Consider the following 144,179-nt stretch of genomic DNA (forward strand, 5'->3'; position numbering starts at 1 on the left):
ATCTTTAGTCCCCCTGGCGTGCTTGCAGACACGAGGTGCAGTAAACTTTACTTGTATCAATAAAGCTGTTATAAATACATTAATAATAAAAAATGAGGAGATTGAAACTCACTCCACACAGGTGTTATTTTCACTATTTCAGTGGTTCTCAAACGTTTTCATGTCAAGGACCCCTAAACTGACACAAATTAGTCCATGGACCCCAATCTGATAAGATTTTTGCTTTTAGATGTTTTATTACAGAAAGTGTATGAAACCCATGGCCAGAATAGTCATACATTCTGTGATTGTGTTACTTATGGATGGAATTATAGTGAGAATAAATAATTCCCCTCAAAGACCCCTGGGGGTCCCTGGACCCCACTTTGAGAACAACTGTCCTATTTTACAACAAAGTATTGACAAATCTGAAACTGCTCCTCCAGCTCAGGTCTGACAAGTCTAACTACAGCATCTTTATGTAGACCTAGACATAATATGTGACCAGAGCAGAGAGGGAAAATACCTTTTTTTGTTTTAAAAAATGTTATGGTGCCCTTGTTAAAATATGCAAACTACATGTTGTGACTGGTGACAGACTGGAGGGTCTGATGCTTGGCTGAAGGTGATAGAGGACATGTATTTATCCACTAGATGGCAGGACTGTGAATTGAATGTGGGATATTATGACCACAATAGCTTGCTATGTAGTATATTAAAATACTACAACTATATCACTACATGTAGCCTAACAGCTAGTACTTCTAGTTATATTAAAAACATTAAAACTACTATTGCTTCTATAAAGACACCAATACTTCAGAAAATAGAAAAAAGTATAACCAAAAGTGTCCATTTGAGTTTACTCTAGTTACATCATTTTAGACTATTAATATTATTTAGATAATTTCGTCATTGGTAGCCTAATTAAGTCTGTCTAAGCTTGTCCCCTTGTGACTAAAAGCACCAGCAGCTAATGAGATTTAAATGGAGCACAACATAATTTAGGACAACTTGATCTTAAAATGTCCTCATTTAAACATGAGACAACAGAGCAAAGTCTTGACTGTTCATGCCATAACAGGGAAGTTAAATCACATGTTGCTAATACAATTGAAAAACAACAACAAAAAAAACGTAATGTTTTGACTGTTGAAAAATCCAGATTTAAGATCATTTATGAATTTTGAATTAAAATGTTAGATATTGCTTGTTTTTCACAAAGGAATGTTTTTTGTGTATATGATATATTGTGAATTTTTACCTGCAAAAATTTTATTTTAAATATAATTAATATTATCTTAAAACCCTTGGGTTCTTAAGCATGAACCTAATGATTAAATATGTGAGGTGGGGATTTTCTAAGTAAATACTGTATATGATAATATATGAAAGATGTTTACACGTAATAAATCTATAGACACACAAGTGCGACTTGGAAAATGTTCACAATTCTGTGGACGGTCATGTCTCATTAATATGAGCCAGTAAGTTTATATTTCATGTGCAAGAATATTCTCATTGATGTTTTTATATTATTTAAAACTGACAGCCCTATTTTAACATTAAACAAAATTTAACATTTTGTGTTATACTACCGTGACACCTTTCATTAGGTTTCTGGTCCGTGTTATAGGGTTGTACAAAGTTTTTTGTCATGGTTACTACTAATTTAATCCAAATAATCAACATGACTCAGTCAACAAGATCACCATTTTTTTGTACAAATTATAGAAAAAAATGTTTTTTCATACAATGTTATTACCACCAAGCAGCTGACAGGCGCAGTTACACTTTATGTTAAAACTGACATGATGTTCTTTTGGGCGCAGGTTAAAAAACACTTTGCCACATTTAAACTCTCATTCACACCCAACAGCTGTATCCAGCTGTGGCTGTAATGGTAGTGTTGATTGGTGGGAAGCCAGTGAGGGATCCTGACCTGATTGCTGCTACTGATTGGTTGGGACGTTTGAGCAGAAGGGGGGTTGGATACAGGTCGATAGCATCAACATTATAAGCATGAACCTCCTCACTGTGAAAACAAGCAGATGGAGACTTTGTAAAGCTTTTATGAGAAGGAATCACATGGTTGTCAATGGAAATGATGGCAACTGTAGTGCACTGAAAATCCTCCATCAGCAACAGGGAGAGATTGATGATAAATTACAAAAAAACACTTTGTAAAAAATGAAATGACGCATGTGTCACATACCAAGGATGACATCTTTATATGACCAGAGCTCAGGATTCCCATCACATATTTCCATAGTGAATGACATGAGGATTTGTTCAGTACAGTAATCCTCATAAGTCAACACTTTTTTTTACTGTATTTGAATGAAACAATTAATGACACAAAGTTGAATGGTATAATTTTGCTGATAAGTACAGGGCAAGCTTTAGCAACAGTCTACATACTAACACACACACTGAAGAAGACATGAGCCTTAGACAGAAGTCTGTTTGTGGAAGTGCTGCTATGGTTTAATAAAAAGAAAAATATAGGAGAAGAATCTGAGTGCTCAGCCTGTACTTATAGCAGCAGCCAAAAGTTTGGACACACCCTCCCATTCCCTTGAATGAGAACGTGTGTCCACATGTTTGACAGGTATTGTACATGTGAATTCAACCTGACCTTTTTCCTGGGTGGGTGGATTTCAAGAGATTTAATATAGAGGCAACCAGGGCTAGAAAATAACACCCTCCAACATGTAAAAATGACGGGTAACATTGTAAAGTTGCTTGCCAACTTGACTAGTGATGAATCGAGCTCTAAATATCACTGCATCTGTTTGAAGCAGGCTGCAGAAACAACCCTCCTAGTCCTAATCCTACATTTCCCATGAACACTATGTTGTGACGTGTAAAACATAATGTACTGTCAGGACTGCCGGATCTACACGTGTGGAAAATACAAGATGAACCTTTTTGTGGTTGGGACAAATCATTTCAAGCTGGAAGCTGTCAAAGACAATTATTATGCTATATTTTTTTACTAATACTTATGTTTAAATTGATCAAATGGCTCTCATAATCTGGTATATTTCAAGAAAAACATTTTGGCTAATGGAAATTCTGATTGGTTGGTAAAATTTAAAATCTAGTAGCCATATTGGCTGGTGATGAAAAAAGTTAATTTCAAGCCCTGGAGGTTGCTTTCCTCATAAAATAAAATGTTGCTAAGCTTAAAAAAAGAAAGAAAAAAGAAAATGTGAAAATGCTCTGACATACTGTATATGCCAACACAATATTTTCTGTATGAACTGAAGTTAAAACAAAAAGTATTGGGAATCTGGAGAGGGAAACATGACGGACATCACGTGACCAGAGCATCATCCCTCCCCCCCTCCTCACAGATCTGTGTCTGTGCGCCTTTAAGAGCTCTACATCCTGCTGCCTTCTGCACTAAATCTCCATCGCTGCCCTGTGAGGGGGAGAGAGAGAGAAAAAAAAACAAAAAAAAACACACAGAAAGCCACAGCAATGTCCGACCGCTCTGCTTTCAACGACGAGAAAGGGGGCTCCTCCAGCGTCGGAGAGCCTGAATATGGTCACGACCCGGCGAGCGGAGGGATTTTCTCCTCCGACTACAAAAGGTACGGAGCCACCTGCCTCGGTGCAGCTGACGCCTTTTATTTGTCATATTATGGGGATGCACCGGGGCAACTTATGGCGGGGGAGGTGCAGTGTGGATGCTGTTTCCTCCCTGCTGAGATGCATAAGAAGTGTATTTTAATGTCGGTGAACGGAATATAACGTAAACCCACCCCTCCAGACTGAACTTTGTTTGTTATTAGGCCCGTGATTGAAATCGGTGTCTGCCTTTTCTCACCGTGATTTGATTGCTCAAGCTGGTCGTATGACGTCTAATGACGGTTGTTAACTGAGGATATAAAGGTGCATTCAGCGGTTTGTGTTTAAAACAGGCTGGTTGGGGTGTTGATAATGGCAGCGTTTATGTTATATTTGTGAGGTGAAATGTGAAAGGCCTGTCAGAGGGGATGTGAGGCCTCAGCTCCAGCTTTTCAGCACCACCCCTGCTGGACAGCGCGCAGAGCAGCAGCAGCTCAGTGTGAGCAGCTCAGACACACATGGACCCGGTTTAATACCTGAAATATATCAGTCAATAGGAGGAAATTACTAGTGGTGGAAACTAACTACGTGCATTTACTCAAGTACTGTAATTCAGTACAATTTTGATGTACTTGTACTTTGTTTGAGTATCTCCATTTGATGCTACTTTATAGTTCCACTCCACTACATTTCAGAGGGAAATATGGTACTTTCTACTCCACTACATTTATTTGACAGCTTTGGTTACTTTTCCAATGAAGATTTGACACAATGGATAATATAACACGCTTTTAAAATACAACACATTGTTAAAGATGAAACCAGTGGTTTCCAACCTTTTTGGCTTTTGACGTCTTACAAAAAGCAGTGTGTAGTTGGCGTCACATTTCAGATGTCTATGAGTTGTTAACAGCTCCACCAAATAGTGATTTTTCCCTCTAAACTTCTCACATGCTTTCATTTCAATAAATGTTCAAGTGATCCAATATTTCACCAAAAATCAAAGATTGGAGAAAAAGTCCAAAAGCTGAAAACAGATTTGTGTATCAGATTCTTTCCTCTCTCATTAATCATCTCACAACCCCTCAGATTTATCTGGTGACCCTTTGGAGGGGCCCGACCCCTAGGTTGGGAACCACTGGACTAAATTAGCTAACTGTATATAAAGTAGTTCAAACTAGCTCCACCTCCAGCATCTACAACAGTAACATGCTGCTCTAACACTGATGCTTCAGTATTAATAATCTAATGATGTCATATATAAAAATATATCAGTCAGAGGGATCAAACCACTACTTTTACTGTAATACTTTAGCTATGTTTTACTTGTAAAGGAGTATTTTCACATTGCTGCATTGTACTTTTACTTAAGTAAAGGATCTGAGTACTTCTTCCACCACTGGAAGCTTTTATTCAGTTGTGTCCTTTTCATTGTTCTTGTTTTAGATATAAAATGGCCAGACAGACCTATAAATAATAATCATAATAATTTCCCACCTGAAATGTAGCTCAGTGTTTTACATTTAAAGGTAGGTTCACATTCTTCCAAGTCTGTCTTAAAACAATGCTCACATGACCATACATATGGAGAAAGAGTAATTGATTGCTGTAATTGTCCCTACTGTCTGCAATGGCCATATAGAGATCCACAGTCTGATCTGTGTAAAATGTGTCAAATACATTAAGAAGTTCACCTGAAGCTAATAAAATTTCTTTCAATGTATTGCACATATGGGCATGAGTGTTATTTTAAGTCAGACTTGAAAAAATGTGACTGTATCGCACTTCTATTTCTTTAAGAACTTGTGAGAAACAGCTTTTTAATAATAGTGGTCAAAACCGATGCAGCAGAGGCAGAGATACCCTGACTTTTAGTCCCTGCTGTGGGGTCAAGCTTCAAAACAGCCACATCCTACTCTTCCCATAATACAACCTGATAGCATCTTTTCATTAGACCCTCCTTGCCTGGTAAATGTCATGTTTTTCAGACTCAACAGCACTGGTTTGTAGCAAGGGCTTTCTGTTGAATAAAATTATAGTCTCCAAGCAAAAGCCTAAATAACCAAGATGATTAAAACTGTTTTCATGGGCTGAATATTAACACACATGATGTGTACAGTTGGTGTAGTGTCACTTTAAAACAGAAAGAAAGAGCAGACAAAAGTTAAAAAGCAAAACAATGATTGTAACGTCACTTGGATGAGATGTTATTATGCTTCTGCCGCAATCCAACTTATTCACTCTAGCTCACCCTTAAACCCACAAAAATCTGCTCAAATATTTATAGTTACAAGTTACAGCCATGACCTCAGTGTCTAGCTACAGCGCTGGCTATAAAGGTGGGTTATGTTAGATTCACTTCCAGTAAGCAGAATTTTCAGCTATTAAAGACATCATCTAATAAGGCAATTAACACTCTGATGAGTGAAATTTCAAAGCAAGATGACAGCTAATAGACTGGTAAAGATGTAGCATCCTCTATATACAAACTGCAGGTTGGTTTAAAGGACCAGTGTGTAGAATTTAGTGGCATCTAGCAGAACAGACTTGGCAGAAATGGAATATAATTTTCTTAAGTATGTTTTAATTAATGTATAATCACCCGAAAATAAGAATTGTTGTGTTTTCATTATCTTAGAATGAGCCCTTTATAACTACATAGGGAGCAGGTCCCCTTTCATGTTGCACTGCCATGTTTCTAGAGAGGACCTTTCACGTTTTTCGTGAGTTTCAAGGCCACCGTAGGTTCTCCTTCACGATTGGAAGGAGAGGGAGAGGAGAGGTGTATTCATTTGGTTGCAATCTGCAACCTCTCCGCTAGATGCCATAAAATCTTACACACCGGTCCTTTAAAAAATAAATTAAATTAACTAAACTAAATTATTTAGAAAGGCAATTGGTATATCAGACACCAAGCTGACACCAACAAACTGCATTGACATCTAGATTTGTTGTTCTGAACAGAAACTCGTCAGTCAGTACAGTGAAGTCTGGTGTCCTGCTCGGGAACAATTTGTTCTTTCAGGAGCATCTTTGTTTCTACACACACGAGGATTGTCCTACATGGGCCAAAGGACACTACCAGAAGTCAGTCTTAATGTTAACGCTGTCATGAAGCCAGACGGCTTCTGGCTTCTTTTACATTACCTTACTATTTGGCAAGTATCTACTACTCTTTTGCAAAATGACTTACACTGAGTGAGCAACACAAGGTGCGGATCTTTGTCCTCTGGATTCATAAGTGGACTATAAAAAGAGTCAGTTGTAAATGGGGCTATGCTGGGGAAGGACTGTTTTGAGTACAATGCTGTCTGCTTGTACTCATGTAAAAGGCAAGCTGAACGAGTCTCATTGAAAAACCTATTAGTAGTAAAGAGTTCATAATTTACTGTACAGCTGGCACAGAATGTTAGGACATAAAAAATACTGGATTTTGGTTTATATTTGTTATATTTGTAGTTTTTATTGCCATTTGATGACGTTAGGGATAACATATGAGACATTAATTGGGAATGTTTAAGTCAACCTTCACTGGAGCAGCTTGCAGCTGCACACAAACATTTAGAATTAGAGGAATAAAAAAGAAGCTACAAACAGCTAGAGAGATGCTGTTTACGCTGTTTTGCATCTTGCTTACACCTCAGACAATTTTTCACCGCACACATTTTGACTTGTCATGGTAGGAAAAGCACAGGTGTTACTAACAACATTAATAATGAATCTGTTTTATTCAAGTGTTGTCAGTCATTGGTAATTATTATTATTTACATCTGTGCTTTTCCTACTGTGACATGTAGAAATGTCTTCTGTGGAAGAGGCCCACTGAAAAATGTAGTTGGTGAACTGAAGCAGCACAGGGAAGAACCTGCATGCTTAGATTATGTACTACACTATTTGTAAATGGTCGATTATACAGCAATAATGTAGTTGTACAGTACAGTTTGATATATTTTTGTCGTACTGTTTAGCTGAATTTGGTGACACACAGGGGCCAACTGTATGTATCAATCAAATATGTTAAAGGTCCTGCACACCTCTGCTCTGGTGAAGTTGTGTAGAGCTACACAGGGAACGTATGTAAGGTCAATCAAACTGCATGTACCAATAAGAATAATCAAGGTGTATAAAGATGTTTTTAAAAGTGCAAGTTTCCGCCAAAGCAGGTGTAAAAAATCAGAAAATGTCAATTAAGCACAGTTTGTACTCGCTCATGCAGTGTTGAGAAGAGGTTTAATTAGACAAAATAAACAAAAACACCTGTGTGGACCATATTGATAGGATGTTTAAAAAAAATACTAACATAAAATAAATGCAGAAGTCTAATTCTCACTTCTTATTTTTAGACAATTGTGTGCATGTAATTATTTGATTAGAATATCATAGACAAAGAAACATTTAATCTCCATTGTTGTATGTGTCAGTTGGAAAGCTGCGCTGACTAATACTGCTGAAAGCATCTATACTGTATGAGTCATCAGTGCTCATATGCACAATCATACTGCATGCTGTCAGATGTGTCACACTCTGTTTGATATACAGTACATATAAACATAAGCTTTATTCTAAAACGATCTATCAAGAGTTTATATTTTCTTGGCATTTATCATCTTTATATTTTCAGTAATGTCCATGAATTCTTCTAGATTGAGTCTTTCAAACCGTTACTTTGGTTAAACTTTCATTCGGGTGATAATTTTGTATGAGTAAAGCCTTGATAGTGGATATCGAGTTTTGAAACAACATTATTCAAGATCTGTGAATTAACTTTAGCTTCTCTTTAGAGTTTTGTGTGTCTTAGTCCTCTGTGATTTGTTATCTGTGCATGTATCTCGGTTTGCTAACAGATCACATTGCTGTTTATTCCTCCCACTGTTTCTCTCTCTCGCTTTTTCTGGAAATGAAACCGTGCAGAATAATTGGGTCAAGCAGAAACACCACCAGCTCTAATAAGCTTCATTATTACTACAACTGACTGGTATTCTGTATAGGATTGGAGGATTTTAGAGGAAGCTTTATAAAAAGTGATCGAAAATCAGTACGAAAAGTCTTGGAGTGGAGACATAAAGTACATCAGTTTAAAATAGTATGTTTTTTCACCAGCAGAGGGAGCTCAGTCCTCGTAGATGGCTGAACTCCAGGCAGTGAACTGTGACCTTTGGTCCTACAGGAGGAGATTTTTGCCTTAAGGCGGTTTGGCAAAAATCAGTCGATGAGATGAGATGAGATGTACTTTATTGCCCAGATGAAAATTTGTCCTGGACACATATAGTAACAGCTGTTAAAAAATACAAATAACACAGTGCATATATACAATACATACACTGTCACCCATACACATGCACACACACAATATCTACAGTACATGCACAGACTGCCATCAACCAACAAATTACACGCTGCCTGTTGTACAACAAACCTGTAGTCATCATTATGGTGTACATAATATGTGCAGTAAGAGTAAAGCAGCCTCATCAACGTAGAGTCAACATAAAGTGTATATATGTACAGTTAGAATTAAAAGCAGCGTTACAGGGGTTAGCCTCTGCCTAGCTTATCATTTAAGGCTTTGATGGACAGGGGGACAAAGGAGTTCTTAAAGTGGTTGAGCCTGAAGCATCTGCCTGAGGGAAGAAACTGTTACTCAGGATGGACGGCATGGGTGGTCAGAAATAATTGTTTGAGCCTGTCTGATGATTGTATCATCAAAGACAGCCTGGAGTGTGGGATGCTGCATGACTCCCACGATTTTCATGGCTCCCTGTGTCAGTCGGGTAATCTGGTCTTTCAGCTGTACACTGAGGTTGCCAAACCAGGCTGAGATGCCACACCGCAGGACGCTCTCAGCTAGGACGTGGTAGAAAAGGAGCAACACTTTCTGGCTGACACCAAAGACCCTCAAGCTATGAAAAAAGTGTAGTCGCTGTTGGACCCTAGTGCAGACATTTTCTACCTGAACATCTCATGTCAGTTTGTTGTTGATGTGTATGTCCACATATCTGTAAGAGTCAACCTGGGCTATGTTCTAGTCATGGATAACCACTGGTGAGTGGTCTCCAATGGATGTGGGTTTGAAGACCAACATCTTCTTAATGTTGAGGGTGAGGAAGTGTTTGTCACACCACTGGACAAAGCTCTGAATCTCATGTTTGTGTACAGCAGGATAGCTGTGTCGTCAGCAGTGCTGCAAGTGCATTCATTGGTGTACAGGGTGAAAAGCACAGGGGAACTAACGCACCCCTGGGGGGCGCAGGTGCTGATGGTCAGGGGCTCAAAGAGGGTCCTGTTCACCCTAACCTGCTGGGTGCGGTTGGTCAGAAGATGAGTGGTATCACTTAATAGTGCAGGGGTTCACATCCATATACTGCAGTGTTTTCAGGAGAGCATGCAGGGTGTTAAAGGCTGAGCTGAAATTTACATTTGTCAAGGTGTTTAGTTTAGTTGCATCATCAGTGCCTCTCTGGTGTTTGTGTGTAAACTGGTATAGGATCTAGCTGTGGGCCTATTCAGCTATGGTTTGCTCACCATTAGCCTCTCCACACACTTTATCACAACAGAGGTTAGAGCAATAGGTCTAAAATCATTATTCTCCCGTGGACAGGGTTTGTTAGGCACAGGTGTGATGATTGCCCTTTTCCATTGTCTTGGTACAGTGTGAGAATCTAGGGACCTCTGGACAATGGGGCACCAGGCAGGTCTCAATTAACCTGCACATGATACCATCTGGACCTGTGGCCTTGTTGACATTGATTTCCTTAAGGACCTTCTTGTTGACAGATTTAGGATAAATCTCTAGCCTGTCAACATCATCAATAGCAATACCATTGAGCACTGTGTCACATTCAGCAGAGAAATCATAATTGTCAAACTGCCTATAAAAACCACTCAGCTCATTTGTTTTAATTTTCTTTGTGGGTTTCATGTCGATGGCTGTTTCATTAATTAAGTCCCATAGTTTTTTAGGGTTCATAGCCTGGAGGTTTTCCTCTATCGCCTCCCTTGCTTCTTTTAGCCTCTGGTTCAACTGCTTTTGGTCATTGGTCTTAAATGCCTCCTTTTTTCTGTTAATGCAGTCCTTCACCTCCTTCGTGATGTAAAGTTTGTTGTCGGGGTAGACTTTTATTGTCCGTTTTGGGATCACAGTGTCAACACAGAGTTTTATGTAATCTATGGTAACTTCTGTGGCGTTGTCCAGGTTCAGCTCTCCAGGGAAGGTATCCCAGTCTGTGCATAAAAAACAACCAGTCAGTGTTTCTACGCTGTAATCTGTCCATGCAGGGATTTACTGCTCTTCAAGGCTGTCTTGTATGTGGGGATCGGTGAACAGTGACTATGTTTACATGCACAAAATATTCAGTTTTTTGCCCTTGTTCTGAAAAAAGCCAATATTCCTACCAAGCTGTTTATATGGCAAATGAAAATGAATATTCCACTAATATTCCTGTTTACAAGCAAAGGGTTTTCAGGGCTGCTCCAGTGGGAACATGAATCACAAGATTTCTGCAGGCAGTGAAGTAAACCAACGAGGTAAAAAACGAGTGAGCTGCCTGATATTTATAATTTATATTGATATGACTGATATTATAAATTTATAGTTACAGGCACATCCAGTATCCAGGTTGTTCCATGATGTTTACTACACTGCTGAGTGTTTTTGGTGCATCACACTAAGTCGTCTACGTCAGTCAGGATAATAACCGAACCCCTCCGTCCCCGTCGTGGAGAAGGTGTACTCTATTTTTCCAGCCCACCCTGAACAGCTCTCCACTCTCCTCTCATTCCTCTCCTCTGTCTGCCTTCCTGCTCCAGCAGACGACGGCGGTGTGTCGCAAACTGCGGTAAAAACCCCAATTGAGACGCATATTACGAATGTGCTGTATACATGTCCAAAGAATGCTCCTAAAACCCGAATAATGTCAGCGTATCCCTTATGTCAAAATTGGAAAATGCTACATTCGGAATAAGGCCTAATTCGGAATATCCAAACGGAATATGTTGTTTACATGATCCGTATCAAATTGGGAATATTGTCGTATTTGGAATAATAGTAGAATATTAGTGTGCATGTAATTGTAGTCATTGTTATGGTCAGAAATTAAAACTACTTCTTAAATTGTGCTTTCATTGATTGATTCAAGTGAGTTAATGTTGGGCATTGTTGTTGTGAAGATCTGTGTTTGCAGAAGTCAATGTCTCCTCCTCTTCAGTCGTCTCCATGGAAACACGACCTTGGAAATGTTTCTTCAGTTCTCAAATCATGTCAATATGTCTGTGTTATTACTCTGAGCAACAAAAAAAAACCCCAACAACAACAACTTCCCTCCTCTTTTAAAGGTAATTACTGTCCTTCAACATGAAATGACTATTGTAAGTTTGAGAGGGTTGATGTTGCTTGCCGCTGAGGTTTGTTGAGTTTGAAAATCTCAATATCTGACTTGTATTGTTTTGTTTTGGGGCACTGCAGCGCATTTTATTCTCAAGCCATAAAACCAAATGTCAGATCAGTGTCATGTTGGATTTTGTGTGACATGATGGCCTTTCTCAGCTGTTGTCTTTGTGGGATGACAGCTTATCTGACTTGAATTTCTGTCAATTACATCATACTGTAAGCCATGTCAAAGAAATCTATGTTGTTTTAAGATTTTTTGGTCCCTTCCAAAAGGTTGATAAAGGTCAAAAGGAATAGTTTGACATTTTGGAAAATATGCTTAGATAAGAAGCTTACAATAGGTTAGCACAAAGACTGGAGAAGGGAGGAAACTGTTATCCTGTCTCTGTCCAAAGGTAACAAAATATACCTGCCAGCACGTCTAAAGTTCACTAGTTACTAATTAGTTATTTCTGGTAAAACCACAGCTTTATGTTTTACACACTGCAGATTTTGTTATTTTTTTACACAGCCAGGCTAGCTGTTTCCCATTTCCAGTCTTTATGCTAAGCTAAGCTAACCGACAGCTCACAGTAGCCTTTTATTTACCAAACAGACATGAGAGTGACATCTAAACGCTTGAAGAAAGTTTCCTTAAATGTCAAACTATTCCTTAAAGTAATTATCAATGTTCTTTACCCTCAAATGAAACACACTGACTGTATAAAAATATAAAAATATAAAATATATATATATATAAGCTGATTGATGTATGCCTCACAAAGCCACTTTAGTGTCTAACCCTGGCGATGATCATGCTTTGCTCTAGACAGGGCCAAAGTAAATGAAGTGATTTAATTTAAAAAAAATTTTTTTTTGGTAATATTAAAAGTATCCCTCCAAAAAAACATCATGGATAAAACATTAAAGATAAAAGGCTTATTTCCATTTTGATCTCAGCAGGGAGTAGAATTATCCAGCTTTAGGACATACTACAGTTTATTAATTTATGAAAGCCTTCATATATTCCTTTTGAGTTGCCCTGTTATTGTAAGTCTCCTTCATTTAGAGATTATGATGCTACTGCACTGCGCATAAAATCAGAAAAAAAAAGTTTCGACCAAAAAAAAAAAAAGAAGAAGAAGAAATTTCAAAAAATACTTTTAAAGGACTAGTGTGTACGATTTAGTGGCATCTAGTGGTGAGGTTGCAGATTGCAACCAACTGAATACCCCTCCCCAGCATGTAGGAGACTCTACGGTGGTCACGAAACTCGTGAAAAAACGTAAAAGGCCCTCTCTAGAGCCAGTGTTTGGTTTGTCCGTTCTGGGCTACTGTAGAAACATGGCAGGCTCCCTATGTAGATATAAAAGGCTCATTCTAAGGTTACAAAAACACAACAATTCTTATTTTGGTATTATACACTAATGAAAAGATACTTAGGAATATTATACTCTATTTCTGCCAATATTTCTGCCAATTGATCCCCCTAAATCTTACACACTGGTGCTTTAAATGTGCAGTCTTTGTGGTCATGACAAGACATGTCAAGACATTTACAGAACTGGATCTTCTTAGGATGTTTCAAATAGTACAACAATTATGTTTTCATTTTTGCACCATTAGATAGAGATTATTTACATTTTTTAAAGATTTATTCTCTTTTTCATATCGATTATAGTATTTGTTTTTACAGCATTACAAAACATGATATACCAGATCATGTTATATCACTGTGACTGTAAATGCTGCAGCTTCAGGGTGTTTTTTTCTTGATGACATTACTGTTTAAAAATCATATTAGTCTTAAGCAAATGTCAACAAATCCTAACTGAGCTGTTACAGATCACAGGGTCGAGCATATGTGAATTGTGCTTTAAGGCAGTTATTTTTGTTTTGAGTCAAAAAGAAGTGAGTGGGAAAGAGAGAGAGAGAGAGAGAGAGAGAGAGAGATGTCCTCATCACGACGCTGCCAAAAAAGCTGAGTCATGTAAGACCAGGGAAAAAAAAGGCACCACACAGTATATTAAAATATTAATAAGAAAGAACTTTTTTTTTTTTTTACATAATGAGCAAGGAGAGTGAGGAATATTTAAAAGCATCTGTCGGGAATCTGCAAAGGTTTGTTGGCAGCGAGTCTGGGTGAAGGCAGATAAGGAAAGCTGTGATAGAGCGAGAGTTCAAATGAACGAGGGGAGCAAGATTTTTATCCGTTAATGTGAAGAGGCGGAGCAAAAATGACAAGCTCATGGGGGCAGTGATAACGTGGCAAAAGGTGGGAGAGGCTGTGTCATTGTTAGAGAGCTCAGATACATACATTGACTGAGAGACCAGAGAGAGAGAGAGAGAGAGAGAGAGAGAGACTGGTGCTGCAACAGGAACCACATGAGCAGCGGGAGGAGTCGCGAGAGGAGACGCTTCATGGCAAATAAAACTCCACGCCCCTCTCTGCCGAGCATCCATTTACTGAGCAGCTGATGTCCGCTTCACTGGATGCTTTACAGACTCAGCAGTAACAGAAAGAAAAAAAAAAGAACCCCTACAGTACTCAGGGGCTCCGGTGGATTTGGATTTCAGCACTCAGGCAGCAGTATATCAACCTTGCCACCGTGGAGAAGTCTGTCAGCAGGCACTGGAGCATTTCTGGTGAGGTTTGTTGCGTCATTCTTGCAAGAAATGTCCACATTGGATGTACTTAACCTCGGAGGAAAGGAGTATTTATAACACAGAATCTGACTGAAGCTGCTCTTTGCTGTGTGTCTCAGAAGGATCTTGAGAATTTCATAGACTCATTCAAGTCATTAACACCGAGGAGTGGCCTAAGAAAAAACTGCAGGCTTTCTCCACTCTCTCTCCACTTTATCTGCCCGGGATTCTACAGGTTGCTCTTGATCTTTTGGGTTCACACAAAGTTTCAAAGATGACCACCATGCAAAAGCTGCTGCAGCTGCCGGTGAACGCGGTGAACATCGTGAAGACGGTGCAGAGTCAGGTCCAGGGCCAGGAGGAGGACAAGAGCCCGGTGCTGACCCCTGACAGCGGGCAGCAGGCTTGGTACAGCGCTCTGCAGCCTGATGAGCTGCGCCACCTGAGATCTGGTGGTACAGGAGGAGGAGGAGGAGGAGGAGGAGGAGGAGGTGGTGGAGGAGGAGGTGGTGGAAGTGGTGGAGACCATGAGGAACGAGCACCACTGGAGGAAGGTGGTGGTGGTGGGAGTTTCCAAAGTCAACCTTTGCGGTAGGATGTTATGAGAATCCAGACCCTCTTTAACTCATATATACTAAAGTTATGTTTAGTTTTTAAGGCATTTAGCTGCTTTATTGGTTGTTTACATTAAATGCAACACGATAAGCAACCCAAAGAAAGGTGTATAGAATAAGTCAGTGGTGTCCTGGGAGTCGCTACAACTGCAACAGGTCACAAAATAAGTCATGAGGAGTCGTTAGATGATGAAGACAACAGAGAGAATAAGAAAAAAATTCTATATCTGCAACCCTGATTTTCTCTGACATGTCCCATCTTTGTTTTTTTATTGTGAAATTCTGGATAGTTTTACCTCTTCAGGCTTTTAAAAACTACTCAAATGACTTGATTTGTCTGACCAACAGTTCAAAACACAAATATATTCTGTTTAAAATCACATAAAACAGAAAGGAGCAGCAAATCCTCACATTGGAGAAGCTGGAAGCAGTGAATGTTGAGTATTGTTGCTTGAAAATAACTAAATAACAACTGAATCATTATCAAAATAGTGGCAAAATTATTTTCTGTTGATTGACTAATGGATCATTTTGGCTCTGTTAGAATTGTTAAAGAAACTACAGGAGCCAGGAACAAATACTGTATGTGCAGCTTTGTTACTATATAACCTTTTACATATGTGTATCAATTAATTAGATTTCAAACCAAACGTCAGTGGAGCTCTTCAGAAACAGATGACTGAGAGAGATATAAATGCACTTTTTTGATTTTATGAGGTCATACCTATAGACTAGAGCTCTGCTGACGTACAGCTCCGGTTGGTTTTAGCAGCCATATTTCACTGCTGTCACTGAGAAGAAACAAGAAACTTTCAAAGTCTCTGCCAAAAGGCTCAGCTTATGTAAAACAGCCTCAGCAGCTGCTTATAAATGCAAGTTGCAACTCTTCAATCTTTCACCTCTGATTCATGCAAATACATTCTCATCTCTATTCCCTCTCATGTTATTGCAGTTATGCAGCGTTCTGTACTCGGTGAACAAAATGACATTGCATCTGAAGTTGTATTATTGAACTCTGGCCTACTTCCATGGAGACTTTCCAGCTGGAGAGTCCTGCTGATCTCTTGGCTTTGGTGCCAGGTAACCCGACCCGCCGGTGTGCGCTGTTATACCACTGTGGGTTAAATAATTCAGAGCTCTTTGTAAATTCAGCTGTTGATCAGTAGGACGGGACAAAATCCAGAGAAATTAGAGAGCCGGTGTTGGTGTAGAGTTACTGAGGGCCCTTTGGGCATGTGCAGAGAAGTATAAACTCAGTCAGAGGCTCATTTTTCCTGTAGGTGCTGTAGATGAAACTTTATTTCTCAGATAATTTACTGATGTGACATTTCGTAGATATACATCACAGTCAGGCGGGTAGACTGTGAAGTACGAGGGGCTGTCACCTTTTTCCTGGAGCATTTTGTCTTGTGGTCCATTCGTAACTTTGGGATCTAACCTTTTCATTTACTGAGCCATGTAATCGTTCTGTTCTGGCCACTTAATCACATACTTTGACAGATAGAATATGTTAGACTTTTAAGTGCAGAAAAAATAAATTATAATCCTTCCTCTGTTTTCTTTCCATTTAAAAGCCATTGGTCTGTTTTTCTGAGCAACCATATACGACTACTATTGTTACTAATATGCATACTAATAATGCATGTTTAACTTGTCCGTGGTTGCAAATTGCTGATAATTCCTCTAATCAGTGTTTTCAGGGCCAGTTTTAATTAGATCTGTGTAAGTCTTTGTCATTTTATTAATTAGTGATGCTGATCAAGGTGGTAAATCAGCACAAGCCTTAAAACAAATTTTGTCTCCGGTTGGTAAGTTCCTCTACTCAACCGTTACATTTTAACAAGTGAAAACATTGAAAATGTACTTGTCATGTTGGGCTGTAAAACATTGATTTAGTCGTGATTTCCTGTTTATAGAGTTTTGTACAGTTTTTCTTAATCCAGAGAAACAGTGTGAACTCTTTGCATTCAGCTGCAAGAGTGAGAGCTGGAGGCTCCTAAGAACGAGGTCAGATCATGTATCAGCAGTCTGGGTCAATGAGGTTTCCACTGATGGAAAATCAACTTTTTTATGTAAGATTCTTATGATTTTTGAATATTAGCACAAAATTGTCAGTCTTCAAATAAAACTCTCACACCAAAATGTGATATCTACTGTTCATAATGATGTTCAAGTTAGTGACGTGGCGCTGTGGCAGTCTGTTGCTCTGTCGGTCCACTGGTTTGGTCTACACTAGTGGTTGGCAAATAGCTGGTGTTTTCCTTTTTATAGATTACATCAAATCTTTTACATGTCGACAATAGATAACAATGTAAATACGAGAGTCGTGTAAATATGACCTTGTAGCATCTTATACACTTACAAGATGAATAATACAGGTATACAGATTTGTGTCAATAACAGAACTTTACTTCAATCATAAATTACAGTCACTGCTGCTATATCAGTTACCTTTCTAGTCTCATGTATGTTCATCTTTATGAGTAATTTGTTGCCAAATTACTATTAACATAAGCTGCTGTGACTTGGTTTGCTCTCTCTTGGGAATTAGGACATCTGGCCTCTAATACAACCCTAATCTACTTTATAAGTCAATTTTATTCTTGAATGAATTAAAAGAAATGAAACATACTGGGCTGTGTTTTCACTGTGCCTGTGCAATGAACAGTGCTGGAAAAAACTGGCCCATGATTGAACATAATTGCTGACCGCTGGTCTAGACTATAATATCTCAACAATCAGCCTATCAGATGGCCGTGAAATTTTGCACAGACATTCATGGGGGACAATTAATGGAAAGGAGCCGTGTTAATGTTATTATTTACACCTGTGCTTTTCCTGCTTTGAAAAGACAAAATATCTGAAGTGAAAAGGATCTATTGGATGGATTGTGATGGATCTTTTATGTTCCGTTCAGGATGAATTAGTGGTTCATTTGGTTTATGACTGAAGTAGACGCTAAACTAATCACATTCCCAACAGCCAGCTGTACTTTACTTGGTAGTAAACATATATTATACCTGCTAAATATTAGCATGTTACCAGTTGATGTTAGCATTTAGCTCAAAGAAGAGTCTCACAGAGCTCCATAACCCCACTGTATCTATACGTGATGTCATATTATGTACATTTATCCAGCTATTCACAGGAAATAAGAAAAATTACATGACCAAATAACAAATCTGGCATAGAAATGTAACATATACTGTATCACCAGCTGCTTCAGGTGTTTTGGGTTGGACGTTTCATTTCGTATTTTAGGTTTTATGCTTTGCACTTCAAAAGAAATAGCAGTTCAGGTTTAGAAGCTCGCATCAAAGGGGAGAGAGGAGGTTTCAGGCTGTAATAAAGAGACTTGCTGATAGAAATGTTCTGTTTCTGGAGCCATGGCCAAGGGCCGCGACCTATCATCATGATTTCACAGGAAGAAATGAAGCAGTTGGACCTTCATTCTCTGCTGAAAATCAGCATTAGAGTTTAGTGACTCATCCTTTTGTCTGGGCTTTTAGTGCTCGAGGCAAGTTATCTTTGTATTTTTCCACAGTTTATTTTTTATTTGTTTTGGGACACAGCCACATATTTATAACCAAGAAACCATCTTCAGTTCACCTCTCAATTCCAAAAATAATCCTCTACAAACAGCGTTTCATAGATACTGTCAAGTTTTAATTTGACACTCTTTCATGAATTCAGGTTTTGAAGTGTTTTGCAGAGCGAACTATATTATTCATGCAATGCAATTATTAACACTTTGATGCTTGATAGAGGCAAAAGCATAAATCTTACTTAGCGCACAGAAACGTACACACACATTAAACTCACAAGCAGAGGAGTCGTGATAAATCAACTCAGTTCTGCAGCGGCCACCTCCTCACAGACTGCAGGCCTCCATTCAGTGCTGTAATATGACCAAAACAGATGAAATATATATATAGTATACCCCAACAGCCTCCCACTCACTCACACAGAAAGTAATTTGTAGTGGTTGTTGTTTCAGGCTATTTTTTTAGTATGTGTGAGGTTTGTTGCATTGGGAGGTAAGATGTACATCAGTTCCCGAACCCGCTGATAGTTCAAGCTTTCTGGCACTATTACCACACAGAATATGCAGGTTTACATTTGAGTAAACTAAAAAGCATTTAGAGAACACATACATACCTCCATCCAATCCTCAAATTGCATGATTTTAATAAGAAGAAATGTAGAAATACTCAAACTTCCTTTTAAAAAGAGCTTCCTGGTAGCTTAACATAACACAACAACTCCAACTCCTCTTTTCCTGTCTGCCTCATCACGATCGACTGACTAGTAATCTAATCTAATCAATCAATTATAAAAATATTTAAAAAACTAAACAGATTTAAAATATACATTTTAGCAGCCGATCATGCTGATTAGCTGACGTCTGTCATGACATTTGGAGAAAATCTAAACTCTATCTTGGAGTATTGAGTCTGAATTGAATTGAATTACGCTAAAAATGTCAGCCACATATTTTTGTTTAATATTGGGTGAAATTTGAAGGATGAATGTGAAGAAACGTCAGATTGTCTTGTTTAGATTTTTTGAGATATCTGCTTATATACCAAAACTCTGTATAAGAGTATAACTTTGAGACCATGCAGGGTCTCAAGTGTCCGAACAGCGTGGTCTCCATCTTATAACAGCTGTTATATAGCAGTGTGAGTGACATGAATCAGAGCCACAGTCCTCTGCTCACTGGAGACTGGTCCCAGGAGTAGATCGCTGTGTTTCCTCTGCTCGGCACCACAGGCCGTCAGTCGCATGTGGAAACACTGTCAGATACAACAAAGGCACTGCAGGGAGGCAGGAAATCGCTTTACTTCATTTTATTGCATCCTTTGTTGCCGTGGAAACTAGTTGGGGGGGGAAATGTGTAGCTCTGCAGCCATTTAATCACCCCACCCACCACCGAAACAACCCCACCCTTTATTCCCACACCTACGAATGAGGCTCAGACTCTTTTTCATCCTGATTAGCACTTTTACAACACTGTTTTTTAAGATGCATGAGATATGTTGTCATGTTCAGCACATTTACACATTTGGTTAAACACCATAGCAGTTTTTCTTTTTGATGTAACTGTATCTGCATCACCTCCCATGATAGTGTATGTCTGGAGTAGAGCATGTAAGTTAGCATAGATAGCATAGATGCTAGCTGAGGTGTGAGAGGCACAACGTAGTTTATCTGCAGTCAATGTACATTAAGGGGTTGATTGTTTAAATGGGTGTACGCAAACTAAAAATATAATGTTCTAATAAATAATTAGTTGCTTTGAAGTTGCTTTTGGTGATTAAGATCATATTCACCCAGAAAAAAAATGAAAAAGTGGATGTTTTTTCAGACACTAAGACTTTATAACAGTAAATTCAAATGTTTTCATCAACAGGAAAGAGGTTGAGTCATAATTGTCCTCTGTCACTTGCCGAGCAAAAGAAACAAAAGAGCATCAAAACGGATATTTAGGCTGGTTGAAAATGTCATCGATCAGCGTTTCAACATTCAATTAGGCTGGTGTCTTTATCTTTGTCAGCTGTAGCAGCCATCCTATCCGCAGTGACCTGCCGCCATTGTCTAAGCGTTGCTGTTTGCGGGTTTCTCCTGGCAGGTTTGGTAGAATCTGTCAGTATTGTTTATGTGTGTTTGTTTTGCAGCAGGGCGGAGATGTCAGCTTAGATCCGCTCAGACAAGGATCCTGCATCTCATGTGTAACCCGGCCAGTCTGTTCCCATCGTCCCTGACGGGGGATGATGGATGAACAGGGCTGCACGGCTACACGTTAACTGGGTTACAGTAGCTTGATTGAAACTATAAAAGACAGCTGGTACACCCCTAAAATAGGAAAACAATAAAACATGAAGTGTTTGGTGACATCTAAATAGATTATATAGAAATATGCATCAAAAGTTTTCAAAAGTTTTTATAAGTGCTGACAGACAGAGGACCAGAGTTTCAGTACAGACACGACACCTTACAGAACCCAACAAAAGAAGCAAGCTTCTCAAATGTTAAAAGTTGCCTAAACACAAGCACCTGCAAAAGAGCTTTTTCCTTTTTTAAATCAGCAACTATATGATCAAAAAAATAGTTAACAAGATGACCAACCATTCACTTTGGCAGTTTTCAGTACTTGGTGCTACAAACACACTTTACTTGGTACCAAAAAAGTACTGATACCAAGCACTGATGTTCATCAAAAAGCTTTTTTATTTAAACATAAGTAGATTTTACTCTATGTATATATTATATAGCATGCCACCTCTCACCTACTACCCATTTTCACTTCAAAATCTCACCCAAAAACACAAAGTATCAGCTGGAGTGTTGTGAAGTATTATTTCAGTGACATAATGGCAATTAAGCTTATATAAGTCAGAATATCTGGCAATGTTTTTGGTTATATTTTAATTGTATGGCTTCAATGCTGCAGTTCTGATTACAACAAGGAGGAAGTTAGTACTGTGTAATGAATTATATCGATTGATTGATACGACAATTAGTCCTCAACTCTGATGGTGAATCTGACAATTAATCTATGAATTGTTTAGTTTATAAAATAGTGAAAAATGCTCATCACAATTTCCTAAAACTCAGAATGAACTGTTTGTTTTACACAAAGATATTGTTAAGTGACATTTGGGTTTGTTAAATGATTTGATGAGATAAGATGAGAGATTATAAAAAATCAGTCAATTTATTTATCGACTAATTTTTTCAGGTCTAGAAATCTTTGTTGTGGTTGGATATCTGCATATTACAGACGTGAACTTGCAGGATACTAATAGACCTACAAGTCACAGTTGCACTGAGTGACATCTTGATCAAAGCGTTTCTTATTGCTTCTCTAAATTTCTGCAAAAATATCAACAGTCTCTCTGCGAGATGATGTTTTAGGGATTATGTCACTTTCCAATTAGCCTGCATTTATGAGCTGCAGTTTGAAAGGTTTCCATATTTTGCAAGCCGCGTTTCCCACTTCAAAGAGAATAATTTCTGGGTCACATTTGCAGACTTTGATCAATTTTGAGTATTGAATGGAAATTGCAAAACAGGTCTGTACTGCATTTCTTGTTTGAGGCCTCTGCAATCAGTGTCATTTGATGTCGCTTGTACTGCTAAAAAAATAAACAACAAAAAAAAAAACCTACCAAGCTGTGATCTAATTTTCAGTGTTTTCTTCCCTCAGACATGACGACTTAAAGGAGATGCTGGACAGCAACAAAGACTCCTTGAAGCTGGAGGCAATGAAGCGGATCGTGGCTGTGAGTATAAATAATGTTTACTCTGGGATTTCACTGATCAGTAGGTACGGCTGCATGTTGAGTGGAGGACAAAGGCGCTGAAAGTTTTAATGCAAAAAACACAACATGTATCATTTTTAATTTATTCTGACAGCAGGAAAGACCCAGTGCTCGCTCTTGTTGCGGCCTTAATGTCATAATCTTGATGGTTAGGTTAGGTTTCCAGTATAACGACGCTCTAATCAGAGATACAAATCTTAATCCAATTAATACAATACTGGAGTTAATATCCTGAAATTATAAGAGACTTATTATCCTACAGCTATAAGAGAAAGACAGTTCTAGATGATATAACTACAGTCAGCGGTTAAATATTCATAATCCTTGTCAGATTCCTCCTTCTGAAGCTCCGCACGCGACTCTTCATTCATCATCCCTGCAAGACAGAGCAGACGAAAGCGGGAAGGAAAAGCATGAAAACATTAAAAAAAAAAAGGCTGAAAGGAAATGAAAAAGTTGCACCTTCTTACAAATGATGTAAACTCTTCTAATATGTCATCTTGTGAAATCCTCATTGCTGCTTTTGTGCTTTCTTCTTTTTTTGGGGGGGGTTTTTGTCTACAGATGATCGCCCGAGGTAAAAACGCATCAGATCTTTTCCCTGCTGTGGTGAAAAATGTGGCCTGTAAAAATATTGAGGTTTGTAATAAACCCAGTTTCATGTTGCTTCATGTATTATTTGCTCTCTTTCTTCTGCTTGTATAGCTTTATATGGTGGAAAAAGTTACTTTCTGTATAAAGGCTTTTTTATTTCCCTTGCTTGTAAATTATGCATTAACTTATCAGGTTTTTTTAAAGCCCCATGGGGTTTGGCTTTATCTCACCTGAGCAAAATTACAATTTTCCTCTCCTCTTTTTGTGATTTATCACTGTGCTTTATCTCTTCACTTCAGATTTATCTCACTGGAAATAATTGAAGTAATCTACATAATTGGGATTAAATCTGTTTTTGTTTTTTTTTTTGTTTTTTTATCTGTCTGTTTCCTTCTTACTGCCCCTCCCTTCAGGTGAAGAAGCTGGTCTATGTGTACTTGGTGCGTTATGCCGAGGAGCAGCAAGATCTCGCTCTGCTCTCCATCTCCACATTTCAGCGAGGCTTGAAGGTAAAGCAGAGGCAGCTACTTTCATCAATAGTTTTCAAGTCGCCCTAACAAATCTTTTACATTTTGACAACACAAGGAATTAACCATGTGAAAGCCAAGCCGTCCATATAAATATAAACTGACCAGCAGCAGGAATATAGCTTATAAAATATCCACGCTATGCTTTCACAGGATCCAAACCAGCTGATCAGAGCCAGCGCCCTGCGAGTCCTCTCCAGCATCCGAGTCACTATCATCGTCCCCATAATGATGTTGGCCATCAAAGAAGCTGCTTCAGATATGTCTCCATACGTCAGGAAGACAGCTGCTCACGCAATCCCCAAACTCTACAGGTAACCTCAAGAAGCAAGAACAAAACAATCACGACTCATGATTGTGGCTGTAAAAACACATCTTGGCGCAGATCACTTAGTAGATAAAGAATACTGTAGAGGCATTTGTAACAATTATTAAAGGAGGCATAAATTGTACATATCTGTGTTAGAAATCTGTTTTTGAGAGTTTATTATTCACTTTGCAGCCTCCTACAGAGAGAGCCTAGGGAGATCCACTATGACTTACTGTCATTGTAAAATTAAAGCCCTTTGTGGCAGTTAAAGGTACATCCTTCAGAAATCCATTACTGCTCTGGCAGTGCAGTCCATTTGTTTTACGCTCTTGAGTATCATTTTTAAGTTCAACCAGTTGCCGTTCCTCCAACATTTCTTCTTCTCTCATATGTTTGAGTGATTTATCCTTGTCTGCCCTCAGTTTGGATCCAGAACAGAAGGACCAGCTGATTGAAGTCATAGAGAAACTGCTCGCTGACAAAACCACGGTGGGTTTTTTACTCTGTTCACCTCGGTTCAATTCAAATACCACGACACAGTTTTATTCCATCAACCATAAAAACCTGGAGGATATTATCTGAAACTCTCCTCCTGCTGCCTTGATATTCTGCCAACAAGGTTTTTCAAAAATGGTTTAAATTTCATGGCCTCAGATATTCTACAAATTGTGAACACGTCTCTTCTCTCAGGTTTCTTCCCACAGGCTGAAAACTGCCTTTATCAAGCCACTCTTAAAAAGGCACAATCTAGACACTTCACCAATGAACAATAAAAGGCCCAAATCATTTAAAAAGCTGCTTTTCAACAGCTTAAGAACTTCTTGCCACTAAACAACTGTCTAGTCTGTTTGATGTCTTCCAGTCAGGATGTCAACCAGACCACAGCACTGAGGCTGCTCTTGTTAAGGTCTTCAATGACATCAACTCAAACAATGACAGTGGCAGAATTTCAGTCTTAGATATACTGGATCAACTGGTCAACCACAACATATTACTAGACCGACTGGAAAACTGGGTTGGACTTTCTGGCACATACTAAACTGGTTTGAATCCTACTTAAAGGACAGAGACTACTTTGTGTCTGTAGGTAATTACACATCTGAGTGGACAAAAATGACATGGAGTTCCCCAAGGCTCCATTCTGGGGCCTCTTCTGTTCAAGATTTACATGCTCCCACTTGCTCAGATTATGGAAAACAACAAAATATGTTACCATAATTATGCAGACGACACACTAATTTACATAAAGGGGACTATGGTCCAATACAAGCACTGAGTAAGTGCATTGAACAATTCAGTGATTGGACGTGCCAGAATTTTCTTCAATTAAAAAAAGACAAAACTGAAGTAATTGTTTTTGGAGCCAAGGAAGAACGATTAAAAGTCAGCGCTCAGCTTCAGTCAGTGCTGTAAAAAACCACAAATCAAGCCAGAAATCTTGGTGTAGTCATGGACTCAGACCTGAATTTCAACAGCCACATTAAGACAATTACAAAGTCAACCTACTATCACGTGAAGAATATATCAAGAATTAAAGGACTTATGTCTCAGCAGGATTTGGAAATACCTGTCCATACATTTATCTTCAGAAGACTCGACTACTGTAACGCTGTCTTCACAGGTCTCCCTAAAAAAATTTATCAGACAGCTGCAGCTGATTCAGAACGCTGCTGCTCGAGTCCTCACTAAGACCAAGAAGGTGGATCATATCACTCCAGTTCTCAGATCTTTACACTGAATGAAGCACTGACTGATTTAGGGCCAAAATACATTTCTGATCTGCTGCTACGTTATGAACCATCCAGACCTCTTAGATCGGCTTGGACAGGTCTGCTTTCTGTCCCCAGAGTCAAAACTAAACACGGAGACGCAGCGTTCAGTTTTTATGCTCTACATATCTACACAAACCCCCAGAAAACTGCAGGTCTGCTGCAACTCTCAGTTCTTTTAAATCAAGGCTGAAGACTTTTCTGTTTGCCGCTGCCTTTTATTAAACCAAATAATTATTAATTTCTTACACAGCGCTGTAACTTTTATTCTTGTATTTCATCTGTCTTACTCTATTTTAGCTTGTTTTTGTATGTAAGTGTCCTTTTATAGTTTGCTTCTTTTGCAGTTTGTCTCAATGCTTTAAATGTTTTATGTAAAGCACTTTGAATTGCCTTAATACTGAAATGTGCTATATAAATAAACTCGCCTTGCCTTCACATAGCTCAGCGGATTTTATTCAACAAATGCAAATAGTTTGAATGGCACCAGATTGCATTCAATACCTCAGCTGTTTCAAGGCTTATCATTTATTTAACCAATCTCCGTCTTCGTAGTGAAATTAGTTCATAAATTGTTATAATTTCCAAGTGTAATATACCAGAAAGAGCCAGACTGTAGCATTCAGTCACAAATTACATTGTGTAAATATACAACTGCAGATGTAACTGTGGAACGTGTAGATAGTATTTTGTTCATCAGTAATCCTCATATGTAACATTTAAAGTCCTGATAAAAGGTACTTAAACTCTAACTCCTGTTTTGTTTGTGATGGAAAATGTGCTGCAGTTGGTTGCGGGAAGCGTCGTTATGGCTTTTGAGGAGGTGTGTCCGGAGCGAATCGACCTGATCCACAAGAACTACAGGAAGCTGTGTAACCTTCTGATCGACGTGGAGGAGTGGGGGCAGGTCGTCATCATCAACATGCTGACCCGCTACGCCAGGACCCAGTTCCTCAACCCAAACATCAATGTGAGTCAGAACCACATTCAAAATAAATATAGTCCCACATAATCTCTGGTCACTGGCTGCTTAATTGATCAATTGTATTTATTTCCTCTATGGTGACTCATGTTAATTTATTATGTTGTTAGTAACCAGCAACTTTGGTTATTTTCCATTAATCTGCCAATTTTGTTTTAAGTTATTGATTAATTCTTATTAATCATGTCTGAAAATAGTGACAAGTGCACATCGGAGTTTCCCAAAACCCAAGGTGATGTCATCAGGTTGCTTATTTCGTTTGACAAACAGTCCAAGAAACAAAAATATTTAATTTAATGTTAAATAAAACACAGAAAAGCAACAAATTGTCACATTTGAAAAACTACAACAAGTGAATGTTTGGTGTTTTTGTCTGATAAATGTTTTAAATGATTAATTGATTATCAAAATAGTTTTTTTTTGTTTCAACATTACTGTTAACTGTGAGCAAACATAGTCAGACACTAACGCACTTTGTCACATTTTGCACAGCTTTAATTACTATATTTTCTTTTCCCGTATGTTATTCCTCTATGTGTATTATGTGCTTTCAATAAAGTTATGAGTCACTTCAAATTTGCGAGGAACAGCAGACTATAAACTGATTCATTGTTTGATTTGTCGCTGCATGTTGCAGCTGTCCATGCAAACTAAAACACCTAGAAGTTTGTCATTTTGTATCGTCATAAACAACTAATTTGAATGTGAATGGATGTGACATTAAATGTGGGACCAAAACTGTTAAAAGTGTATAGGTGCATTTTGTTTTATTTTGCTGGATTAATTATATCCTTCCCGTTCTGCCATTGTGTCTGTGCAGAGGTACAAATTGAAGTCATTCTGTCATTATTTTCCTTTCTCCATGTAACCAACTTGGTGATTTTTTTTCTCTGTATTTATCAGTGTTTCAGACCCACCTGTTGACTTATTTTCTCATAAGCGTCTAACTAAAAAATTGAGCTATTTTTTCATACCATGTGGAATATTGTTATTATGATAATTCCTGATGCATGTGGTGACAAATTGCTAAAGCCATTTTGCACTACATGTTTTTATAATGGAAAGAGGTCTGATAACGCTTCTCAAACACAGTGTAGCAGCCTTTTTAAAACAAATATATTCAGGAGAAAATTACCATCTGGTGACTTTATAAGCAGCCAGTAACTACTTTGGATGCAGGACAGATAGAAACATTTCTGTCTTGGTCGTCCCTGCCAACACAATTTTATTTTATATCCTCACTGTTTTATGCAGGAGTCCCTGCTGGAGGAGGGAGGAGGCGGGGAGAAGACCTTCTACGGCTCTGATGAAGATGAGGACGAGGATGAGGAGGAGAAGGAGAAGAAGGCTGAGGCTGCAGTAATGGCCAAGAGGAAGCCGTACGTGATGGATCCAGACCACCGGCTGCTGCTGAGGAACACTAAGCCACTCCTGCAGAGCCGCAACGCAGCTGTGAGACCACAACGCTGTTGAATAATACACACATCTTACATCATACACAGTGCAGCTAATTAACTCTTTTTGAGTCAATCACCGTGGCGGAGATTATAATTGTTTCCTCTCATACATCGAGCAGCAGGTCGGTGTTGTGAGTAGTTGAGGTCTCTAAATGCACGACCTTGGTTCAAGCCCTCGTGTTAACAAGCATCCATCCAGCTGAAGTGTCCTTGAGCAAAACACTTCATCAGAGCTGACCTCTCACTCTGAAAGAAGGACAAGTGACGGTTTCCCAAAGGAAATTAATAAAGCATCACAGTACATTAGTGCTGCTGTGGTCACCTTGGTTGGCCTGTTTTGTTCCATGTTAGATGTTATAAAACTCCCCCGCCCCTGTTTGCTTTCAGGCGGCTCAGATTAACTCTCTTCTGCAGGCAACAAATGTGTTTGCTTATCTTGCCAGTAGTGTAGAAGCTTATCAGTGAGCTCTGTGGGTGCTTTTCATTATGCTTCCACGCATACTCTCTCCTCCGTACTCCAGCCGTGACCCAGAAACTGATCTCCCTCCTCTATCGTTGAGGATCTTCCAATCCCTTAATTGCACCTGGAGGAGACGAGGAGTGAGGAGGCTACTAAAGGACTTGGTCAGCTGATCTGATGGGACGGTAAACAGTCAGGCTGTTGTTGTATTACAACAGATCAGGAAAACTACCTGTGGAACAGGAATGACAGCACCAACAGCAGCTGTTCATATTTATTCATAAAATGAAAATTACCAAATCATGAATCAGTGCAAAAAACACTCTTGTAACTTTATTATTTTTATTCATAAGCCAAAAGCCTTTTTTCTTTTCCATTTCAAATACATCTCAACTCCTTCAGGAAATATGGAGCCACACAGCTTCGTGTCTCCTATAAAATCATCTTGAGCCTGAAAGGTCGTCAGACTTTCACAAACTAAATAAGCAATATTTTATTTAAACATATTCTGTATGCTACAGCTGTTTTTATTGCTCCTTTACATCAGTTCTGTTCTTTCAGTAATTACCGGGTTTAAATTGTCTATATGTGTCTTATTCTGTGACAGACAGATGCTGCTATAGATCTATAGACAAATAATAAAATTTGGAGCAATTATCAGTTGTTTTCATTCCAGCTATCACCATGTAGAAATGTTTAAGTAGTGTACAGTGTTAATTAATTGTACATGAATTTTAAGTGTAAACTTAAGTGTTTAAATTGTTACGTAATAATTTCTACATATTGATAGTTGACTTCTACATATTTGACAGTTCAGGTGCTGTGCATCATTAGTAGTTGCCGTCTCCTCAAAATGATGCTGCAGTGACTTTTCTGTTTTGATTCACTTTCACCGCTCTCATCATCACCTTGTTTCCAGATGTAGCAGGCAGCTGTTTTCAGGAAAATAAGCTCTGATAAACTTAGTGGACATTTCCTGCTCAGCACCAAACAGCAGATAGATAAAGTTAGCAGCTAGCTTGTGAACATAGTGGACCATTTAGCTGCTAAAGAGCAAGATATTTCCCTCAGGAGTTGGTGGAGACCAAAACAGAGCTAAAAGGAGATTGAACAGAGGACTTACATTCATCAAGTGGCCAGAAACATGACTGCTCATGTTGCTCTGTTTGCTAATACGTACAAGATGACAATATGACAATGTTGTATTGCAATGCTCCCAAGTGGCTTGAAATCAATTAATACAGGTTTAAGTTGTGTGTAAATGCAGATTCGGTGCTTACAAGACCTAAAAGAGACGTTCCTTTCTCTTGAATGACTCATTTCCAATTTATTTCTTGGATTTTAAATACATTTTAATCTTCTCTCTTGTAGCTGAGAGCTCTAAAAAGAAAACAAAGCCATATTTCCCTTAGTTCTTTCATGCACATTCAACATATTGGCAGAAGAAATCCAACACATTCCACATCTGCACTGCAACATAAGGCAGTGTAAAACAGTGATGCACTAGTAAAGGACTTTTTCACAACACATTACCCAGTACATCCAGCTTTTTATGAGATTGTATCACTGCTGATGATTTAACCCTTCATCTCTTTTTCTCATTTTCTTCATATTCCAGGTGGTGATGGCCGTGGCTCAGCTGTACTTCCATCTCGCCCCTAAAGCAGAGGTCGGGGTGATCGCCAAGGCTCTAGTTCGTCTCCTGAGGAGCCACAGGTGAGGTTCAGTGTCTATAATGCAAAATTAATTATCTAATGAAATTGATATACTATAAATTACGGTAGCAATATATTCCAAAACTACTCCAGTGTATTTAAAACCAGCAATATCAGCCATGTCGCAACGTTATTTGGTAAAGAACGGCTTGAAAATAATGAGAGCTGGATTTATGAGCTTCGCTTGAAAAGGAACAAAAAAAGCAGAAGTGCAAATACACAGCCGAATGTGATAAGATAAAGCATAATGACCAAGAAACTCAGCAAAGTGGAAAACATTATGACAACAAAATGATGAGTGAGGGTAGTAAAATAAACCTCTATAACCTCCTGAAGCAGAAAGTGAAATTAAAACGGGAGCTCAGTGAGGCTGGAGTAAACATGAGAGCATAAACCATGAGGAGTGATGACGGCACATTGGTGGCCTCTTGGCTGTTAGTCCTGCAGGCTGTCAGCTTCTTATTGAACGAGCGCTCTCGTGGTTCTGGGTGTGCTGTAATGAGGATCATCATTCAGCAGCATCTCTCTGACGGGGTTTTGTCAGAAATCTATTGTACTGTACGATTTGTTTCATTAGATTTAATTCGTCCTATGAAGTCAGTGGGGTCTCAGCTCTCATAACAATCACACTGGTTTACCAACTTGAGGAAGACCAGTTCATTTAGCAGCTGTTCTGGAGCTTTTAATTATATCACATTCATCAGCAGATGCCCTAGTCTTCATAGCTGGTTTTTACAGTACATCGTAATGTTGGCAGAATAGGAATGAGAAAACGTCCTGGAGTGTTTTCCCCAAGATGGTAGAAACAAATAGTTTAAAATTCCTTTTTAACTAGCTTTATCAACAGTAATACTGTATTTTATTTATATTTATATCTTAGACTCCATATCTGAGGCTCACATGAATGTTTTATTCAACTTGGCTTCTCCTAATTGTCTGCAACATGACGTTAACGCTCAATGAGTTGTTGCTTGAGAAGAGTCAGCTAGTTTTTCTTTGGCTACTTTCACAAAGCAGAAAGTTGTCATGAGTAGGTTTAAAAAATTCAAATTAAGTTATGTAATCCAGGGATATATCTGTACAACTCAGTGTTGCTTTGCTGTTTCCTTACTAAGTAAATATTGTGTTTAGGGGAATCTTCTCTTCATGTTGTCAATCATCTGCATGCCATCCTGTTTTCCTTGAAATATACATATCACAGTTTCAGGGGCCTTGTACACAGATGTCAGTTATTTGACTAGACCTCTGCTGATGTTAAGGTTGGTCAGAACCATGTAACACAATACAAAACTAACAAGAGAGCGAAGGACAATAAATAACAGAATCATTGAAAACACCTGTGTTTATCTACTAGGCCTGCGTAACGGCTTTGATATTAAAATGATCTCTGACTTTGGCAAATCATTTGTTATACTCTCCCAGTCGGCTGTTAGATCACAAAAATCAACAGCAGCAAAGCAAAACAAAAACAGAAATTCTTTCAGGCAAAACACACTTTCAAAGGTTTTTTTTCTCAGACCTCGTTCGGGGGTATTTTTGAGGATGGAGCATGTTCGTATTTCACGCTGAAGCTTGCAGACTTCACACTAACGCTGGTACCTGCGGCCCATTTTTGAACACCAGTCACCTGCCCGACAGGTTGAGCAATACATAGCGAGCTTGTTTTTATAAGCTATTGTGGCTCCATTTACTTTTGTCATGTGATTCAGTTGCAGGCTGCAGGATCTCAAATTAACAGGACTGTCACATATATAAATCCCAGCGAGTTACTCAGACAACCTCATCTAAAAAAACTAAAAAAAGCTTGCTTCAAGTTGAATGTTAGTGTAAAAATTCAATGTGCTATTAGATGTATATTAGCTAGCCAACAAGATCTGTTCCTAATTATTAATGTTAGTACAAATAATAATAATAAAAAAAATATTACCATTGTTGTGTTGAGCTGCAGACTTCAACATGGCTGCCTGAGGTGTTGAACAGGGTGTTTCTAGTCCTACCTTGCCTGCTCCTTCAATCTCTCCTGTTTCTGTCTCTTATTCCAGTGAAGTTCAGTTTGTTGTTCTTCAGAACGTGGCAACAATGACGATCAAGAGAAGGGTGAGCTATACCTCGTGGTATTTTGTCTTTGTATGTGTGTATGTGTGTGTGTGTGTGTCTGTCTTGAAATCAAAGGCTGATGGAGCTGCAGGTTCACTGACTTTTTCTTTTTCTTCCCACTTTTATGTTTCACAGGGGATGTTTGAACCGTACCTAAAGAGTTTCTACATCCGCTCCACAGACCCAACCCAGATCAAAGTCCTTAAGGTTGCTTTATATTCTGTTCCACCTTTAGTCAGAATTATGATGCCATCCTTTCCTCTTTAATCATGAGGCTGAATCAATGGAGGGCTATTAATTCTCTCAACTCGGACACATAATGGACATTACATTTGCAGCATCTTTTGCCGTTCCATCATTTTAAGCTCACTTACTTTGAGTTATGTTCTTGCAACAGGAGCGGCAATGACGTCATGTTAAGATATAATAAGACCGTCAAACAATATTAAAAACAATATTAAACTTGATTTGAACTCACTCCACCAAACGTATCACGGATGCCAATTTAAAAGACATGAATCAGAGTGAAGCACAATTTTAAAAGTGCAGTCTTTGGCACAGGAGCCCTCAAACAAAGAAATGATGCCTTTTAAATTAAGTTTATATATTACGGTCAGTCGTGTTTTATTCATTTATTTATTTATTTTGTCTTTTGCAGCTTGAGGTTCTCACCAATCTGGCCAATGAGACGAACATTTCCACCATTCTCAGAGAGTTTCAGGTAAAGTGAAATTAAGTTTGTGATGCTTCGAAAAGACAGAATCTTTGTCTTTAATCAAAATAGCAAAACAAAAAAATAGAAACTATATTAAGTGAATGTCTTCTCTTCCTGGCAGACTTACATCAAAAGTATGGATAAAGACTTTGTGGCTGCCACAATTCAAGCTATTGGCCGCTGTGCTACCAATATCGGTGAGGTGAGGGACACGTGTCTGAACGGCCTGGTGCAGCTGCTGTCCAACAGAGACGGTGAGTGAATCTGTGTTAAACTACAGGTGCTTTTTAAGTGATTCATATTATAAGGAGGAATAAATTGATACAGATAGCAGTATGAGATATCAGGTCAGTAGTTTAATTCAATCAAGTGTATTAATTTGCATGTAAATTTTGCACATTGAAAAAAAATAGAAGCAGAAAATAACAAGTTTTAGAAGATTAGATGATCACTAACACACAGACTTCACTTCAGAACTAGTGGGAAAAAAAACAACAAATATAATTAAGAGTGAAAATAAGGAAACTGTTTGAGAGCATTTTCCTCAGTGAGTAAAAAAGTAATTGACTAAATTTAATTGACTAATTTAATTTAAGTAACTTAATTGATGATAAAAAAGAAAATAATAATAATAATAACTTTATTTGTATAACAGACATAGACCCACCAACAATGAAAGAAAACTCAGTGACTGTTTTTTCCTGATACTGTATCAACAAGCACCTCTTTGTCCTGTCGTACAGAGCTAGTGGTTGCAGAGTCGGTGGTTGTTATCAAGAAGCTGCTGCAGATGCAGCCGGAGAAGCACAGTGACATCATCAAGCACATGGCGAAGCTAACGGACAACATCCAGGTCAGTCTCATTCACAAAAATACCATTAATGTCAGAGTTAAATCACAAAAGATCACACATTAAATCTGTAATAACGTTTACTCCAAGTACATTTTAAGTGAACCTGTTTTGGTTGTTTTGGATATTTTGTTTGTTTTTTTTCTCTTTTTATAATGAATGTCTCACCTGAGGTGGTTAAAAAAGCAAAATAGAACAAACAAAATATAATAGAGAGAAATATTGTTGTACACAGTTTGATTTTTGAGAGTTAGATGTACGTTAACATTTGAATTAACCTGCGTCCTCAGGTGCCGATGGCGCGGGCCAGTATTCTGTGGCTGATTGGAGAATACTGTGAACATGTACCTAAGATCGCCCCGGATGTCCTGAGAAAGATGGCCAAGTCGTTTACTAACGAGGAGGACATCGTCAAGCTACAAATCATCAACTTGGCCGCCAAGCTCTATCTCACCAACTCCAAACAGGTATTAAATAAACGGCGTGTGTCCATCACTAATGTTTAAAAACTCAATAAAGCTTTGACGCATCAGAATGTGTCCGATACGACCAAGATTCAGCGTAGAAACATTGTAATCACCTAGCAACACCTTACCAACCACCCAGAACACCATGGAAAACACCTAGCAACCACCTAGTAACACCTTAACAACTAATTACCTACTTTTGCAAGGTCAAAACCTTCTGTTACACTACAATCATCACGCCAGAATGACTTGTTCACCATTACTGATCACACCTCTACCATGCACATACAGTACATGCACATATTAGATTTTAATTATTCTTGTTTGTTCCCTCCTCATCCTCCATTTCCTCCATGTTTCTTCTTCTCACAGACCAAACTGTTGACACAGTATGTTCTGAACTTGGCCAAGTATGACCAGAACTACGACATCCGTGATCGGGCGCGCTTCATTCGCCAGCTCATTGTGCCCACCGAGAAGAGTGGAGCCCTTAGCAAGTACGCTAAGAAACTGTTTCTCGCCCTCAAGCCAGCACCCGTCCTCGAGTCTCCATTTAAAGGTACAGAAGCCATTAAAAGTCCTCACTTGATTTAAGACTGAAAACATAGTCGCTATTTATTTCTTGAGACAAGCATGAACACCAAAACAGAAAGTATGCGCCTTCTGTGTTGTTGCTGATTTGAGTTCTTGATTCTTTGATTCTGTGTTTTTTGCAGATCGAGACCACTTCCAGTTGGGTTCATTGTCCCACCTGCTGAATGCCAAGGCTGGGGGCTACCAGGAGTTGCCCGACTGGCCTGAAGCCGCCCCAGACCCCTCCGTGCGCAACGTGGAGGTGAAGGAGTCTGTGCGTGCAGTGGGAACAGTAACATACAGAGACACAGGGGCCCTCTGGGATCTCCAGGGGGTCCAAAAGATGGAGGGGAGCGAGGGTTGCTCCTGCTCCAGAGCAGTGCCTCAGAGGGGTTGGACAGAGTCACCAGGGCTTCACATCCAATATAACATTTACTCCAATATAACATTGATTCCTGTTTCACTAGCCATCATCCATTCACTTACTGCTCATTAGCATAACAGCTCATCGGTAACATGCATCCGTTTTGGCCTCCATCTACTTCCAAATGGATGCTGCTCAACATCTCCCCCCTTCCATGGAGGAGAATGAGTCACAGAGGAGAAAAGAGGATGATTCTCTTATTAGTGAGAGCAAAAGTTAGACAGGAAACCCTCTTATTTGAAAACTACTGATTCACTTTGATAACAGTCAGTAATATCGAGCTCCTCTTCCTCTCTGCTGCACTTGCTTCTGTTCGGCAGCAGCTCACTCTCCCCGTCCAGGTGATTTCTCACCTTTGTTTGAGCCAATAGCACATGCGATACAGAAATGGGAACAACAGCATAAGTTTTCACTACAAATCAGTATCAACAGCATAAACACTCTCTATAAACTAAACCTCCTCTAATCTCTGCTAGAACACAGACGACCAACAGTTGATGTTTTGCATCATATTCAATATATTAAATTTTACCTAATTATCCCCCAAATTTTTAAGTAGATACTGAAGTTACAATCTGCTAAACTACAGATGAGCAAGAGGAGTACACTCACTGTACATTCTCCTGTAGAGCTTCATCCCAAAGCAGCACCCTCCTCTTCTTCTTCTCCATCCCATTCACTCCATGTGCCATTGGTTCATAACCAATAATGTGTTTTACCTGAAGTCATGAAATCAAAACTTGAGTGTATCACTTCTTTGTCAAAAAAAATCAACTCAACTCAACTTGATTTTAAAGTCCAGAAGTGACCTCAAGTCTTGATTTGTTAGTATTATAATCGCATAGATTTGTACTCACTGCCAGTGTCCCATACTCGCTTTTAACTTGTCATTTACTTGTGATGCAGATTTCAAGATGAGGCCACAGGTGCATTGTCGTACACTTTGAGGTGTATTTTGATTTGATTGGTGTCCAGCAGGAGACAGGGTTGTAAAATATCGGTGGATTAGTTTTAAGTACAAATCATGTAGTTACATTTAGTTCGATCGTCCACCATCCAGGCAGCCATTTGTTTTTCCTTGCAGTGATTTGAAACTTAAGGTAGAAAATCCATCACAGTGAAGAATTTCTTGCTTTAATAATATAAATGACTGAACATCAGGTGGTATCGCAGCTTTAAACAGGGACTGTTTTGAAAGCTCTCCCTGCAGCTGCGTTCAAAGAACCTCCGATGTCTGATTGATTTTCTGACAACGTATCTCATGACTGCGATTCAATTTGCTATGTTTGCAATGCAAATGTAATTTTGCTTCTCTTATTGTGGTCTGGCCGGGATCAAATTACATTAGCGTGTGATGTCACTTCAAGTCAACATGAATCTTTCTACACCTGACTAAACAACACGCGACCCACCGGGTTTAGGATTTAGAGACGAGACAGAGGACTTTATTAATCCTTAAGTGAAATTATTGCATTACAGCAGCTGCATCACACATGAATCATAAAATAACACAATACATGGACACTCAAAGAAGCAAACAGAATAATAAACTAAAAGCTAAAAACTAGGACCACGCTCTAAATACATACAACAATAGTGCCTGGTAATGTTCTATATATGGTTGTCTCTGTAATATGTTTTCAAAATGAAAAAAACATGGCATCTATTGATGGAAATTCTTCCAAAGTACCAACCTAAATAAGATTATTTTAGGTCCTGCAACTGCAAAATCAGGTTTTATTTGGTGGTGATGCTTTCCAGTCATTTAAATAGATATTTATTAGGTTTGGCGAGACGGTGATTCAAGTCTTTGCTGATTGGTCTGGTTTGTATCTGGCAGCAGACCTTAAAATCTGAGACCATTAAGGAGAAGCTTTCAAAGTAGTCTTGTCGTTCACAGTCCAAAAACCAATAATATATTTAGTTTATCATCATGTTTATATGAGAAACAGATTTTAGAGACTGAAACCAGCAAATACTTTGCATTTCAGTTTAAAATATGATTGAAATGATCATTTGATTATCAAAATAGTTGCAGATTAATTTTCTGTCAATCGACTATTACCATACAATAATAGTGTTTTTGACTTTTTTGACTCTGATTGAGACACAGTAGTCTATTTGTCTGATTATTGAAGGCTTCACATTAAATAAGTATACTCAGGTCTTTTCTCTCTGCAATAATAGTGTAATTTTGACCCAAAAATAAAAGAAGAGCATGTTATCTGTGATGGATAATTTATCTACTGCAGTATTCCAAGCACATCTCAAATCTCTCCCAAGACTGATTTTCAAAGTGTATTAAAGGCAAGTTTATGTGTGTAGCACATTTCAACAACAAGGCAATTCAAAGTGCTTTACATAAAGCATAAAAGGCATCAAAACAGAATATTAAAGCAACACAAGTAAAAAGACATAAAAACCATTAAAAAGTGTTAAAATTGATAATAAAAATGAGCTAAAAGGGAATAAGATCAGATAAAACAGGATAATAAAAGTTACAGTGCAGTGTAAAATATTAACCCTCAAATTTGGTTTGATAAAAGGCGGCAAACAGAAAATGATTTAAAAGAACTGAGAGTTGCAGCAGACCTGCAGGTTTCTGGGAGTTTGTTCCAGATATGTGGAGCATAAAAACCGAACGCTGCTTTGTCATGTTTTTGGACCTAAACCATTAAGTGCTTTATAAACCAACAGCATTATTTTAAAATCAATCCTTTGACAAAAAAAAATGAAAGAAAATCAAAGGGCGGCCTGGAAAGGTAGGAAATCAGTCTGGTATGTTTTGAAAAATGGTCAGCAACAACGTAAAATATACAAGATTTTTGATGAAAGAGCATAAACAAGCTTCAGTCGCTGGACCGTTATCACACTGAGAGTCCCATTACGTCCACTCATGTCGAGGCTGTAAAAAGCCCGGGAGGGTCGGCGGATCCACTGGGAGCCTCGACCTCTCTGACAGACTCTCTCTCTGCACATTATGCATCTCCACAGACAGAGGAAACCATAACCACCGGCGAGGGGCGGATCGGCTTGCTAGGAGACTGGCGAGAGGTGCCCCCCCCCCACCTCCCCTCCTCCTCCTCCTCCTCCTCCTCCTCTCCTCAGTTTGAGAGTGCGGTGGTGGTTTGTTTGTTTTGATGACTGCTCTCTCTCTCTCTCTTATAGTCTCTCTCTGGTAACAGATGATGATGAAGCTGACAAGATAAGATTAATTAGCTTTTACTCCTCGTAGCTGTTAAATAGAGGATAAATGTGACAGCTGTCCTTTTTTTTTTTTACCCCCTAAGTGGAAGGAGATGAACTTGAAATTTGCAAACCGGTCTTCAATTAATGGCATCAAACAAAAGAACGACTCTCATCCTATTTGAGGACGTTAAAATCTGAGGATTTAAGTTGTAGAAGAAGACTAAAATCAGTGAAAAGGATTAGAAAGCTGTTTAGTTAGCGACAGGTCCTGTTTCCTCTTCTGCATCTTACTGGTCTCACGTGAAATTTGTGACGGTTTGTTGGACGCGTCACAAATGTTGTTGTGTGATGTGATTTCTCTCAGATTTCAGCCCCCGACTCCATGACGCCCCCCCCTCCTTCTACCTTTCCACCTCCACCTCTTCATTTAGCTCATTTAGCTTGCTCGTGTAACATCGTGCTTCGTTACTGATGAAGACGCTCATACTAAATGTATTGTCATGTACTTGCTTGATTTATTAGTAAGTAGTGAATGTTAATGTTGACTTTTTATTTTTTATTTCTGCAGTGTTTAAGTATATTCAGTATAATTAAGTTATATTGGAGTGTATTGCCAGAGTTAGTCATGTAACTGCCAGATATTGTGGTAAATTATTAACATGCTGTGATGAAATTTGGGGTTATTATTATTTGTCTCTGTGATATCAGAAACTGTTCTCACACATCTTCTTTTTTAGACCCAGAAAACCTTCCTGTGCCTGTTTCTCTTGCTTTCCTGACTTTTTTCTGAAATCTTTCCCTTTCCTTTTTTTTTTCCTCCATCTCACCTCCATCCCAACTCTTTTTTTTTTTCTTTCTTTTTCTTCTACGTCTGCCAGGTTTTTACGCTGCTCGAAAGAGTCACAACATTAACGAGTGTGAGTCAGTTAGCGGCAAAGAGCCCGAACCTCCTTGAGCCTCAACCCATATAGCGGCAAAACTCAAGTGCTTTTTGACACCCCGCCTAACATAGTCGCTGTTCTGTGCTTTAGCTCAGCCCAAGCTACCTGAAACACAGCACCCTCTTCCTCGGTCTCTACCATTAAAGAAGTGATTCTTTAAGCAGGACGTGAGCTCCTCTGACACGTCGTGATGCATTAGCGACTCTGTGGGTTTTAAACGTGGGTTGGAGATGTCCGAGCTCATTAGCCGATGGTTAATGAGTTTTGGTCACTGAAAAAGAAAGACAGATGGCTTTTTTTTTTTTTTTTTTTTTTTTTAAGTGTGGGAGGAAAGTCACCACTCCTCAAAGACATCACTTCTCTTAATGGAACTGCTCCCTGTGTAAAAGAAAAACCATTTCTGCAAACTGGTCATGAAGGCATCACCTGGTGCTGACATCTATCTGTGCAAAACAAACCAAACAAAACACACCATACAAGCATTAGTGTCTGTATTGTAATTTGTTGTCTGACTGTCAGATCTAAAAGCGGATCTGCAGCAGGGATGGCTGGTTTCATTTGGCTGCATCACGCCCAGGCAGAGGCATTCATGGCCACGCTACTGTAATCTGCCCACGTCTCCGCTTCTGTCTGAGGGGGTTTTTTTTTGTTCACTGAGGCAGAGCTGACGGCTTACTGTCTGCACTCTGCTTCCTCCGACAGGTGCCTGAATGGACCAAATGCAGCAGCAGGGAGAAGAGGAAGGAGAAGAAAGTGGAGAAGCCGTTCTACTCCGACTCAGAGGGCGAGTCTGGGCCCACGGAGTCCGCCGACAGTGGTAACTTCAGGGGGTTTGACGGCTCTGTTTGCGCCATCTTGGCACCTTCTTATTCTTGTTTTGACAAAGTTTTCAGCTCACGTGTGTGTGTATGTGTGAGTGTTTGAGTGTGTGAGAGAGAGAGATGGAGTCCTAGAAAAGGTAAGAGTTGTGAAACTGATGTTATCTGACAGCCAGTGTGGATGAGGATGTCAACTGTTTTGGTAATCAATTAATTGTTTAAGTCATTTTTTAAGCAAAATAGCCAAATATTCTCCGGTTCCAGCTTCTCCATTGTGAGGATTTGCTGTTTTTCTCTGTTTTATATCAATGTAAACAGAATATATTTTGGTTTTTGACTGTTAGTCAGACAAAATAAGACATTTGATGTCATCTTTAAGGACACAGTGAAAATGTGATGGACATTTTTCAATATTGTCAGACATTTTATTGACAAAATGACAAAAATAAGAGAAACCAATAACAAGGAAATAGTTGTTAGTCGCAGGCCTAAAGTTTAGACGATGTCTTTTCATGGACACTCATTTAAAATCTGTCATTCTCTCCTAATTGGAAACGTCAAAATCAAAACTAACAGGTTTGATCTTTCGGGCTCATCTTTACATATTCCCTCGGTGTGTTCTTGTCAAAAGTTTATATTGAAATAAGACTTTTCAATAGCCAGTGAAAATTGAATTTACATAAGAGGAAGGAGAATAAAAAGAAACATCAGCAAACCCAAATGTCAGTTTTTTACAGTTGCAACTTCTTTGCAAAGATTGAAAAGGTTGCTTATTTAAAGCTGCTGAGTTTTGGTGGCAGCTCATCACCTAGAATCCTTTTTTTTACTGCATCCACAGTTTGCACCAAATTATCAAAAACAAAATCAAAACATGTCATCACGAGGTGTCGCTTAAAGCTGACTCCGTCTTTTCTCAAAGTCAGGATGTACTTGATGCACACAGCAGAGAATAAGAAACAGAGAATCTGGGATGTCAGTTATAGATGTTGCTTAAGATTTGACATGTCAGAGTGTGTCTGGTGCATCAGTAATATAAAGTCACGGCAAAGTTTAGATAATTTGACAGATTAGGACGTTACTTGTATTCAATTGACTGGTTCATGAAAGGATCACTGGGTCCTTTAGTCTGTAAAAGTCTGTTTTTCTGTATAAACTTGCTGACCTGCTCACAGTCTGACCCCGACTTTCCCCTCTTCAGAGTCGGACTCTGCCAGCGACTCGGAAAGCGCCAGCGCCAGCGAGGAGAGCGGGTCAGGATCGGAGAGCGAAGAGAGTGAAGAAGGCTCCGAGTCTGAGGAAGAGGAGGAAGATGAAGAGGAGAAGGAGAAGAAGAAGAAAAAGAAAGAGTTTAAGAAGGCAGCGCAAGAGAGCGAAAGGTAGCACATGTTACAGTTTTTAGTGTTTAATCACGATCTTGATTTTATTCCTTTTCATGCATTTTAGGTCTTAACATCAAGCTGATAACACACTTAAAACATCTCATTTTGTGTAACAGCATATCAAACTCTTTGTTTTTGTTCCAGCGAGCAGAGCAGTGAAGAGGAAGAGAGGAAGCACGAGAGGAAGAGTAAACAGCGTAAGAGCGACTCTGAGTCAGAATCTGACGAAGAGGATGAAAGCGAATCCGAGAGCAGCCAATCAGAGTCTGAAGACTCCGAGTCTGAGACAGAAGTCAAAAAGAAAAAGAAGGTACTGAAATGAATCTACATGAATTTAAACCATAACATGTTATAATAAAATATAAAATGTAGCTGTAAATAAATAAACTGTCTTCTTATCATTGACTTATGAACTAAACCTTCCAGTGTTTAGACTGCCCCGCTTTCACACACGAACGTAACATGAAAATCAGCATCTATTCATGTCACTTTGGTTTGCAGGCAGCTGAATCTAAACCTCCTTCCAAGCCTGTCAAAAAAGAGAGCAAGAAAGAGAAGAAAGAAATGTCTCTACTCGACCTTGATGACTGTGAGTTTTTTCATCTGTGTGCTTTCTGCTCTGAAAGAGAATGGAAAAGTAATGACGCTCACTCTAGTAAAAAGTCAAGGACATTTGCAACCATGCAACTATCTCTAAAAACCCCACAGTAACAGTAGGTGTACTTGACTTGTTGCTATGCCAACTCTTCTGGCAACTAGATGTGGGAAAATGTAAATGTGTTCCCACGAGAGATAATATAACAAATGGATGAATGCAGTCAGGTCTGACTTTCTGATGAATGTAACACGCTGTCGTCTCTTTTCTCAGTTGAACCCGCTCCCTCTCCTCAAGTGACGCCCGTCAACTCGTTCCTGTCCAACAGCCTTGTGACCGACCTGGAGGGATTATCTTTGTCTGACGCTGTTCTCTCCCCGGCTGTAAGTACCCAAAATATCAATTATCTTCCTGGTTGGTATCTTTTCTCTATTAGACAAATGATGATAGACAGATGATAACTGGGAAGATTATAAAGTAAGAGAGTCTATTGCAGCAGGATACTGACTGACTGACTGACTGAAAAGATGGCTGTACAGAACACATGTTCCTAATATCTGTCTTTGCTTTTGTTTTATGGAAGTCAAAGTGTCAAAGTCAACCAGATAGTGTAAAGAAAGGAAACTTTTAGTAGCTGATGTATTCCAATATTAACCAGACGACTGCACTCTTTTATCTGTCAAATAAGACTTTGGCTTTGTCCAAGTTATAACCCACACTTCCAACTCACCCTGCCTTTCACAATGAGAGCTTATTTGTGGTAAAATAACTCCATGAAGGAGGTTAGGGTGCCGACCATGAACCTACGTCTGGTTCAAGTTCGGCCAGAAACCTTTATTGCACGTCATTTGTTGTCTTTCTCCTTCTCCTTCAGTTTCTCTCTACTGTTAACTTTCAAATAAAGGCTTAAAATGCCCCCAGAAATAATGACAAATAGAACTCGATTCGATTTGGTTCTTACTCTTGACCTGAACACATTACTAGAAGCTGACAGCAGAACAGAAAACATTTCCTAAATCCGGCAACGAGGTTGTGGAGAGGACGGATTTCCTACTTTAGTATTCATAACATGATCTGCATGACACAAACACTCTTGATAAAACTCATGAAGACTCAGACTGGGATGATTTAAAGAATTAGATTGAATTGAATGGTTTCATATTTTTATCGTCATTGTTTGCAATAAATTCAAATGGAAAAAAAAAAGCTGTTTTTGGGGCTTTACGTGATATGAATTTCCGACTCCCATGCCAGATCAACAGCAAAGTCAATTAAAGGATATTAAAATACTGATCATCTGCTGATGTATTTGGCTCATTTTACTTCCTAACTCATGAACTCATTAGTAACACTGCCTGTGAATATCCAGAGAGGATATTTCCCTCAAAAAAAAAGTAAAATGAAGCGCAAATTTTAATTAATAACCACCATTTCTAAAAACTAATAAAACGGAAACAGTCTCAGGATTGTTATTACGTGCTGTCAGTCCTGTGAGGTTCTTTCCCACCATCCTAGTAAAGAACACAAACAGTGTCATTCAGTGATGGTTAATGATTCTTCTTCTCTTCTCTCTACAGACCATCGCTCCCTCCAGCGCTTTGAAGAACTATGAGCTGCTGCACCGCATCACGGGCGAGGGTCTGTCGGTGGAGTACTGCTTCAGCCGACAGCCGTTCAGCCCGGACGCTAACATGGTGGCGGTGCAGATGCAGTTCACCAACAACGCCACCTCCGACACCAAGAACCTGCACATTGAGGACGTGAAGCTGCAATCTGGGATGAGGGTCAAAGAGTTCCCGGAGATTGGTGAGTTGCGAAGGTCCAGTGGGGAAGGAAGTTTTTATTGTGATGTGATTCAAGCAAGATCACCGATATTTGTGTTATTAATAAGAGTAGAGGTCTTAAACGCTGCCAGTAGGCCCTTGAGGCTGCAGGATTCATTGAACCTCAGCTGCTGTTCAAACCAGTTCTTTTCAAGCATAATCTGGCCCTTAGATCGAATAAAAACATACTGATAATGTCCTGTTCTTATAGCTTTACCAATAGTGGGGATAAACTGTTGTGTGATTTTCTCTTACATATATACTGTTATGATGTAAACATGGTCAAAGTTCCAAAACTTGAGGTGAATGTATGTAAAAATGCTTCCTGCAAGTCCGAAACCAGGGCTACAGCCTGCTCTCAATGCTCCATTTGGAAAGTTACCTCTACTTCCCCATCGAACTGACGTCAGATCATTCACACACTCGTTCCGTAGACTTTGTTGTTAAGGTTGTTCCTTGAGTTGGTCTCATTGTCCAGTATTTCAGATCAGATTTGGGCTCGAACATATACTGATGTATTTGAGAGGTTGGTATTAAAGAATGAGAAAAAGAAGTGAAATTAGACTACTACTGTTTGTTTATGTAGCCTCCTGAGGAAGCTTCTGGAAGCTGATCAGAACAGAGTGGGCTTATCAGGAGGAGGGCCTTAAAGAGACAGGAGATAAAACAGCTTGTTTCAGACAGAGGCTGAACTGAGGGGCATAAAAAGCCAGTATAAGATAAATAAGGAGTTTTTATAAATCTGTAAATCATGCAAATATATTCCAATAGAGGCACAGATTAAAAACATTAACCTGGAAAGGTGCATAATATGTCCCCTTTAAGAGTTGCTCAAGAGTAAAGGTCAGGGGTCATGAGAAATAAAATGCTTTACCAATGTGTTCATGATTGTTGAAGAAATCTTCTTAATGGAAAAACTGACAAATATCTTATATAACTGGAAGAAAGAGGGGGGAAAATGCACTTTATACAAGAACAGAAATATGTTGCAAATCTTCTGTTGAGTGTGCATATGTTCTTATGGTAATTTGTCTGTTACATGTTAGTAATTTTTGTGCACAAAAAGTCTCTTGTTGTATTTTTAACAGCTGCTGCAAAGTGGGTTCCCATTAAAGGGACAATGAATCGGTTGATATAAAACATTACAGTCAATTTGTACACAATAAGTCTCAAAATCTAAATTCACTTGGTGATGATTTTAAGCTATTTTTGGATCCATACTGATTTTGTCTCTTTTCTAGTTTGAACACATCACGTATTCAACACCTAATTCAGAATTAATATGTAGTATTTGTAAGGCTTAGCTTAGATTTTTCAGTAAATCACACTGCACGGTCTGCAGTGCAGGAGTCATTCCTCATAGATCAAAGCGCCTAAGTTGCTGACTGAAGAGGTTTACGTCATTTTATTTGTGCTTGTGTTGACACTGATGTTTTATTTTTCCCCCGTCTGTGTTGACAGAGCTGCTGCCAGCAGGCGAGACGGCCACAGCTGTGATGGGCATCGATTTCTGTGACTCAACACAAGCGGCGAACTTCCAGCTGTGGTGAGAAGCATCTTGTTTTTTGAACACGCACGCTCCCTTGTTTCGACACCCTGCTGCCCGGTGAAAGTATAAACAGAAGTGACGCTGTAACAAACCATTTCTTATGAATCTGCTGAGTCATACTTTGGTCGGGCTTGTTGGCTTTGCGTGTGTTTGCAAGTCAAGAGAAATACACTTTAAGAGTCAGTTTCACCTTCATGCTACCAGGATGTGTACTCTGTGCTGCATCGGGGAGAGCAAAACGCAGTCAAGTGTAGTTAAGGATGTCGTTGCCCTTTTAGAAAAATAATCCTTAGAACTGTTTGTCTGCTTTTTCAGCACTCACACCAGGAAATTCTTCGTGTCGATCCAGCCGCCAGTCGGAGAGCTGATGAAGCCTGTTTTTCTGACAGAGAATGAGTTTAAAAAGGAGCAAGGTGAGTGATAATAGGAGATGACTACCATCCATGTAAACTACTATTCCCATACTGTATTTCCTTTCTTCCTACGTCGCTCTAATACATCGTTATTCTGACGTTATTTTGTGCATCTGCTCTCGATGGCTCTGAACTGTTGACTCTGACTAATAGTAGTGATTTAAGCTGCTGTAAATAAGTATTCTAGCTAAAAAAGGCATTTGAACGTCATGATTTGTTTCCGCAAATCAATTCAGTGACTCCAGAGAAAACATGCCACACCTTAGTTGATCAAAGAGTCCGATTTGCACATTCAATATGAAAATCTACACTAGGCAAACAGGTTTTTAAAAAAAAGCACAGAAGAAGATGAGATGAGTGCCTTTGTGTCATGAGTGTAATGAAAAATATGCATCATGGCTATTGATATTTTCTCATCATCGGCATTTATTTTAAGAGTTTGTCCTTTTCATGGAAGCTGCAGACACATTTTATGTAAAGTGCTTCAATAAAAATGAAACTATAACGTTGTATTTACCTTAAAATAAATGCAACACCTGTAATTAGACAGGTGACATCATTCATGCAGTGTATTTATGCAAGTTTAGTCACATTTTTAAGTCTTCTGTCATCGTCTGGTAACAGACATAACGATTACCAATACATAATCACATGAATAATCACAGTATTGCATGATGTTTGTTTATTTAAACCAGGAGCCTTGATCGCCTTTTAAGCTGTTTGCTGCTCAGTATTTTCATTTGGACACCAGGGCAGGAAAAAATAACTGTTTAGTAGCTGTACTGGCCACTAAAAATACATCAAAATCCAGGTTTTTTAAAAAAAATCCATATGATCCAAGTGTTTGGTGGAGCAGCAACAGACAATATTTACTATAGCAGCATGTTTCTGGAGTTCATTTCACATCCTGACTAACACTGAGAGCGTTTTGAGCTCAAAGTGACTCTTTAAACATGTGTCGTATCCACGGTTCCTCCCTCCTGGTACTGTCCCCAATAGAGACGCTATTACACAATCTAGGTAAGTTGGCTTTGATAGATTTGTTGTTCCCAGCCGTCTGTGTGCCCACCTGCCTTTTAGCAAACCTCAACCTCACACAAACCCATAGTCCCTCTCCTCCTCCCTCCTCCCTCCTCCCTCCTTCCTCCCTCCTCCTTCCTCCTCCCGCTGTCTCCCCCCGTCCTCTTCCTGCCTTGATAATCAACACTCGCTGCATCTTCCAGGTCTGTAGCTGCAGACAGATTCACCTGTGCTTTAACCTGCATCTTTATAGAGGCCGCTCACACTCTGCTCCACCGGGAATGACTGGAAATGCTCATCCACTGATCTTGATTCACTCGTCCAGCATCGTGTGAAATAAATAAAATAAACAAAAGCAGGGCAGCAGACGATCATGTTCATCGTGTTCATGTTTCTGTTACCTTCGCTTTCAGACTGCTGATAATCACTGACCATGTGGGGAATCTGAAGTGTTGCGATGCATTTGTTTTGTCTGAATTGTTTCATTATTTGGTGATTTGCTGTTTGAATCACATCTAGACATCAAGGTTAAAACTGGAATAAATGTTGTTGAAAATCCAATCTTTTTTTTAGACATCTTGATTTTCAGTGACCAGGGCTGCAACTCAGAACAACATTCAATTGATTTGCAGATAATTTTGTTTGGATATCTTTTTTTAAAGTGACTTTTTTTGGCATTTTTCACCTTTATTAAAGAGCTGAAAGTGCAGGGAGACATGAAGCAGGTGTAGAGACAGTTTTATAACATGCAACAAAGGTCCATGGATGTTGTGATAACGTGTTACACTTCTTATTCAGTTCAATTTATTAAAAATGTTGTCTATAAAATGTCAGAAACTTGTAAAAGATGCTCATCTCAATGTCCCAGAGCCCAAGATGGTGTCTTTAAATCGCTTGTTTTGTCCGATCAGCTGTCCAAATATAAATTTATAGACAGTAAGTCCTCACATTTCAGAAGCTGGAGATGTTTTTCACTTTTGCCTGTTAAATGATGAAAGATATGACAAAGTTTTAGGCTACTAAATTAATCGACTAATCATCAATCACAGTTTGAACCTGGACTTCTAACGCAACGGTTCACAAAATACATTTCCATTTCCATATTTTTTTAAAAGATGATTAACTTTCATAACATTTCACCACATAAAAAAAACAACATTAACATGTAAGTACATTTTTATATTGTTTTTTCAAACATATCAGAGCTGAAATATCAAAATCAAATTTGTGATGAGACAGTTCACGGTTGCTGGTTGTCATAGTAACAAAACATAAGCCTTTTACAGATGCACAGCAGTCAAAACAAGCGATGTAAAGATTTGTCACAGTTAAGAAATTAAATTTAAGTCCTCGACACTCTGAGACGACCAAAAAGAACCAAAATTGTGAACGTGAAAGCCACTTTTTTTTTGTAATGCAAGCAGCAACAAAACAAACACTATGAAGTGGTGCTGTTATTTATAAAAGTATGGGAAGCACTGGTCTAGATGTCTTTGTACTTGCAAATCACCAAATAATTGTTTACCGAGAAAGAAGAAAGCTGCATTAAACCAGGCTGGTTGTGCATAAATTTGCCTTCTTTGTGCTGTGAACTGAATCACTTGACGACTGTGTTCAGTGGGAAGCATCAGGACATCCCAGTTTAAGCTTTAGTAGCATTTTGCAATAATTGATGTATTAGCATCAATTGGCTAGAAGACTGTAGTGATACACATAGAGATCACTGTAGTGTTAGGCCATACAGTATATACAGTATCTGTGTGTAATAGTGTATATATCTGTAGCTGGTTGATATCCTGAAAAATATATAAATATAATAATATATAAATATGTCTTTATTGATACAAGCAGCACTCTGTCCTGTTTTCTTGTATTATTAATCCTTGTTTTGCATTTTATGCTACTGGGAGAAAGCAGATGAGCAGCAGCCAACTTTAGAGCTTCCCAGTTTGACCAGTGCTCTGCTCACTCCCCCCCCCTACAGGTCAGCTGATGGGTATGAATGAGATCACGGAGAAGCTGACCCTCGACGTGAAGTGCCGGGACGAACACGCCATCGTCCAGAGGGTGACCGCCGCCGCCAACCTCAGCAGAGTCCCCTGCGGTTCAGATAAGGAATGCAGGTGAGGAGATCAGCCGTAACTTTCCCGCCAAAAATCTCCTGCATTGGTGAAAGTGTTTTATTTACCAGACGCAGGATACAACAGGCAACAAATCAGGATTGTAACTGAGATACTGAGAATTCAAGATTCAAGATTCATTCATTATAATTTTACAACACAAGGTTGTATAACGAAATGTAGTTTGTTGTCCCTTAATGCTACTCACAAAAACAGAAATGATAGAAATGGATTAATAAACAATAAATCATAAAAATAAAACTATTTCAGCACATTATGAGCTCTTAAATACTCGAGAATATGTATGTAGTTTTTTAGTAATGTACTAAAATAAAATATTTGAGTTTAAATAGTAAATATCTGAACCTGTCAGCATCAAGATATTCCTCATATTATCCTAATATTAATGTTGTCAGTATTTTCCACTTCTGTTTGGTCAGAATTTGTCAAATTGAACATGTGGTGCAGCAGTTTTGGCCTTTCAGGGTTAAAAGTCCAAATCTTTAGGTTCATTAAGTTAATACTGAGCTGATTTTAACACCTGAACACATTATAAAAATAATTTTGGCCATTTTTGTGGCAATATCAGGCCTGTCGGGACAGTTTTTCGAGATGCATAAATGCAAAATCCCTCCAGGTTTAAATCAGAGCAGCTCGAATCACTTTCTCTCTTCACAGCAACATGAATACTGTCGATGATTAAAAGGCCTCAGTCAGTCATTATTGTGTAAAATAGTTCATGAAGTTGTTCGTGTTTGATTGACACGTCTGTCCCTCCTTTGTTCTTCGACTTCGTCTTTATTTCCGATCTTTGCTGCTTTGACTTCAGTCCTCCTGTTCCTCCTCCTCCTCCTGATCATCCTGTCCACAGGTTCGCCGGCAGGACGGTCACCAGCGGCAGCTTGGTGTTGGTCACCGTGGCGACCAAAGAGGAAGGTGCCGCCCAGCTGACGGTCAACTGTGAGAAAATGGTGATCGGCACCATGCTGGTGAAAGACATCCTCCTGGCTCTGACGCAGTGACGCGTGACGGCGCCCGACCTTTGCCCCTCTGCCCCCCCCCCCCACCTCCCCACTCCACTCACCTCGCACATACCGTCCAAGACTCCGTTCTCCTGTCCGCCGTGTCAGTGAGGAAGTTTCCAGAATGTTTAATTCCAGTTTGTTGTTTTGTTTAAGAGCCGCCACTTTTAGAAATTACTCCTTGAAACACTGAATGCCACAGCTGTACGACGTATTTATGACAATCAGACACAATTTATGCCAGACCTGATATGAAATCCCTCTCTGCTTTCTAATGTTTTTTTTATACATATAATCAAAAAATACTTATTTAGCAACATATTGTACTTCCTCGAGGAGCCATAAGAGATAAGTGTTCAAAAACACGACAGGAGGTGAGCTCCAAGTTTCAACACCTTGACAAAAAAAGGTCAACACAAGGTCCACTTCCTTTGCTTTCTCACATCTCATGGTCTTCCTCAGCAGATGGAGCCGCTCAGTCGTCTGGACTGAGTCTGAACGAACACAGACGACATCAGCCGTCTGTTCACAGCAACCTCATTATATGATTACCTGTAACAATGTGACCAAAAATGTCCCTACTTAGGTCACGTGATTATAACTGAGCAAACTCCATCCGCTCCGTCCTCCATGAGGAAAACTCAAAGGAAGAGGAGCTCGTGTTGATATTTCTAAACATTGTTACTGTGACGTTATGAGAATATAAAAAAAAAACACACAACCAGAGAGAGAACCAGATTATTACAAACATGTCAGAGTCTGAAAAAAATAAAACTTCGAAATAATACAGTTTCAAACAAAACATCTGCTTGAGAGGAGTTTTTTAATTAATTAGAATGAGGTGCCCGAATAAGTGATGTAATTCTTATTCTTTAACAACACAATTTATAATAAATAGCTTGTTAGTTATCAGCTGTCAGACTATTAAAAAATGTAGATAATAAACTGTAAGTCATAGAAAATAAAGGTGTAAATTCTCCAACAGGTGAAAGATCAGTTTAGTAAATTCTCATCATCATATTTTCAGTCATTACTTGAATGTGGCATGAAGGCTCGACTGAGACAACGAGCACCTGTAACTGAATCATTTTGACGCAGTAAATGTTAATAATCAATAACTCACTGATCCCGATCTGCATCCCAAATTCTACCATTTGCCTACAGTAGCCGTCATAGTGCACACGTTCATCACAGTAAGTGGGGCATTTATAAAAAGTCAAAATGTATAAATGTTACTGTATGTATTGCAACATGTAATACAGTACTACTATAAGGTGTGGTGTGTGTGTGTGTGTGTGTGTGTGTGTGAGTGTGTGAGTGTGTGTGTGTGTGTGTGTGTGTGTGGGTGTGATGACACTCAATATTGACCTGGCAAACATTAACTCGCTGTTTTGAACATTGACTCTCGTAACACTTGACTTGAAATCTTTGTGGAGGATCTTAAAGGTGCAGTGTGTAGAATTTATTGGTCCTCTTCCATGTTGCACCGCCATGTTTCTACAGTAGCCCAGAAGGGACAAACCAAACACTGGCTCTACAGAGGGCCTTTTGCGTTTTTCGCAGCCACTGTAGGTTTTGAAGGGGAGGGTGATGGCGAGGGGGGACGAAGGGTTGCAATCTGCAACCTCACCACTAGATGCCACTAAATCCTACACACAGGTCCTTTAAGCACATGATCAACCCCCCAAGAGACAAACACTAGAGCTGCAGTCGATTAATCGATTAGTTGCCAACTATTAAATTAATAGGCAACTATGTTGATTATCGATTAATCATTTGGAGTTGATCTATAAGAAAAAAATGTACAAATTCTCTGGTTCCACCTTCTCAAATGTGAATATTTTCTGGTTTCTTTTGTCCTTTGTGACAGTAAACTGAATATCTTTGAGTCGTGGGTCAAGACGTCACCTGGGAAACAGCGATCGAAATTTTTTACCATATTCTGACATACAGACCAAACAACTAATCAATTAATTGATAAAATAATCCACAGGTTAATCGATAATGAAAATAATCGTAAATTGCAGCCCTAATAAACACTTGAGAATCATTTGTTTGTCTGACGTTTCTGAAAAATTGCTTCAAATAACAATTATTTTAATTTTTAGTTAATCTGCTGATTATTTTTCTATAAAGAGATTCATTGTTTGGTCCATAAAACGTCAAAAACAATTGAAAAATGCCCGTCACAGTTTCCCAGAGCCCAGAGTTACATATACACGCACATTTTTTTTTTTTGCATTTTTGCTCAAAAAATGACTAAAGAATGATCAAAATAGTCTCCTAAACATGCTGACAGTAGCGTCATTTTAGTCTAATTCATAAATCAACTTTCACTGTATGTGAATGTGGTGTTTAGTTTATGACAATAAATTATATCTTTGAATAAAGTTTAAATCTGTGCTTAAGATCAAATGTCAAAAACTTTCAAGTTGAGTGTTACCTTGATCTCATTTTTCAGGTTTCACTGTTTTCATGCCTTTCATTTTTATTTACATGTTTGATTTCAGGTCAGAAGTTCATGTGGCTTCTGTTTTTTTTTTTTGTTATGAACCCTCATGTGCCCGGTGGCTGCACGTTTCTTTCTTATGTTTAACATAATATCTGTGTATTTATTTATTGTTTGTGTTTTACCAAAAAGGAGTTTGGTGCAGTCAAACTGAGCAGCTGTGGACTGAACTTATTTTTGCGTTTTTGTTCCTGTTGCATCGTTTACCATTTAACCCCACAGACAGACCTGTAGTTTTCAGCCATGATGAAGAATGTAAAGAGTAAGAAATACTATTTTAAAAAGTAAGAATCCACTCAGAGAGTTTTCTTCCAGAGAAACACGTTATTCCTCCCAAGTCATAATTCACACACTGAACGTCTGTCTGGAAGTTTGTTTTTATCTGCATCAGCTTTCTGTTTCAAAAATCCAAAGTACGGTTTATCATACCCTGTGTGTGGTTGTGACATGTGGTCCTGAAGTATTACAAGTTTATTTATTATACAAATAAAAAATACAGATACAATCTTTTGTGTGTTTTTTTTGTTGCAAGGCGTCCCGAAAGATGAAAAACCACCAGACCACAGTGCTGTTCAATCTCACGCTGACACTTGTATTAAATGAATGAACGAGCAGAACACAGAAAAAGGACTTCTGCTGTAATCGTGGCCTCTTTGCAGCCGACTATAAAATAACAAATACATGTTCTTAAACGCTTCCCTGAACCTATCAAAACATTTCAGAGTGAGTCCTCATTATCTGGTGAGTTTTTATAAAACCTGAGCTGTACGGGAACACGGTTAATTTGTCACCAAAACAGACAGACAGACACAGCTGAGATGAACAAAATGAGTCTTTTATTTAAAGAAAATACTGCTTCAGTAGTCACAGAGTAATGTGAAACCTGTCTGAAAACAAGACACCTTTACATAAGCAGTGGCGGGAAACATGAGCCCATCAGTCATGTGGTCACTCAGGCTGATATAAAAGTTTATTTGAACTTGTTCTGGTATTTTTTTTTTTTTTTTTTTTTTTACAATGACTGTGATCTGAAAGTCTTTGGTTTTCTACTAGAGTGCTGAAATGATGTGGTTCAGTTTTTTTTACAGGAAAATGTTTTGCAAAGTAAATAATCCTGCATTGCCTTTGAAATGCATAGACGTAAACATGATTTAGATTACAAAAAAAGGACACTTCTTCTTTTTTTTCTTTTTTAAAGGAGACATATCAGGCTGAACCGAGAGGCTGCGTCTAAAGGGTCAGTATAAGATAAATAAAGAGTTTTGTGAACTGAAAATCATGCAAAGATATTCTAACAGAGCCCGAGAATATAAATATAGACCTGGAAATGTGCATGATACGTCCCCTTTAAGAACACAAAAGTTTTTCCTTTTCAAACGTACATATTACAAACTTAAAGTTACAGCCACTGATAGTTTTAAATATCTGTGCATCATAAATAGTAAATGATTGTATAGCAGAAGGTTTTTGGAATGTGCAGCATGTGTTTTCATACATAGCTTTACTGCCTCTAACAGCACAACACGAAAAACACTGAGCCTGAGTAAATGGATAATAAGACATGACACATTAAAAGGCATCAAACAGCCTTTTAAGGTCAAGGTGAGAGTAAAGTTCAAGGACATTTTTGTGTGTTCGACACTTAAAAATAAGAGAATCAGAGTTTTTTTTTGGAGAACTTAAAGACTGACAAACTTTTTAAAGGTGTTCTTGACGGTTCGTACTCTCTTCTGTTAAGGATTTTAATTCTCATGAGCTCACATCATACAATACGACTGCCTTTCTTTCTATTCTTACTCACTTTTCCTGAATAATAATTCCTGGAGCTGGACAGAGCCTGCTGTCCTTTGACTTTTTTTTTTGTGTTGTTGTTGGCACCATAAAAAGGCACAGAGAGATGACAGAAGGCACAGGAGTCAAATATCCTCTACAAGCAGGAACAGCAGATATATATATATATACGATTCAGTGATCCTCCGGTCTGCTTCCGTGAGGACGTTAGGAGGACGTGTGCGAATCATTTATTCATGTATAATAACGCGAGTGATCAGGTGAGCTCTGTCTGTCTGGTTTGTGGAAGGAGGAGAGCTACGAGTCCTCCAGTCAGCAGCAGAGCCGACACCAGCAGAACTGGCACGGCGCAGTTTGTGTCCACCAAGTTTCCAAACACTACGTTACCCATGATCGCCGCCACTCGGCCCACTCCTGTGAAGAAACCGAGAGCAGAGGACCTGAAAGAAAGAAAGAAACAAACCGCAGGTTATTTATTGAAAAAAGACCTCATTTAATATGTTAACTATGAAGAGTCCTGCTGATTTATTTTGAGAATTTTTGAAAGTTAACAGTTTACTATTTGTTTTTATGCAAAAAAACACTACTGTAAACATTTGACTTGTCTCTGCCTACTTTATGTTTGCACCAATCACTGTGGAGTGTGTCTTATCTGCAATGTTTTTTGTCTTGTTTTTCATGCTGTACAAACACATAAAGCAGTAAATGGCTCATTCTAAAGGAAGGAAAATGATGTGTGATGTCTTGATCTGCTACACAGACATAAGCACTAACTTAAAAATGCAAGATTCAAGAAATATTATTTAATTAGAGCTCAGTACAAATACCAAAAAACATGGCTGAAAGCTTGAGAACATGTGACTGAATTTCTATTTTAATTATAGAGCGCTTTTCAAGATACTCAGACGATTTACACAAGTTAAGAAAGATCCTAAACTAAAAATTAAACAAACAAATAAATAAAAATGGTTCCCAATATTTCTATGTTGTAACCAGTTATTCACAGTCTTTGCCTGCTTAAAAATGACTTATAAGTTCAACAGACTGATTTGTCCTTCTTGGATTGTTTCATTTGAAGGATTTTTAGAGGCCTGAAGACATTATAATATTAATATATATATATTATAATATTCAGTATTTCACAGGGAAAATAGCAAATATTAGAAGAAAAATCTTTCTTATCCCTTTTATGATCATGTGACCACTCAGATTTATTGTGGGACTCCTTGCGAGCTATTATAAAATAAGAATGCAGATTAATGGCCAAACCTGAACCACTCTGTTTAATCCGTGGTTGAGTTTTGAGACGAGTTACCGTAGCTGGGTCGGGTAGAGCTCCGTTCCCACCACGTCCAGGGCGTTCCAGGCGATCACCGACACGCCGCTGAACACGCAGGAGAGGGCGAGACTCTGGGCTTTAGTCTGGACCACGTAGATGAGGAAGACACTGAGACTGGACACCAGCAGGCTGCAGGCTGGAGACACAAACCAAGAGGTGAGAGATGAGATTTAAGGTCAGACAGTGAGTTTAACAATTCTTAAGTGCAGGATTGAAGCATTTATTGATTAGTCAGCGGTCGGTTATCAGCTGCATGTGATTAATGGTGAAGTTAGATGACAGTCATGCAGCGATGTTCTGCTTACTGACAGAACGCAGGTGATTGGATGACTCATTGATATAAATGATGCTAAAAATTCAGACAAATAAAATTATAATCATTAGAATATTTTTTACTGTAGTTCCTCCTCACAAACATATTTCTGGTTAGGTTCTGATCAAGTTAGCTGGTTTACATAATAAATAATAATAATAATAAACTTTATTTATAGAGCACTTCTCCTAACAAAGTTACAAAATGCTTAACAGAAAAAGAAAGAAAAACCCAAATGCAAATAAAAACAGAGTTCCTAAAACACTGCGTGAGTGTGTATATATCTATAAATATAAAATAACAAGAGTGGGATGATAAAATATTTTTTAAATTCATAAGCGCTTCCTTATAAAACAATGTTTTAAGTGGATATTAAAAAGATGCTAAAGATGCAACTGTTGGCCACTGGCAGAGAAAAAGGAAAATCCAGCTGAGCCACATCCACTGATCTCAGCGATGACCAGACACATACAGCAGGGAGGCAATAAATAAATAAATAAATAAATAAATAAACAAACAAACCCTGGATACGATGTAGAGCGAGGCTATTGGACACTTTAAAAATGATCAGTAGAATTTTAAAATCAGTATGAAACATAACAGGAAGCGTTAGCACATGTGTCTTCTGTGAAAATGGAGAAGCATCTTGATATTTGTCATCAATCACAGATTATTTAATATTCTGTTAATTACAGGAGTCACAGAAAGATGTGACCAGATGGAGAAAATGAACTTCCTAAACAAAACAACTGAGATTCCCTTTAGCAAGTATTTTACCTCCCAATAAAGCAGATAAACATTCAAAGAACTTTTTGTATTACTATTATTAGACATAAAAACAAAGGTAGCACAGTGTGGATTAGAAATACATGATCAAATATTTTAAATGTAAGTGACATAAAATCATAGTTAATATTGATCCTGGGGAGGAACACAGTAAATTAAACCAGTGAGAAACACAATTTGATAAACCTAAGACTCACACAGCAGAGCCTTTCCTCCGATGCCGTCCATCATGAGAATAGTGAAGATGTTGCCCGGGAGATTTGATGCAGCGATGATGAAGCCCTCCATGTACACTGTCAGGAGGAAAGATACATGAAGGTGAGTGAGGACCGTATGAAGAAAACACATGGAGGACATGCAAACGTCACACTGAAGAATCACAATATACTCAAATATAAATGTTCAGGTTGTGTCTGAGCTGGTGCTCTTTGCCTTTTGGGGTCAGAGCTGAATTAAAAAAGTGAGATATCAAAGCAGTTCCTCTAACAGCTGGAAAAATAACATTTACTGAGGCAAACAAATGATCGAAAAGAATAAAAATAAATATCTTTTTATAGGACGTCACCGCTTAAATTTGCCTTGGTTCATTGTTTTGTTGTCTCTTCACTTCCTTTATGCTCCACTGTAGAGCTGCAATGATTAGTCTATTAATCAATCAACAGCAAATCAATCTGCAACTATTTTGACAATCAAACTATTGTTTTAGTCATTTTTTTAAGGTCAATGCCAAAAATTGCCAGTTGCAGCCTCTAAAATGTGACAATATGCAGCTTTTATGTGTCACATGTACATGACAGTAAACTGAATATCTTTGTTTTGGGCTGTTGATTGGACAAAACAAGACATTTGAAGACGACACCTTGGGCTCTAAGAAACTAAAACGGGCATTTTTTCATTATTTTTAGACATTTTATAAACAAAACGATTAATCGATAATTAAAGTAATTGCTAGTTGCAGCCCTACTCCACTGTACAGTATTTGTTTTAAAAAAACTCCTCTAAAATATATTTACACTATCTACTTTAAAGCTGGAGTACAGGACTTTTGTCTCCCCCTGCTGGCAGTGAGAGTAAAGGTTCAGCTATGATTACCTGACACAGGCATGCAGAATGCTCTCATGCACACCCTGAATGACGGCACACAGAGAGGGCCGGTGAAAATGGATATGTTTTGACGGTTCACCGGCCAACTGGGATTTGCCCCAGCATGCCAGTACATCACTGGCTGTAACCTACTGTTGCAGCTGCAAAACAGTGGATAAATTATTTTTTATGCGTCACACAACCCCCGCGAAATGACTCGTTTCACAATCAGAATTTCATCCATTAGGTTCTTTAACATTTGGAAAGTCTAGAAGAGCCCTATGATTAACAACCAAACAGCCAGCGCAGGACATGTTTACTGTGAAATACAGAGAGATTTATCTGGTGGTGATAAGCTTCATCAGCATTGTGTGAACTTGTTTGCAAGGACATTCATTTATATATAAAAGTTCCGTACTGCAAGTTTAACACTACTATAACTTACATTATTAAAGGTTATTTTAAAGAATGACAAAGTAACAATACACACAATTGTAGTACAACTGTAGCCTGGTAAAGATGATTTAGCAATAATTTATTTTAACTTAACCTCAAACTGCACCTTACTTTTAGACTAATTTTCCAGCTTCTCTTCAAAAGACGAGCTCTAAATTTGCGGTGCATGCTGAGCGGTAGAAAGCTGACGCTAATAAAGATTTGCATAAAATCTTCGTCATCTCAGATACACACCTGCTGTCTTGACTGGGTAGCAGTTTTGGTCGCTGAGTGAAGGCGGACGGGACACATTGGCACAGGGCGAGCCGCCGTCCTCCATTCTCGCAAAGAGCTCTGGGAACCACATCCACAGCCCGTAGTAACTACACACACACACGCACGCGCGCGCACACACACACACACAGTAGTAAGTTACACTTACATGTAGTTAAGTTACATGATGTCTGGTTGACATTATATACGTGATAAAATATTTCCAATGATTATTTCTCGCTGCCATTTAAAGCTGCAGAGCTGCCCGGTGTAGATTTATCACATCAGCAGTGTTAAAACACAAGTGATAAATTTAAGCCTCCAACTTGTATTTTTCCAAGCTTGACACCATCCGCACTGGCTGCATAACAGAAAGGAAAAGAAGAGCTCCAGTGTCACTACAGAGAGACGCTCCTGACTGAATGTAGACGGACAGATGTGGTTTCTCACCCAAAAGAGATGCAGTAGAAGATGATGAGCAGAACGATGCTCCTGGATTTGAGTGAACCATCAAATATCTGTTTAATAGGCACCAAACCCTGCAAGACAGAGCAGAAATGATTCAGAGTTACAGTGACATAAAAAGTAGAGCTGCAACAATTAGTTGATTAATAGATAAGTGAGTTGACTATTTTGATAATTGATCAATTGCTTTAGTCATTTTTTGAGCAAATAAATGCCAAAAATGTGCTGATTTCAGTGTCTGAGATGTGATGATGAGTCATGATTTGTCTGGATGTGTGACGATACCTTTTTAACAATACTGCCAAGTCGCCCTTTATGTGAGCTCCAAGTTTTTGTCTCATCCTGTTTCCCTCTTTGCTTGGAGCTGGTACACAAACCAAATTCCTGTGAAAGAGTTCAAAAATGAGTCATTACACTTACAGTATCGCAGGTTATTATAGAAGCAATATTGTATATAATATTTTTGTAAATTCATTTACATTTTTTTTGGCCATGATGTCAGTTGTGTCTTCAGTTCATATCAATTTTTTTGGTTTGTAGGATTTTTTTTATAGTTGAGGATGTGTCATTTACATCTCTGTTGTTGTATATTTGTACACCATTTCTATGTTTCAGTATTAGTAATTAAGCTAAACACATTAAATTTGTAAACCTAACAGTGCTAATGATATGTGATGGCATATAGAAACAGGATTTAGTTCATACCGGGAGAGTTTTTCCTTTCCTCCACATGTTCAGCGCAAACATCAAGCGGAAGACATGGATCGCCTCTTTCTCCCGGCCCGCCTGGCAAAGATATATCACAAACATATATACAATATATATCAAAGACAGCTCATAAGAGAAAGCGACATGAGCACTCAGCTGATGTTAAAATACCTCCATGAGGAACTTGGGGCTTTCAGGCATGAGCAGCTTGAAGAGGAGGGCTGAGGTGATGCTGGGGACAGAGCACAGCACCACAAACACTCTCCAGCTCTGGAAGTCCAGTCGTCCCAGTGAGAAATGTGCCCAGGTTCTGGGAATCACCAACCAGGCCAGACCTGCAGACAAAAACACAAACATTCACTCACTAAACACACAGTGCTTCAAACGATCCATTTCAGAATATGTACTTTTTCTTATTTTAATAACCCCTGCCGAGATAGTTATTTTTTATCCCTTCATGTATGAGTTTATGCCTTTTTGCTTTGAGGAAAGAAGCAGCTGATCAAACTTGTAATTCACCAGATGATTTCGCATTTTTTGGCTGGAACAATGAAAATAAGAGACAGACACATATGTTCCTTTGTATCAACAAGAATTTCTCAAAATGTCTTTGTTTTTAAAGATATTTGGGGGAATTTTGTTTGCTTTTATTTAGCACACGTGGAATCTGCAACACTTATTAAATGCTTTTATAATTATTTATGAATGTATTTGTTAAACAAATCCACATGTAGTTGTTTTTTTTAAGATTAGAGCATTTCATTGTTTTTAGCTTTGTGATTTACATCATTTTTTCTTTCTTTCCTATCAGCTGTTTTGTGTATCTGTTGATCTGAGTGGCTGCATAATACAATTGTCCTCAAAGGGATTAAAAAGCTGTATTAAATTCAATTATATTGGAAAAAATGAGAGCTTGACAGAACATCTTCAGCTAAAATTCAGGGGAAATGTTATTTGACGCTTGCAGAATTGCCTATTCATCGATCTCTAACTGTTATACTGTATCTCAGAATCTGTCCAGAAACCCCTGTATCATATTTCAGTTTTTTAGAACAATGAATGAAAGAGACCCTGCATGAGAAAGATAGAAAAGTGGAACAGAGGCTGACACTTTACTTCTGTATGGCATAGACATGACATTTTGTACAGACACATGGATCATTATGTAGTGGGGAACTCGTGATCACATATTCATGTTTGTTCCCACCTGCAGCCACGATGTTTCCTGCCATCCAGAAGGTGGCCAGAGCGCTGATCATCGCACCTCTCCTCAGGCGGGGCATAAACTCTGAGAAGTACGAGAAGATAACAGGAATCGATCCGCCGACCCTACAGAGGGAAACAAAACAGTTTTTATCTCTCAACTGTTTTCTTATAAGAAGAAATCTTGTTGAATTGGACCAAACGGATTCATTTTAGCACTGTGTTCTGGCAAATTTTTAAAAGTTACAAGACCAGAACTTTGAATTTGCTTGTTTTTGTAATTTTATTTATCTATTACTTATTAAGACCATACAGGTGTTGAAGAGATAAAAACCTGTTCTAAATACCTGTTGGTTACAGTATAGCATCTCTAAGTAATGATACTGACTTCATTCAGTGTGTGGGTGTCAACTAAATGACGACCATGTAAACATAAAAATGCAAAATTAAGCAAATCACATCCTCACCCGACGCCGCTAATGAACCGCAGCAACAGGAAGAGCCAGAACCAGGGAGCCATACTGGACAGACCTCCGAACAGTCCGTTCACTGTCAGGGACACGACTAGGACCTTGCGGCGCCCCCTCTGGTCAGCCAAGTATCCCCACATGTAGCCGCCCACCATCATTCCTGGAAAACAGGAAACAACAAGACTATGAGTAAAGTCACATTTGCTTTTAAGATTAGATTATATTAGATAGACACTGACAGTAAAATTGGGGTTTTTAATGTTTTTTAATTACTGTATAAATTACTTTCTGTTTAGTTTTGGTTGGTTTTCAGAGTGGGTTTGCTAATTTCAGACCATTAATTGTTTATTTAGTTTTTTTTTTGTTTGTTTTTTGCTGAATCTGTGAAATTTACTTTGAACTATTCTGTTATTTTTGGTCTTCATATAGACCATACCACTACATTCACAATACCCTCACTCCCACTAATACCTCAAGCTTTTTTTGCAGCATAACTTGCATAATACAATGATTTTTCACATATTGTAAAAAATTACTTTGTGTGTATATATACTATTTATATGTATATATACAACTGTATATTCCTTGTAAATATAAAATAGTTTTTACCTTTTCCCAGTTTAAATATTTTAATATTTGTTATTACATTTTCTCTGTGTGTAGTGTGGAGGGAGCTACAACTGCATTTCATTGTGCAATCCTTTATTATACTGACAATTAAACTGTTAATCTCTCTACACTGCACCATCATGTTAAGTGTTAGTATCCCACTGAGACAAATTAATTTATATGTGTTGTGACTCATTCAAGATATGGAGGTTTGACAGAGATATTACTGTTCTCTGGGGACGTGGTGTTGCTCTGAATGTTTTATCCACAGGTATTTTATTTACTTGCTTAAATACGAGAATTATTAAATGACTGTGCGTGATTCACCGAGGAAAATACTGGCAGTCAGCAGGCCCATGTCTGAGGAGCTCAGCAGCAGATCACAGCGGGCCGTTGGCAGGAGAAAAGACACACAGAGAATCTCGATGGCGTCGCTGGCATTGGCCCAGCCGCACACCAGCAGCAGCAGCCAGTGGAACAAACCAAAACCTGTAAGCAGACACAGAACAAAGAGACGAGTTATCCTTTAAAGAATCAACTGTCTGTCTCGACAGTAATGTCTTGCTGCTTCGCTCAATATGGTCAGCAGACAGCTCGCTCTCCCTCCTGAGATAGTGAACCCCAAATTCCTCCTGATGGCTGTGTGTTGATGGCCGATGGCATGTAAGTGTGTGTTTGAATGAGTGAGCACAGAATCACTGTGGGGCGCTTTGGATAGGAAGCACTGTATCGCTCCTGATGAGCAGGTTGGCACCTTGTATGGTAGCCTCTGCCATCAGTGTGTGAGTGTGTGTGTGAATGTTGGTGTGTATTACAAAGCACTTTAACAAGGCTAGAAAAGTGCTATATAAATGCAGTCTGTTCACCATTTAATCACATAAGGTAGCATATTATTTCTATTATTTCTTTTTTTTTAAAATTTAAAATCCTGAACAAAACATGTCAAGATATACAAGTTTTAAAGATACTGTCAAATCTAATTTGGTAGAAACATAGCTTGAATCATTCATGATAATGTAGGTGAATGACATTTTGAAAATGTCACCTAACATTGTGATTGTTGGCTGTATCGCTGTAAAGTTTACAATCCTTCAGACAATGAAAACACAGAGAGGCATTATTTCACTTCTGACATTTAATAGCAGGACATAAATAACAGCCAACAGTAACTATGATATCATAAAACTCTGATTTACCTGCTTCCTCTACTGCTTCCTCAAATGTTAATCTTCTTTGTGAACTTCCATCAGCATCATGTGTGATGTTTGAGGCGCTCCTGTCGAAAATTATTTCACCTAGAAAACAGCCAAACACACATAAAGAGGTGACGTGAAATGGAAGCTCAAGACACAATAAGAGCAGTGAGCAGCAATTAGTCGATGAATTGATTAATCAAATGAATTAATCGGCTACTATTTTGATAATAGTATCATTGTATCAGTAATTTTTCAAGCACATTTTCTGGTTCCAGCTTCTCAAACGTGAAGATTTGCTGTTTCTCTTTGTCATATATGACATTAAACTGAATATTGGACTGTTAGTCAGAAAAAACTAGTCATAGTCTAAATGATCAAAAGATGAATCGAGAAAATAATAAGCAGTCACAAACTAAAAATGAATGACTAAATTAACTTGTGTTTCATCAAATTACCACAAATTAAATTGGAAAATTAGAAAATAAGGGCCAAGAAGTATTCTAGTTTAGGAGGACTGGTTGGTTTCTGTTTCCTTGGTACAAAATATAATAAAGTTACTATCTATAGTGTCTGAGCTGAAACAATTAAGACTATTAATTGATTAGATGATTAGCTGAGGAGAAAATTAACAACTATTTTGATCATTGATTAATCATAAGAGTCGAAAAATGCCAAAATGTCACTAGTCCCATTTTCTAAAATAGGATGATTTGCTGCTTTGCCGTGCATAATAACATGCTGATTATCTTTGATGTATCTTTCTGACATTTTATAGAAACATAATGATTAGTTGAGAAAATAATTGATGGCTCTATTCTATTAGTGTGTGCTGTACTTGAGGGGAGCTAGAATGTAAATACATGTTTCTGATAGCCTGAAAATAAGACCTTGAGATGTGCTTGCCTGGATAAAATATGCTGCATACCCAGTGGTGGAAGAAGTACTCAGATCCTTTACTTAAGTAAAAGTAGCAATACTACAATGAAAAAAATACTTCATAACAGGTAAAAGTCCTGCATTCAAAAGCCTACTTAAGTAAAAGTACATAAGTATTGTGACCAAAATGCGCTTAAAGTATCAAAAATAAAAATACTAATTATGCAAAATGGCCCATTTTAGAGTGTTATATTCATCATACATGTGTATATATTATTTTAATATTAAAACTGATTAATTGATGTGTACATGTAAGCAACATTTTTATGTTGTCAAGGTTGAGCTAATTAACACCTTATACTGTTAAATAGTCTAAACTATAACAATGCATATAACAAAACTGACTGGCATATGTTTTATGTTAAAATATTAATCTGAAAAGTAACTAGTAACTGCAGCTGTGAAATAAATATAGTGGAGTAAAAAGTGCAATATTTGCTTCTGAAATGTAGTGGAGTAGAAGTATAAAGTAGCAGAAAATGGAAATACTAAAGTAAATGTACCTGGTAACATTTTGCTACTGTGCATATGTGATTAGGTGTCCATATGAACAGTGGAAGAGGTTTTCCTCACTGTAATCATTCCTCCTGTTCATACTATCTATTAAAAGATCCCCTTCAAATGCTCTTTCAATGTAAGTGATGGAGGCCAAAATCCACACAATTATTTTGTACAAAAATGCATTTAAATGCAGAAGGCTTTGTGGAAAGATTATACTTGGGGTGAAAACTGCAATTTGTATTAAAGAAATGTATCTATTTTTGTTTTGCACAATTGCAAGTTAACTGTAACCTTCCTACAGTAATAATAATCAGTTTTTTCAGATGACATTAATTGCATAACTAATGATGTTTTGGTTGTTTTTCACAGTAGTTTTTTCAGTCTGTAGTCCCTGTATGTTAAATATATTGGTAGGATGAGAGTTAAAGACACTTTTTTTTTCTAAGTGCATTATGAAGGGATCTTCTAATGGCCAGTATGAACAGGAGGAATAATTACAGCAAGAAAAACACGTTTCAGTGTTCATGTGGACACCTGACTGTTGGACACCTGACCAGATTGCAGCTCTCTGTGTGTCTGAGCAGTAAATAAAACACGAGTTAAACCTCAGTTAATGCACAGTGAAGTGATGGAGTGGCAAAACTTCACCTTCATCTGAGTCGAGCTCGTCTGGCTGCAGGTAGTCTCCGGTGAGAAGCGGCTCTCGCGCCTCCGTGTCTCCGGTATGCGCGTGACGAGACATCCCCCTCCAAAAAAAATACAGTCGGATGTGTCTAATATGGGCACCGTGTAGGCACTTTAACTACTCAACTGCACCCTTGTCCTGTGCAGGTCCATGTTACTGTTGCAACCGCCGCGTCTGTCCCATGACTGCCGAGCTCGCTGCTAAGCTAACCTGTCAAGAAGGAGGACCAGGAAGTGGAAAGAAGACAGCGGCCGTTCGCACGTCCACAGCGTCCTCCCAGTCAGCCAGGCAGTGTGGTTTACTTACAAGACACTGAGCCAGAAACACAGCCGTGCTTTATCGTCACATGAGCAGCCGAGAGGTGAACGCAAGCAGCTAAATAAAAGCAGACGCGTCCGTCCGAGCGGAGAGCAGAGAGGGCAGCCGTTGGTTGACGTTACCTCCCCTTGTGTTTTCTAAAAAACTAGATTGAAGATGGCGACCAGTTCGGAGCGCAGTCCTCCTCCGTTCCCCGACTCGGAGGACCAAGATGTTCTGGACGCTGAAGACGTCGGAGGAGGCCGAGACAGTGATGAAGACGACGGGGACGACCTCTTCATGAGCGCGGTAACGTCTGAATGAGGTTAACGGTCATTTCACGCGAGTTTAGCCGCCGCGGATATGGCTAACTGACATTAACTGACATTAACGGCTAACTTACACAGTCAGCTAACGTCAGCGAAGAAAGCTAATGAGCAAAAGTTTTGAGAGGAACATTTAGCTGTTTTTAACGTAGGAATAACGTTAAGTAAATAGTGTCGACTTTGCCAACTGTCATGTCAGATAATGTTTGAATTGCAGCATTTACTTTAACTTAAATTATCAATGCAGTGTACTTGTTTTGATGCAGAAAATCTGTCCTACTTACGACTAACGTTAGCTTTTAGCAGCTTTTGGTGGTCCTTGACACGGCTGCAAACATCATTTGTATTATTGATTTTCGTCCTTAAAAAGTTGCAGTATGGAGAACTGCCTAGCTGTGATTTTTTTTCATCAGATCCCGATTGGGAAACCAGAAATTAATGTAACGCGCTTTCTATTTGGTTTATAGTAGAAGGATGATGATTGTGCAAAATATATTTGGTATTTTCATAGAGTTGAATAGTCTCAGGTTGAAATTGCACCGTCGTCCTAAATCTGAAGGTATCCTCCTCCTCAGCAGCATTCTGGATGTGCAGATTTTTAGGCCAGGCATGCAGCAAGAAGGAGTCTAATCATAGCAATCTGCAGGGGATTATGTCTGTGTGCTTTGACTGTAAAAGTTGACATTACCATAAAGGGGATTGTATTACTTTAGGTGTATCAGTGGTTCAAATTCAGGCTGTTTTTGAATGAGGATTAAAAAGCTGGCTCGGGAAGCCTGCTGTCATGTGAGTCAGCTGTGGTCACATGGTCAGAACCCGGATGTTTTCCTACAGTCAAAGTTCAGAGGACAGATAGGAAAGTTGCTGTCTTTGACTCTTTTTTTTTTTTTTTTTTTTTTTTGAGCGCTGCATTCACTGCTGCATGGAAAACATTACTCAGCAGTTGTGGATTTTACATTTAACTGCCTGTAGCTGAAGTAATGTTTGGAAATGTACCAGGTAGAGGTCACATGTGGATTCCGAGTGGCTTCCAACAGAAAAGAGCTGTGTTAATCAGTTTATTATAGATCAATCTGGCCTTTTAACTGTGCATTTGACATTTGATTAAACACTGTCGCGCTGTGTCAAGAAACACTTTATGTAGTATTACTCACCTTGATAAAACATACGCCCAAAGTGTATGCCCAAAACCTGTCATTGCTTTTCTTAAGTTACAACATACTTACTTTTTGATTTTAAAGGAATATTTTTATTATCAGCTACACACACCCAGTAGCTTGGAATGACAAAAAATACTGTTTTTCTCAGAATCAAGTTGAACAGTACCATACAAATGAGTAAGCAAACATCAAGCTGTTCAGTAATAAATCTGAACCGGCAGCCTTATTCCCCACTTATCTACTGCAGATAATCCTGAAAACTATTTCAATATGTTTATACCTGTTTCATTGTCCTAACAGCTATTAAAACCTTTGAATATTTGGTACAATCCATTAAAGACCCTTTAAAATAGTTATGTGGTTGATGGTGGTTTAAGTTGATTTATTTTGTAGAAGTGATGTGTTAAGCAATATTTTAGTGAAAATACATACAAGAGCAGAGCTGCAACGATTAATCGATCAACAGGAAATTAATCGCCAACTATTTTGATAGTGGATTAGTCGTTTTAAGTCTTGGTTTTTTTGTTTTTTTTAAATGCCCAAAGCGTACTTTTTTTGTCTGGCATATTAGGCTATGGGTGGTGAGTAATTGATTACTTCACCTAAACCAACTTCCAACCAACATGTCCAAGGTGATGGTTGGGCTCAGTGAAATTGTGATGGGGCATTTTTCACTATATTCTGAATCTGGAAAAGAATGAACAGATGGATAACTGTTAGTTTCAGCAGTATGTTGTTCAAAACATAATATCTTTTCTTCCCTATCTACAGACCAACGCTCCACTGACCGAAATGGATCCCACACTACCATCTGCTACTCAGCCCAGTGATGTTTTAATGAATCCTCCCAGCGATATCATGAATGACCCATTAATTGAACCCATCAGCAGCCAAACAGAAACCAAACCAGCCAGTGAAGTTGTCAGCGAGCTCTCGGATGATTTTGTCGACCTAACAAACAACCTGATGACTCCTGATGACACAATTGTAGCTGTAAGTGCTGCTGCAGATGCAGCAAAAGACTCAACTGAAATCCCTCTAGATGAACCCTCAGATGAATTTGTTGACATATTGGGAAGTGAAACTGAAGCGCTGCGAGAGGAAGTAGTGTCTGCAGATGTTACTGTCGGAGTAGAAACAGATAAAAGTGAAGTGACAAGCAGTGTCACAGATCCCCCTGGTGACGCTCAACAGGAAGTAAAAGAAACTTTCACTGCTCCGATTATCGACATCAGCAGCGATTTGTCTGAAAACCTTTTACAACAACCACCTGGCAGTGACAAAATTCTTGACCCTTTCGTTGACCTTCTTAGTGATCCTCCACCCGCTGAGGCCAAAAAGCCCAGCACCAGGTCAGACCTGTTTGAAGATGACGGAAGCGACTTGTTTGCAGAACCACTGCAGACTACATCTGCCAAGCAACCACAGAAAAGCCTCTTCGGTGAACCTGACGAGGATCTGTTCAGTGAGCCGCTGGGTGCCACCACAAAGAAAACCATCAGTAAAGAGCAGACAGACAAATCTGTCACAACCGAGGCTGCTGTTAGCGCTGGTAGCAGCATAAGTGGGCCTCTGCAAGAGAGTAACCAGGCAGAGCCTGCTGATATCTTCACTGAGGAAGCCATCGTCACGGCACCCAGCAGTGTCAACTCCAAGGCTAATGGAGTCCACTCTGAAGAAGACACGGATATATTTGCAGGTGGGGATTTATTGACAGGATTTATCTGTGGTCATATATTCCAAAGTTCACCTACTAGCTTTTTACAAAGCTTTTATGAAACTTTCTCAAGTGAACATCGAGTTAACATGACTTAACATACGTGCACCAACAACTACAATGGCCTAGGATGAAAATGCGGGGTTCAATCCTGTTTCAAAAATCAAAAATGTTAGAAGTTATAAGATAATCTGCTCTAATTTATCTTATCTAAATGACTCAGATTGTCTTATTGAGGCATTGCTTTATGTTCTTTTACAGTTCTGGTATTTTTGCCCTCGTTAGATGTTACGATTACAAGATCAGCATTTTAAACCCCTGCTTCAGCTTTATTGTTGTCAAGTGTTGTCTTGCCGTCAAATACAAAACAAAACATACTCAGACATGAACAAAAAGCATAAGAAAATGCATAAAACATACAGTTAAACCCCACACACAAGCTCACAAAAAACTTCAGTGACAACATAACATAAAACCAGTTTTACATCCAGCCATTCTTGTCCCACCAAAGATCATCATCATCCACCGATATTATACGAAAGACTGATCAACACTTGACCAGCAAGGATGCTCCAATTTGTTCCAAACAATAGAGGATATAATTTCCAACAAAAGTAAAGCCATGTTCATCTGGCTGAACTGTAATTTTATTTGTGTCTTTTCTTTTCCCACAGAAGCCACAGTGGAGCTTTCTCTCGACAGTCCGCGGAATGAGAGAAAGAAGGATGCGGCTGCCAAACCGTCTGCATCCGCTCCCTCTCTGTCAGCAGCTGCCAGCCTGGTCAAGCCTCAGGCTGCTGCCCTGGACGAGGTACATGCATGTCTAACCCCAGAGTGAAATTCCCTGTATAACTGCAACAAAGTAATGACTGTTCTGTTTGTTATTTCTGCACCGGTTAATTTATTTAAAAATATAACAGCGTTCTGAGAAGTCGGGAATAAAAGGTTGTTTTGTATTCACTTTTGAGGCAGTTTGACATCCTACCAGAGTAGGAAGTCAACTGTAAAATAGAAGTGCTTGGTGACTGGAAGATCAATGTTTCACTCTCTGTTTAATATTTGTTACAGTTGGAAGAAGAGGAAGAAGAAGAGCAGGAAGACAAATTTGATATCTTTGTCTCTGTCACTAACCCTGAAAAAATAGGTGAGGTTTATTTAATTCTGTTTTGATTAAGTAATGTAATGTTTATCTGGGTTTTTTTCTGTCCATTGCAATAAGACAAAGGTTATTCTGAGGTACATGAGTCCTTCATTTGATTATTTCAAACTTCTGAAAAAGACAAAGCAACGAAGGAGAGAAAAGTGATATAAACAGGACCATAAAGTAAATCCACAAGTCCCTCAATATTTGTATCATATTTGTGCCTGTTTTTTCTGCCTCTACTCATTGAATGCCTTTCTTATGTTTCAGGGGACGGGATGAACGCCTACATGGCCTACAAAGTAGCCACACAGGTAAAACCCTGTCAGTGATAGAGCGTTTAACCGGATCTAACGTTGTCCATCTTTTATCCAGAGGAACTTAGTTCAGTTACTCATCAGATATGTGGTAACAATGTGTCAATAGAGGAAATGCTGGTCAGTGTTTTGTAGGAGAAACACCCATGGTACTGTTCTCGTAAAGCAAACAGAAGTTATATCAGAATTATGTGACATTTTATAGTAGTGATTCACCAAATAGTATACTGTAAAGTACATCAAATACACTAATATCTATGTTTCAACACAAGGCTTTAAGGGAGATTTGATGAGGAACTGTGTGACCACTGTTTCAGACCTCACTGCCCATGTTTCGCAACAAGACCTTCACAGTGAAGCGACGTTTCAGTGACTTCCTCGGCCTCTATGAGAAACTTTCTGAAAAACATGGCCCAAACGGATTCATCGTGCCTCCGCCACCAGAGAAGAGCATCCTGGGTAGGCTGAATTGCTTCAACTGTTGCTGTAACTAGAAGTTTAATCCTCATCAGTTGTGAAAATGCATGTGGTCTTGTCACAGGTATGACAAAAGTGAAGGTGGGAAAGGAAGATTCCTCTTCTACAGACTTTGTTGAGCGAAGAAGAGGTGCTTTGGAGAGGTAAGAGTGTTAGAAAAGGAAGGAAATTAAAGCTGCATCATGACAATTCAGGTGCAACAATCATAGGTTGCCTTTAGTTTGGACAAAAACATTCATGTCCATCTAATATCTAGCAAACAAGGGTAAAGTTATTATGATATGAAGTTGTAATCAGTGGAGGAAAGAAGTTTTTTACACCCATTTTCCCATTTTAACAGGTATCTCCAGAGGGTGGTGACTCACCCATCACTTCTTCAAGATCCTGATGTCAGAGAGTTCCTGGAGAGAGACGAAGTAGGACAAAATTGATGCTTTAATGCCTTTTAGGAGACAAACATTTATTTAGTTTTCTGTCTGAATCACTGAAATCCTGCACATTTAGACCATGAATACTTCAGGCGCACAACTTCAGCACATTTTTGCTCTTTACTTTTATTCAGTTGTTTTTTATATTTGAAGTTTTACTATATTTTAAAAGCACAGTCTGCCAGTGACTGTGTTACAGCTGTGATATGTGTGTGTGTGTGTGTGTGTGTGTGTGTGTGTGTGTGTGTGTGTGTGTGTGTGTGTGTGTGTGTCTTCAGTTGCCTAGAGCAGTGAGCACCCAGGCTCTGAGTGGCGCCGGCTTCCTGAAAATGATCAACAAAGCAACAGATGCTGTCAGTAAAATGACCATCAAGATGAATGAATCAGACGTGGTGAGTTCAGCTGTAAACACAAACTCCTGCTGCTCTCAACAGTTTTCATTTCCGAGAAAATCTGATGCAGCAGATGGTTTCTGTGATGAGGAAATCTACCAATTTTTCTCAAAAGCAGCAAAACCGCAACATTCCCGAGTCGAACGCGCCTGGGGACCTTTGTTGCATGTCACACACCCCTCTCACTCTCCCCCTTGTTTCCTGTCTGCTTCTCCACTGTCAACTGTTGAATAAAGGCAAAAGAATGCATTAAAAAAAAGAGCAGAAAGTTTCGGTATTTAGAACATGAGTATAAGCTTCCAGCGAAAGACTGATGACACATTCAGGCTGCAGGACTGAACAGCACAGTACATATCAGGTACTTCTTTTCCGGAGAAGCTTGACATTAGTCAGAACAGAGCTGTACATTTTTTTTTGTTGTTTTTCATGATTAATTTGAAGAATTTTCACTGGGCGAGATCACTTTTATTTGTGTTCTTGTGTTACGACTATTTATTCTGAACGGCCCTGATAGATGAAAGCACAGATGGGCACTTAGTGTGTGTCCAGTGATTGTTTTGTTTGCTGTGGTGCACGCTAACATTTGGCAAACTGTATATTTAGTGGATGGCGCCATAGTTCATTAAACACCCAGGGTGAGGCAGTCATGTTGATACAAAATGGTGAACTGATTAAAGAACCTGTTTGTCAAAAAGTTGGTGTATACAAAGTGACTGAGCACTGAGTGAAATTACCATCAGTAAATGTATGAATAATAACACATACATGCATGCACTGAACTGAGAAGTTCCTTAAATAAAAGTAAAAAATATATTTCAGCTGAATAAATGCAAAAGAAATGTCTTAAACTACACAGTATACATGTTGATGTTTCTATATACATGTAGAAAGTCTGAAAAAGTAATACAATTAACACACTGACACTTCTAGGGCTAATTTGCTTTTTAGGGAATTATTTCACCTTACAAACCAAACAAGTATGAAATAATTTTACAATAACTTATACATTTTATCCAGTTTAATCCAGTTAATCTTGGTCATAATGTCATAAGAGCTCAGTCCTCCTCAGTGCACCTGATATCGACAGAAATACTGAAGCCAAGTTTAGAAATCAATATGTAGAATCAGTGTTATTGTAAACACGTTGGGGCCTTGTTGTTGCAGTTGTACTAACAGTTTGTTTTGCTGCAGTGGTTTGAGGAGAAGCTGCAGGAGGTGGAGTCTGCAGACCAGCAGTTCAGGAAGCTCCACGCGCTGGTCGAATCCCTGGTCGTCCACAGAAAAGGTTAGCCGTGTCCAACTATGAAGAGCTTCACTTCCTGTTGCTTCCTAACATGATTACCTATCGGTCACATTATGAGAAGAGCACCACAACATGCAGTCAGAAACCAGTATGAAAACAATATCTGTAGGAATCAATGTATCCAAATACATTTTGACAGGAGATATTACTCAGACTAGCTTGATGCTTTTTTAAAGCTCTTTATTTTTATTCTACATTCTTCAACCAGCTGAAAAATAAAAGTTTTATTATGATAATGGCTTTAATGCCGGTGAGACAGAATAAAGATAAGCTACAGTAGCATCTTATACTGTGACCTTTCCTTTACTCTGGTGATTCTTTACAGCCTTCAGAAGGCAGCAGGTATCTGTTAGAAATTCACCTTAAAAAGATTCAGCATCTGCTCTTGGCAGGATATTTGAACTGCTGTATATTCATGTATATTCCATTTTGAAACTCTGCACATTCCAGATAATATGGGCCACAAACGATGATTTTCATTATTGATTTAATCTGTTGATTAGTTTCTTGACTGATTGATTAGTTTGTTTGGTCTATGAAATGTCAGAAAATGGTGAAATATGTCGATCACTGTTCTCTTAAGCCCAAGATGCAAACTCAAATGTTCTGTTTTATCCTGACCAACCATCCACAACCCAAAGGTTTAGTTTACTATCATAGACGACTAAAGAAACCAGAAAATATTCACATTTAAGAAGCTGGAATCAGATAAATTGGACATATTTTCTCAAATAATGACTTACTACAATTAATCAATAACCAAAATACTTAGCGATTTAATTTTCTGTCGATCAGCTAAACAATTAATCCACTAGTTGCTGCAGCTGTACAGACAACAATAAGTCTCCTTTGATGAAAGGATTCCCAATTTGTTAGTATGTCACAACTGGTTTCAGTTCATTTAGGTGAACAAATAAACGCAGACAGAAATTACCCTTCATGCTCTCAACAAGAGGAGTTCTGTTATCAGCTGCACACAGCTCCCCCTCTCCTTCCTCTTCTCTCCCTCTAGCGTCTGCCCTCTGACTGGCTCATATTTGACCCGCCTTCTTGACAGTTTGCACCAATCAAAACACAAATGACAACCTATGACAGACAGGGTATCTTTAAACCTTGTGGTATGTCTCTACCTCCCTAAACACCTGTAAAGTATGTACTCTGAGGACAAGTCGTGACATGTATGCTCCACAGTCAGAACAGTATTTCACAAAACCACGCCCAGAAAGTTGTTGCAGATCACCCCTTCTATATTTCATGTTTTTGGTAGTAAAACGGTAGAAAAAAAAGGCTTGCGGTTGCATTAACATTTGCCTGTCTTTTCCCCTCCAGAGCTGTCGTTGAACACAGCGAGCTTTGCCAAAAGCACGGCCATGCTGGGCAGCGCAGAGGACAACACCGCTCTGTCCCGCGCCCTCTCCCAGCTGGCAGAGGTAGAGGACAAGATGGAGCAGTTACACCAGGACCAGGCAGCAAACGACACCTTCCGCTTCGCTGAACTCATCGCGGATTTTATACGCTTGCTCGGCGCCGTGAGGGTACTGAGAATTTATGTTAATCTAATTCCTGGACATCATAAATGATCCTGTGTAGTGAAGGACAGATGAAATAAAACTCCCACAAAATGTAGAACATGAGCATTTATATTTTACAAAGGTTGAGGCCTACCTTCATGGTGCTTTGGTTCACTGTTCTTTATATCTGTCTCTGGGAGTTAAAATGGTAAACTGTCAGGTTAAATCAGCCTTCCAGTCCAAGTAGTTGTGTTTAATCCTCATGAGAAAATAAAGAACAGAAAGTTTAGTAACAAAATATGATGCCACTAAAGTGAGTAATTCAAGAATGCAGCGAGAAGGAAAGGCAGATTAATGGATTAAATGATTAATTTAGTATTTAATTGTACAGTCTTTCAGACTTCGCTGACACAATATATTCAAAAGCTGAAGGTCGCCTTTAGTGAGTCTGGTTTAATTATAATAGGGACCTTGAATAAATAGCTCATGTACAGTAAATCCTCTAAATATAAACATGAAACGGTTCTGTGTGTTTGTGACCTGCAGGGGTCGTTTGATCACCGGATGAAGGCGTGGCAGCGTTGGCAGGATGCGCAGGCCATGTTGCAGAAGAAGAGGGAGGTTGAGGCCAAACTGCTGTGGGCCAACAAGCCAGATAAACTGCAGCTGGCCAAAGAGGAGATCGCCGAGGTAAAACACACGCCAAAATCAACACGGTCCAAATAACAAGACAAGGCTGGAGTTTGATGTGGTCTTTTCAAGATTCAAGATTGTTTGAACATGGGAGATTATATGTTCCCTTCTTGTTAACAGTGGGAGGCCAAGGTGACACAGTACGAGAGAGACTTTGAAAGAGTTTCTGCCACCGTGCGCAAGGAAGTCGTCCGCTTTGAGGTACCGATGCTGCATTTACATCCGTCACCAGACGGCTGAAAACGTCTGTCAATAGTGATTAATTTTTTTTCTTTTTTCTCTCTAACAGAAAGAAAAAGCTAAGAATTTCAAAAGGCAGATCATCCAGTACCTGGAGTCTCAGCTTCAGTCGCAGCAACAGGTGAGTGTCTGTTTAGTGAAACAGGAATATTTAATATATCCATAATCAATAATCTTCTTGTCAAACCAGTCTGTGTTCATTTACAAATAGTTGTGATATTGAGAAAGGTTTTGCAACTACATGCAACATGTCTGAATTTGTTGTGAGCATTTAGCTGATGATCTTAAACATTCATGATTGCAATAGTAGAATAAGGTAAAACTTTGAATTATGACAATGAAAAGAATGAAATTACATTCAGACGCATAATGACCTGCGATATTCCTGTGAACAGTTTTTTTAAGGGGAATATTTTAGGAAAAGAAACAACGCCCAGGGTTACTGGCGGTAACAGCTCGTGCAGTTTTAAAATGGTTCCCAGAATTCTGGGGACAGCAAACCCTCTTTGATCAGCTACTTGGTCAGAATTAGATTGGTAGTAACTTAATATAGCTCTCATGTGAACAGTTAACTGAGAGGCTGTTTTCAGTTAGAGACATTTTTAAAACAGTAACACTGGATTATATACACGCATCGTTTCCTGTGAATCTCTTGTGAATGAATGGTGGACTCTGCCACTAACAATGACAACTGCTATGTAGAGAGTTTATTACAGAATGAAAATACATTAAATGGTTATTGAAGACAGGTTTATGAGTGTAAATAATGAATCAGCAAAATTGTTAATTCAAGTTTCTACTGACTAGTTAATCCAGAACTAGGAAAGATACCTTTTAAATTCTTAGACAAGGCATCAGTTGTAAATCCTAAATGTTGACCAGCTCTTGTTAAATAATGAACCTGACAAATGTCGTCTCTTCCTTCTCCAGCTGATAAAGTACTGGGAGGCTTTCTTACCAGAAGCAAAAGCAATCGCCTAATCCTCGAGCACCAGCCTTCTGGACGACAAAACAGGCTGCCTTTTTCTTATACACTTTACCTCTTGCCTTTAAACCAAGGAAAAATGCGTGCATTGTAAAGGGAGATACAATCAACCTGTTTTTTTAATCACCTTTAACATATAGCTCTGTATTCTATTGTATTAATAATTGTATATTTTCATTTAACCTTCCACAAATATTTTCTTAATAGATGAAAAGAGTTTGCATATACAAAGATATGGACACACGAAAAAGCGTAAAGTGTAGATGAATGATTTCCATTAATTTCCACTAGAGAAGGGAAAGGAAACGAGTCCGTTGTTCTCAGGATTTTCTCCGACATGTGATCAGGAGCTCCTTCACATCAGCAGTGGTTAATTGTTTACAGTGCGGCTGCTCTCTCATCATATATTTCTGGGGACCCAGATGAAGAAAGTGGCCAACACTCTCACTCTGTTTCTTCTTTTTAATGACTCAAAGGGATAAAACAGTTAAAGTAAGAATTACGAGCACTTCCACCAGGTGGATTAAGTACTTAAGTACCAGCCATGTTTTGTTGTTTTTTGTTTTTTTTTTTCTTTCAGATTTAAAGTACTATTGATGCTGAGGGGTTGGGGGGGTTGCAGGGTTAAGAGAGGCATTAGATTAGCAGTCTACAGCTGTGGTCAAGGGTTGCATTGTAGGTCAAGCTTGTGGGTTTAATGTTTTAGGTATGATTTCAATCATTGTGCAAACTTAACTCTTGTAACTACACATGTCTGTGCCTTTTGAATCCGAGTAGTGTTTTATCTTCGGGCAGCAAATATAATCCAGTTTGGGAGAAAGTTGTACACAGTTGAGGCTTGTTAACAGTTACTTCCACAGCAGCCATAATGACGAGAGTGTTAGGCTTGAGTTTAAGAACCATACAGGTGTTTTCACATCATTTTGCCTTTTACTACAAATTCTTTTTTTTTGTTGTTGTTGTTGCGTTCTTTCCAAAGCTTTTTGAATGTGTTTATCTTGCAGGCAGCCTCAACTTCCAGAGACTTGAAACTTGCTTGAGATGTGCACCCATCACCGTTAATGTCATACGAGACTATTTGTGTGGTAATGCAGCTCAGACTTCTCAAATCAGTCAAGTAAGGGCTTTTTAAGCCATTACCAAGCAACAGTGACTAACCCTGAGCAAAATACAGTAAATCCTGACATGTTTACTACTTAAATTTGCCGTCTCAAGCAAACTGCAGGTCTCTACAAGCAGTGTGGTGTACTGTAGTGAAATAACTGGAAACCAGTGGCTGTCTGGAAGTTGGGATTCTGAGTCCTGCTTTGAAATGTGGTTGACAGTAATATTTGGGCTGTAACTGACGATTAATCATGTATAAAATGTCAGAAAATAATGATTGCCATTCGTGATTTCCCACAGTGACATCAGATTGTGGGTTTTGTCCAACTAGCAGTCCAAAAGATATTCAATTTAAAATCATATAAAACATTGAAAAGCAGCAAATCCTCACATTTGAGAAGCTGGAAACAGAATGTTTCGCATTTTTGTTTAATAAATAACTTAAACAATTAATCGGTTGTCAAAATAGTTGGTGATAGATTTTCTGTTGACTGACTAATCATTTCAGCACTACATGATACTGTGTGTGATTTCTAGTAAATGGGCAACAACATGCTAAAACACTGGAATGGTCCTTTTTTAAAACGGAGTCCAGAAAGCACCAGGACAGGAGCGATGATGTTGACTCATAGAGACGAGATTAATGTCAAATACTAAACATGCTGATGTCATAGTGAACCGAAATGCTTCCCTGATGCCTCAGTCTGCAGTTTGACGATCAAACAGTAACAAACCCGTGGCCGAGCTGCCATCTTTTGATTACAGCTTTAATTTCACATTTGCACACCGTGCAGCGATTACGCTACACCGTATCATTTGTCATTATTGCATCACTTGCGGACATTTCTTTGCACAAGCTTTTTGTTTTTTCTTTTGACAAATAGACAAATGCTAGTTTTCATCTAAGAGGAAATGAATGCTGTCAGACAGTGCTGAATGAAAACTGTGGATGGTTCAGCTTCATACCGCTTGTCATCACTTGTCAACGTGCAGAGCAATGTCAGCAACGTGCACTGTGTCATAGAAAATTTCTTTTAAAAATAAATCAATTAAAGTTGCACTGTTTACACTTGGAAATTTCAGTAAGAACATCAGACTCAAGTCTCTTTATTTCTGGAAACTGTAAATATTGCTGATGTGTATCATGTTCATTCCAAAACCAGGTAACATTGATATCTTTAGTCCTAATTGAAACACACGGTTCTGTGTATATACACTAGATCAGTGGTTCTCAAACTTTTTCACATCAAGGACCCCTGAACTGACACAAATTAGACCAGGGTACCACATCTGTTAAGAGTTTTGCTTTTAGATGTTTTGTTACGGAAAGTGTATGAAACCCATGACCCACATAGTCATACATATTGTTATTGTGTTACTTATGGATTGAATTATAATGAAAATAAGTGATTCCCCTTTTTGCTGGGGATCCCTGGACTCGCAGGACTACACAGCTGGTACTGTTTTTACAGTCTCCACTGGTCCACAAGGTCATAGATAAAACTCATTAAGACCTGAACATGTAAAATTATAGTCCAATTATATCTGCTGATATTAGCTTATTAGATTTATCAGTATCAGAATATACAGCACTTCCGTCTATAAGCTGAAAAGAGAAATTGCAGTACAGAAATGCCAATGACATGTCCAAAGTAATTTAGAAACTGGGCATAGTTTTTCCACCAAAGACCACTGACATTTATTTTTCAGCTGTAAAACAGAAAACCATCATTTATGGGTCACAATTCCTTAACAGCCAAATTTAAGGGATCCTTAAAAAGAAAAAACAAAATTAAAAATATCAGTGTCTGCCTCAAAAATCCGCTGTTGGTCAGGAAAGAACAACAAAATTGAATTGCTTCACTTCTCTCCCCCTAGAGGAATGAAAAACTTTCACTTTCGTGTTGAAGTGCTGGTATGGGCTTTATTACGAGGGTAACAGACATCTCATTTAATTTGATGCATGATTGTAACCTCACAAGACACATTAATGTTATTCAGGTCGTTAACTATATTCAACTGTAAACGTCCTCAAATGAACTTTTCTTATTCATTCACCAGAGCACTCTTAACTCCTCACAGACAGCTTCAGTACCAGCTTTGCTTTACCATTTATTAAAAACTATTTACAATATGATTCAGAGTTACAGACATCCAGACACCTTTTCATGTGTGCAGCGATGCACCTGGTTTGCACACAGCTGTGAAAACAGAAGCAGCGGTGAACCAGTGAACCGCTACACATGATGACACTACACTTCAACGCCACAATGTTGCTCCAACCAGCTAAACTTAACAAGACCGGCTCAAACTAAGAAGGCAAACTGTGAGGATGGACTGGCCTGGCCGAGGGACTAAGAAACTGTAGTATGAAGCCGTGTAGAAACTATGAGAGCCTCTTTGCACATGAGGCACCCAAACAACACATGACATCATCCCATGACTGCTTGGCTACTTGCTTCAGCTTCACTTTGGCAGTCGGACAAAACAAAACACAGTCTTTGCTCACTCTTAACATGACAAAAAAAAAAAACTACAAAGGTTTTTGCAACAGTTCAGGCAGTTAATGGTTTCAACATATTACAGAATAATGTAGGTATCAATAAATAACAACCACTTCTCATAAACACAGCCAGCACATATCATGCTCTCTAAAATATATATATATTTATGCATAAAAGGCTCCAATCCATATTCTAGATAATGTGACATGTTGCACTGGATGGATGATTTCAGAAGGTGCTATTATCCACCAAAATACTCTTTACTGAGTGAAAATGGCTAGAACATGCACATAAATTAAATCATACAGAGCTGACACAAAAAGAAGAATGTTTTCAGACTGGTTTCTGCTGACAAGGCCAGTACCTCAATATATATGCTTTATGATGAATGAGACATTTAATAATACCTGTATTATAGGCAGGGCCAGTATCCATTCACTTACAATTAAGTCAGTTCAAACTGCAATCTAGCTCATTATGATAAAAGAATTGAATATCAGTCATTTCTCACTAAGGTGGATGCTCATGCAAGGAGGTTTTTTGCAATATTTAATAAGCTAGAAGTGAAATGTACTGATCCCATGTAAGGTCACCAATTTTCTTTCCTAGGATGGCGAAGTCATGACCCGCCCTACTCTGCCTCTGATTGGCTAGTACTCATTGCCTTCATTAGTTAGGTTTAAGCATCATGAGAGAGATTGGTTAGAGTCAGGGTTAAAATATCACGGTAAGCCAATCACAGGCAGAGTAGGGCGGGTCATGACCTCGCCGTCCTAGGGGAAAAAAAATATCGCTGTGTGGATGCACACTGGCATGAGAAGCACCAAAGAGATGAAGCACCATGATTACACTTGTCACTCCAATACAGCTTTTTTCACCACATCACATGAGCAGACAGGACCAGGTGTTCAGTTGTCAAAGAAAAACATCAATAATTGGGAAATACACTTATTTAGCAGCTGGTTAGCTTAACTTACCTTAGCACAGAAACTGGAAACGGGGAGAGACAGCTAGCCAGGCTCAGTCAAAGGTAACAAAATTCATCTACAAGCAGCTATAAAGCTCACTAATTAACACGTTATATCTCGTTTAATTCGTACAAAAACCGAAGTGTAACAGTTGCGGTTTTACGGGGTTATGTGCCGAACTTTTTCTTGACCAGGACATTTCTCTGCTGGTTGCCGGGCAACAAGATAGAGCGCGTTAATTTGTCGGCCGTTAGTAGGTGGACTATCTGGAAAGAGCCAGGCTAGCAGTTTCCCCCCGTTTCCAGTCTTAATGCTAAGCTAAGCTAAACTAACTGTCTGCTGGCTGTAGCTTGATATTAAAGAACAGGTTTAAAGTTTTTCAAGTCTTTCTTAAAACAACAGTCAGGTGTCCATATAAACACTGAAAGAGGTTTTCCTCGCTGTAATCATTCCTCCTGTTCATACTGGCTACTAAAAGATCCCCTTCAAATGTGATTTCAGTGTAAGTGATGGGGGCCAAAATCCAAAGTGTGCCCACACAGTCATTTTGTGCAAAATGCAGTTAAAAGTTTCTCTGTAGCTTATTTAGGCTTCAGCAGTCTGAGTTAGTCATATCAAGTGGATATCTGCCACATTTACAGTCTTTTTAGTCTTTGTGTTTCCCCATTAAGCTGCGGTGGAAGTATACTCCCACCACAAAAAGAGGAACTTTTGCACTTCATATTAGTTTCAGTTAAACTTTTAAATACATTTTTGCATCACTTACATTGTAAGTGCATTATGAAGTGATCTTCTAATGGTCAGTATGAACAGGAGGAATGATTACAGAAAGAAAACCCTATTTCAATGTTCATTTGGTCACCTGAATATTGTTTTAAGACAGATTTGAAAAACTGTGAACCCGGACAGTTAATCTTCTCTTCTAACCCTCAACCAGAAAGTAGATAAGCTACTTTCCCAAAATGACAAACTTTTCTTTAAAAGCAAGATGATGTAACATTTGAGAAAAGTAACACATTCTTCCTGTTACAAATTAGCAGTAAAACACACTCTTGCTCAATTCAAAACAATAATTACAATTATCCTGTAATTGTAATACGTTACATGGGCTTGCACGCTGAATGATGCTGAACACTGCTGGCTGTGTGTTGTGGAAAAAGATCAAAATCACAAGTGTAACTATAGCCAGCAACATTATAATAACTACCTTTTTACTTCAGCACCACTTAAGTTGACAAAGAAAACATTTTAAATGTATATTTTGCACTTTGATAATATTTTGTTATACTTTGGATACAAATAGTAATTATATTTCAAATAGTTATTATTTCAAATCAAACCTTTAGAGGCATCTGCTGCTTTGTGCATGGGTGTTAATTCATTTTTTTTATGTTGAAAAGCTTTTTATAATTTACTGTTAAGGTGATGTTGACGACTGTCAGTTTTAGTAGGAGCCATGTTCATGCAGGAAGCTCAGTGATACAAGTAACGTCAGAAAGAGGAATTTCACCTGATTCCAAATGATTGTGTACACGTTAGGAGGCAACTGTACTTTTTGCATAAAGGGAACTTGATTAAAATGTTTAATTAAAGAAATATTAACAGAATTAACAATTTTTTGACCTCAATAACAAATATGGGTACCTGACATCAATTTCAATTCTGAATTTTTTTAAATTCATATTTTACTTGACTTGAATGTTGGGAAAAAAGGCTATACAGTCGCACCCTGAAAATACAATATGCTATGCTAAAGTACCGTAGCACCATCTTAGCCTCTCTAGGCAGGACTGTTTTTGAGTTAAACGATGACAAAAGCAGAGAGGGTTCATGTCTTCTGGCTCACCTACTTTTGAATGATGAAACAAATGTCCCCTCACTACTCCGCAGTTCTTGTTTCCAGCAATAAAAGACAAAAACTGATGTACTAATGTCTTCTCGGACACCCCGGGCTTGTTTTGAGTCTCTTGTGAGAACAAACTTTGCTGTTGGAAACGCAGGAACAGCTGAGTGTATTGATGGAAAAGCAACCAAACTGCTTCAAACTGTCTCATGACTCCATCAAATCCAGCTCAAACTGACAAAGCACCAGCCTTTCTGTCGCTTCAAATGAGCCGCTTTTTCGTCAATGTTGAACACAAACTGGTGAAATGACGAGGGCTGCCCTTCATGAACCTAATGCACATTCAGTAGGTTTGGGACCCAGCTGCTGGCTGTTTCAGAGCAAAGTCCGAGCGACATATCTAAGGAGCCCTCCGTGCTGGAAAAAGATAACGTCCATCTCGGTGTCAAACAGTGCAGTGACGGAGAAGGACTTTCCTTGGCTGGTCTGAAAGAGAACACAGAAACAAATCCCTTATGACACTGTTCTCCAAAACTACAAAGAATTATCACCCAAATCACCTGTTCTGCCAAAGCTTTATAGCCTCTTTTAGGGCACTGTTTTGGTTTCACAGCACATTTAACGTGTAATTCAGTTTAAGTGTTCTAGTCGCTCCTGTTTCCAGTAGCATGCAGATGATTTCCGCAATAAAGCTCTGATAAACCAACTGTACACTACCTGTTCAGCACCAATCAGCAGACAGTAGAAGTTAATGATTAGCTGGTAAAGAAACTGGAACATCTAGAGACTAAAGAATCAGATACTTTTCTCAGGAGTTGATAGAAACTATAACCGGGCTAAAAGGTGAATAGTCGATTTATATTCTAATGGGATGATAATGTTGCTCTGTGTCTGGTCAGTATGTAGTAAGTAAGCAACTGTTGCTGCACACATGTTACCCACAATGGCTTTCTAAGTGAAATAATATCTAAAAGGAAGTGTTTTTTCTGCCCCCTAGTGGCCAAAAGTCTAACAATGCAGCTTTAATTTAGCTAAATATTGGATATTAAGGATTGTTGAGGACTTTAAATTATTTGAATTGAGGGGGGGGGGGGGGTGCTTTCCAAGGTTTTCTAATAAAACAACAAGACAGGTTTCAGCCAGTTTGAACACATCCGAGCTGTGTGTAACAGTCATCACAGCTGTTCATTGATTACTGCCTACCTTGACAGTGAGCTGCTGCCTCGGACTCAGGCTGCTGGGCGTGGTGATGGTGAACCTCTCCTTCCCGTTGAGCTCCAGCGAGTCAGCGGTCTGGCCGGGCAGGAACTGAAGCGGCATGATGCCCATGCCCACCAGCTGGGTCTTGTGCAGCTTCTCAAAGCTCTCAGCGATGACTGCACGTACCCCCTGTCGACCGTCGAGGTGCATGGAAAGACAATTATTTTGAGGACAAAGGAAATCTGATGAGCAGAAAGTTTATGGCTAAACTAATCTAATGTACTATGTTAACCAAGGAAAATGACAGTTGTTGACTGGTTAGTGTGTACTGTAGTTTACCAGCAGGTATGGTCCTTTGGCTACCCAGTCTCTGGAGTTTCCAGAGCCGTAGTCTTTGCCTGCCAGGATGATGAGGGGAATGCCGTCTCTCTGATAGCGTTCAGCTGCCTCAAAGACATCCAGCTGATCAGACAGACAGGAAGAGGACATGTTATTTGCAGCAGGTTTGACATGGTAACAATAACAAACCAGCTAGTCTGGTTCAAACCTGTAGCAACTGACTATTGCTAGACAGACACGGACGCTTCAGCTCAAAGGTCCCAAGTCTGACCACTCTAACAGCCAGCTTGTTCAGGATTTCTGTTTGTATTGGCTGTTACGTAAAAAAAACTCAGAAAACAACACAGAATCTATGCCAATGGTGTCTCTGACTGATGCACTTCAAGGTTAGTGGTCTGATGAAGTTTCCACTTACTGTCTGGCCTGAAGGAATGTGCAAAGTCTTAGGGCCTGTTTTGCCGATGAATCTATTTTGGAGCTTGATGCTGGCGAACGTGCCTCTGGTCATGACTGCGTCGTTCCCCCTGCGAGCGCCGTACGAGTTAAACTCCCTTGGCGTCAGGCTGTGGGAAAATATTCAAAGTAAAATGTAAATACATTTGAATTTGTTCAGTGATAAACAACAGCACAGTGTCCAGTAACACCACAAAGCTGTGATGAATATGTATCATTTTTTGTTCATAAGGATACTGCAGTTTTATCTTTGGTGTGTGTCACCTTCACCATGGTTACGGATGTTCTCATCTATTGCAAGATTAGCTAAGACAATTGGTTCTGTTTACCTTCTATGACAATTTAGTGTCTCTTCATTGCTTATTTGTTGATTGTTGAATTGTGCATTGTCATAATTTTGGTTTACAAAAGGTTGATTTAATTTAGTTATCATTTTGTTTTTGTTACAGAGAAATGGTCCTCAATTAATAATTTATATATACTTCTCATGAACAAAATGAACAACTGCTTATTCATATTTTAGACCCAATTTGTATTGGCATTATCTTCTCAAACCTCACAACAAATGTTACATCAGTACTTTAGGAGAGGCTGTTGCCAAGTAATGAGAAGACTTCCAGCTAAAAGTATTGAGCAAGATGTGCTCAGCACATATAAACAAAACGCATGTCAGGAGATTATTCAAACATCTGCGGTGACCTACTCATTAAAGGAGTGAAACAAACTTGTGACTAGCATTCCACAGTGGTGGAAAACCCCAAATTTCAACATCTTCCACATCTGTAAATAGGAACTCCAAACGAAGTACAATGAGCACTAATGAAGTTAGTGAAAACTGGTCTTCCTGGCGTCTGAGTAGGGAAACTGACCGTTTGCTCAGCAGGTATTTGGCAGCGGCGCTGACCCTGGCAATGCTCCCCGCCGGTGAGATGTGATCTGTAGTCACTTTGTCTCCGAGGAACAGTAAGGCATGAGCGTTCTCTATCGACTGAGGAGGTGGAACATCTTTACTCTGAGAAAGAAGAAAAGCAGAGGCAGAGAAGGCGTTTATAATATAAACTGCTGATGTCTTTATTGTTTCACTGACAACAGCAGTTAAATCAGGAGATCTGTCTTTGTCCACATGCATGAGGACTTACTAATTTGCTGAAGAAAGATGGTGAGCGGATGTACGTGGACTTGTGATCCCAGGGGAAAACTACAGAATCTGGATAGTCAATGTTGTTCCAAAATGAGTTCCCTTTCTGGAAGAGAGCACAGTGGGAGGAAGAACCATTTATAATCACTTGACTTGAGTGAAACAGATGGTAGACATGAAAAAATAAAAGAAAGGGTAAGAAAGGAGAAGGAAGTTAGTGAAGATCATCTCCTCACCTCCATCCTTCCCCTGAGATCCTTAAAGACGGAGGAGATGACTGTCTCCTCTTCAGTCTGTTGGACCTCTTCCCTGGACGGCCAGATATCACGAAGGTAGAGCTCCTTCCCTTCTGATGTCACACCTGCTCAAGCAAACGGGAAGCCCAAAGTTAACACGAAGAATATCAAACAATGAAACACGGCTCTTTCTTTCAACATCTGTTCAGTCTGCGTTGCATTTTCAAGAGCAAAGTTTTCAAAATTAGTTGTCTAAGTAATGGGATTTTTGACTTCTTAACACATTCAGATGTAAAAACACTGACATCTTTAATGAAATGAGCTGACAAGAGACGTAATACAAGTTTTATACAGAGAAGAAATAAAGAAGATTAAACAAAAACAGGATCAACTTCTTATACACAGTATTTAATTCAAAACCTTATCACTACCAGGTAAAATAGTTTAAACCTCATAATCCAATTGCTCATTTTTTCACCTATTCCACAGCTGACACACATCTGCACACAACAGTGAATCACTAAATGATCATTCGCTGTCATCAGCTAAACTCCTCGAATCCCCTGATGAACCTCAGGTTTCAGAGGAGCAGCTTTAAAGAGCCGCTGATGTGTGTTTTCCTCACCTAAAGGATCTTTCTCAAAGTCGATTCCCACAGTGCCCGCAATAGCATACGCCACCACCAGAGGAGGGGAGGCCAGGTAGTTGGCACGCACGCAGTCACATAGGCGACCTTCGAAGTGCCTGTTGCCAGACAACACACCGCAGGCCACCAGATCCCCCTTAAATAAAAGTATATGATCAGAAATTCACTGTGAGAGGTGCAAAAATGTATTTAACATTTTACAAAGATGGCTGAATGTATTATGAAAATCTTACCTGTTTGATTGCATCTACGACAGCTTCTGGTAAAGGTGCCGTGTTCCCTACACAGGTGGCACAGCCGTAACCTATCACCTCAAACCTGTTCGGTGTAAAAGAACTAAATTAGTCAAACTTCTTTTGTGTCTGTGTGTGACATCCAATCCCTGTGTATGACGCAGGATCATTAACACATATCCAGCTGTGTTTTACTTTTTCAGACATAAATATTATCACAAGTAAGTCCTTAATCACTGCTGATGACACAACACCCTGCTCTGCATCTGTAGCCGCAAACACCCCCCTATTAAAACATGGAACTGTATTCATAAGAAAAGCTCAGGCAATGATTACATTCAAAAACTCATGTTCAAAGTATAGCTGTAAAGATTAGTTAATGAATCGATTTTGATAATCGATTCATCAAAGAAAAAATGTCAAAATTCTGTTTTTCCAGCTTCTCAAATTAATATTTCTGGTCAATATTTTCTGGTTTATTTGGTCTTCTATGATAATAAACTAAATATCTTTGGGTTGTGGACTGCTGGTCGAGACAAAGAAGACATTTGAGGATGTCATCTTGGGTTTTGGTAAACAGTGATCAACATTTTTCACTATTTTCAAACATTTTATAGACCAGACAGCGAATTAATTTATCGAGAAAAAAGTTCTAGAGATTAATCGGTAATGAAGATAATGTTAAGTTACAGCCCCAGTTCAAAGACTTTTTGAGTATCTACAGTAGGATAACAATAAATCTATATTAAACTCTAGTAATCTGATAGTTATTATAGAAATGCGTAGCCCTTTCATACCAAAGTCGAGCAGTGTTACACCCACAGTTAACAGTTAAGTGTAGCTTGCACCCATTCAGAACTTCAAATACAGGTTCATCTCAGGTCATTGCCTTGGAGTTACAGGAGTATTTGTGTGTGTTTGTGCGTCACTGTGTACACAAGCGTACCCTAGCTGGTTAAAGTAAGGCAGGACTCCACTCGTATTGAGGTAGTGAGTGACCATTCCACTTCCAGGAGCCAGGCTGGTCCGAATGTAAGGCTTGACAACAAGCCCCGCCTCCACAGCCTTTTTGGCCAGTAGACCTGCAACAAGGCGACAAACATAGTTACGTTCTATGATCTATCTACTATCATAAAGAAGAAGTGTTGAACATTCGGTGTCTTGTGCAATAAAAAAAAACACATGTCAAGATACATGAACTAGAATCTGGTCCTGCCACATCACAAAAAACCAACTACATAATATAAGCTATGTTGCCCCTACAGTCAAGTTTGATCTTCAGGAGTTTATGAAGACTTGTGTGACATGTTTTTCTGAAACAGAGGAAATAAATGCATGACGAGTGAAAACAAGTTCAAAGTGTCTTCTGACGTCTTTGCTGCAGAAATGGAATATGTCAAGCTGCCAAATACCACTGTCACAGATATTAATGAGTTCAAGACAAACAGGCAGTCTCATAAAAGCAAACCACCGGGGAAAATCATTTCGACCACTTCCAAGAGCCTGGCAGGAGAGTGTGTGCCTGGTAAACTTTGAAATACAACGTGTATTAATACTTAAACCATACAGTGTTTAGCTGCTTGTGCTTATCACATAATTGTTAGCTAATGTTAGCTAGCCGGTTAGCTGTTAATGTTTATGTTAATATTACACATATATTTGATGTAGTGCAAGAAATCTTGAGCTACTGTTGATGCCCAGCGTGATGATGGAGACACTGGGAAACAAACTGCATGTAGTTTTAAATGAGGAAATTGACGACTTTCTTTTAAGGGCACAACGGCCAGTTCAGAACAGGGCATGCCAAACTGGCCGTGTGGGTAGTTAATTTTAGAAGGGGCATTACGGCCACACTCCAGGGCATCCATGGCACTGGACGTTTGACCGTGGAATAATTCCTGCCCTGCATTCACAAACTTGTTAAGCTTACAGCCAAGAATATTTATCTACAGATGGGATTCAGAAATATTTTTAGAGGAAGTCTGATCATAATTTGGGGTTATTGAGTTCTCTGCTCTGCCCAGTGACTCAGTCCTTTACCTGCAGTCAGCATGACAGACGGGTTGCAGTTGTTGGTGCAACTGATCACGGCAGCAATGACCACCGAGCCGTGGGCCAGCTGGTACTCCTGACCACAGTGCAGGAAAGGAACCCGAGTCTCCTGCTTCTCCTTAGAGATATGGAAGCCTTTGAAGCTCACCTAAGATTAGACCAAAGAGAAAAAGGAGTTAATTAACACATGTTATTACATAACACTCAACTATCAGATAACAAAGAGATGTTAATAATAACCTTGAACGTCACTATTAATCTGACGCTGACCTAAATCACACTTATTAGTCTGAGGACTGGCAGAGTGAAGAAGTAGATGTTAATATGAAAGTTTTAAGGTGTGTTTTTTGTGCGTTACCTTCTCATCGAGACAACACTGGAAATCTTCTTTCATGTTGCTGACTGCCACTCTGTCCTGAGGCCTCTTCGGTCCGCTCACTTGTGGCACCATGGAGCTCAGGTTGATTTCAATCACCTGCACAAAAACAAATATGATGATTATGTTAAATCTTCAAGATTCTTCAAAAAATCTAATCGGGAGTGTCGATTCACCATCTCTTCTACCTTCTTAATTAAGGAAAAATGTCTAAATAACTTAAACACACTTATCATAAATAAATATTCATCTAAATCTATTGTAGATTGCAGCTTTGAGTCCACAGAGACACTGCTGAAGAGAAGACACGTTACCTCAGAGTACTGGGGGTCTTCTGAAGTGTCTTCATAGCTTCGGAAAAGTTTTACAGCCTTCATGTAAGACTCCAGTAATTCAAGTTTTTCCTGGGTAAAGTCTGGAAGGAAAATTATGACACGTTAGTACTTGGATGCCAAATAATGCTGTGAGACAACAGTAACAATTATAACTACTATTTCTGAACAGAGGAACATATGGTAGCAAAACCCCAGTGAGTTCAGGGTGAAAATGTAAGCTGCTCAGTAAGAAATACATCCAAAAAAAAACCCTTAATGGACTGGATAATTCACTGTACCATTTTGCAACTGTGAAGCAAAAACTCTTAATTAACAGTGGCGCTGACTCACTTGTCTTTTTAAAGTGCTTAAGTGCGATGTGGTCGACGGGGAAGAAGCTGACAGTTGCGTTGTACTCGGGGCACATGTTGGCGATGGTGGTTCGGTCAGGAGCTGACAGCTGGGACACACCGGGTCCAAAAAACTCTACAAACTTTCCAGCGATCCCAGCTTGCCGCAAGTGCTGGAAAATCACATACGACATACATTAGTACACAGTAATAGTATTTTCTGTAAATACATTTTAATACCACATGTATAGATGTTAGTTTCACATTAGATTCTTGTAGTTTGCGATGAATCCTTATCAAGTTACTTTTTATTTGTTCTGATGATGGTGATGTGTATATTCTGTCTCCCGCAAGTTCACATGTAAAGAAACTAGTTCCTAATAAGGCATGCAGGAGAGCAGAGCAGTGTTACCTTGGTGATGCCGAGGACGATGTCTATGGAGGTGGCCAGAGGGTTGATGGAGCCCACAAGTTTACAGCCCACCACCTGAGGAAGAGTCAGAGACACTGGCTGGCCCAGCATCACGGCTTCTGACTCAATTCCCCCAACACCTGGTGGAGAAGGCAAAAAAAAAAAAAAATCTTAAATAAATCTTTAAATAACAGATATGTTTGTGCTGCAGAGTGAAGGAAACTGTCATAACTTGCATAAATAACCAGTTCTGGCTGGTTTGTGTAGTTCTGGTAGAGTGAGTTCTGTTCTCTGTTTTTGCTTTTTTCCCCTTCCTATCCCTATTTATCTCTCGTCACACCTCGTACGAATAACTATGAAGTTTGAAAATTATTTACCCCAGCCCAGGATGCCCAGGCCGTTGATCATGGTGGTGTGTGAATCGGTTCCCACCACACTGTCGGGGTAGATGTAACCTTCGCTGAGCTGGATCACTCTAGACAGATACTCCAGATTCACCTGGTGGACTGCGCCAACATCCGGGGGAACGACGTTCACATTCTTGAATGCTTTTGAACACCACTGTTTGATAGACAGACAGGAAAATAGCAAGTTAGAAACAAAATAACTGTTTGGTCTATTAAAAAGGTACAAATACAGTTTTGTATTGTTCTTTAAAGACAGATGCAAAGTTACTTGACTTTTCACTGAGAGCTACAGAATATTTTTTTGGTTGGTTCTCAGTTGTAACAACATCTGGCAGATTGAATAATAAAAACTAGTTCCCACTGCTATAAAAGTGTGAAATACATTATGTGTATTAAACACTGCATTAAAGACTGAAATTTCCCCTTTTCCCACACATCATTAGACATTTATCTCCCTTCCATTATCTGATATGATGTAATAAAAACAGAAGTGCTCTCTCTTGTACCTTAAAGAACTGAAGCCTCTCTTTGTTTCTGATCAGCTCCATTTCCTGATTCTTCAGAGCTGTTTCATGTCTGCAGAAAAAAGAACAAATCGACAGTAAACATGCCGAAAAGGAACTTTGTGTGTCAATCAGTAAAAATATGTCAAGTCATTTGACTTGTTTGTGGCCTCTTTTGAAAGGGATGAAATAAAGAAGTGATTTGTGTCATTGGTTTCGAAGTGATTCATCAAATTTTAATGCATCTTTGACGAACAAAAAAATCTGAAATTTCAAAAAGCTGTATCATTGAATCATTTAGTCAGAATATAATTAGTGATATCTGCAACACTGTACAGCACAAACTTTTAATTAACAAACAAAATGTCAGAAATGCAAAACTGCCTGCATTCCATAAAGTTTGAGAATTAATGTACTTGTTTCACTACTATGTGGATTAAATCACATCCATACATCAACAGCCCTGCCTTCTTCAAAACGTACTCAGAGACAGGCTGCAGGTGGAAAGGGCAGAGGAGAGGTGTGTTCTCTATCTGCTGGACAGAGGCTGGAGGTCGACCCGGGGACGCTGGAGGGTCGTTGCAGGCAGCTTTACTACAGGAGCTCCGCTGGCCTCCGCAGTGCGAGCCTCCTCTGAGTTGAGGAGGCCTGGAGGGTGTCGGGCGGGAAGAGCCGTCCCCTCCACCGGGGTTCGGAGTATTCTGTATGGCACTGTGGACCAAAATGAAATGTTAAAAAAAAAAGGTTATATTGCAAAATGAATCAAGTAGGTCAGTGTTATTGCTGAACTAAAGACGGACAAAATATGTGACTACTGCTATGTTGTCAATACATGTCAGGAAAATATAACTACAAACATACCATTTGCTGTAATCAATTTGTAGTGAGTGGTCTACAATGAGGTCTGTGGGGCATTTAGGGTTGACCAGGTCGGGGTCCACGCCATGTTTGGCCACAGCGTCCCTCATGGCTGCCAGATCCACCATGGCAGGAATACCACTGTCAAAGCAACACACAAGAGGAAAAATGATTCAATCTAACCTTCCTTCAGGAACTTGTCAAACCTAAAGCTGATTTTGATTTGCATGTCTTGAAATAATCATGACATGTTTATTTTAAAAGAGCACGAAGAAAGATCCTGCTAACACGAAGACACAGATCACGGAAGAAACTGACTGATGTTGCTTGTCAGAAATGTTTTATAACATTGGAGGACCGGTGTTGACATAAAAACGCTGTGAAACTCACGTGAAGTCCTGCAAAAGGACTCGTGCTGGAGAGAACGGCACCTCGGCTTTATCCTGCTGCTGCTGCCAATCCATAATGTTCTGGACGTGTTCCTCTTTTGTGTAAAAGCCATCGCATTTACGTATTGCTGCCTCCAGTAAGACACGGATGGACAAAGGCAGCTTATCTACACAAAGCAAACAAAAAAAAAAAAAAAAAAGGAGGAGGCGGCATTTAATTTCCCACAGTAAACAGCGTGTTATTAAATTTAATTGTTCATCAACTGTTTGCTGTCCTTGTTACATGACTGTCAAGGCAACACGCTGACAGATTTATACCGTACAATGTCCAACTACTTAAAACACTATAACTTGCAGATCAGAGTAAAATAAGTGGTACATGATAAAGATCTAAAAAGATCTTAGGTCACAAGGACTTGACTCACCATATCTTGGATCATTTAATTTCTGTGGATTGAAGAACTTGATCTTGCCATCTGATAGTGTGTCGATTAGATGGCTATATGGGTGCTCTGCCAAGGGGAAACAAACATTTATCAATATACAGCTACAATTCCAGCCTGTGTGTTACAACTCAAGGAAATTTCCAGATGTCATCACCTCAAATCTGTTTGTTTTTTTACTCTGTGAGGGTTAAAAAAAATTCAGCCCAGTCATATAAACAAATAGCAAACTATCTTTCTAACATTTACAGATGGGGATTTCCTCGAAACAAGGAAGTTCAGGCAGGGACAAGCCTCTCTAATAAGCTGGCAGGAGGCTTACATTTCTCTGTATTGTTTGTGCAAATAGTGCATCCATACAATTGGCTTATTACATACCATGTGGTATTAGTGTTTATTAGTAGCTGAGCAGGTGGTTTCCAGAACAGCGAAAATTTGAAGTGTAGTGTGAATACGTTTCTTGTAAAATATAAAAATGATTGTCGCAGAATGAAAGCGCAGAGAAAAGAGAGATGAAAAACATCGCTCGGGTCTCATTTCTTCCTTTGTGGTCTTTAAGTATTAAGTACCCAGCCAGGATGTGGTTACCTGAACCATAAAGGTTTTTCAAAAAAGATTGTTGCAGCTCTGCAGAATATATTTTGGTTGTGAGACTGTGTGCATTGTCTGAGATTTTTACTTCAAGACAGTACACACTCAAAAGACACTAGGTTTGGGCTACAAGATGAATGCTGGTTAATTCAGGTTGTGGCTGTTAAATGTAGATTCAATTACTCTGAGAGACTTTGGGTAAAAAAAAAAATATATAAGCAAGTGCTGATCCTCTTTGGACAATGTAAGTCTTGGCATGACTGACCGATCTCTCAACAGGACATCAGGCTGTAACTTTGGCTCTCGAGTTACTGGATTTAAAAGCAACACTCTTGTATTTATAATGAAACTGACACTGCGTAGAAGACGCTGGACTAAACCAAATATATATCATATATTAGCTTTAAAATAAAGCATGCACTGTTGTTTTGGTTTCCCAAATCTTAAAACTGAATAAATACAAAAAGGGAAGAAGGTGCGAAGGTGAAAATCAGGGCTCTCAACATGAAAACATGAAACTGGTTTAGCCTAATTCCTAAAAATCTGATAGTTAACCAACATGAATGACAGGCAGAGGGTTTCATATCTTCTTCATCTGCAGTATTTCCTTTAAACACTTTCAACAGTGGCGGGGCACTGCAGCAAGGAGGAGGCAGCAAATAAACAAAATACTGTTATTCAGCTCTATATATCAAAGCAGACATAAACCAGCTTTGAAACAAAGCTTTTCATCACAGTTAAGCACCGATATATGAACAGTGTTCCTGCTGTTGTCTAAACTGCAACATATTCAGGAGCATAATGAGCACAAGAAGACAGATTAAAAGCTTGTGCTACATTCATTTGGCACAATTAACATTCAAAGCAAACACTCTCATGCCTTCAACCTTGTCAAATGCTACATTTCACATTTCCTGGAGAATTTTTGTCAAATAATTCACAGGAACCTTGCAGATCACTCCCATGTTTCCTCATGTTTTAAATAACAACAACCCAACCTCACAGTGTCCTGCATTACTGAGAGGCTAGTCAGTGAGTAGAATTACCTACTTTAAATAACTGTATGAAAAAATTAAAAAACATTATCAAATGCAAAGCAAGCCGAATAGAAAATATTTAATGCCACATATATATCATTTTAAATTAGTGAAACAAAAATGCACTAGTGAAATCCTAAATAGATCATTCTTTATCAAAACCTGTTTTCACTAATAAAGCAGCTAAAAATCGGTTATTACTAATGGGAAAATTATTACAAAACTGACTCAATACTACACAGCATTTGAGTGTTTGATTTGCCAAACAATGTATTTGTGATGGTGGCGTATAATGTCACTTTCGACAGATAACGAGGCTTTGAAGGCAAAAGCAATCATTGTCTTATTGTTCACTGTCCCTACGATTAATATAGCCAACTGTGAAGTCACACTTTGTAATAACATGCTGATTTGGTGCGAAATTCATTAGTGGTGATGACACATAACATTAAATCATCTCTTCATTCGCCTTGGTGACAGAATATGGAAGACAGCTACAAAGCTAGCTAAGGCTCAAGTTGCTAACACTGGTCCTTATCATTAAGCACATTCGCTAACTAGCTACTTATCGCGCTACCAGCTGCATGTCTTGAGGAGATAAGCAACAACAAGGTAATTAAACACAAAATATAAGCTTAGTCGGTTGGAGTATGGTTAGAGTTAGGACTTTCAGAGTCTGGTTTGCGGCATTAGCTAATTTCAAAGCACTTGCTTCAGTTGGAGTAACCAAGCTAGCTGATGTTAGCTTTTATATGTCTAACTGTCTGACGGTAGACTTTTATGTAACGCTAACTAAAAGCAAACAACAGATATTTTCAGGGAAAGGACGTCTTTTTTCAATCGATAGCTGCTCTTAAGGATGAAAGGCTGACTGGATGACGGCGTGCAAGGTATGGTTAGCACAAGACACCTCTTTACCTTTGACTGGGGAAGTGAGCGCCATGATGACTTCTGAAATCAACACGACCCGTTCTCACGATCACAGTGGCGAGCGACACCGAGTCGGCCAATCGGGGCGCGAAGATCTGGAGCCACGCCCACTCGCAGCAACCACATAACAACATGAGAATTAAAGCATTAAAAACGGCAACATTGTAGCAGTTTTATCGTTAATGGACGTCCTAAACTGAATGACGGTTAATCTTGCATGAAATGATTGAAGCGTTCTAGAACTCAAGCCTTGCTTAGCGACCATTTTTGTCATTTTGCTCAGTGACGACACTACCACTGCTACTAACAATAATGATGAGCGTAAAAGTTAAATTTCACAGTCGCATCACACAGTTATCACCAGTTTGCTTAGTTGTCATCACCTGACCGCAATTCCAGACTATCAGGTATATGTTGGGTAATAATGGGAAAAAATAAAAGTTCATTCACAAATATTTTTCTGAAAGATTACCAATGTTTTATCATTTCTTTCATGATTTTACACATTTTATAAACTCTCTAAAGTGTCATATCAAGAAGAGTATATGCACAATTAGTTATTATAACTACATTTTTGAAACCCTGTTTTTCCATTTACTGTATTTTAATTTCTGTATTTTTAATTGTCCTCTCTATTTTGTATTTCCTTTCAGACTTTATTGTAATTTCCATTTACAGTGTTTAACACTTGGATTGTGATGAAATTGAAGTTTGTTTTGGTTGATATTTTAAAAAAATAATTAAAAAAAAAAAAGATATATGAGGGGGAGATCATAACCACATCTGTGGTTACAATGGAGCAAACTCCATCTGCTGATGAAGACAATGAGATGAAAAAAAAAGCTTTTATGTAGATATTTCATATTTTATATTTATAATAACTTATTTTCATTGTCTGTATTGATTGATATATTAAATGCAAATATATTAATTATGATTAAAACAATGATACTGGCATTGTATGACGATAAGTAAACAATTAGCCTATTTTTTTAAGTAAAGTATGTAAAAACACAAAATCAATCATAAGGCTATGCATGAAGGCACTTACCTTTGGAAATCATCTTGCTTTGCACAAAGGATATGATCACTTATGTTTCTGGACACTCTATTTAATATAGACCAGTTAGGTACCTATGATTTTTTTTCTCTCTTTATTAACAGAACATTACTACATACAACATATGTGCATATAAAACTGATCATACCAGGGATATAACCACAGAGAGTATAAAAAAAACGATACATTATGAGCATATACATAACATATATAACATAATAATATTTCACAGCTTTCTTGTTTTTAACATATCTAATTCCATATTCAATTAAATCTTAAAGTGTCTAAAGTTAGATTTGCAGTTATAGCCTATTGATACCTGTCTGAAAGCATCATCTTGTTATCCACACTTAAAAAATAGGTATTTGGAGTTATGAGAAATAAGAAATAAGATTAACAATAAAGAAATAAATGAAATAAAAAATAATGAGTCAGTGCCTCAACAAGACAAGCCACATTGTAAATTGCCGATAGGAATGCATGGATTGATCATTGGTGACCATTACCTTCTTACGACTATCATTACCTTATAAAGGTGATTTTGGCTGTGACTTTAAAAGTGCTGCTGTAAAGGTCCCATGTGACAGTACGGATGCGACTCTACTATGTAGTCGCGTTGCCTTCAGGGCACCTCCGACTTCCATGTTTCGTCGTTAACGATTTGTGCCGCATTCAGTGTCCTTGGTTGTTTTGGTTGTTCTTCTTTCTTCTAAAGCAACCAAAGTTACAATTTGCTGTAACAGCAGAATAAAGAGGAGAAAAATCAGGATTATGAGGACTGTAATTCATATCTCAAGATATTTGGTATTCTGACAGTGATGTTGGCTTTTTATGCGGGCTTTTATTTTTCAAGTCCATCATTTCTTAATAAACTCCTGATCATTTCTTAGTTTTCCTCTTGAAATAAAGATTTTATTTAGTAGTAATTATAGGGAAAATGATCAATAGAGACTGTTATCATCTTTAAAAGAAGTTTATGGTATCCAGGAGTTTTGCTGAAAGAGCTGCTCCATTTAAACAAAACCAAAGTAAAAAAAAAAGTAAATATTAATTCATCACTGCTCTGTTAAAGGAAACTACAGTATGTTTGTCTTTGGATTGCTGAATTGGCCTAATGAGCTCTAACCAGGATACAAAACTTTTGATTGGATTTAATTAATTGGAATTGTACCAACTATCAAGGCCAAAACACATCCCTGCCAAATGGCACACATCAAAACAGCCGCCCCTTTGATTTTCTATGCACTGTCCTATTTCCAGTGTCGCCACCCCTGAAAAAACAGTTTTTTTTAATACCAGAGAAAAAGCTTTTTTGTACTTCAATACAATGTTGGCACAACTACAGACGTTATTTACTAGTTTGTTGCTTGCTTTTCACTGTAGTTTTAACTATTACTATTTCACTTGTTCCTGTATCTACAAGGCAAAAATGAATTAATTGTTGGTTGATCTGCTGGTCTCAAAACATAATCTCACTACTCAGATTATTGTTTTTTCATTATTATTTCATTAATTTTTTTTTATTAATCAAAAATAGGCAACTATAATGGGCAACTCACCCATTGCATTTCATTGCCCTGCGCTGTACTCATAGAACTGGAGTTACATCCAGGTAACTACTATATATTTCATTTTCACTCTGTCTGTTTGACCTATAATTGATTCCCAGTCATGTAGTTCTTGGAGAAAATATGTTAAAAATGTTTAGAAGTTTGAATACCTGTACAATAACGCACCTTTTATTACCACAAGTTGTTTTAAAAGCTTTCCTACCGCTCAAACGGCCTATTTTTACGTTTCAGGTATCATACAACTTGTTTTTTCGATGGTGTCTTTTTTTTCAATTCCTACGTTTTCACCGGACGGTGAACGCATCATGATCGACAAACACACCACCAGCTAAGTAAACATTAAACATCACAGTTACAGGAGTTGCCCAGTAGATATAATAATTATCGAGCCACGATGTGTTTGTTTTTCCTAGAAACTGTTTGTAATGAATAAAAAACAATGCGCTGTAGTTAAATACAGCTCGTGACCTTTAACCTTTCACAGTGTTTGTTCTCAGCAGTAATGGACGGAAGACATGACCCTCCTTGTAGCAGAACAGGCCGTATGAGTTTCACAAAGCAGCTCAGTTTCGCAACGAGAGTGGCCGTGTCGGAGGCGGAAGGTGAACCCGAGCTACAAAACCTCTTAACAGGTAAGATTAATCTGCGTGTTCGCGTTAAATCACAGGTCTGTATTATCTTTGACAAGCTAACTCATGTTGTTAGCTAGCTAATAGTCAGCGCGAGAACAAGCTGTGACATTGCACGTGCTTCCCTGTTCCTTCTGCAAAGACTGCTTGACAACAATGAAACTGTAAGATTGGCCGGATTAGACTTCCACATGGCAATGCTGTTGAGCTGGTGTTTGATTACTAATGTGTAATTTACAAGGACACATCTGGTATTAATATCGATCATAATGTGTTTTTACTGCTTAAAATAACAGCTGTTCATAAGTTATCGTGCCAGTATTTCATTAGCAAGCTATTCTGTGTAGTTAAACTCCCCCTGTTTGTACACTTTGTCTTATCTTCTCGTATAGTATGAACGTAGCTAGTAGATATATCTACTCTATACCTACCAATCGTATATCTACTGTTCCGTGTTGTACAGCCTCTTTTACACACTTCTGCCTGGAAGTCTGATATGTTTTGCTGATAACACATGAAACCAGGTCTATCAGGTCTATCAGGCTGTGACTTGTACCTTAAATGCAACAGGAAGAAGACAGGAATTGAGGAATTTCCTAATTTATAATGCAGCAGTAATTGCAGAAACAATAATATTCAGACAAACCAGACATTCAGATGAGGAAATGGGTTAGCAACACTCTCTTTTATATATTTGCATAATGCAAAATAATTGCATAACATATTCACTGCAAGGACATACTGTTCTAGTGGTAAATCAGCCTGCCTGGTTATGCAGGATTGCAGGGAGGAGGTGAGTGAAATTGCCACGTTTAAGTGTAATAAATCGCCAAAATCAAATAAAATGTGTTGGAAGTGTTGTGACCTACTGAGGTCATGTTACAATTCTATAAATAACACTAACCGTGTAACAAGAGGTCATCTCCCTTGGTGCTGCAATGATTAGTCGATCAACAGAAAATTAATCTGCAACTATTAAGATAATCGAATAATCGTTAGTCATTTTTTTATAGTAAAAATGTCATTTGCTGAGGTCAGCTTCTCAAATGTTTGTCTTTTTTTGTCATACATGATAGTAAATTGAATATCTTTGGCTTTTTGGACTGTTGGTCAGACAGAACAAGACATTTGAGGACATCACTGTGAGCTGTGGGAAATTATCACAGACAGTTTCTACTAATTTCATATTCAGACGTGTTTTTTTTTTTATAGATAAAATGATTAATCAAGAAAATAATTTTCAGAATAATCGTTATTGAAAGTAATTTTTAGTCCTAATCTCACTTATTGCCAGGGCAGTTTTTTGATTGACATTAGAGTTGAAACAATTAGTTGATTAATTGATTAGATGGCATTAGTCAACACTTTTTATAACTGAGGAGTCATTTTCCCCAAATCACTGTATTATCTTTGGGTTTTGTGCTGTTGGTTGGACAAAAACTATTTGAAGATGTCAACCTGGGCTCTAGAAAAATGTCTTCATAATTTTCAGTATTACATTTTATAGACCAAAGAAATAAATTAATTGAGATGATAATTGGCAGATTAACCAATAATGGAAACAATCATCAGTTGCAGCTCTGATTTACCATGTGTATCATACGAGAGCCTTTTATTGATAAATTATGATTAAAAATTGTGGTTTTAGTGTCTCATCTGGTATTGTAACGCCTCCTGAGAGTCATTTGGGATCAGACAGTCCTGAAATGAATGAATATATGGGATGAACCCTTCACGTTCTTTGCAGCTGATCAGAAAGGATGGGTATTGTTAGGATTTTATTGATATTGATACTGATACTTATCGATACTCTTATTGATACGACTCTCTGTAATTTGGTGCAAAAAATAAAGACATGACATGAAAAAATGAAAAGATTCAACAGAACCATTACCAATTTAGTACTGGTTCTTGATTCCCATCCCTACTGATCACAGAGCTTTAATGCTGAATGTTCTTGGTTCTTGCAGGTGTGATGGCAGTCGGAGGGTTGACGACCGCAGACACGTGGCTTTAGGGGTGCAGCGCTGCCTGGGCCGGCACCATGCAGCAAAAAGGTGCCATCCAAATTATCGAATGGGAGGACCTGGACAAGAGGAAGTTCTACTCCCTGGGTGTGTTCATGACCTTGACCACCAGGGCCACCGTGTACCCGGCCAGCCTCATCCGTACTCGTCTCCAGGTGCAGAAGGGGAAAGCCCTCTACTCCGGTACCTTTGATGCTTTCTGTAAGATCCTGCGAGCAGAGGGCGTGCAAGGACTCTACCGCGGCTTTATGGTCAATACGTTCACACTGATCTCAGGACAAGCTTATATCACCACCTATGAACTGGTGCGCAAATATGTGTCCCAGTACTCGCCCAGTAACACGGTGAAGTCAGTGGTGGCAGGAGGGGCGGCGTCCCTGGTGGCCCAGACCATCACTGTTCCCATTGACGTGGTGTCCCAACACCTGATGATGCAAGGACAGGGGGAACACCTGACTCGCTTCAAGGCCAAACCCAAAATGATGCTCGCGGCGACTAAACGCAGACTGACTTTCGGGCAAACCCGTGACATTACGGTGCAGATATTTGCAGCCGATGGTTTCAGGGGATTTTACAGGGGCTACGTGGCTTCGCTACTCACGTACATCCCAAACAGTGCACTCTGGTGGCCTTTTTATCATTTTTATGCAGGTAAATCAGCGGTGGTTTATAATAGATGTTCTTAGCTGCTACACGTATGTGAGTGTGGACTGAAATCTATTACAGCTCATAATTTTATCTAATATGAAACTGTTTCTTAGCACCACACGTAGCATGATGTTAAATACTCATTTTCATCAAACTAGTTACAGCTAAATTACAACTTCAACCAAATCTGTAAGACTACTGCTTTGTCTGACACTGTTTTCATATCTTTTGCGTTCCCAGAGCAGCTGTCCTTGATGGCGCCCAATGAGTGCCCTCACCTGATTCTGCAGGCTTTTGCAGGACCAATGGCAGCAGCAACCGCCTCCACCATCACCAATCCCATGGATGTTGTTCGAGCAAGAGTACAGGTAAACGCTGAAGGCTGCCATTATGCAGTACATCAAATAGAGAAATTTAATATATACTTTTAGTGAAGGGACTCTAGCAGAAACAGTGTGTCTTTGAGTGTTATTAGAGGTTCATATTTTAAAAACAGATGTCACTGCCAAGAATTAGAAATATTTCCATCATAGTATAATATTGCAGGGACGGAAAATCATTTTAATTTGCCTTGAAACTTTTGATGTGTCTCTTCAGTGGAAGGGTGAAACTCTAGGATACATGACAGCCATTATATACAGAAAAAATACATCTTTAACAATTGAATGAATAATAGTTGTAAAGGGGCTAAAATTTAATTGAAGATATTATGATGTCACTATGATCAGGGTTACATCACTGGACAATACAGCTTGACCTAGGGCTCTGGGATATGACCAAAATCTCTTATCCTGATATAGGTCATTTTAAATCCCAATAACAATACCTATAACGATATAGCACATTTTAATATCTCACAGCCCTAGCTTGACCTTGCTCAAAATGTCATATAAAGGCTAATATCTGATAAGGTGGACGTTTAATGTGTTGCTCAAGGTTGCGTCCCGAAAATTCCCAGAAGCCCTTAATAGCGCAGGAGTAGGTTGTAATTATTGGATTTGCTGCTAGGTAGTGCACTGTATGCCTACAGCTTAGTGAAAGTAAAATTGGGACCTAAAGGGAGAAGATTCACCTCCATGGAAGAAGGACAAGTGTATCACATCTAGAGGAGAGTCCTTTTGAAGGGGATTAGAAAAGTACTCTTCAAAGATTTGAGGGTTTTTAAACAATTCCAGGAAATTTTGGGTTCCCTGTCGTATGCGCACTACAGTAAATCACACTGCGAGGCTTCATATGAAGAAACGAGGGAGTATTAACTAACACAAGTTTGTCATAATCCACAGTGAGTGGATTATGAGTCATATGTTCAGCATTCAGACTCAAAATTTATATGCTAGCTCATAACTGGAGGGTGTAGAGAACATCAGTATTTTGTCATAAATCTACAGAACCATTCAGTAATCATCTTAAACCTTTCTCTCTAATTTTACTACTGAAACCGCACTTTGTATCAGAATCGGTGTATTGATATTCTCAACATCAAATACAGCTGCCTTTTCTCTGTAAGCTACACTCCCTCTAGTTTCTAACATTACTCAGTAGTTTCTTAACTCGCTAATGGGATAGCTGGCAGGCAGGCTTAGAGGTGTTTGTGTCTGAGGACACAAGTTCAGCAGATGTTTTCACAAAGTCTGCTGTTCCTGCAGCGGTCATTGTTCGCTTAATACCATTTGAGACTGAAGCACAGACCTGCCTGTAATGAATTGGATGTTGCCTCTAAGCCCTAAAAACAACCTATGTAATATAATTTTTCAAAAAACACTTTCCTGTCCATTGAAGGTGGAGGGACGATCATCTGTCATCGAGACGTTCAAGCAGCTGCTGGCAGAGGAGGGCGTCTGGGGGATGACCAAGGGGCTGTCGGCCCGCATCATTTCTTCCACGCCCACATCGGTGCTCATTGTGGTGGGATACGAGACTCTGAAGAGACTGAGCCTGCGAGCCGAGCTGGTAGAGTCCAGACACTGGTGAAAAGCCAGAGGAACCTCAAGCCGGGCTTTACCTCGTCACAGCCAGCCAGGCAGGAGATAAAGACCCTGACGTGTTTCTCGGCTCTCTGTGCAGCTGCTCCAACATACCTTTTTAGAACTGTTGTTTTAATGCAGGTATGATGATGCAGCAGAGTGCAGGAGGTGATGTTTGTCTTTAGGTAAACTTGAGAGTTACAGGTGATACAACCTTGCATTTTTCTGTTTGTCAAACTTGTTTCTACTGGCCTTTATTTGTCTAAATGGTTACTGTGAAACCTGGAAATGTAAGTGAAAACGAAATACTGCGTTTTGCCCAAATTGATTTAAAACAATGACCCCTATTCCTTAAATTTGATTGATTAAAAAAATAAAGCTGCATCTTAAAGGATAGTAGATAGTTGATTAGTGTATCCAGTGTAGTAGGACAATGATATATCTTTTATTGTGTCATAATGTAACCTGACCTAAGCTTTCGGACATGTGATGCACGTCCTGAGCTTACTGTCCCAGCTGGTACGTTTTTTAAAATAGAGCTACCGGTACTCAGCAGTAAATTGTAATATGTACTTTAAGATAATTTGTGACAATTTTCTTCCCGTTTGCCAAAATCTGGAGACACAACTGCCTTGTTTCTGCTTTATTGAGCACATAAAAGAGCAGAAGAGCTCGATATCTGAGTGCATTCCAGTGAAATTAAATTTATACGTATGGACGTCTGCAACATCTGCAAAGAATCTCACCTTTGTGACGGCCCACCAGAAGAGAGATTATGTTTTGTACTTTATTGTATTTAATTATAGTATTGGCTGATCACTGGCACAGAAAAAAAACAGAAAACTCTAAAGTTAAAAGCTGAATTTTCTCAAATATCCTTGAACTGATGGACTGTTTCAGGACATAATAAATGTATCTCTAGAGGTGTTTGTGAAACCAGGCCCAGGTTGGTTTAGTTTGACCGTTACGTAGCTGTCGTCTGTGCAGCAGTGTGCAGGTATATGATGAACTCTATGTACAGTATGGGTGAGTTAACTGGGCCAATCTGGCAGTTGTTTCTTTTTTTTTTTTTTTTTATATATCTTTAGATGTGACTGTACAAAACAAAGTGGATCTTGACAAAAGAAGAAAAGGGGTGACGCTGTAGGAGAGTGTTACAGGCCTTCACACAATCATCTTGATTTATTTCAGGGTGTGCGTTCTTTCTCTTCTGTTCTGCACATTATTTATACTTTTTTGGATCATATCTACAACCATTTCGTTACAGCGCAGAAACCTTAACCGCTGAGCCATTTCGCTGTTTGGTTAAAGCTAATGCAAAGGCAGAGGTCGAGTAAAGGCAGCAGCAACAAACCAGCATGCAAAACAAAACTCCGAAGTTGCCTTCAGTCACCTGTTGAGTGTGAGGTGTATCAACAAGGCTACTGTCATGTTAGAAAAGACATGTACTGTAAACGCAACAGTGACTACTGCCAGAAAACATCTCAGAGGTTTGACTTTCTGTGCCTTTTTTTTTTCTTTTTTAATAAACTGTCTTTGTTGTGTTTGTGTTTGCAAACGGCACTTTTCAGTTTGTACAACACAATATTCAAGTGAATGAGAATAATGGACTCAACAATTCCTACACGATTTCTGGAAAACAAATGGACCTTTGCCTGTATGGAGGAAGTTGTGTGTTAGGCGACACCTAAAATTATCAACTGCCTGCTGTGTTTGTAATAAAGAATTGTCAAATGTACAGTTTGATGTGTTTTAAACATTGAGAACCTGTGGACCTGTGAAAAGAAATAAAGATTTGTGAATCACTGCAGAGGTTGATCACTACAATGATACATTTTTAAAATGTTTTTCTTTTTTCTTAAAGTATTTCAGCCCCAGGTGTGACTGGTTGTTGGACCTTGATAGTAAAAATCGTAGCTGTAGATGTTTCCTAGACAGCTCTTTGCTCCTGCAGCATCAGTAGATTATAAAGCTGCAGTACAGCTGCTGACCACTGGAGGGAGCACGAGATTGTGCTTCATCTCCAACAGACTGCAGGAGGATGTTTTAAAGTTTTCACACACTACAGGATGATACAGATGTAATAGAGTTATGATTGTAAACAGAAAAACAGATTAAATTCTGAGTCTGAACATCCAACATCACAATGGAGTCTGAAATCTGACAAATTAGTCAGTTTTCAACAGTCTCAGACCACTAATAACTAACTACATAGGATGCTTGGGGCTGAAACAGAAATTACTCCAACCAGCTTAAGTTTTTGAACATTTTTATAAATCTATAAAATGTCAAAAACCAAAAGCTATTAAATTGACAATACAAAAGTAGATCACTAACTGAGGTACTAGTTAAGATTTCAACCCACAAAAAAAGACACAGAGACAGAAATACAAAAAAAACCCTTTTATTTGACCGTTTTGATCAAGTGCAAAATAATCCATAACATTTACACCCCCCTCCCTCCATCCCTCCCTCCTTCCCTCCCTCCCCGCCTCAATAACCAACTTCAACTCCATGATTATTGTAAACAGCTCTGAAGATCTTCTCGTCTTGTTTTCTGTATCGGACGTCTTTGCTCACATGGGACAGTCGTAGATGTGTATGGCGCGGTCATCTCCAGCTGAGATGATCTTTGAGCCGGTGCTGTTGTACTTTACGCTCCACACCTGAGGACCAACAGACAGTAATGAGATTTAAGTTCATCTAGTCTGTGCTCTTCTTTGATCACGTATTAGTAATCCACATTTTGAAAAACTTGTATCTATATTATTGTATTCACAAACTTGATACTGTGACACAATGTCCCACATGGCAATTACCCTACATTTAAAAAGGGTAATAATTTAAGTAATTGCACATGGATTTACAGCATTTTGGAGGGGAAGCTGTTCATAGAAAGCATTTGTTCCTTTCTGCTAATCTTCAACAAACATAATTGTAACTTTAGGCAGTTGAAGCAAAAACCTACAACAACAAATTAAGCAGCGCCTAAGAGCTACGAACCAAGAAAAAAAATGTTCCAAATAGAAGAACAAAGCAGCTGCTGAACAGTTAATTGGCTGCAAATTGTCCCTGTAGATTCTCTGGATTTACTGTTATTTCATGGCAAGTCACAAAAGAAATATGGGAGACACAAACACGCCTCTGATCCCCTCTCCGAGGAGCCGTGCTATTTTAATCAGAGGCTTTTTTGTAGTGCAGATGAACCACCCCACAGGCGTCTGCAACCAGAGATCTAATGACAGCTGGGATTATTGGTTTTGCCGGAGCTTAAACATCAGAGAAGGGTTATGTGAGGGGCCGCTGCATGACATTGGCCGTGCTGATTTCCCAACACATTAGCACCTACAAGCGGATGGATTTTCTCACTTTGAATTTGGATTATATCACATTCGGGTCAAAAAACACAGGATTTTCTTTGTCACCTGGTCTTGATGGTCGAAGAAAGTGTTGATACATGCTCTGGAGCTGGCGTCCCAGACCTTCACACTCTTGTCAGACGAGCTGAGGGTAGAAGAGGAGAGACAACGTTTGACATGTTTTACAGTTCATCTTAGTGTCAAACTTTGTAACGTCTGACTGGTCTGAACGGTTTATCTTGGCACCGTCGACTGGAAACTTTTTCCTGAAAAACAGCTTCAGCTGACGATGTTAAAGCACGATGGAAGTGAAAGCTTGGGAAAGTAGAGGAAAACACTTCTGCTACATTTCTAATGTACACAAACAGACAGCAGCAGATTTTATGGTCACAACTACTGCCTATTATATAATAATAATAATAATTAACTTAGTTTATTTATGTAGCACTTATCAAAACCAGAGATCACAAAGTGCTTTATAAGGACAAATGAAAAAGTCAACAGAAAAAAACAAACAAAACCAACCACATGCAGACAAATTTATCCAAATTGAGTAAGAGAATAAGGTAGAAATACATTCAAAATTAAATATTTAAAAGAGGTTATTCAAAGGCCTTTTGAAAAGAAATGTGTTTTCAGAAGTGATTTAAAAGAAGATACTGATTTTTCAAGATCGACAGGCAGGTTGTTCCAAAGTTGAGGTTTTAACAGCAAAAGCTTTGTCCCCTTTAGTCTCACACCTCAGACTACATGCAGGTTTGTAACGGGCAAGTAATTCAGAAATATAGTCTGGAGCTAAGACAAATGCTAAGTGCTCTTAACGTCATAAGTAAAATCTTCAAATTGATTCTGTAATAAACTGGTAGCTAATGTAAAGACATTAAGAGGGGAGAAATATATGATCTCTTTCCTTGGTTTTATTATTGGTATGATTATTATAATCACTTACAGTGGCACAGTTTGTTTCAAGTCTGTCAATCATGTTGCAGAAATGCAGCTGATTTTGTTTCTATGCATCAGCAGAGCAGCATGAAATTCTACCTCCCGAAGCTGTTTTGAAGCTGCAGTGTGAAATCTTACCTCGAGACAAAGTGGGAGTCATCTGGGGAGAAGGCGACATTAAGAACCCAGGATCCGTGTCCGCTCAGCGTGCCCGCCAGGTTGGCGTGTTGCCTACAGAATAATATCAGCAAAAGTTTATAAAGGAAACAAAACGCTACTTTCTAAAGAACCAAAAGTGTAAAACAAAAAAAAAACCTACACATCATATATCTTGATGTAGCCGTCGTCGGAGGCTGTGACCAGGAGCTGGGAGTCGGGGGAGAAGGTGAGAGATCTGATGGGCATGGCGTGACCTGAAGAGAGAGAGAGAGAGAAGAGGCACTCAGGAAGATGTAAGTCTCAGTGAAAAGGTTGTTGGTTTGGCAGCTTAATGACCTTCATACTTGTTCAAAAAGCTTGAAGTTAGTTTTCATCCTTAATAATGAAACCAGTAACAACAGCAAGAGGTGAAAACAGTTTATACTTTATGTTCAATATGTTCTGACTGCAGCTGTGAAAGGTTATTAATTTTACAACATCCTCATTTGCAGTCAGCATGTGTCCAAGAAAATTTGGTTTGGATATTTTAGTCTATTTTCTTAATTTATTAATGTTTGGCCTTGTATATTTGAACTTTTCCCCCCAAATCCATGTTGCTTTTGTTCATTTCATTCCTTCATTTCTTGTCTGATCTGGAATTTCTTATGGCCATCTGTTTAGTAACTGTCCGTAAAAAGTGATTAAAGTAAAGACATTTTTATACCCTAATAAATAAATATATTACCCTAATAAATAGTAATAATTGAACTTACCTTCCAGTGTGTGGAGAAGCTTTCCAGTTGCGATGTCAAAGATATTGATGATTCCATCAATAGCTCCACTGGCCAAATATTTTCCATCTGGGCTCTGAAGAGCAAAAAAAAAACCCAATTCACTTATTCATTATAAGCCTTTAAAAACAACATTTTCGCCTGCAGAGAAAGGCTCAGGAGTTAAAACTAGTGAAAACCTTGGTGTGAATGAGGAGAAACACTAATCAAGATGAGTTATTATAAAGTCAAGACAGGAAGGTCTCAGCCTCTGAGACTCTGCGCTTGATAAGCCGTCATCCAGCCGACAAAAATGACAATTTATGGTTCCTTACGTAAGCTATACTCAGGATGAATTTCCCTCGAGTGTCCAGAGAATATTCCTTCTTGCCGCTTTCCACACCAAAGATGTTGACCTTGCCAAGATGGCTTCCTGTAGCGATGTATTTGGAGTCTGGGGAGAAGGCGACCGTCCATGCATCAACTGCAGAGACGAATAGAAGGGAGGAAGACAGAGGATGAGGAGGATTTAACTCATCACGTGTATTCTTTTCCAGGAATTATTTATTTTAGCAATGCTGGCTACAATGAACACAATTTAATTAATGCAATGTCTCAGCTAGTTTTATTAATGTGTATACCTACTGCAGCACAAACTGTCCCTGAACAAGACATCTAATCTACTTTCTGCTCACTTGCCGATACTATTAATTAAGCTGTAATTATGCTCCGTTAACTATAATGAAATCCACAAAAAGGAGAAGAAAATGAAGGTTTTACAATAACAGGTCTCACTTCTGAAGAATCCAAATATACCAAAATACAGTATGTCCAATGGGGGGAAAAAGGTCTTTAATCCAGTGACCCAGACCAACCGCTGAGTGAAACGGGTTGTCACTAACACAAGTCGACATGACATTTAGATGAAGTACAGCTTGGTTCACGATACACAACGAAACGGACATTTCTGCGTGTGGGGTTCCTGAAAGGTGAGTGTAAAAAAAAAAAACATAACATGAGCTTCTTGTGCTACAGTACGCAGCAGACCAGACCTCCAGGTTTGTTTTAATACTAAACTGAATGATAATTTCCTTTGTAACGTTATTCAAGTGTAAGAACCAATGTTCACTTGAAAATAAATACTCAACACAACACAGGTATGATTTTCAAAGTCACTCCAAATAAGTTATACTTTTAAACTTATAAAAAGGGAATTCTCTACAAATAACATCCTTATCCGTAATGACAAAATCCAGCCAAAAGTGACATATCTTACATTAAAACTACATTTTGACTATAAAGTGGGAACGATCCATCATTTAATCAATGATTAACAGTGAAAAGGTTACAGTCGAAGGACAAAAACACTGCTGAAATGAATTCAAAGTACACAGACGGCTAGAGCTGCTTTAACCCTCTAAAACCTACATAGACAAAGAAGCACCTGGATATAGTTTTATATTTTAGACAATTCTGAGCTTATTCCTTCAGTGAGTATCAGGTGTTATACATCACATGATTCAGGGGAATCTGCCTTTGTGTCAGCATACAATATTTGACAAAAAAAGAAAAACAACCAGTGAAAAAACCTTGAGTTTTGTCAAATAATTCCATAGTCAATCAGGGAATTTCTGTTTTCTCAATGTGTAAAGTTGTATTTTAGGTGTTTTGGAGCTACATGTCAAGTTTGGTGCAAATCCACCTTTTCCTTAGTGAGTTACAGCCATTTATTTGCAAAGTGTCCTGGGTGTTTTTTTAGTAGACAATGTGACAATATATAAATTTTGGTGCTGTCTTTATATTTTGATCAATATCACCTCTGAGAGTAAATATCAAAATGTTATATATCATTGGAAAATAAACACCCTAATCTGTTGATATATGGAAGACTGTAGTCGTTTACTTTTTGCTCAGTGCACATGGTGACTCGAGGGAAGCCTGTAAGACAGCAAGCTTCTGTTCCTGTATCAAGTGATTGCACGCACCGTAAATCGACCCTGATGGTCGTAAAGATACAAGTCAAGGCGCCTCGGTAAGCTGAGAGTCTCACAGTTCAGAAAAAAAAAGAAGGCTTGTCAATATTATAAACAGTTCTAAAGTTATTTAATGTTTTCTAGAACATGGTCTTCAGTCCCAGAGGTTTAATCAAAAGCCAGGAGAAGAATAATCACAGAGAAAATATAATATTCATTAGATTTTTGTCTCTCTTGGATATAGAGCTGCAGGAAGCATGATCTCTAGCACCTAGTATAAATCAAATCAATAAACACTGACAATCCTCCGAGTCTTACCTGGTCCTGCATCCATGGACTTGATCTGTTTTCCAGACTCCAGGTCCCAGAGGCGGATGTGAGCATCGAGGGAGCTGGAGGCGGCGATTGCTCCGTTGTGACTGATGTCCACTGACACCACACCCAGCTGGTGGCCCTCCAGGGTCCACTGCAGCTCCAGCTTCTCATCTGACCTGCATGTGCAGCGCGGCGCAGGGATTTGTTTGGTCACGTCAAGTCAAATCAAGTTTATGTAGGCAGCACATTTAAACAAAGACTTCTGAGAAACTGGGGTCCGTTTCACCAAATTTGCAACATGAGATAACTTCCTCTCATGCTAATCTTGAAATGTTTGACTAATCAAAACAAACATCGCACTGGTGACTCACATATTAACATGCGAGAGTCTTGTAGGACTAATTTATTTGCAAATTGAGAGCAACAATCATATGTGTAGTGTGACATTTGCGTGCACAGTAAGTAGTTTTCACAAATTGCTGGTGTAAAAATGGATCTGAGTCAAACAAAAAAAGTGTAACAGCCAATTATATCACTGTTGTAGATTATAATTCTTTACACTAACAATAATTAAGTCCTGAAATGGCAGTGAGCTTTTTTCACATAGACCAGGTCTAGACCAAACTCTTTAATGGTCCTTTGGTAAAGATCCTCTTAAGAGGTAAATGTTAAAAGTCACATTGGTGTATTTAGGACTTCAAATCTCAAGACGATATCGCTCCCATATCACCATGAAAGAGCAGCTACTGCTGGGACTCAAACTACAGAAGTGTGCTATGACAGTCTGAGTGCAGCAGAGGTCATAAATATAACCCTCTCTCGTTAAAACTCAGAGAGAAGACATATTTGTTCAATGAGTTCAATGAAGATGGAAAAGAGTCTCGCTCAGTTAACTGGGCTTTTCTGACCTGGAATGAACACTGGCTTGGCTCTTGTCAAATCAGAAATATGAAGTTTCACAGCACATAAAATTGATATGATCTGTGGGCTGAATGCTATTTGAACTGAACCTTGGAAAATATGGTACAGTTTTGTTTTGACAGTCATACTGTTGTTTTTTTGGTATTTGTGCAAATCTTAAAAGATTTGTTTTAAGTCCATGAAAACAGAGAGAAAACAAATCTAGATGTTAATTAAATCCAATGTTACAAAACAAGAAAACACACAAATACAATATTGGGCAAGAAAACAACATCAACTAGACACATAACTATCAGTAAAATGTCTAAAGTGTCATCGTCATGAAAAAAAACAAAAACAAACTCACCATTTCCAGACTTTGACCATATCATCTAGTGAGCCAGTGACGATAGTTTCTGTCCCGTCCGCCTCACTTTTACCCCACGCTGCCGTCCAGATAGCATCATCGTGTGCTGAGAGGAAACAAACTGCAGGTTAAACCTCTGACAACAGTGTGATAATGACTTGTATTACATCCCAAATACTAGTGGGGCTGATGGGAAGAGTATTTAAAGGATCAGGCTAATGTTGCTCAATATTTTTCTTACTGTGAGCAAATCTCATGTAAAGACTGAAACTAACATTGCTTTGCTTTAGTGTCTCTCGGTTCTTTCAGACGTCCAGACCCTGTCTGTGGTCCTCAGTCCACAAACCCATTTGTCAGAACGGCTGAGTACGTTTTTACCAAACAAACGTAAACAAAAAGGTAAATAATGCATTAGTGCACATTAATACACATTTCAAATACATTATATGAGACTTTTGCAGGATCAGGATAACTTCATTGTTGATTTTGGTCTTTTCGTGGGATTTGATGACAATATGGAAAACACAGAATAATGACAGCCTTATCCTTTAATCTCCTAATTATGTGGCTACTGCTTTGTCATCTGCTGAGAGAGAAAAACAAACCCTGTGCATGTTTAATGTGAGGGAAAAGGCTGCGGCAGAGCTCTGAATAACGGGACTTTCAGGGGAAACTCAAAGGTAACTTATCACATTGAAAAGTTATACAGTGAGACTTTGCTCATAACGTTACTCACCGTGTTCTTGCTTGAAAAGAATGCTGTACTGAAATTGAAGCACAAGTTAACAGTTATGTTTGATTCTTCTTTTGTTTTCCAAAACAGATTACAGTGTAATATTCATGATGCACAGCCCAAACTGTTCCTGATGTACAAAGAACGACAGTCTGTTGATGGTTGGTACGAACCAAGATTTATTCAATATTGTCTGATGGAAAAACAACCACATTGTAGAGCTTGGTATAGAAGACAAAGTTCTTTGTTTGCAATGTAATGAAATCAGCTTTTATTCTTGTCTATGTTTGGTGTCTTGTAAGTCTATGTGGGCTGGCCACTTGTATGTATATAAAACAATAACTAATCTTTAAATTCTTTCATTTAGGAAATGCTGAGTGTATTTAAAGGACGGGTTCACAGCTTTTCAAGACTGTTTTAAACAATAGTCAAGCTCCCAAATGAACATTGAAATAGGTTTTTCTTGCTATAATCATTCCTCCTGATCATACTGACCATTAGGAGATTCCTTCATAATGTACTTACAATATAGTTGATGTGGGTGTATTTAAAGGTTTATCTGATATTCAAACAGTAGCATCTACCAGAGACAACTGTGTCTCCATTAGAGCTGCAAACTTTTGGAACACAATACCCAGCATGACAATGCTCTAACTTCACTAGTTTCAAATCACAATTGAAATCATGGCTGAAACAGAACCAATCATGTGACCATTAACCACATAGATACTAACCAGAGAGTATTTTATTTTAGTTTTTGTATGATGCAATGTTTTAAATAGATAGTGCTTTTAGTTTTGTATGATGTACTGTTTATTTACTATACCCCAGTGTGAGTTGTAACACTTGATACCATAATTCTTTTGTAATTTGCCTGCCCAGTCAATGACTGTCCATTGTCCCTGTTAAATAAATAAATAAATAAATAAAATAATGTGAAGCTTCAGTCGTCCAAATGAGTCAAATCAAACAGATATCTTTCAACGTTACAGTCTTTTTATTGCCAAACTCCCTCTTTTTGTTACTATACTTCCACTGCAGCTCAACAGGGAAACACTGCCTGAGGAAACACAAAGAGGGAATTTGATGCTAAAAAGACTGTAAATATGGCAGATATCCACTTGATATGACTAACTCAGACTGCTGAAGCCTCATATAAGCTTCAGATAAACTTTTAAATGCAGTTTTGCACAAAATGACTGTGTGGACACAATGTGGATTTTGGCCCCCATCACTTACATTAAAAGCAGATTTGAAGGGGATCTTTTAATAGCCAGTATGAACAGGATGAATGATTACAGTGAGGAAAACCTCTTTCAATGTTCATACATATGAGCACCTGACTGTTGTTTTAAGACAGACTTAAGAAATTGCGAACCAATCCTTGAAAGGATGAAGTTGCTTAAATTTGATGCTTACTTGAGTGCTCATTTTTTTGGTCCTGGTGGTTGGAGAGCCAGATAACTTACTTCAACCTGAAAACAAAGTGACAGTTTGTTAGTGGTACGTTAACAAACAGCAGCAACACATGATGAAACCATGACACACTATTTATTTCAGCAGTTAGCTATCATTACTTAGTTTAGCGACCAATGCAACAAAGATATACGACAAGAGCTTAAGCCTGCAAACATGCTCCAGACAATGGCGTTTAAGTTTAACAGAAAATTTAGTTTTTAATTTAGCATTAATTTGTGCAGTGTTACAGTTGAAAAAGCTACTAGAGTACCGTGGCTAACAGCAGCTAGCTCTGACTAGCAGCGGCCAGTTGGCAACAAAGTGCAATTTCCTATTTAAACATTTACTAGATTATTACGTTATATACCAAGCTAACTGTTTCTATTCTACTATAGTGTAAAATGCGTCCACGTACCTTTAAAACTCCTGTAAAATGTTTAATATAATTTCGGGAGCTCGATGACTTACAAGCGAGACTCCATGACAACATTCAACGTAACTTCCGTTTAGCGTCTTCTTCGTCTGTTTCATTTCGGTTGGCGAGTAACATGAACACTACTGCCGCCAGCGGAACAGAAGAAGAAAGCGTCTACAAAGCGACTGCTAGAGCTGAAAAATATACATGAAATTATTGATTTACATAATTAAAAACATTTATAATGTGTTTCATTTAATATGCGTTTCAAATCAAAACAATATAACAAAAATGTGAGATCAATAGTATATTTGTGAATGCAATAACATTTTTAATTCAGATTTATACATCAATAAATAAATTCAGTAATTTCTTAAATATTAATCACAATATCCTCATTTGTTTTATTTAGCATATTTTATTTAATTACATTTATACACTTAGTTACATATATGATTTAATTTATCTTAAATATTTAATTGTAGCTATTAATAAGAGCAAACACACAATGCCACATGCTGCTTGTAGGCAGTTTCCAGATGTTTTGGTTTGTGACTCCTACTTGCTGCAGGTTGCATATGACTATAGTTTGTTACACCAAACCATGGATCTCCCTTCTTAACTAAATTATTGTTTTATTTGAGCAAATTTTAGCAACCAGAAAAGGTATAATATTTCACAGGAAAACATGCAAACATTCAAAAAAAGTCAGAAGAAGCATGAAAAAAAAATATATTTTTAAATTTCTTTTCTCATTAATCATCTCACAACCTGTCAGTTTTATCTTGTGACCACTGAAGCTCACTAAAATCACTAGGTTAACTTTACTCAGTAAATTACAATCTGTTATTTTGACCCAGTGTTACACACAACAAGCTTTCGCTAAAAATTGTATCAAAAATGTATTGGTTTTTGTACAAAACAACAGTAAAATAAAAAACAAAAGACAGAAACTGGGTCAAATCAACCCCTTCTCTTGAGTGGCTTTCTGGCATTAACCCAATATTGTGTTGGTGCTATATTGACCCAAACTTGGTTAAATTTTAACCCTGTGATTTTTAGTGTGAGAGATCGTGACCTACAGGTCGGGAGCCACTGCTGTATATCACTTCATTTTGAAAATAGCACCATTCAAAATCCCTAAATTAATCCCACTGTATACTGATAATAGACACAACACTAATCTTTCTGCAAAACTGAAAAGCAAGGAGGAATGAAATAGATCAAAATACTGTGTGTACACTAAGGTTTTTGCTTACAGAGGAGATAGCACAGATATTGATTTTGGCAGCACTTCAGGCAACATGAGCCTCACCTGTGGTGCCCAGAAGGCCAAACATGACCAACAGTTAACTTCAGATGAGACTTCTTTGTTGCCTGATATCAGGCAGAACTGTCAACCCCTTTCACTCCATTTCAGAATCAGTCAACTCGATTTGGTGGAGTGGGTGGATTCAAAGGTCTAGACCCGGGCAAACCTCTTTGCTCAGAAGCTTGACTACCATAATAATGGCTTACATAAAACCTCTATGGTGCAGAAGAAAAAAAGGCAAACCTGAGTCTGAAGAGTAAGCAGAAAAATATTTTGACAGTTGCTGCAGCTCCAATCAAAGCTCCAAAAAACGGTTGTCAAGAGAAAGTTTCAGGAGAAAGAGGAAAGAAAGTTTTAAATAACTCCTAATGTAAAGTTGAAAAGGGCACTTGTGTCCCAGAAAAGGACATCAGTGTGAATCTCCTGACAGCCCGGGACCTGAGTGAGGTAGATGAGAGATGTCCTATTTAGAGCAGTGTGTGTGTGTGTGTGTATGTGTGTGTGTGCACTCAGAGAAACAGAGAATGATAATTTAATTATTGGGTTATTTTTAAGACCGATAATGAGCAGATATTTTGTGCAGATATTCACTCCACAAATTCTCATCTGGAGGTTTATTCTTATTTGAAGTGGTACAAAGTAGCAGTAAAATAACAACAGGACACCATTCAACACATTCAACTAAAGTATCATATTTAGGGTTTTTAGTAACCCATCATGTCTATTTAACAATCAATCAAAGATATTTTACCGCATTTATATAAATGAAGAACTGAAGGAACAAGCTTTTAAAAATCTAGAATGAGAGGTAATTGAAAAACAATGTGTGTAAGAATAATAAAAATAATTGTGGGTTTTAAATCTGTTTTCTACATTTATTATCAAGGAAACTTTAAAGATTTGGTTCACATTTTTTAAAATCTGTCTTAAAACAACAGTCAGATGCCCAAATGAACATTTAAAAAGTGTTTTACTTGCTGTAATCATTCCTCCTGTTCATATTGACCGTTAAAAGATCTCCACCAAATGTACTGCCAATGCAAGTGATGTGGGACAAAATACACAATCCTCATGAGCAAAAATGTACCTGAAGATAAAATGAGGCTTCAACTGTCTGATTTAGTCAGATAAAGTATCAATATTCCACAGTTACAGTGTTTTTAGTAGAATAATTCTTTCTTTGTGTGTCGACGGACAAAAATTTCCCTGTTCAGCTGCAGTGGAAGGATCATAACAAAAAGAGGGACTTTTACACTAAAAAGACTAACGTTGAAGATATTTTTTATATTTTTTTATTTGCACAATAAAAACAAAGTAGCATAAACACAACAACAAAAGAGAAAAAAAACAAACCAAACAAATTGTGCAGGTGAGATTTAGAAAACCCCTAGAGGTTTATAGTAGTAATCTCACCTCATTACGCATTATAAGCAAATACAAAAGTCATGTGATCCACAAAAATAAGCAAACAAGCAACCACAGAATCAAAAGCAAAGATATCGACTTGATTTGACTAATTTGAACAATCTGCACAGAAGGAGGACTTTGGATTTTGTCCCCCATCACTTACATTATAAGTGCATTATGAAGGAACTTCTAATGGTCAGTATGAACAGAAGGATTGATGATGGCAACTAAAAACTATTTCAATGTTCATTTGGGCACCTGACTGTTGTTTTAGGACACACTTGAACAATTATATTTTAAGAGCTACATCTACATTTTGAAATTTGGTCCTTGCATATGCCATACATGCTTTGTAATGAAGCATTTAAAGTGCCTCTGTGACTGATTATGATGATGATTGTTCCAAGGCCTCAATAACAAAACTGTTCCTTCCGAGCTGCTTCTTTTTACTTGTAAACACACAAACCAGCTGTAGGTAGAGTCAAAGCTTGTAATGGACTGTTTCATCCATCCATTTGATGCCATAAAGTTCTTGCAAAGAACCATTACATTGGCCCTTTTGGTAGTCCTATTGTATTCATTCATGTTCGGTCAATTCATACTGTATTCATGATGAAAACAAATATTCAAAAATAACTATATGAGCATTGAAAATGTCAAGTTGTCCTCAAGCTTCAAAATTACAAATGCAGGATATATGACGTCTGAAATCTGGATCTGGTCTTTCAGCCCCGACTGGAAACTATAATCTTTTTTCTCCAGGCACTTGTACATTTCTGTTTATTTGTCCTGCAGGCAACAACGATCATTATGTTGCTGTTTTCAGCCAAGTGATCCATTTATATTTTCCGGGAAATAATGATGGGTAATGGACTGATGTTATGCCATCAGGCTGCAGCACGCTGAAAGGAGCACAAGACTGTTTTCATTATCTTTGAAATGGCAAAATGAAAGTACTCTGACAACAGAACAACTGATTCAAACAATAGTTTTTTTTAAAAAGAAGCCAAGATCGGATGCATTTATACTTTTACAGAGATAAATATTAAGAAAATCGCTTTGTGCTGCACAAACTAAACTTGGGGCGCATTTTATATTTCTAACGTTGTTCAGAAGTCGTCTGAACTCCACATCTGTTAGGCACCTCTGTGACTCTGCTCTGTCATTTAGGCCTGGCTCAACACAAAGATGGAAAACTAACTGCTCCTTATGTAATTGACATTTTCCTACTTTTACCCTGATTATGGGATTTGGTCTTGGCACACTGTGTCAAAGGAAATAGAAATGGCTAAAGCAGAAACTTTTAAGCTGAGGTGTCTGTTTCTAAGTGGTTTTGAGTCATTGTAAATCCTTCCGCAGTAAACTATTAATGATCAAACAACCTACTTTAGAATTAAAATATGGTCTGTTTGAATTTAGATGAGTGGATGAAAACTTTCCTTTCTGGTAAGAGAAGAACCAGTACAGCGTCTTTCTCTAGTCACTTGCTTTGTCCCGACTGGTGCTGGTTGGAAAACAAAAGGAAATTTTGTTGTATTGACCTGTAACACAACGGTGCACAAACTCTTTTACCTCCTACCATCTTGTAGCCACTGATAATATAACAACCTCAGATGCAATAACTTGACAAAATATGAGTAAAATTCCCATTTTTATTGGCATGAAATGTACTGTGATCAATCTTCCAAATGTAATAGATTAGTTTTACCACCACACTAGGCTTTTATGTCACTTGATGTACACGTTTCATGTATTTTTTAAATTGTTTATTGTGTTTTGCATGTTTTATGTACTGCAAGACTAATATCCCCTCAGAGACAATAAAGTTAGACTTAAATATGAAAGTTGAAATAGAAACCAACATGTGATACAACAAAAGGGTTGTAAAATGTAACACTGATAATGTAAGACTGACCAGTAAGGTCACAACTCAAGTTACTGTTATTAGTCAGTACCATTAGCACCAGTTTTTATTATGTCAATGCTAAATTATGTATGTATGAATATGTATTATAGATGAATATGTAGGTATAGTGAGTAAACAATAGTTTATGGTCGTAATGTTATGTGATTTATAACATTAATAAATTTAATGCAATTTAGAGTGTCAGCATTAGAGCTGCAAGTTATGATTATTTTCAATATCAATTAATCAGCTGATTATTTTCTTGGTTAATCAAAAACTATAAAACAGACCCGTTATAGTTTCCTATAACCCAAGATGGTGATATCAGATGTCTTGTTTTGCCCAGCCAAAAGTCTAAAACCCAAAGATACTCAAAACAAGGGAAAGCAGCCATTTCTCAAATTTAAGAAGCCAAAACCATCAAATATTTGGCATTTTTGCTTGACTTAAAAAATGAATCACTTATTGAAATATTTGGAGATTAATTCTCTGTTGGTTAGTAACTAACCGTTGCAGCTCTAGTCAGCATGCAACTCAGTTTCACTTTGTCACAGTTTACACACATTCATTCACTATTATCTTTCACTTTTCACCCAGCAGCTAACTCGGGGTAGTTTGAGGTTGAAACATTATATTTTATGCCACCCTGGTGTAGTACTGTAATGAGCAAATGCAATACCAAAGATCACTTCATTAAAAATCCCTAAATTATCACACTGATTCAACTTTACATAAAAATACAGAGTAATTCATAATTAATACAACACAATACAGTAAAATGCATACATAATAAATACATAATTCCCTGTTAAAGCCCGGGGGGCATCGACAAGAAAACATTGAGATGATTCACCATCAGTGCAATTAACCATCTCTTTGATCTATATTTGTGGTGCAGGACTGTTTTGGGGCTAATTTGTTCAAAGTTTAGGAGTCAAATCTCACCTTTATTTAGTCAGCAAGGCAGAAAACATGAAGTAGCTGAAACAGTTTGAGTTGGACATTTAAAAATGGACTCGGGTGGAGTGTGGTTAGCTTTGCGGATATGTGAATAGTACGGAATAAAACAAGTAAAGAATATGATGAGATCTTATCAAACATTTGTTTTTCAAACTTTCTTTCTTGAACTATTCATTTTGAATAAATTGACACGATGATTTGAATTTAAAAAATAAATCCTGTGACCTAAGCTTTTAATGAAAGCCAACCTGTGTTTCTGTAATACATTTTTAAAAATGACAATTCAGAATTGAGTTGTTGACAAACCTCAGCTCTATAAATACACTCTAAAAGAATTAATTTAGTGGTTTTGATCCCCAGAGAAAGCAGACATGCCAGTCTTGCTCTACTGTATTAATGGGACAGAGCATTCAGGGGGTGGGACCTCCTCTGACTCCCATTAAAGACAGTATCTATAAAGGAGCTAAAGACAAGATTGCAGCCAGCACACTGAGACACGCAGACGAAGACGCGGAGAGTGTGTGAACGTCCGTCTGTGTGAAGAAGAAAAAAAAAAAGAAAAAGAAAATCCAGAGAAACACTTGGGTGTAACAGTGTGAACGAGAGGCTGAGCCCTGAACAGAGGAGACAGGAGCACAGGGAAGGAGGAGGAGGGTGAGAAAGAGTCAGAGACAGAGGGAAGAGGGGAAGAGAGGGAGAGACACATCAGAGCGTGGAACAGGTTCTTTGCAGCAGCCCTCGCACTCAGCCTCAGCAGACATGCCTAACTTTGCTGGCACCTGGAAGATGAAGAGGAGTGAGAATTTTGATGAACTTCTCAAAGCTCTGGGTAAGCAGCTCTCTCTCTCCTGTTTCTTTTCTCCCTCTCTCCTCTTTCCCCTCCATCGCCAACATCCCTGCATGAGGTTGACTATCCATCATGCCCATATAGAAAAAAAAGGCTTCTCTTGTTCCTTGGGAATGGCATGCCTGACTTCCAACAACATTGTATTGTTCGGAGAAGCTCCCTGGGAAAGAAGGCAGAGATCTACGGGGAGATGCTGCTGAAGGGAAATCCCTCGGCTTTACGGGAGATATGAAACACTGGATGCTGAATTCCAGCCAAAACAGACGTGGTATTGTTACCAGGAACATGAAGAGAGGAGGGGGGCACAACATTATTCATGTTAAGCATTTAAGTAGGGCATGCATTAGCAATGCCAGGGGAGGTCTCTGGAGCCCAGTGCTATTCTCTTGTGTCCTATCTTTTTTTCATTCTTTTTCACCCTTCTTAGTCTTAACTGATGATTGTGATGGTTTAGATTTGGACCAGTTTAACTGGGTCATCCAATTGTGTTGCAGCGTTTCGTCACACCGGCACTGCTGAAACAGACGGGGCACAGCAAAAGGCTGAGTGTCTTTAGAATAATGTAGAAATTTTTAGGGACAAGTACCACTGTGAGTAGAGGGAGCTGCTTCAAGAACTCTCCAGAAACAATCGACACCAAACTAGATGAAATTTAGAACTTTTTTTTTAGACAAGAACGGCTCCAATTTTATCACAAACCAGGCAAATTAAGTTGGAAAGTGAACAGTTTTGTTCCTTGCAAAGCTCAAACAATTGACAGTTTAGTTATTTGTGCAAAACTGTAGCACTAACTTGAGTGTCTGGCTGCATATTTGGCTTGGAAAGCCTTTGCTTTGTGGTTGCAATCTCTCTTTAAACACCCTTATCTAACACTCCCTTATTGTTAACAAATCTCACAAAAAGACCAAACCCAACCATGAATTTATCCAACAAATATAATCTGTGTATCCAAAGCTTGATATGTCTTATTCCTCTGTGTCGTAGACCTTCATTGTTTTCCAAAAACTATTAAAAAACACGGGCATTGTAGTTAATTTTAAGTCCATTCCAAATACACTTAAATATTCACTGAAGCACCAAATGTGTATTCATCCGCAGCTGGAAATAGTCCCCAACAAATAAACTATTTACTCCTGTTTGAGAAACATTTGCTAAAAATTACAGTGCCCAGCTGTTTTAGGAAATAAGCAAACTCTTTTTTTAAAAATGAAACTTTATGTTTAGAGACCAGTTTTTAAAGATTTACATCTTCTGGAGGAACCAATGGGCTTGGAGTAAGGAATTTGGGAATTACTGAGAGACAGAAAACCCATTGTTAGCATTGTTAACGATATGAAAAACGTAGATTAATATCAGGTGTATTATTTTAACCACAGTTCTCTTTAACACCCTGGTTTACTTGAACAAGCCCTCAAAGACACAGTTACTTTAAAAGACAGTATAAATTGATCAACTGAGAGTTCTGAAATTGTTCAATTTCAACAAACAAATTCAACACCTCTTCAACAGCCCTTCCCATGTTTTGTTTTGATGCAAGCTCCATAAGGCAACTGTCTCTCTGGTCAGACTGTACGTCCAAGGAGAAACCAGTCACTCTCTGAGTTTAGCACCTCATCCGTTCATGGACACATTAACCACATCTGCTGGTGCAGATCACTCGTTCGCTCTTACATAAGGGCCCGGTCAATGGAGCTCCGCGATGGGCAACTAATGTGGATTCCAGTGCTGCAGGGCCGCCACTTTCCATCAACATCTTTATAATTATCTGTTGACTCTGAGGTTTCCCTACAGTAGGAGGGGATTGTAATAGCAGAGGAACAAGGGAGCACGCTGAGTGAACAGAGCTGTACGAAATGATCAGACTCACAGTTTGCTAATTGAGAGCAGGCATGTGCATTAAGAATGTTAGAATACTGTACAGTACGTTCACATTTTAACTACTGAGCCAAAATGTTTGATTTTATAAGACTTGCCAGACTTAACAGGGTTCCTGGTCAAGAAATGCTTGAATAGTACAGGTCATTCGTGTTCCAGCATCAACATCAAAAGAAACTGTAGACACTGTGTTGGTGCATTTGAGGGAATTAATTTACATTTGTCAGCTTTCACGACTGAGTAACTTTGCTCCAATTTGTGCAAGGACCACATTACCCTTGACTACTAGCTGCTTGTAATAATCTAGAAACTGAAGCTTGTTGTTATTTTAACTCTGTACACGATACTTAAAATGACTAATATTTAAAATATATGTGGATTAAACTTTAAAAAAATGTAAATTTTTGAGAAACGAGGACAGATTGTTGGATCACTGATGCTAATGCATATTTAATACTATAAAAACACACGTCGTGATCCCTCAGATCATGGGTGGGGTCGAGTGTAAGCTGTCAAATGAATTTGTGTTTATGTCTGGGTGGTAACCAAGCAAGGCCACTGTGGTTTTGGGTTTGGAGGATCTCTCAAAAATGGCAATAATCCATGAAAATGTTGCAAAATTAAATACTTGATCTTGTCTGCAAAGTTTCTATACGTTTAAGTATTTTCAGGTGGTAAGAGAGGATAATGAAATGAAAGAGCCAGGACCTTTGGCACGACATTAAGCCAGATGGCATTGCAGAGTCAAACAGGGTATGCCAAAACCCGGGCTGTGCCACACCCAGGATCCCCCCTCTTATACCAGACAAAATGAGAGCCATCGCTAACCTGTCCTGACACCCTCAAAAGTTCATTTTTGTCTTCCAGACATGGCTGAATAATCCCTCTAACAGATTTCGGAGCCAAAAAATTCCACAGATTTCTCCCAGTTTTGAGAAGTAGTTGACATTTCTGTCGGAGCCGCAGAGCATTTATTGTGTTTTTACTTTGAAACTTGAGATTGTTCATGTTCATGACACACAAAAATACACAGAGACATAGAGCCAGCATGTGTGCTGGTGGATTTAGGATCTTGTGTCAGGAGCTGGCACGAGGGCCTGGAGAGGTCTAAAATCTGGGTGGGGTCGAGCTCAAGGCAGAATAGAAAGACAATAAAACATACTAGAGGCTGTTTCGATGCACCAGCAGAACAAAAACAGGCTTCTGTCTGTCTGTCATCAAACAACAAAGATTTCATCTCTCTCTTTTCTCTGTTTTGAGCCTATTTGTGTCTCACACTTTCTCTCTTTTTATTGTAAGGTACAAAACAAAATCATATTCCCACTACTAAGTTGCAGCCACATTTGCATATTTTTGTCTTGCATGTCTCAGCGTTTTAGTATCAGCTTTGCACTAAGTAGAAGAAATCAACCTTTAGCCTATTTCTTTCTTCTACATCTGTCTTTCATTATTACATTTGATTCTATTAAGCAATATAAAGCAATCTATGACTCTTGTTGACCTCTCTCTGTGGCCATTAGGAAGCAAAATAAATGCTTCTGCCACTCCTTTAATTATGATGGCCAGTAATGAACACAAACTCATACATAACATATTAGCTAACATAAGAAGCTTAATGAAACATATTTTTTTAATAGACAGGGAAAATATCATAATGCACACTGCTGTAATGACTAACATAACAATAATGTCTGCATGGCTCATTTTCAGCTACAAAACAGATTTAAAATATTAGCAAAGCAGATATCGTCAGATTTGCTCGCCAAAAATGTCAGCATGTTGTAATTATTAAGTCATGGGAAATGATAAACAACCCTAAAACACCCCCAAGAATAATTTATAGTCATTTTGTACTATGAGGCAGTTAAAAATCCCACAAATTTCCCTTTTAATAACTGACTGGATCGTTTTTTCCGCTCAGGAGTGAACGCCATGCTGAGGAAGGTGGCTGTGGCGGCGGCCTCCAACCCCCACGTGGAGATCCGCCAGGATGGGGAGCAGTTCTACATCAAAACGTCCACCAGCGTGCGCACCACGGAGATCAACTTCCACGTCGGTGAAGAGTTTGACGAAGAGACCGTGGACGGGCGAAAGTGCAAGGTAGAGCTGCAGAGGGTCACGAAAAGAGATGTTTGAAAAATGGTACACTGATACTCAGCGATTCTAGAGGACGATGGAGGTGAAAGTCACATCTTTTAGGAACATATCAGTGTATTTACAAGTTTTAGCTCCTTAGCTGTACTTGATATATACTTGACATTTTTGCTGACCATATATTTTACAATTTTGCATATTTTACAGTAGGAATATCATCTATCAGCGTGAACACATGCTGGTCTGCACTCATTTTTGTCAGTGTTTCCTTTTTGTTGCATTGTAACACACTTTATCTTAAGTAATTTGCACTGTATTACACAACAATAATAAATTTCCACCTTTTTTAAATATTATTTTGTAAAAACAATCTCAAGAATGAAGGGAAACTGATTTGTGTATTACAATTACAACATTTTGACTTTACATCTTTAGCATGTGATCAAGAAAGTCCATATATTCAGTAAACTTCACCTAATTCAACCCGAGTCTCAGTCACAAGTCATCACCTGATGAAGACATAAAGTCGAAACCTTGTAATTCTACTACTTAAATTGCCTTTTTGGGAGCATCTATTCAGTCTGTAGGTGTTCTTTGTTCATGAGATTGTTTTTGGCAGGGTTAGGGTTAGATTTGATAGTGCCAGTAAAGACATAGACAGGAAACGTGGGGAGACAGAAATGCAACAAAAATCCACCACCAGAATCAAAGCCAGGATGTTGTGGTTACATGGTTACACGTTGTGGTTGCATCTTAACCGTCAGACTATGAGGAGGCATCACAATAATGCAACTTTGAGTTTCAAGAGTCTGCTAATTGATGTTTATATTGTACAGAAATGAACGGAAATTCATGTCTACCTGGAATCGTAGACAAAATACATCCAAACTTCCAAAACACAACAGCATTGTTTGTAAAATGCTTGCTTGTGATATTATGTATGTTAAGTATTTGTGGGATAAAAGATGCAAAATCACAGGTATGGCCCCTGTTGGCTATCTTCAATCTTCAACTAACAGAAAATTTCATTGCAAAGCATTTCATATTTCATATTTCCCTCCCTTTTCTCAGGTTTATTTCACTCACCTAAAAGTCCTTTTATGCTTTTATTCAAATATCAAAATAACTGTATTATGGCTGCAGCGAACAATTATTCTCATTATCGATTAACCTGCCTCTTAATCAGTTGTTTTGTCTATAAAATGTCAGAAAATAGTGAAAATGCCTGTTATAATTTCCCAAAGTCAAATGTGATGCCTTCAAATGTCTCTTTTCTGTTCAACAAAAAGTCAAAAAAAAAAACAAATATTCAGTTAACTATCATTTATGACAATGAAAACCATTCAATCATCACATTTTAGAAGCTAAAAGCAACAAATTATGAGGTATTTTTGCTTTAATGACTAAAATTATTATTAGACTATCAAAATAGTTGCAGATTACTTTTCTGTCTAAATAGTTGATGTCACTGTTGTCACTGTGTTAGTATGTTAGTATGTGTGTGTGTGTAAGTACTTGTATTATCCATGTTGTGGCGACAGAAATCTGTTTTATTGGTTACATTGTGGGGACTCACCTTGTATTGAGTGACAAAAAGTTGGTGAATCGTTAGGGTTTAGATTTAGTTTTGGTTAAGGTTAAGTGAGTGTAAGGGTTAATAATGTAGTAGTTATGGTAAAGTGACGGTAGGCTTCCAGGAAATAGATGTAGGTCAATACAATCTGTGGGCAAATATATGGAGAGATAAATTCCCTGCAGCACTGATACTGTGGTCATTCAATCGTTTTATTCCCAGCAGCCATATATGTGTTCTGGTTGATGCTCCTTCATTAAAAAAAGGGAACATTATTTTAAAAATAACACCTACAGATATCTAAGTTTTCTCAGAGTATTCTGTGTGGATTTGTTGATATATATATGCGTGAGTGTTCAAGCCCTTCAAGGCTTTAACCGTGCTATTGTTGCTATTGTTGTTGAGGGTGCAATGAAAAATTAATACCTCCTCGCAGTCTCTTGCATTGGTATCATCCTCACGTCCGTGCAGCTGGATTAAGGGCAGCTTGAGTTGGGATGGATGAGAGTTTCTCTCTGAACCTCTTTGGGCCCTGAGGGGGGATTCACACAGTCAGAGCTCCTATACAGGTTTGGAAAGTAGGCAAAGACATTATAATATTTTAATTTTTGTATTTTTAGGGAAAATCAAGGTCTTATACATTCTTAATTCTCATAACAAATCTGCAGTTTGTTATATAATGTAATAAATCATAAAAACACATAAAATAGACTTTTAAAATGAAATAACAGCAGGGCTTGTGTAATAGAAGTGAACTGGTTTCTTAAGGACATTTCCTGATACGATCTCAACACTGAGGCATTTACCTCATCCGTGTATGCAGACTGCACAATTAGATAAACAGAAGTCGTCTCGGATTGTTCAGTCTGATAACGTCCATGTGAAAATTATGATTATGATCACTGTCCTAAAGCAGAACTCCATCTGTGTTTCTCATTTATGTCAAAGCATAAAACATCCCCCTGTGATTTATTCATTTGAATCTTTTCTCTTATAATATTCTTTACTACCTCATAAAATAGATTTGTGTATCTGGTTAACTCAGATTATGATTTAAATGTTAACAAACATGTTTCGCTTCAAGTCACTGCTGACTTTTTCGGTATTAAACCAAGACTATAATCTTTCCCTAACCTTAGCCAAGTGCTGCCAGTTTCTAAACACGACCATAAAAAGGTTTAATAATGCTGTAGTTACTACCAAAGGTTATTGTACTGTAAGATTGCTTATTTTTGCAGAAAAAAAGGACATTTCTGAACATTTTACTCATTCAGTAATATTCAGTATTAACATTTTCAGGACAGTTTTTTTTATCCCACCCATTGAACTGCAGACTTTACTATAAAGAAGACATGAACATCATTAATAACTCAGAAATCATGTTGATTGTTGCATTAATTAACACATTGTTCTTGCATTAAGGCATGAATGAGATGCTGTTAATTCTTGTACATTCCTGATAGTTCATGAAATATTGCATGAATGAAAAATGTGCTTTTTTATATTTGAAGTCATGATAATTCAATTACCTTTACCATAAAGTGTTACCAACGTATTTGTGACTTAACAAATACGTCAATTAACAACATTTTGTCATCATGTTGACAGAAAATTTTATTTAGGTGGGCTGCAAAACATATGTGCTGTTGCAATTTAGCTGTTCATAAATGTAATTTCTAGAGACAGGGTTACTGTTACATATTGTAAATAAGAAGTAATAATCATCTTTTTAATCAGTCTTTACTTATTAAAGTAGGTGTTTTAAGCTTAATCATGGTATAAAAATCATTTAACTTTCTCCTGCATAAAGAGAAGTTAGTTAAAGATTTAATCCTTCTCCATGAGATGTGCATGCTGTTCCTTTCCTTTATTAGATAAAATACCTTCAACAATTTTATTTCACCTACACAATGAACAGAGTCAGAACTCTAAAGTTTAAGAATTTGGAGACGAGAAGTCACGGCAGAAACACGCTGCCACTGAGTCAGTTCGGGTTACAGGAATCTTGTATTGATGGTCCTGTGGCTGACGTCTGTTTATCTGCTAAGCAACCAGCGGCTCAGCCGGAGAGAAAAAGAGTCTTGTTTGATTTAATGAGGACACAGTGGGTAAACAACATTAGCATGTTGTCCTCTCACACTAATGGACAGGTGAGGGAACAAAAAGATATGTAAGTAGCTATGTAAGTATATGACAAATTATTCTTCTCTCATTGCAGTAACATAAGCTCACTATCTGGCATTTTGATAGAAAAAACAAATCAGAGCTATAGAACAGAAATCCAGGAGCTGGTAGGAATTTAATGCCTTTCTCTTGGACACTTCAACCTTAAAGCTTTGAACCAGGACAGTCTTTGAAATTAACATGCCACACAATGCCATTCAGATGTGCAAATAACTGTCTTGAAAAAATGAAATCTGAAGGTGTCTCCTGTGCTGAAATATGCTCTTTCATCTATGTACAACTTTTCATAAAGAACAGGCTGCAGTGGCTGTTGCAGTGCAGCAGAGGAGAGTTGCGTAACAGATATTGGGGATGGAGAGCTGTTGACAGCTACCAGAGAGTATAAGTTGTCAAGCTTTTCTAACCGCTGGAGGAATTCGGGTTTTTATGGATAAGATTACTCATATTTTTTGAGAACATCACTTCTTTTAAGAGAAAAAAAATCCTGGACAAAATCTATCCATGAGCATAAATATGCAGATCAGAATATTGATCGCTAGAGAGTTTTATTCAAAAATCTTGTATATAGATTTAAAAAAGAAATCATGCAACACATATTTTCACTCATAGAGCAACAAGAACTGTTTAACATTGGAGGACTGAAGCAGTTTTGTGTTCATCATATACTGTAAATTAGAGGTATTCACATGAGTTATTAAGTTATAGATGAAAAATTGGCATTTTGTGTTTGCAAACTACTGTAGTCATGATCCTTCGTTCTTTATTGCTAATAACTCACATTCAGATGTTGCAGTTTCCAGTACTACGTTTTGAATTTTGGCAGCTGTGCGACACCATTAGTTTATATTTACATCACAGATTTGACCTGAGAACATAAAGGGGATCTCCATCGATTGTACACATCAAAGTCTGTTTACAGGTCTTGAGGAGTGATACTGCATGTGTGAAAAGAGTCATATAAAGAAAGCTTTTCTGTCTCCAGAGTGAGCTGCACAAAGTCTGATAAACTGCCTCGGGCGATGTCACTTGAGTCAAGGGTGCCGGAAGTAGGGGGTCCAAGGGGCCATGGCCTCCTCACTTTACCCTCCTCTCACATCCTTTTTAAGTCACAAATGCCTTTATATTGCAACACTTTTGGTAAAAAGGTGTTTCAATCATTCACTCTAAGACATTAGATAAAATAAAGCAGGCAAACATTAAACAGGAAGAATATTTTCTGGGTGAAATGACTGTTTCTTAATTGGACTGCAACCAGCCAGTCAACACACATGTTTTGAAAGTTCACGTGAATTGGTTGATTCATGATATCACATTGAAATGACCGGTACAAAGCATTTAGTTTTTTAGTAAAGACAATTGAGGTGCTCCCAAAGTTTATTTAGGGCTGTCGTAGGCTATGAAGGACATTTTCACAACAGTGTGACATGTTGATAATTTGCGAAGGTAAAGCAGTAGGAAAGTAATGTTTTTTTTCTGATTTATCGTTAAATATGGGTTTGGGGCATGGCTGCTTATAACACAAGGACATTAACATTCCTCTTGCCTGCTTGCTGTTACTCAGCTGCTGAAGTGTTACTGTCCTGTAAACTCGTTGTTTTAGGTAACTGAACAAAAAAGCTCCCTCAAGCTCTAGTTAGCTGCTTTGTGTTACTCTGCAAAGGTTTAGTGAGAGTCTTTGGTCTATCTACTGCTATAGACACACACACATACACACACACACACACAATAGTGCCCTTAACTTGAGTCAGTGTTGGTTGGTGCTGAAGTGAGGTTATCAGACCTCTGTAGCCTGCTTCTTATCTTTGCTTAAAGCTAGTGGCTTGAGGCTACATTAGCCGCTGTTAGCATGACACACCCAAATCTCTGACTGAACTGTCAGCAGTCAGTTTTAACAAAGAAGAAGAATGTGTGGAATAAAATCTGTCTCTGGTTCTGCTGCATTGATTTTTTTTTTTTTTAAAAAACTGCCCATTGAGAGTTTGACAATGTTATAGGAGTGCAATGCTAAATCAATGGAGTACTCTTTTAAACAATTAAAACTACTACAGGAATGCCAGTTTGGTATAATTGGAATGATATTATAATCCCCATTAATTATATTTTTTTATGTTGCTTAACTCTTTGTTGGTACATTCACATAAAAAGTGTTCCAACCATTACAGAAAGACACAAAACTACTACACACAATATGGATAATAGGATATTTTACATTTGTATTGCAACATGCATCATAGTGTTGAGAGACAACCATCAGCGCAGGTTTCAACAGCCACTCTGCTGAAGTGTTCATGGGCAAGGCACTGCAAAACAACAAACATATGTTCTCAAGGTTTCTCTTCCAAAAGGATGAACGGTTTCTACTCTCAAATGTAAAGCAGAAAATTTACCACCCACACAAATTCCTGGGCAACAGTGAACAGTGATATTCATGCCTGTGGAGAAGACATATTGTACATGTAAAGGGAAAAATGTGTAATTGCATGCATGCACTGCATTAAATCAACAAAAATTCAGCAGCCAGGAAAATTGGAGATATGTATTTTCTGGAAACCACAACGCCCTTCTGAGTCTGTGCAATACAGAATACATTAAGGGTTTGATCTGCGTATTTCTGTCTATATCACATCTTGCAAAACTACATATATTCACATAAGGTTTGTAAATTTATCGATAGTGAAACGATATTCAACAGCTAAAATCTGAACTATTGATATTTTAATCTCCTTTTGTTTTATGGCATGAAATACATGTTGCAGTCGGGGAGGACAGACATGACCTATTTCAGATCCCAGGAGACAGCGTGGCTCCTTCTGTCTGTGCCCTGGGGCATGCTGGGTACTGGGCAGGGCTAGACGGCTCTCAGTGTGGCTTTTCACCACATGAAGCCTCTCCGCTACGAGGCAGACAAGTCGTGTTGTCATCACACATTTGCCACATCAATTTGTTTGGGTTTGAGCATCAGCATCACAGCTTTGACCCGCAAACGATGATTCATGTATGATACAGTGCAGTTTGAGGGTATTAGGTCAGTGAGATGTTTGTCATTGTTTTGGCTCTGTGCTCCAGAAAAAATAAGCACGAGGTTTAAGTGACTTTTCAGCTATTGTCCAAACTGAGTGGGATATTTGAAGTAAGTATTATTATTTCCCCTCAATTTTAGGACAGTGTGCAGCCTTTGACTGAGCTTTGATTATATGATTATGTGATCTGTTTCCTTCATATCACACCTGAAACCTGTCTTCTAATTATTAAATGAGACTGATGGAGCACATGTGACTAACAAGGTGTTCCTTCTTCCAGTTATTGCAGAATAGCTGAAATAAATGAAAATGTATTTCAGCATTGACTCTTTTCTAATTTTGGGTTCAAACTGATTATATATCTCACTGCTTAAGAGCAGAATTAAGGTAAAAAGTTCCCAAAACAAGGAAAAAGTGAAGATGATTTCTGCACTAAACAATATTACTATATGAACAATGGGCTGAATGTGAAAGGTGTTGACCATAGTGACGAACCCACAGAGAATATGCCTTTGTCAGGGCAGACATATTGACTTGGGGAAAAGCACAGGCATAACTTATAACATTAACAATGGCTTTGACAGTGTGACAGTAACAGGGAATGCATACAATAATAAGACCCTGAAACTGAAGCAGGTAAATGGAATTTAGCGATTGTTAACTGTATTATTACCACTGTTATTTTACTACTGTATTCTGTGAAAAATACTTTTTCTCACCATACTCTGCACCTCCCCTCAGCTCTATGGAGCATTTTAGCATCTTTCAGCTCATTGTTTTGGTTTTACAGCCCACAACTTTAACTCTTACATCATTTCCTGACATAGCAGGCAGGTTTTTTCAGCAAAAAAAGCTCTGATAAACCCTCTGTATGCTACCTGCCCAACACCGAACAGCAGACAGACAAAATTAACGACTATCTGGTGAAGATAGTGGAGCATTTAGTGGCTTAAGGGCCAAATTCAGGAATTAGTAGAGAACAAAAACAGAGCTAAAAGAGAGTAAATATAGTTGCATTCATCAGGTGGACACCATCACAACTCCAAGTAAATGCTAATGTTGCTCTGTGTCTTCCAGATGTGTTAATAGGCAACTGTTTTCTAATACATTCAACTTAACAACTTTATAAGTTGATAATATGTCAATGTTGTGTTTAGAGCTTGTTGTGCTGCCCCCAAGTGGCCAAAAAAATCTATTAATTAAATTTATTTCATGCTAACTTGTCCAGTTACATTTTATCCCTTAAAATCGGCGGACTTTGTATAAAAAGATAATTTCTACAATGTTCATCTGATGTGGATGTAAACACCAACTTAAACTTGTACAAATCCAATGTGCCAGAGTTCAAAGCCCACACAAAAATATTATATCATTGTCCTAATGGTTTTTAATGGCTTATTTTGTCATTGATGTGATGGCTGTCAGCAACAGTCACATTGTGCTTTTGTGTGGCGGTCACACAAGACTGGAGCTAAACCTGCAGGACGCAGTGCCCACTGACACTGGCACAAGAGCTGAGGGGGCAAGGGGAGCAGTGTGGGGTTTGGCGGACTCTAAGGTGGAGCGGTTGGCAGGAGAGCCCTAAGTGGGTTTTGGCTGAGGCCAGCTGCCCCCGTAGTTAAAGGGATTACACGCTGATCTGTGCCTGGCGAGGAGCAGAGGGCTGATTAACACCGCCACAAGGTTAAAAAGCTCCAGTTAATCTGTGTGAGTGCGGTGGGATAAGACAGCCTCTTCTCACCTCCAGGAGGAGAAAGTGATAAGGTGCTTATTGTCTGTTTCAGAGACTGCAGAGAAACAGACAGCAGATTGACTTTAGTGCAGAGTGGAAGTCATAATGAGGTGATTATGTACCTGCTCTCATGGATTTCCTTCTCTACTTATGTACTTATGTCCCATTTATTTCAGAAAATTGTTCTGTTTATTTAAACTGAACATTTGTTGAGGTTCAGCAGAGGTTGAAATCAGCCTCAGCACAACAAGTCACTTCTGGGCAAAAAGATAAATGGAGTCTTTTAACCCAGCTGGTTGCTATAGAGACAGACTTTTAGTATCAGTCACCTGCCACAAGGCTACATGGAGGCACTGTGAGCGGATATGTTGAGTGAATAAGGATCAGAAGCATTATCGCCAAGAACGATCAAAATATGTGATGTAAGACACAGATGTAACATCCACTTAAGTGTGTCATCATATACTGACACATGACACAAGAACGAGATGTTCGTCCAGATAGTGGACTATAAACCCCTGACAGATGATCCAGTAATGAATTGATGAAAGTTATTTGTATCAAGGAGGTTCATCAGCCTAAATGGATAAAAGTGGGACTGTATTTCCAGAGTAGATAAAGCCCACTGTGGCTGAGACTCGGGCGTGATTTATTTGCTTTTGACAGTGTGTCATTTAGCATGGAGAGGCAAGAACAGGCCTGCGGCGAGCAACAAGGAAATCAAAAGTCTGAGTGAGTGGGAGGATTGATTCGTTTAGACTGATTCTAATACAAAGTGAGGGCACAAAATATTGGTTACGGGATTTGCAACCTCATTTGTAGAACTTGAATCTAATTTTTCTCATTTCTCGTAATTCACTCCATCTGCTCCTCATTTTAACACCAAGCTGAACCAAACTCCGGTTGAAGGCATCAGAGATGGGTGTGGTCAGAAGTGAGCTCTTCTGCACCTGTAACCACACCCAACAGTTATGGTGTCCTGGAGTACGTCACTGCAGCAAGGTGATGCAAAGTTAAATCACAGGGTGTTATGTAGTGTTAAATGACGTATTCTTGTGTTAAATAAAGTATGCTTTAAACTCCTCACACATTTCCGACGTGGGAATTGGCAGGGCTGCGTCCAACAATTTCTTTAAATTTCTGAAACCGACAATTCAACATTCACACCCACTTCACGCCATGCTTGTCCAGGTGTGGGGAGGTGAGAGAGAAGGCAGGGTTTGAACTTCTCTATTAAAGGGGATGTATCATGCATATTTACAAATCTATATTTTTATTCTGTGGCTCTGCTGGAATATCTTTGCATGATTTACATTTAAAAATCCTCCTTATTTATCTAATATTGGCTCTTTATGCATTTCCTCAGTTCAGCCTCTGTCTGAAACAGGCCGTTTTAGCTCACGTCTCTTTTAGGCCCCCCTTCTGATGAGCCCACTCTGTTCTGATTGGTTAGAAGCTGCTCCTCGGCAGACTTCTGGTGGTTCTGGAGGCTACATAAACAAAGGATTTCATTTCTTCTAATTTTTTTACTCACAATGGAAACTTCTCAAACACATCCATACATGTTCAAGCTGAAATCCAATCTGAAGTATGTCAGTTGACAACATGAACAACCCATGGAACGACCTTAGCAACAAAGGCTATGAAACAGACGGCCTTTTGTGGGTATGTACAACGAGCTGACGTCAGTTCGATGGGGAAGTGGAGCTAACTTTGCAAGATAAAGGAAGTACCTTAACAATGATTGTTTGGCTGTTTTCTTTCATATCAAGTAAAATGAGATCATGTTCTGGCTTATGTCCAGTATGATGTGCACATGCTGTGTCCTGTGAGTCCCTTGAGGATGGAAACATACCGACTTGAATCCTGCGCAGAAAAGGCGGACTCTGCCAGTATCAATATACAGAGAGGCAAGTAAAGAATATAGAAGACACTGACTAGCTATAGCTGAAAAATTTCTAGCCATAAATTGCATTAAAATTGAGCTTGATATGATTAAAACTCTTAGAGATTTTAAAACCCCTATGTGTTGAAGATTTCTAAGTTTGGTGACTCCTAGTGGTTTAAATAAAATCACTGTTGTAGACTCTAAGACAGAGACAAATGAGCACAAAGCAATATGTAGATTGCACCAACTTTCACTGGCATTGTCTTATTTTTCAGGATAATTTTAAAGAATTCTATGACTGTGAATTTATGAATTTAACATAGGGGCTTTAAACTCCAATTTGGATTGTGTAAAGCCATCATGGAACGAGTGTGCAATGACCACCAACTGTGATAAGCCGAGACATCTGTTAGTCAAGGAAATATACCCAAAAAAGTTTCTTTAAGCCTTCTCTTTCATCGAACAATGAAAAACTACCTGCAGTAGAGAGATATTAGAATTGGAATGACCTTCTATGTAGAAACCCAGTTAGGAGAAAAGTTCTGACTTTTCAAATTGAGTTCTGTAATTTGAAACTTTACTGTTTGCACAGGTGCTATATTACCACTCAGATGTGCTATTTGTAGCTTGGTAAACGGGGTATGAGTTGATTTGATAAGGTTTATTGCAAAAGAGCAACTGTGCCTCTGTGGAAAGTTGTTGAGACTGGGAAAAGTGATGAGCAAACTGATGTGATTAAACTGAGGGAAGAGATGACTCCAACGCGGGAGTGAGCTTGTTATTTTGGGCTCTGAAAGAAATGTTGTAAAATCCAACAAAAACTTTAAACCAAGCAGGAAATGAGATGTTCTCGCTCTTTTAGACACACTGTTTGTGTCTGATAAGCAGTGAAAGTCTCTGAGAGACTGAACCAAAGCTAAAAGCAGCAGATGTTCTGATAAGTTAAAGGTAAAACTAATGCCTCGGACTTGCAGGATAAATTTGTCTTGGTCTCAGATGTGAGTGCACAAGCTCTTGTGTGTTATTTAGAAGGGAAAGAGCTGTGTGAGAATTTGTCTGAGACTTAATGTGCAACAGAGAATGAGAAAAAATCCATCCAAGTCAGAGGCTGAGACTGATACTAGTGCTAAAATGGAGCCGTAGCTAATCGACTCTCTGGGTTCTGGCTTTATTAGAAACAAATCAGAGGGAGAGCTGTAGAAAGCTGTAGAAAAGCCCTGCTGTTGTTCAGCTTGGCAAAGTCTGCATACAGCGGCCCGCAGGGAGCCATGATGGCTTCTCTTACCTTTGATATGGTGATTAACATTTGCCTCTGAGAAACTGAGGCTGCTGCTCCATCCAACACTGAGCTGTACATGGTTCATGTTCAAATTATCAAACAAATTGTCAATGAGCAGCACTACAAATGAGCTATGCAAAAAAAAAAAATGCTGGAAAAACAATATGGGTGTTCACAATAATCCTTTCCAGATTTTTATTTTGATTTATGTAAATTTTATGCCTGAGTCAGATGAAGCAACGCAGCTTTGATCAACTCCAGGCTTTGGTGATGGATCACTGCAGCTTGGAAAGATGTTGAAAAGGAAAATGCAGCCGGCTTTATTGAGAGGAAAAACAAATTTCAGCAGTGTGGAAAAACATAATCAGTCAGATAACAACATCAAGCCAACACTTAAGAGAAAATGTGAATAGCTGCCTAATATTTGGATTGAAATTAGGAAACCTATAGCTCTAAAATAGCATTAAGGGAATAGTTTGACATTTTGGGAAATATTCACTTTCTTGTCAAAAAACTCCCATTAGATAGGAAGCTACAGCTAGCTAACTAAGATTAGCATAAAAACTGGAAACAGCAAGCCTGGCTCTGTTCAAAGATTTAAAATAAATCTGCCACTAACACTCTGTTAAGATCATTTTTTAATTTGTTTTACACTGTGGGTTTTGTACAAATTAAAAAAACAAGATATGACATGTTGATCTTGTTACATTTTGACAGAGCCAGACTAGTTGTTTCCTCATGTTTCCAGTCTTTATGCTAACCTAGGCTAGCGAACTGTAGCTTCATATCTAAGTTTAACAGACAAATGTTGGCCTGGCATCCATCTTTTCTTATGTTACTCTCAGCAAGAAAGAGAATAAGTGTATTCTATAAATGTTGAACTACTCCTATAACCGAACTAGCTTTGTGACAGCAGACAGTTGAGGCAATGAACCACAGTTATGGACCCTGAGCTGACCACAATGATAAATCTTCATTCATTTATCTCCATTAACACAAATTTAGCCACAGGGTCACCTTGGCCCTGATCATTCATGAATTCTCAACTCTGATAGGCAATTTGAGTCAGTTACTTCAGGAAAAATTGGTCCTGAAGTCAAAGTCTGACTAATCCTGTTGAAGTCATTTGAAATATTATTGAAGCGAATTAGCAGACCCTGAGCGACCAAAGTGCTAAGAGGATTTCATGTTTTTTTTTCCTTTGGCAGCTGATTTATAATATGCTTTGGTCATTGAGGTCTGGCATGGCCATTGATGAATAAACATAGGGCAGATGTTATTTCGAATGTGCTGTACAAAATATATAGCCAAAGGTATGTGGACAGCCAAACATTACACCCATATGTGATTGTTTAGTATCTCATTTTAACACTCAGCCAAAACAGACACAAATGAGTGTGTTCAAGTACTGATGTTGGGTGGCCTGGCTCGTTCATCCCAAAGGATGAATGAGTTCACGGCTCTGTGAAGACCAGTCAAGTTCTTCAACACCAAACTTGGAAAACCATTTCTTTATAGACCTGACTTTGTGCATCGGGGCTTTGTCCTGTTGAAAAAGGAAAGAGCCTTTACTCAAACTGCTGCCACCAAATTGGAACCACTCTATTGTCTAAAATATCATTGCATGCTACAGCATTAAAAGTTCCCTTAATTGGACCTGGTACATAATAGTCCAAACCAAATTACCTAGACTAAAAGCACACGAAATTATGCAGGCATGGTGGTCACATTATTTATATAGTGCAAACAAGTTACAAAGTGTTTTACATACAAAAAAGAAAAGAAAAGAAGAAAACAGTTTAAAAATATTATGAAAAAATACAATGAAAGAATATAAAACAAACAGTAATATCAATAGAATACAAGTCTAAAATGGTGAGTTTTTCAAAGTGACTTAAAAGAAGACGTGTGTGAATGTGTTAGCTTCCTTGATCTCCTTTGGCAGGTCATTCCACAACTGAGGGGCCAGATCATCTTTAGTTTTAAGGTTTGACAGAGGAATGGCCAGGAATGACCTACCAGAGGATCTCAGGTTGCATTCAGGCTATTCAGGCTCATAGGAGGTCAGCTATATATTCTGGAGCTAACCCTCTACGAGCCTTAAAAGTAATCATTGAAATTATAAAATCCGCTCTAAGGCAGACTGGGAGCCGATGAGTCTGATTATGAGTCTGGCTGCAACAATTTGAATCAGCTTAAGTTCATTGAGGTTTTGTCCCCTTGTTTCCTGTCTGCTTTTCCACTATCAGTTCTCTATTAAAGACAAACAATGCCCAAAAACATATCTTAAAAAAATAATACTGCAGAATAATAATAATGTATCCAAGTTCAAAGTAATTATAATAGATGATTTAATTTAGCAAGGCTAATTAGAAAGTGCAAAATGTTTACCTTAAATATTCACCAGAGACCTGATATGTAGCAGATTTTTAACTGTGTTTTGTTATAAAAAGGAAAACTTAATTCTGAAACCTACTATACACAATAAAGCACATTTTTGACCACACCCATGCACACTTATGAGTGATTCTGGTGTGGACAGAGATGCAATTCACTTTAAACTTTCAACCAGAGAGCGCTTTGAAACACTGCTTTTAATTAAGCCCGATATTAATTTTCTCTTCAAATATACAGTTCGCCTTATAGACGTGTTTTACCATCATGCTGACCTTCAAACCTCCTTGCCTTTCCCCCTGCAGAGCCTTGCCACCTGGGAGTCGGAGAACAAGATGCACTGTAAGCAGACTCTGGTGGATGGGGATGGACCCAAAACCTACTGGACCCGAGAGCTGAATGGCGATGAGCTCACACTGGTGAGCAGACAGCAATGACTCATCATCTTACTGAAAGCTTCTTAATAGATTACTTCTTAGAAAGGGGAAAAATCCCTCTTTATTAGGAAAAAAGCTCTGGAATTAAGATTAAAGGACTCTCATTTTGGGCTGAGGATGGCTCAACAAAGAGATAACAAACAAAAAATAATTAAAATGCTCATTTGAAAACATTTTTTATCAGAGATAGTAGAGAGGCTCTTGTATGATCTGATCGGGAGCTAATCTGTATGGTTAGTGTGTTACGCAGCTTGTTCTCAGGGAGACTCAGAAGACATCAGATGCATTAAGATAGGCTTTTCGAGCAGCTAGTGTACTCTGTTTGAGAAATGGTTAATGAAATGAGGCAGCGAGTGTATGAAGTCGCCCTGGAGATTCATTCGTGAAAGGAAATGAGAGAGGCTGTTTCCCAAGGAGCCGAGCTTTCATCCACCCCGCAGAGATGTGAAAGGAGAACAAGAGGAGCTGCTACACTGACATTGCAGTAATACCCCCAGTATTTAGCCAGATTAATATGGGCAGAAGTCAATGGGTCTAAAGCCCTTCGAAGGATGTGCAGGGGAGCCAGTCCAAGACCAACAGACCGGATGAACGGTTCTCAGGGACTCAACAGCTTTATTCTTTTGACGTTCAATGCTCCCACTGTCCGCTTTATTGTTCCTCAAGTACTTGTAAGATGAATGTCTGAAAGGCAAAAGCTTGAAACAACAATATAGAGGGTATAGATGCTGATAAAGTAATCACAGGATGTTTGCATGGCTTTATGTTACAGGCCAGATGCACAGGACACAGAAACAGCATTCATGTTTTCATAATCATATCCTTGATGCCTGAATAGTATTTCAGTACACCGCGGGAAGCTCCTCATCATTCAGACTATCAGAAGGCAGAGAACATGTGAAATCTTTTCCAGTTTTTGGGTGATAAAAGCAGAATGTGTTATGACACTTTGGCCCGACTGCCCTGGAGGAGCTGAAGCATTCATGCACTAATGGAGATTGATCTGGCCGAGCTTTGACAACAGCAGAGTCTCTGTGTTTCTCTGCTCTTCTCACCTCAGCCCTCCCTGCTGTCACACCATCATCCAACCTTCAGGAAGACCTTGTTCAGACCGCAACTCATTGACTCTGTTTACACTTGGTTTTAAAATGCATCTTGGGTGATCGGATCAGAAGTGGACAGCGCTAAATACAAGTGTAAACGACCACCAAGACACATTGTGGTCTGATCACTCAAACCACATCCTTTGAAGTGTAAATGCTAATGCGTCCTGATGCATCCCCGACGCATTATCTTTTTCCCACCTGTATTCTGTGAAGACCTGCCCCTACTCTGCCTCTGATTGGCTCTGACCCTGATATTTTTGTCCTAACCCTAACCATCTCACTCCTCATGCCTAAACCTCACCAACCTAACCAACAAAAGCAACGAGTACTAGCCAATCAGAGGCAGAGTAGGGATGGTCTTCGCGGAGTGTGGGTGGGAAAAACAATAAGGCATCCCTGAAAAGGATGTAACAGGAAAATACATCATCAATGCAGGATGTGCTGGTTTTGGTGACAGTGAGCAAACGCCAAATAACTTTGTCCTGCCAATCTCAACAGTTGGAATAGCCCGTACATGTATGTTAATTCTTGAAATATATTTGTTTTCTTAGCTAGCCCGTGTGAAGCAAATCTGGTGCTTATCTGGCAACATACTGACGTAATAGCTGTGCGTGGGGCCTTTTGACCTTCTGGTGGAAGTGAAGTAAGCAGTAACGAAATCTGAACACAAGTGGTCAGCTGGACACTTTGGAGACGCATGAGAGACATAGGTGTGAATGGCGATGTGTCTTGGCTGTCCACTTGTGTTCAGATCACCGAAACCCATTTCAAAATCAAATGTAAAAAGCCTCATAGAGTCCAAATTCTGACTTTTTTAATCAACGGCAAAAAACTGCATGGAGCCACATTCTTCGATCACATAGTAGACTTTAAAGATAGGTGAATGGTACCAAATCAGCTCTCAGTGTGCATTTGAACACACCTGTTGCCATGCCAACACTAACACATATATCTTGTCATCATTCACCTGAGACAACTGTCCTAGTTTTGGTGCCACAGCGGCATGGCTGTGTCAGTGTTAACATGAAGGACAACAAGGAATAATGAAAAGGATGAGAAATGGGCAGATTTGTTGGTGAAGATGCAGTCAAATTCAGTCAAAACTCAAAGGCATCATAAGTTAAATTCTAGGGAGATACACATCTGTCAAAGAAGAGGCCATTTATAATAAATGGGGTTACAGGTAGTTTTGGCAGAAAAGGCATCTACTCATCGAGGGAACTCTCAAACTATTAGAGCAGCAACAAGGATTCTGCTGGGCACAAAGCCTCCAAAGTCTCGAAAGATAATATTTTTCTTGTGAGCACAAGATCCATATCTTGTTATATCCATTTCTAAATCACTTTTTTGCGAGGGAAGACTTGCTAACTATTGCTACTACTTATAGCTTTTGCAGGGCTTGCTTTAGCTGGCAGGAAGAGGCAGAGTTAGGTGACCTTTCAACTTGCTGGGCTGAATTTTGTTTTCTTATGAATGCTGTCACATGCATTTATATGCATGCAATGCATTTATCCTTGGCTGAGATCTGATCACAAAATGAGCTTGATTACCTCCAAATTTGTGGTCTGGCTGATCTGATCGCATCCCAATGCATTTACAACTTGCATTATGTTTTTACAGATACATTTTAATGGCAGGTGTAAATAGGGTATCTGTTTTAGTTGACTTCAAGTGTTTAACAGAAAATGCACTGCCTTCTGCTATTAGTTTGGATTCACAATCTCATTAATCATTGTACTGGATGTCCAAACTAATCACCCGACCAAATGCCAGTGCTGTTTTTCCAGCATGACAAAAAATCGGTAATGCAAAACCTCAGGCTTCAGTGTGTGATATTGATTAAATAAATATTGTATCATTTAAATCCTGGAAGATTTTATGCCTGTCAAAAGAAAAAAAAACATGAGTCAGTCATCTTTCCACCCCGGCTACCTCTTTCTTTTCAGAACAAGCAACTGGAAAAAGTAAAAGAAACACTGACTGCATCTGAATCATATCTATCTGCTTCCAAAAAAAGCCCCCAGACACACAGACCACTGAACAATTGCAGAGCTACAGCTCTAGCGATCATAATGCAATGGTCTGATCGTCTGTGGCAGTTCACACTGTAAGTGGGACACATTTCCATACGATTTGCATGATGCGTTTAATTGGTTTAGTCTGAAAACAGTTGTGTGGATTTTCTCCAGCTACATTAGCCCGAAATGAAATCAGAAAATGATAGCATGTCAAGAGACTTCAAACTTGGCAATTCAAGAGATGCACAAAACAGTTATTAAGCAGTTTCTTTTGGCGTCATCATCAACAGTTTCCAGTTCGACCTTGACTGACGGTCATAATTTTGACTGATGTTGTGGCACATTTATCATTGCTTAATGAGATTTCCTTGACATTTTGAGGTTTATTTTTCTTCATTGTGAACTAGCCAATTGTTCACAGTCCACCATTCTCCTCTCCTCATACTGCAAATGAGCACTTCTATCATTATCAAGCATTCTTAAAGCATATTGTGCCCAATGCCTCTATCACTCTCAGGTGGCTAACATGCAGAAATATCTTTTTGTTTTCTCCAGACTTTTGGGGCAGATGATGTAGTGTGCACACGGATTTACGTCCGGGAATGAAGTTCTGCACCTTCATCAGAACAAAGAAGAAACCCAGGTGGACCACAACTCGTTAAAACCCAACAACACTCTGTCATGCTAACGTGCTAACGAATTCTCAAAGTATCCTGTGTAATCTCTCAGCATCAATCTGCATAGTCTCTACATACAATAGCAATGTCTCTGTAATCTGGTTATTTGTAGTGAGTATTGTGTCTGCAGTACAGTAGCTGGATATCTCAGTGTCCATATCTGCAACCCTGGTGTCAGCTGTTTTGTAGGAGTTAGTCATCAGTTTCATCGAGTAATTATTGATGTTCAATGACAGGAAACAATAAAACATGGGAGAAACTGTATCAGAGCC

General features: G+C 38.6%; 7 protein-coding genes across 10 annotated transcripts; 4 read left to right on the forward strand and 3 right to left on the reverse strand.

The window, feature by feature from the left end:
• Positions 1–3,325: 3,325 nt before the first annotated feature.
• On the forward strand, positions 3,326–52,093 carry LOC121898035 (AP-3 complex subunit beta-2). 3 transcript variants are annotated; one of them, XM_042412911.1, is made up of 27 exons: positions 3,326–3,578; positions 22,391–22,466; positions 23,070–23,144; positions 23,513–23,608; positions 23,780–23,940; positions 24,359–24,425; positions 26,493–26,675; positions 27,942–28,139; positions 30,223–30,320; positions 32,362–32,416; positions 32,552–32,623; positions 33,075–33,137; positions 33,253–33,385; positions 33,875–33,984; positions 34,272–34,448; positions 34,821–35,007; positions 35,165–35,295; positions 40,278–40,392; positions 41,592–41,769; positions 41,917–42,082; positions 42,274–42,361; positions 42,641–42,750; positions 43,945–44,173; positions 45,652–45,736; positions 46,055–46,152; positions 49,157–49,295; positions 50,122–52,093. In XM_042412911.1, exons 1-27 carry the CDS (start codon positions 3,466–3,468, stop codon positions 50,312–50,314), a joined length of 3,396 nt encoding a protein of 1,131 aa, XP_042268845.1. In that variant the 5' UTR covers positions 3,326–3,465; the 3' UTR covers positions 50,315–52,093. The 3 variants fall into 3 exon arrangements, with proteins under 3 accessions (XP_042268845.1, XP_042268846.1, XP_042268847.1); XM_042412912.1 differs by having other exon boundaries at positions 35,165–35,283; XM_042412913.1 differs by lacking the exon at positions 3,326–3,578 and adding an exon at positions 15,109–15,157.
• A 2,598-nt stretch (positions 52,094–54,691) lies between these two features.
• On the reverse strand, positions 54,692–65,676 carry sv2 (synaptic vesicle glycoprotein 2). The gene is made up of 13 exons (XM_042410896.1): positions 65,580–65,676; positions 63,495–63,593; positions 62,626–62,787; positions 61,687–61,849; positions 61,224–61,345; positions 60,188–60,351; positions 60,014–60,094; positions 59,594–59,692; positions 59,294–59,382; positions 58,826–58,953; positions 57,250–57,345; positions 55,930–56,089; positions 54,692–55,054 (listed from the first exon to the last, which is right to left on the reverse strand). Exons 1-13 carry the CDS (start codon positions 65,671–65,673, stop codon positions 54,871–54,873), a joined length of 1,641 nt encoding a protein of 546 aa, XP_042266830.1. The 5' UTR covers positions 65,674–65,676; the 3' UTR covers positions 54,692–54,870.
• A 209-nt stretch (positions 65,677–65,885) lies between these two features.
• On the forward strand, positions 65,886–77,543 carry snx1a (sorting nexin 1a). Of its 2 annotated transcripts, XM_042410893.1 has the most exons (16): positions 65,886–65,977; positions 66,084–66,222; positions 68,171–69,098; positions 69,791–69,927; positions 70,185–70,260; positions 70,528–70,571; positions 70,892–71,033; positions 71,116–71,194; positions 71,392–71,467; positions 71,758–71,871; positions 73,063–73,156; positions 74,504–74,709; positions 75,232–75,375; positions 75,499–75,579; positions 75,668–75,739; positions 76,549–77,543. In XM_042410893.1, exons 2-16 carry the CDS (start codon positions 66,091–66,093, stop codon positions 76,597–76,599), a joined length of 2,376 nt encoding a protein of 791 aa, XP_042266827.1. In that variant the 5' UTR covers positions 65,886–65,977; positions 66,084–66,090; the 3' UTR covers positions 76,600–77,543. The 2 variants fall into 2 exon arrangements, with proteins under 2 accessions (XP_042266827.1, XP_042266828.1); XM_042410894.1 differs by lacking the exon at positions 65,886–65,977 and having other exon boundaries at positions 66,219–66,238.
• Positions 77,544–82,748: 5,205 nt separating this feature from the next.
• Positions 82,749–96,228, reverse strand: ireb2 (iron-responsive element binding protein 2). The gene is made up of 22 exons (XM_042411325.1): positions 95,918–96,228; positions 93,354–93,440; positions 92,930–93,095; positions 92,543–92,680; positions 92,165–92,392; positions 91,685–91,754; positions 91,149–91,332; positions 90,772–90,911; positions 90,361–90,532; positions 90,010–90,110; positions 89,678–89,794; positions 89,308–89,467; positions 88,214–88,349; positions 87,268–87,352; positions 87,014–87,170; positions 86,389–86,513; positions 86,154–86,258; positions 85,884–86,026; positions 84,977–85,124; positions 84,562–84,684; positions 84,226–84,411; positions 82,749–83,508 (listed from the first exon to the last, which is right to left on the reverse strand). Exons 1-22 carry the CDS (start codon positions 95,940–95,942, stop codon positions 83,398–83,400), a joined length of 2,907 nt encoding a protein of 968 aa, XP_042267259.1. The 5' UTR covers positions 95,943–96,228; the 3' UTR covers positions 82,749–83,397.
• A 2,620-nt stretch (positions 96,229–98,848) lies between these two features.
• slc25a44a (solute carrier family 25 member 44a) lies at positions 98,849–105,638 on the forward strand. The gene is made up of 4 exons (XM_042411326.1): positions 98,849–99,192; positions 101,160–101,867; positions 102,105–102,232; positions 103,644–105,638. The coding sequence occupies exons 2-4, from the start codon at positions 101,234–101,236 to the stop codon at positions 103,833–103,835; spliced, it is 954 nt and encodes a 317-aa protein (XP_042267260.1). The 5' UTR covers positions 98,849–99,192; positions 101,160–101,233; the 3' UTR covers positions 103,836–105,638.
• Positions 105,639–106,303: 665 nt separating this feature from the next.
• wdr61 (WD repeat domain 61) lies at positions 106,304–115,302 on the reverse strand. The gene is made up of 11 exons (XM_042410601.1): positions 115,199–115,302; positions 114,745–114,800; positions 113,329–113,356; positions 112,593–112,698; positions 111,329–111,501; positions 109,373–109,521; positions 109,041–109,134; positions 108,449–108,542; positions 108,268–108,360; positions 107,254–107,332; positions 106,304–106,494 (listed from the first exon to the last, which is right to left on the reverse strand). The coding sequence occupies exons 2-11, from the start codon at positions 114,754–114,756 to the stop codon at positions 106,405–106,407; spliced, it is 918 nt and encodes a 305-aa protein (XP_042266535.1). The 5' UTR covers positions 114,757–114,800; positions 115,199–115,302; the 3' UTR covers positions 106,304–106,404.
• A 9,872-nt stretch (positions 115,303–125,174) lies between these two features.
• Positions 125,175–144,157, forward strand: crabp1a (cellular retinoic acid binding protein 1a). Its single transcript, XM_042412312.1, has 3 exons — positions 125,175–125,605; positions 139,975–140,088; positions 143,786–144,157. Exons 1-3 carry the CDS (start codon positions 125,438–125,440, stop codon positions 143,834–143,836), a joined length of 333 nt encoding a protein of 110 aa, XP_042268246.1. The 5' UTR covers positions 125,175–125,437; the 3' UTR covers positions 143,837–144,157.
• The last annotated feature ends 22 nt before the right edge of the window (positions 144,158–144,179 follow it).

Source organism: Thunnus maccoyii, chromosome 5, assembly GCF_910596095.1.
Source record: "Thunnus maccoyii chromosome 5, fThuMac1.1, whole genome shotgun sequence".
In the NCBI taxonomy this organism is placed as follows: Eukaryota; Metazoa; Chordata; class Actinopteri; order Scombriformes; family Scombridae; genus Thunnus; species Thunnus maccoyii.

Bases quoted from the DNA above. Each gene is read 5' to 3' on its own strand.
- LOC121898035 (XM_042412911.1), top strand. From the start codon at position 3,466: ATGTCCGACCGCTCTGCTTTCAACGACGAGAAAGGGGGCTCCTCCAGC. The intron at 23,609-23,779 runs GTAAAGCAGAGG...ATGCTTTCACAG, and splicing joins CATTTCAGCGAGGCTTGAAG to GATCCAAACCAGCTGATCAG. The intron at 49,296-50,121 runs GTGAGGAGATCA...CTTTGACTTCAG, and splicing joins GGTTCAGATAAGGAATGCAG to TCCTCCTGTTCCTCCTCCTC.
- sv2 (XM_042410896.1), bottom strand. From the start codon at position 65,673: ATGTCTCGTCACGCGCATACCGGAGACACGGAGGCGCGAGAGCCGCTT. The intron at 63,594-65,579 runs GTGAAGTTTTGC...GCTGTTTTCTAG, and splicing joins CGAGCTCGACTCAGATGAAG to GTGAAATAATTTTCGACAGG. The intron at 57,346-58,825 runs GTGTGTATCTGA...TCCTCCTGACAG, and splicing joins CTACCCAGTCAAGACAGCAG to TGTACATGGAGGGCTTCATC.
- snx1a (XM_042410893.1), top strand. From the start codon at position 66,091: ATGGCGACCAGTTCGGAGCGCAGTCCTCCTCCGTTCCCCGACTCGGAG. The intron at 69,928-70,184 runs GTACATGCATGT...TATTTGTTACAG, and splicing joins AGGCTGCTGCCCTGGACGAG to TTGGAAGAAGAGGAAGAAGA. The intron at 75,580-75,667 runs GTACCGATGCTG...TCTCTCTAACAG, and splicing joins AGGAAGTCGTCCGCTTTGAG to AAAGAAAAAGCTAAGAATTT.
- ireb2 (XM_042411325.1), bottom strand. From the start codon at position 95,942: ATGGCGCTCACTTCCCCAGTCAAAG. The intron at 90,111-90,360 runs GTGAGTCAGCGC...TTTTCCTTCCAG, and splicing joins TAAGCACTTTAAAAAGACAA to ACTTTACCCAGGAAAAACTT. The intron at 88,350-89,307 runs GTAAAGGACTGA...GCCTTGTTGCAG, and splicing joins GTCTGTCATGCTGACTGCAG to GTCTACTGGCCAAAAAGGCT.
- slc25a44a (XM_042411326.1), top strand. From the start codon at position 101,234: ATGCAGCAAAAAGGTGCCATCCAAATTATCGAATGGGAGGACCTGGAC. The intron at 101,868-102,104 runs GTAAATCAGCGG...TTGCGTTCCCAG, and splicing joins TTTTTATCATTTTTATGCAG to AGCAGCTGTCCTTGATGGCG. The intron at 102,233-103,643 runs GTAAACGCTGAA...TGTCCATTGAAG, and splicing joins TTGTTCGAGCAAGAGTACAG to GTGGAGGGACGATCATCTGT.
- wdr61 (XM_042410601.1), bottom strand. The intron at 111,502-112,592 runs GTGAGTTTGTTT...CTGCACATGCAG, and splicing joins ATGGTCAAAGTCTGGAAATG to GTCAGATGAGAAGCTGGAGC. The intron at 109,135-109,372 runs GTAAGGAACCAT...TTTGCTCTTCAG, and splicing joins TCATCCTGAGTATAGCTTAC to AGCCCAGATGGAAAATATTT.
- crabp1a (XM_042412312.1), top strand. From the start codon at position 125,438: ATGCTGAGGAAGGTGGCTGTGGCGGCGGCCTCCAACCCCCACGTGGAG. The intron at 125,606-139,974 runs GTAGAGCTGCAG...TTCCCCCTGCAG, and splicing joins TGGACGGGCGAAAGTGCAAG to AGCCTTGCCACCTGGGAGTC. The intron at 140,089-143,785 runs GTGAGCAGACAG...TGTTTTCTCCAG, and splicing joins ATGGCGATGAGCTCACACTG to ACTTTTGGGGCAGATGATGT.